General features: G+C 38.8%; 4 protein-coding genes, 2 long non-coding RNA genes and 2 other non-coding genes across 14 annotated transcripts; 3 read left to right on the top strand and 5 right to left on the bottom strand.

Annotated features, from left to right (window-relative positions):
- The first annotated feature begins 1123 nt into the window (after window positions 1–1123).
- Window positions 1124–1230, top strand: LOC130466472 (small nucleolar RNA R71). The gene has a single exon (XR_008926697.1). It is a non-coding gene; the product is annotated as a small nucleolar RNA R71 (small nucleolar RNA).
- A 14147-nt stretch (window positions 1231–15377) lies between these two features.
- Window positions 15378–15483, bottom strand: LOC130466578 (small nucleolar RNA R71). The gene has a single exon (XR_008926773.1). It is a non-coding gene; the product is annotated as a small nucleolar RNA R71 (small nucleolar RNA).
- A 37682-nt stretch (window positions 15484–53165) lies between these two features.
- Window positions 53166–55709, bottom strand: LOC130465929 (uncharacterized). 2 transcript variants are annotated; one of them, XR_008925950.1, is made up of 5 exons: window positions 55578–55709; window positions 54977–55055; window positions 54549–54753; window positions 53993–54136; window positions 53166–53332 (listed from the first exon to the last, which is right to left on the bottom strand). It is a non-coding gene; the product is annotated as an uncharacterized lncRNA (long non-coding RNA). The 2 variants fall into 2 exon arrangements; XR_008925949.1 differs by having other exon boundaries at window positions 54549–54818.
- A 4156-nt stretch (window positions 55710–59865) lies between these two features.
- Window positions 59866–74188, top strand: LOC130463719 (uncharacterized). Of its 2 annotated transcripts, XR_008923873.1 has the most exons (9): window positions 59866–60150; window positions 66929–67220; window positions 71728–71925; window positions 72018–72280; window positions 72371–72621; window positions 72709–72801; window positions 72891–72992; window positions 73188–73513; window positions 73617–74188. It is a non-coding gene; the product is annotated as an uncharacterized lncRNA (long non-coding RNA). The 2 variants fall into 2 exon arrangements; XR_008923885.1 differs by lacking the exons at window positions 59866–60150; window positions 66929–67220 and adding an exon at window positions 70989–71572.
- A 15034-nt stretch (window positions 74189–89222) lies between these two features.
- LOC130465422 (uncharacterized) lies at window positions 89223–90942 on the bottom strand. The gene is made up of 3 exons (XM_056834170.1): window positions 90752–90942; window positions 90060–90349; window positions 89223–89833 (listed from the first exon to the last, which is right to left on the bottom strand). The coding sequence occupies exons 1-3, from the start codon at window positions 90940–90942 to the stop codon at window positions 89223–89225; spliced, it is 1092 nt and encodes a 363-aa protein (XP_056690148.1).
- Window positions 90943–93112: 2170 nt separating this feature from the next.
- Window positions 93113–99582, top strand: LOC110801394 (aspartyl protease AED3). The gene is made up of 3 exons (XM_022006746.2): window positions 93113–93735; window positions 95814–96288; window positions 99064–99582. The coding sequence occupies exons 1-3, from the start codon at window positions 93253–93255 to the stop codon at window positions 99417–99419; spliced, it is 1314 nt and encodes a 437-aa protein (XP_021862438.2). The 5' UTR covers window positions 93113–93252; the 3' UTR covers window positions 99420–99582.
- A 68-nt stretch (window positions 99583–99650) lies between these two features.
- LOC110801393 (uncharacterized) lies at window positions 99651–101983 on the bottom strand. The gene is made up of 2 exons (XM_022006745.2): window positions 99929–101983; window positions 99651–99845 (listed from the first exon to the last, which is right to left on the bottom strand). Exon 1 carries the CDS (start codon window positions 101870–101872, stop codon window positions 99959–99961), a length of 1914 nt encoding a protein of 637 aa, XP_021862437.2. The 5' UTR covers window positions 101873–101983; the 3' UTR covers window positions 99651–99845; window positions 99929–99958.
- Window positions 101984–103092: 1109 nt separating this feature from the next.
- LOC110801387 (putative disease resistance protein At3g14460) lies at window positions 103093–110371 on the bottom strand. 5 transcript variants are annotated; one of them, XR_008924031.1, is made up of 3 exons: window positions 109887–110371; window positions 104445–107981; window positions 103093–103692 (listed from the first exon to the last, which is right to left on the bottom strand). XR_008924031.1 is itself a non-coding variant. In XM_022006738.2 (2 exons), the coding sequence occupies exons 1-2, from the start codon at window positions 110292–110294 to the stop codon at window positions 104631–104633; spliced, it is 3759 nt and encodes a 1252-aa protein (XP_021862430.2). In that variant the 5' UTR covers window positions 110295–110371; the 3' UTR covers window positions 103093–104630. The 5 variants fall into 5 exon arrangements, 1 of the variants encoding a protein (XP_021862430.2); XR_002536894.2 differs by having other exon boundaries at window positions 103093–103704; XR_002536893.2 differs by having other exon boundaries at window positions 103093–103708.
- Window positions 110372–144179: the final 33808 nt, after the last annotated feature.

The raw sequence follows: 144179 nt of genomic DNA on the forward strand, positions 1-144179 counted from the left end.
TACTTGAGTAATTAATTCAGTAAAAGGGACCGTTACTTGCAGATTATTTACTACTTCTAAGAACTTACCAAACTGCTTGTCTAGCTTGTTCTTTAGCTGACGATGAGGGAAGGGAAGTTTGATAGGTGGAACTTGTATCTCAACTTTCTTCTCAACCCTGGTGTTAGCTTCCTTCTCCTTGACCACATTTTCACTTTCTCTTGGCAGAGCACCACCGACAGATACTTCAACCTCTTCTTCAATAGTAATAGGCGGCCCATCATACTCATATCCACTCCGCAAAGTGACAGCATTTACAGACTCTCTGGTCACAGGTTGTGAGGGAAGTTGTCCTTTGGGTCTCTTTGCAAGGGTAGTAGCCATTTGTGCCAACTGTTTATCCATGACCTTGTTATGAGCAGTGAGGGCATCAATTTTGGCATCCTTTTCGCTTAGAGATCTCTGCAATTCCAACATCGTATTCCTCATCTCTACAAGCATGGGATCAGGTTGTGTGGGTTGAGGTTGTGGAGGAAAACCAGGCGGTCCACTAGGCTGCGGGTTGTAGTTACTCTGCGGTTGGTATGACTGTTGTGGTGGCGGTTGGTAATGTTGTTGTGGTGGTGGAGGGTTTTGAATCTGATGGGGGTTTTGGACATTAGTACTCCTATATGATAGTAGGGGGTTGTTTTTATACCCCTCATTGTAAGAGTTCGAGTACGGATTGTTCTGCTTGTAGGACTGGAATGCATTGCATTGTTCGATAGAGCTCCGGCATTCCTGTGCATAATGGCCTTGCATCCCACAGCTATTACAAACATTGGCAGATTGGGCACTCATTGCAGCGACACTAGCATGTTGGGTGGATTGGGAAGATGCAATCTGTATATTATCTAGCATGTCATGTAGGGCAGTTAGCTAAGCAGTAAGCTGCTCAATAGAATTCATCTCATGCTTAACACCCCGGTCGGCAAAACCTCTAGGATTCCCATATTTGGCACTATGGATGGCCATCTCCTCAATCACCTCTAAAGCTCTAGGCACCTCCAGTTGCATAAATCTCCCACTGGCAGCTGAATCCAAAAGACACCTAGACTCATTACCCAGACCATTATAGAACTGCTGAACCAGGAACCAGTCATCCAAACCATGGTGCGGGCATTCTCTTTGCAAGTCCTTGAATCTCTCCCAAACTTCGAACAAACTCTCATCTGCTTGTTGAGAGATACCTAATATCTGACCCCTCAGACGAGTTGTCTTTTCAGGTGGAAAATATTTAACATAGAACACAAGGGCCAAGGAATTCTAATCGGTGATTTTCATAGCTGCGCGGTTGAGACTGTTAATTCATAGCTTTGCCTTCCCACTCAATGAAAATGGAAAGTGTATCTCCATAGTCTGCTCCGGTGTTAAATTCTTCTTCTTAATGGTGGCACAATACTGAATGAAAGACTGAATATGGAGATTAGGATCTTCACCCTTTTCCCCACCGAATTGGTGTCTCTCGATCATGTTTATCAGCTGGGGTTCGATCTTGAAATTCTCGACCGCAATGGAAGGCATGATTGCCTTTGGAAGCATAGACAGACTTGGTTTAGAATAGTCTGTAAGCCATGGCACAAGTGGGGGTGGCGGTGGTGGTGCTTGGTCACCCATCTCTTAATCTGTATGGAATAGATTGCTAATCAGATAGTCGGATTCAGAGTTAGAATAGTCTCTCAACTGTTCAACAAATCTACGTCGTCTACGAAAGGTCCGTTCAGGTTCAGGATCGAACGAAGTCAGATCGTTGGTATGGACAGTCCTGGGCATAAACAAGCAAAAACTAGAAAACAGTCGTGAGATCCGACCTCAAGGAACAGGAGTCCCTTGAGAAGTAACAAACAATAATCTAGAAAAACAATTAATAACAGAAAATAAAACCGTTTCCCCGGCAACGGCGCCAAAATTTGACAGGCTAAATCGCACTCCTATCAAAGATAAACCTAACGTTCACCAACTAAAAGTATAGCAAGGGAAGCAGGGATCATATCCACAGGGAAACAACGTTCTTCTACTATTAATGGACTAATCTAGACTACTGGTAACGAGAATTGGATTGGTTTGTATATTAAACTAAAGCAAATAATCAAATCGGAAAATAACAATATTAAAGGAATCTAGGGCAACGGTTCACCGTAAATGCAGACCGGGATTGGACAACGGGCAATAACAATCAATTAACAATCATAACTAGGAAAACATGCATCTCTCGAATCTTATGAATTCCTTAGGATAGAACAACTAGCGGGCTCTCGCTACGTACTAGAAATAGTTCCTATCTAATAGCCACATCCCAAAAACATCAGATTTATACCTCTCGGCGCATAATCTAAGGTTAATCAAACTCAAATGAAAATAGCCCGGCCGAACAGAATTGACGACCAATAATAATAAGCTATAGAAATTATTATCAATCAATCAATAATCAAGTCCACATATAATCCCAATCATGCATTCATGGATCCCCTAAACCCTAGAAATTAAACTACTCACTCATGATAATAAATAACAACGCAATTAACATAATGGAAAACATGATTAAAGGAATAGAATAAATTGAAGTAAGAAGTAATACCAAATTGAAGAACAAATGAATAATAAAGCTTGAATTTATACTTGGAATTAAAAACTAAGTATTTGAATAATTAGAGAGAAAACTAGAAAATAAACTAAGTACTAAAACTCAAATAAAAGATGTCCTCTCAAAATAAAAGAGCTAAGCTTATATAGGTTGCCTAAATTAATCCTAAAAAACGGAAATAAAACACGCGAATATCTACTGTAGGTTAGCGTCGCCCGATTAGGCGGCGATTTGCTCGACAGTCGGCCCGATCGGGCCAAATTCCGCCCGATCGGGCGGTTTGCGAAAGGTTGACAGCTGCTCTCATTTGGCCGCCTGATTCGGACCAGGCGAAGTGCGCCCGATCGGGCGCGCATAGATGACTTTAAATTCCTCTTGTTTCCGCCCGATGGTCGCATTTCGCCCTCAGCTCACAGGGCGATTTGCAATCCTCAATATCCTTCGCCCAAATCACCGAGTCTAACTCTCGGGGCTCAACCATAAGCATCTAAGGCTCCCGAAAGTCGACGATAAAGGTCCCGAACTTCCTCGGGCTCGTGTAGTGGCCTAAATCAACACGAAACGGGTCTAAAAAGACCAATTTCTCATTATCAAACCTGAAACTCAAGGTACACTAAATAACACATATTAGTACTAAAAATGGCTCCAAAGAGCTCCTTTGACACAAAAAAGTACTAAGGGACGGGGGTGAAACACTATATAAAACACACATATCAGCAGCCATGCCAGGCCACGCTGCGCGCAGCCCGCATTGCTCAACGCTACTGGTCTGCTAGCTGGGCGAAGTAGCGCGCGCTGTGGCGCAGCTCGCTTGCTGCCCACACGCGACTGCTCGCCTGGCACCCGCATTGCCCATCACCCATCGCCCATCCAGTCACACACGCTCAGCTCCCTTACTTCGCGCGCGCGCCTCTTGCTTGTTGCTCGTTGCATTCGTACCGCATGGGCGACGAGCTCCTTTGCTCGTCGTCGCATGCCCGCACTATACAACACCCCTTAAAGGTAACACGTAGCGTCCTTTGCTTTGTGCGTGCAACAATCATGAGCGAATTTTATAAAAATTAAAACTTTTTAATTCAAATTTATTGACAAATTAATAAAACATATTAATTTCAAAAATTTAGGGCGAAAAATCGAATATTTATTAATCAATTAATTTCCGATTATCATGGATTCAAATCTAGGTCATAAAAATTTAAAATTTATCAAAATTAACAATTTTTATGGTGGTTTTTAATCATGGATACCTAATTAAATCGTCAATTAATTATGAAAATCAAATCAATTCTAAATTATTCGAATTTCAACAAATTAATTACAATTATAAATTAGGTTTGTATAATTAACAAGTCTAGGAATTCAAATTTGTTAAACATAAACAGTAGGTCAATCAAAAATTCAAGATTTAACAACAAGAATCGCAAATATTTAAATTTAACATCTTAAAATTACAAACTTTGCTTTCGAAAAACTAAAACCTCCTAAAAGTCATAGTTAGGCTTCGAATTTGGGAATTGTGGGTTCGGCCGAAATTATTATTTTTGTCAAAATTTTAGAATGCCTTTTACATACGGAATTGACACAAAAATCACTCGATTTCGTTGAGTAACGAAGAAACTGCCAAAAAACTGCGTACATATAATTAAATAAACGCAAATTTGCAATTAATTACAATTACGAAAATTAATCACCCCTTTTAATTCCTTGCAAATTTATAAAATTTAACCATGTTAGGCAATTATTATGGAATTAATTAGAGGCTCGTGATACCACTGTTAGGTTATGATACATATAAATGAATATAAATCATGCGGAAAAACCATAAAACCCAGGACTCCAAATTAATTGCCACATAACAATTAGCATAATTTAGGATGCATACTCTTTGTAGCGTGCCCTCCCTTGCTGCGCCCGAACCGAACACGAACAAATCTTTAGGACTCCAAGTGTCGTCCCTCCGTATAAAGTTCACAGCACGTCCGGATCCGCCTTAGGTTTGACTAACTAGAATCGCCCCAAAGGTACTATGTTTTTCGGTTATTGTGAAGCAAATAATTGACTTAATTTTATGCCTAAATTTTTTTTGAATACTTGAAAACTCGTTATAAATTGTGAGCATTAATCACCTATTTATAGGGTATGAAAAAGGTATTGGAATCCTACTAGGAAACGAATTAATTAATTTGAATTTAATTTAAACTCTATTAATTAATTTATCTATTAGATATAGGAATTTAATCTTAAACGAATCCTACACGGTTTAGGTTTCATACGCAAGCACAAACACACACGAGCATGACCCGCATGCGCGCAGGCCATGCCCGCGCATCCGCAAAGCCCACGAAGCTGCCATTGTGCTCGCAGCCTAGGCGCGCGCTGGGCCTGGCCTTGCGCTGGGCCTGGCGTGGCGTTGGGCTGTTTCTGAGGCGCGCCAGGCTTGCTGGACATGGGCCTGGCTTCGCGCTGGGCCTTCGTCTAACAAGCTCGTCCGATGCTAATTCGTACGGCGCGCTTTCGATTAATTTCCCGATTCCGGAATTCATTTCCGATACGAACAATATTAAGCATTTCCGATTCCGGAATTAATTTCCGTTTCGAACGAATATTTAGTATTTCCGTTTCCGGAATTATTTTCCGAGTCCGATAATATTTTTGATTCCGACAATATTTCCGTTTCCGGCAATATTTCCATTTCCGGTAATATTTTCCGATACGTACCATGTTTCCGTTTTCGGCAACATCTACGACTTGGATAATATTTATATTTCCGATACGATCCATATTTCCGATTCCGGCAATATCATCGTTTCCGGAGTATTCATTATTCGCCTTTGACGATCTCAGCTCCCATTGAAACCAAGATCTGTCGATTCCGAAGATCCATAGATGGAGTATTTAATGTCATTAAATACTTGATCCGTTTACGTACTATTTATGTGACCCTAAGGGTTCAGTCAAGAGTAAGCTGTGGATTAATATCATTTAATCCACTTGAACTGAAGCGGCCTCTAGCTAGGCATACAGTTCACTTGATATCACTGAATTATTAACTTGTATAATTAATACTGAACCGCATTTATTAGACTTACCATTAAATGCAAACTTGGACCAAGGGAATTATTTCCATCTGGGTCAATCTCCACTACTCCTTGCATCTCCATCAATTTCAAGCAACAATGGCAACAGTTGAGCAGTTCCATGAACTCATGGCGGCAGTGGCCAAAATCACCACCATGTTCCAAGAAGTTGATACCCGCTTACGAACAGTCGAAACTGAGCATTCCATGTAGGGGAATACAGTTAAACATACATAACATGTGCGGAACAATCCCCAAATCCAGGAAACATGTATAAAGCACAGATTAAGCAAACTTATATTCGAAGCGTGTTTTCCCAAGTAATCTGTAAATGAACACGAACAAAGAAGTCCAATTGTCGTTCCTCTTGGTTCACCGACACGTTCAGATCCGCCTTGAATATTTTAGCTTACACAAAGTACAAGGTTTTTTCTTTTTGGGAAGAACAATTTTAATAGAGGAGAAAATTGAAGAACGTAATGTTCAGAATTAGGTTTAGGGTTGCAAAACTGATTGTGTGTTGTGTTATGTGTAAAATATAATTAAACTAATTATATTTAGTGTAACCGGCCAAGACCAAGGGGCCTTGACCGGCCACACCACATATACGGACACTCCCCGCGCACAGCTCACACTGCAGGCCGAAGCCCATAACGCGCAGCCGAGCAGCATGGGCCATGGGCCTCGGTGGATCGCTGCTGTGCTGCTGTGCTGCTGCGCGTTAGCACGTGCGCTGCCACTCCCCGCAAGCTGGCTTGCTCGCTTGCTCGCGAGCTCGCTGGCTCGTTGGGCCTTGCGCGCTAGGCTCGACGGGCCAACAGCTCCGATGCTCTTCGTATTCGCGACTACTACCTTACGGCTATTATTTATCGTATCGTATCCGATGAATCATCGTCGTACGATACGATTATTTGGTTCACCCAGCTTATGAATATTCGCGATACGATATACGATTCCCATGCAAGGTCGTATCGTATAATACGTTTTCCAAAACTAATTCTCGAAAAGATATTAAATGAATTTTTGATTCATTTAATATGGTACGTGATCTGTTACATGCCATTGGTGTGACCTTGTAGGTTTAGTCAAGAGTAAGTTGTGAGCTTAATATTCATTAGAACTCACTGATCAGAAGCATTGCTCCAGCTAGCTGTTCCGATCACTTGATCTCACTGAATTAATTGTTCGTAATTAATCTGAACCTTGGTATTAGACTAAATGCACCTTGGGTGAAGGACATATTTCCTTCAGTCTCCCACTTGTCATTCAGACAAGTGTGCATTCACATTCCTTTGTCGCTTAGTGTTACTTACTGAACATAAGGTAAGATCCAAGCCATCCTTATTAGGTCCAGAAGTGTTTCTCAGATTACAGAGCTCAACTGTTAAACTTTTACAGAAGGTTAAGCCTTAACCATTCTGAGCACAGCCATGCATTTTACAGTATCTAACTCTCCGAGAGGCCTTGTTACACAACAACACCATATCCTATCAAAGATAGGAGGATAATCCATTCTTGCAATCTATGAACACTCACTTTGATTCATAGTACGCCAATAACTGCTTTTATAGCCTCCTTTTACGGTGCGACGTTTAGCTAGTATCAAAGCGAACTAATTCTCAAACGAGCAGACATAATCGCTCATGTTCTGGGGAATGGTTCTAATCACCATTAATGAGAACTATTGATGACATGACTTTAATCTCTTAAGGTGTTCGCATGGTCAATCCAGTACAAGATCCAATAAGTATCTATGCAAAAGATTCTGACATCCAGTCAATCTAGTTCAAGAAACAGAACCAAAAATCTACTTGCAATCTAATCTTCATTAGTCATTGGTCGTCCACCTTTCAATGACCTGGATTAGAGATCCTTTGTGACTTCAATATTCAAGTTCACTTTTGCGCGTGTCTTTGTCGAAGAATCCATCTTGACATCCCATTTGAATGATTTGAATCACATGGACTTATCATTTAACACTAAACCAAAATGAAATGAATATGAAATAATAAATTTCATAAATATGAAATGGTTAAACCAATTGTTATAAACATAGATCTAACAAATGTTCTAAAACAAAACTTAGAAAATAAAAGACAGTCTCCAATATGCTTGATTCCCATGGTTGATACATGTGCGTTGTGCTTCACTTGTAGCAACGGTTTAGTCAATGGATCTGTGACGTTGTCGTTAGTTCCAACCTTGAAAATCTCGATTTCTTTCCTTTCAACGATCTCTCGAAGTATATGAAATCGCCGCAGTACGTGCTTGGACTTTTGGGGGCTCCTAGGCTCCTTTGCCTTGGCAATGGCTCCGCTATTGTCGCAATACAAAGCCACTGGTCCTTTAATGGAGGGGACAACCCCAAGTTTTTCGATGAACTTCTGAATCCAAACATCTTCCTTTGCTGCTTCTGAGGCAGCAATGTACTCGGCTTCAGTTGTAGAATCAGCAATAGTGCTTTGCTTAGCACTTTTCCAGCTTACTGCTCCGCCGTTGGGGCGGAACACAAACCCAGACTGTGATCTGAAATCATCTCTGTCGGTTTGAAAGCTTGCGTCCATATAGCCCTTAACAATCAACTCATCTGTACCACCATAAACCAGAAACTGGTCCTTAGTCCTTTTCAGGTACTTTAGGATGTTCTTGGCAGCAGTCCAATGTGCCTCACCTGGTTCTGAATGGTAACTGCTCGTTGCACTGAGTGCGAACGAAACATCCGGCCTTGTACAAATCATAGCATACATGATGGATCCAATAGCCGAAGCGTAAGGAATTCCACTCATCTTTCTACGCTCATCAGATGTTCTGGGACACTGACTCTTGCTTAGATATGTGCCATGTGACATAGGTAGATGGCCTCTTTTGGCTTCCATCATATTGAACCTAGCTAGAACTTTATCAATGTAAGTGCTCTGCTTAGTCCAATCATCCTCTTAGATCTATCCCTATAGATCTTGATGCCCAATATGTATTGTTCCTCTCCTAAGTCCTTCATTGAGAAACACTTTTCAAGCCAAGTCTTTACAGACTCCAACATAGGAATGTCGTTTCCAATAAGTAGTATATCATCAACATACAAGACTAGGAATGCAATTTTACTCCCACCGACCTTCTTGTATACACAAGATTCGTCCTGATTCTTGATGAAGCCAAATTTATTGACTGCTTCATCAAATCGTTTATTCCAACTGCTTGATGCCTGCTTTAGTCCGTAAATGGACTTCTTAAGCTTGCATACCTTTCCTTGATTCTTTTGATCGATAAAACCCTCTGGCTGCGTCATAAACACAGTCTCTTCTAGAACACCATTCAAGAAGGCAGTTTTGACATCCATTTGCCATATTTCATAATCATGAAAAGCGGCAATGGCAAGGATTATCCGAATAGACTTATGCATCGCGACTGGAGAAAAGGTTTCATCGTAGTCAACTCCGTGAACTTGCCTGTAACCTTTTGCTACCAATCTAGCTTTGTATATGTATACAATTCCAATCTTTGTCTTTCTTCAATTTGAAGACCCATTTTCATCCGATAGGTGTAAACCCATCCGGCAAATCTACCAAATCCCAGACTTGATTTTCAGACATGGAGGCTTTCAGATTTCATGGCCTATAACCATTTAGTGGAGCTGGGGCTCGTCATAGCTTGTTTGTAAGTCATAGGTTCATCACTATCTAATATGAGAACGTCTAAGTTTTCAGTCAAGAGGACGCCTGTCCATCTGTCCGGCTGAACCTTAGTTCTATTTGACTTACGAGGGGCAACAACGTTTTGAGGAACTACTCCCACTGGCTCTTCTAAAGACCTTGGAGGTTCTTCATCCTGAACTGCTTCTAAAGAGTTCTTGGTTCGTTGTTTGTCTCGAATCTCTTCGAGGTCAATTATTCTCCCACTTATCAATTTGGAAATATGATTTCTTTCCAAAAAGACACTATCACGAGTAACGAATACCTTGTTGTCTGACTTGTTGTAGAAGTAATACCCCTTTGTTTCTTTTGGACACCCAACGAAGAAACATTGGTCAGATTTTGGTTTGAGCTTGTCCAAAATTAATCGCTTGACATATGCTTCGCAACCCCAAATCTTTAAAAAAGACAACTTTGGAAGTTTCCCAGTCCATAATTCGTATGGAGTCTTTTCAACAGCTTTTGACGGAGCACGATTCAGTGCGACTGTTGCAGTTTGCAACGCATGTCCCCAAAATTATAAAGGAAGTTCGGCTTGACCCATCATTGACCTGACCTATCGAGTAAGGTCCTGTTTCTCCGTTCCGACACTCCATTCCATTGTGGTGTCCCCGGAGCAGTCAATTCAGAAAGAATACCGCATTCTTTTAGATGTCATCAAACTCGTGGCTAAGGTATTCACCTCCTCGATCCGATCTTAGAGCTTTGATTTTCTTGCCATGTTGATTCTCTACTTCATTTTGAAATTCTGGGAATTTCTCAAAAGATTCAGACTTGTGTTTCATTAAGTAAATATAGCCATATCTACTGAAATCGTCCGTAAACCTTATGAAATAGCTGAACTCACCTCTTTCTTTCGTACTCATAGGCCCACATACGTCTATATGTATTAACCCTTATAGTTCGCTTGCTCTTTCTCCCACCTTTGAGAAAGGTTGCTTTGTCATTTTGCCAAGTAAACAAGATTCGCATTGATCAATCTTCTCTAAGTTGAATGATTATAGAATTCCCTTTCATTGAAGTAATTCCATGCGCTTTGTGTTTATATGGCGTAATCGACAATGCTACGGAAATGTGAGATCCGAATCACCAGTTTTAGCCTTTTTAGTATTTATGTTATAAATGTGTTTGCTCGTATGTAGCACATATAGACCATTTTCTTGTTGTGTTGAACCATAAAACATTCCATTCAAAGCAAAAGAACAACTACTGTCTTTAAATTGAAAACTAAAACCTTGAGAATCCGAACTTGAAACGGAAATAATGTTTCTGGTGATACTAGGAACACAGTAACAGTTTTCTAGTTCTAAAACAAAACCACTAGGCAAAGAAATAAAATAAGATCCTACGGCTAATGCAGCAATCCGTGCTCCATTTCCCACGCGTAGATCCATCTTGCCTTTATCAAGCCTTCCACTTCTCCTTAGTCCCTGCGAATTAAAACATAAGTGTGAGCCACAACCAGTATCTAATACCCAAGAAGTAGAATTAGCAAGATTACAATGTATACCATACACACCTGAAGGAGAAGCAACGTTTCCGTCCTTCTCATATTCCTTTCTTTCCAATCAATCCCTCTTCCAATGCCCCTTCTTCTTGCAGTAGAAGCATTCAGAGTCGGCAGGAGTACGAGTCACCCTCTTCTATTTACCAGAACGGGTGTCGTTGGACTTAGGTGAGGGCGTAGCCTTTCCCTTACCCTTCATGCCCTTATTCTTGCCTGATTTCTTGAAGTTCTTTCCCTTACGCACCATAAGCACATCGTGCTTATTATCTTGATTGAGCATCTTTTCAGCGGTTTTCAGCATACCGTGAAGTTCAGTAAGAGTTTTCTCCATGCTGTTCATGTTATAATTCAACTTGAACTGATCATATCCACTATGAACGAATGGAGAATGATGTCAATAGCCATTTCATTTGAGACGTCAAAATCTAGAGCTCTCATATTTTCAAAGAGTCCAATCATTTTGAGAACATGTGGGCTCACTGGTTCTCCTTTCTTGAGCTTACTCTCAAGGATCAACCTCTGAGTCTCGAATCTTTCGATTCTGGCTTGGTCCTAAAACATGTTCTTCAACTCCGAGATGATTTGGTAAGCATCCAAGTTAATGAACGTTTTCTGAAGTTCGGGATTCATGGATGCAAGCATCACACATTTGACATCCCTGTTGGCCTGGATCCAACGATTAAGGGCCGCTTGAGTCACCTCCGGCCCGGCGGCCTCTGGTAACTCTTCCTCTATGACATATTCTTTTTCCTCATGCATTATAACTATTTGCAAGTTCCTTTGCCAATCGAGGAAATTGTTGCCATTCAACTTCTCCTTGTCGAGAATTGAATGCAGGTTGAAAGTGTTGTTATTGTTTGCGGCCATTTGATACTACATTTGAAAAGAATTCGCAATAAATAACCATTCATAACTTAATAACTTTAAAATAAATGCTAGCATGCAATCATTAAAGATATTAAACATTTCATTCATGCAAAAGCAAAAACATGGTCCAAAATGAATGAAACGATTCCAAGATCCTAAAAGTCCTAAATCCTTAAGCAGCTTTGGCATGTCTTAAGTAGTTTAAGATTCTAGGTAAGCAAAACCTATTGCAAGTAATCTCCAAATTACTCTTGGTTAATAAATTAATACCATAATTTATCCCATTTCCACAACATAATGCCATTGTTGTTTCAGTTGAAACCACAATCAACGTGCTCCTTTGGGACGCCTTACCATCTAAGTTAACTAATATAGCACCTTGCTTTGGCATAAACCTACTACGTTAGATCCTTAGATTTTTGTAAGTGCTTGATTTGGAAGGAAATTTTAAACTCAATGTTAATTTGGACCTAGTTGTTTCTATGTAGTTTCGATTATTTAGTGAACTTAATCCAATCCAGTCATACAAACAACCTATTCATGCATAATATATATATATTCAAGCATAATATATATGAGGTGCATAAATAATAGGTGAACTAGTATGGCCCAAAACACTTGTCTTGAAGCATCCAATCTTCTTCACCATCTTGTTAGCTTGGCATCGTCTTGAATCTTCATTCAATTGCTAACTTAAAGTTCTAAGCTAGAAATACTTGAAAGTAAATAAAATTACATCAAAATTTCCATGGTACGCAGACCATATTTAAAACTTTACATTCAAAGATAGAGCGGTTCGCAGACCGTATTTAACTATCCTAAAATAGCCATACTAGTCACTTGGAGTACCTGCATAACATAAAATATATATTCTATGCATTCACCCATTCGTATGCTAAAACGAATGGCCCATGTTAATTATGCCAGTATTTACATGAATTAATTAAAATTCACGTTCACATAAGCGAGTCGTAAAAGATTAATTAATTTCCAAATTATTAAGCCTTAGACTTTATTCTAATTAAAATTGAATTTAATTAAAATAATGCGACCTACGAAAATAATTAAAATAATTATTTCATTTTTAATTTCATTTAGTGGCTCCTACTCAAACCAATAATTATTCCGGATAATTTTATTTAAATATTAAATTAAAACTCGCGGCCCGGGCCAACTAAACAAAATAATTATTAATTATCCCGTTAGCCCAAATTAATGCAAACTTAAAAGTCAAGCCCAACGAAAAAAAAAAAAAATTGTTCGTGTGCATGCGCAGGTGATGAGCGACATTTATGTCGCTCTTAGCCTAGGATTTTATGTTAGTTTTTGTGCTTTTTATAGTTTTTGTAGCTTTTTGTGTGAGATTTATAAGTTTTGTTCCATCTTGTGCTTTATAGGTGATCTTGATGAAAAAATTATGGAAAACAAGTGAATTTGAGGCAAAATAGGGCTTGTGCGGTCGAGTGGCGTTTTGTGCGCCCGAACAGGTAGTGCAAATGGAGTTCAAGGAGATTCCAGTTTTGTGCGGTCGAATGCCCTCTGTCATTCGGTCGCACAAAACGGATTTTTGAGGCAGAATGTCCCAAGATTGTAAAACGACCGCACAACCCTGGTAATTCGACAGCACAAGTTTTGTTCGACCGCACAACCTATGTTGTTCGACCGAACAAAATTTGTGCGCCCAAACGGCTTTCCTTGTTCGACCAAATGGAGCTGCGAAGGAGACTTGAGCCAAAGGATTCCCATTCGACCGAACGGGGTTTTATGTTCGGTCGCACAAGACGAAGAAAACTTTCTTCGCTGACCTCGCTCGCACAAGAATGCAAACGATCGAACAAACTCAATTACGTTCGGTCGCACAGTGGGTACCTGCGACCGAATCGCTGCGCGGGCTGCTCTTTTTCGAACTTTGGCTTCTATTTGAGGAAACTTATAAATAGATTTTCCGATTTTATTTTGAGAGAGTAGAATTTTAGTGTATAATTTTAGATTCTCAAAGTTAGTTTTTCAGCAATTCTAGAGAGAGAAACTCTCCTCCATTCAAGCTTCAATTTGTAATCCTTCTTAACTCTTCTTCAATTTTGCAATTTAATTCTTAGTTTCTTAATTCTTGCTCTTGCTTTGTTGTTAATTGTTCTTCAATTCCTCAATTTCTTTAATTCTTGATTTCATTGATTGAAGTTACTTTGATTTTCAATTTGTGATTTGATTGTGCAATTGAACTCTTAATTCTCTTCCCCCACTCCTTCCATATCATGCTTGCTAGCTTATTCTTAATGGATTCCCTGATTTCTAGAATGACTAGTGAGTAGAATTAGGTTAGGGTAAGGGGAGAATCTAGGGGCTTAATTAGGGGAAATTGTTGATTGATTGTTGGTTGATTCATGTGATTAAATATGATTTGATGATAGGATATCCATGCTAGTTGAGTGGTAGTTGCAAATGCTATTCGATTAGAGTCACGTGGAACCATAGGATAGGTTTGGCAAGAGATTGTGGGCCTATCTTGTGTGATCAAATGGCGGTGCCTATTATATGCTAGTTAGTTTAATCTAGGATTAGGAGAAATCTCTTCTGTGGATTAGACGCTTAGCGTTCCCTATCCGAGAGGTGGCGGGTTCGTCTTTAGATGCCATTTGCCTAATCACCATTTCGTTGCATGATCACCATTGCTAAATAGTTGAATTCATTTCCCCCGGTTTCCCTATCCTATCCCTGACTCCCTAACGTTACCCTTTCTTGATTCCATTCAGCATAATTCTTCGTTTTTAGATTCTTAAAAGTGACAATTCAAAACCAAATCCTTGTTCGAACTAGATTGACTTTAAAACTCATTAACCACCGTTTCTTTGGGACGATCCCTTTGCTTACCGCTAGCCGGTAGTTGAGTGGTTTTATAAATATTGTTTGCATAGGTTGTTTTCTATCAACGACGGAAAATACACCAATCAAAATGGCGCCGTTTCCGGGGAACGGTTGTTGTTTTTGAGTTTTAGTTGAGACTAGTTCATCATTATAAAATACAAAAACATTGCAATTTCGCTTAGCTTTCTTTTTCCTTGGCATTGCTCACGGTTTTTCTTGAATTTGTATGCTTGTTAGGGGGCGTGCTCGTCAAAGGATCCTCCATCCTCTTGACCTTGAATTGGAGAGGACACTTAGGAGACAAAGACGTGTACGGTCTAGCTCATCAAGCAATAACAGATTCGCATCGTTGAGTGTTGGTGAGGAACAACAAGAGAGTGAGCAAGTGTTTGAGAACATTGCGCTCCCGGTTAAGAACTTGGGAATACCGGGTGCATTCGAAGCTACATGTGGTATTCAAGCCCCAACAACGGGTGCCAACAACTTTGAGATCAAGACCGCCTAGATCAATTTGGTGCAAAGCCACCCCTTTTGTGGGAAGAGTAATGAATCACCTCACGAACATCTCAAACAGTTCGAGCACTATTGTGACACAATCAAGCACAATGGTGTCACATCGGATTATGTGAGGTTGACATTGTTTCGATTCTCTCTACTTGGGCGAGCAAGTGATTGGCTTGACAAGGAGGTCAAGCCCAACTCACTTCGCACTTGGACCGAAGTAACAAGTGAATTCTTAAACAAGTTCTACTCACATTGGAAGACAGCGGAGTGTCGCCACAAGATCCAATCCTTTGAGCAAAAGCGAGATCAGTCACTCTTCGAAGCTTGGGATCGTTTCAAGGAGTACCAAAGGGAATGCCCACACCATGGAATTCCTAAATGGTTGTTGCTCCAAACATTTTACTTGGGGTTGAGTCCAAGTTCGAATACAAGTCTTGATGCGGGCGCGGGAGGCCCCATTATGAATAAAACTGAGGATCAAATAGAGGAAATCATTGAGGATGTAGTTCAAAACTACCAATCTTGGCATGTAGGCACAAGGAATTATGATGGGAAAGGTAGAAGTGAAGATGGTAACGGTTCGGTGTACGCCATAGAGCAAGCACGGATGATAGAGAAGCTTACCTCACGCTTGGAGAAGCTCGAAAATACACCATGCCAATCGCCATCACCGTCTACAATCCCTCCTCCCTCGGCCACTCTTCTCTCTAAGGGGAAGGGCAAGGTTAGTTCTTATGGCTCAATGCCTCCGGGCACATTCTTTTGTGAAAATTGCCAAGACTATAGTCATTCCCCCGATGCATGCCCTTTAGTTCATAACTTGTCATTTGTGGATTATGGCCCTTCGTATGAAGGAGAGTTTGATGTAGAGTATGCTAATTCCATCAATGAGAGGTCTAGGAATGATAACCCTAACAATCATAATTTTACTAGGCAACCTAGAGGGCCCTCCATGTATGGTCCCCACCAGGGCTATGGCCAAGGAAGTGGGTATGATAGCCAAAATCAAGGTGGCTATAGAGCACAAGGCTATCAAAGCCAAGCGCCCTATGGTCAAGCTCAAGGTTTTGGCAATCAAGGCCAATACAACCAAGGGGTTTATAATCCCAACCATCAAGGTGGAGGGGGTTATAACTACTCTTATGGGCAATTTAAAGGTGCCTCAAGTGGGGGTTATCCTTTGAACTCGGGAGTTCCTTATGGTGCATCTCAATTTCCACCTCCCGGATTCAATGGACCGAGGACCTTTGGCAACCAATATCAAGCAAACCTTAGTGGTTATGGCGTTGCACCTCCACCACTCCCGCCTCTCAAGTCCAATCTTGAGGCTCTCATGGAGTCGTTTGTGGGGGCGCAAGCCAAGAAGAATGTCGAGTTTGAGGATGGATTCAAACAATCCAACACTCACTTGAAGATGATTGAGACCCAACTAGCTCAACTTGCAAATACCTTTAGGGAAAATCATGCGCATGCTAGTCTCCCACCCCAAAGTCATACTCCAAGGCAAATGAATGCCATAGTGACAAGGAGTGGGAAAATCTTAGATGATGTTCCTCGAGCTAGTAAGGTTTCTAAGCCTAATGGGAAGGATCAAGGGGGAGTCATTGAGTCTAGTGAAAATGATGTGGTAGAAGAGGAGCCTCCCATCAATGATGTAGGTGAAACTCCTATACCAAAGGAGTCAACTCTCCTACCTCTCCCCACTCCTAAACTTCCCTATCCCCAAAGATTCATAAGGCACAAGTTGGACGTGAAATTCTCAAAGTTCCTTGATGTTCTTCGAAATTTGCACATCACCCTCCCCTTTATGGAAGCATTGAATCAAATGCTCACCTACTCAAGATTTCTCAAGGAAATCTTGAGTAGGAAGCGGGATTGCGACGTAAAGGAGACGGTGAACCTCACCGAGAATTGTAGTGCTATCATTCTCAACCAAATGCCACCCAAACTCAAGGACCCGAGTAGTTTTTCTATCCCTTGTGCTATTAAGGAGCTTGAAATAAGCAATGCCTTGTGTGATTTGGGTGCTAGCGTTAGTCTAATGCCTTACTCGGTGTTCGCCAAGCTTGAAGTTGGTGATCTTGTCCCAACTAACATCACCTTGCAACTTGCCGACCGTTCGGTCAAGTACCCTATCCCCGTCGACTTTGTAGTCCTAGACATAGATGAGGACGTGCATGTCCCTATTATTCTAGGCCGCCCATTCTTGGCTACGGCGGGGGCAATTATTAATGTCAAGCAAGGGAACATTACCTTGAAAGTTGGGAAGGATAGCTTATTTTTTGACTTGAACAAAGCCATGCGTTATCCTAGTTCCACTAACAAGAAATGTCTCTTTGTTGACTCTTTTGATCCCATTGTGAATGACATGCACGAGCACTTACTCACCACTAATGATCCACTTGAGCTTGTTCTTTTAAATACACGTGGTTTAGGTGCTTTAGGGGTCGAAGTGGCTAACTACGAGGAGCTCTTGGATGCCCCACCACCTTGCGCTCAACCCGAGCAATGCATGCTTGTGTTGGATGGGAAAGAAGCTTTGGATGAAGCCGAAATTGGTAAGGACGCTCCCAAGGTAGAGCTAAAACCTCTACCTTCGAGCTTGAGGTACGCATTTCTCGGACCTAACTCTTCTTACCCCGTGATTATCAATTCCTCTTTAGATGACGAGCAAGTGCTCAAGCTCACTCATGTCTTGAAACGTCATCAAAGGGCTTTGGGCTACACTATTGGAGATTTGAAAGGTGTTAGCCCAACCCTTTGCATGCATCATATAGAGCTTGAGGAAAACGCCGTACCACATCGTTAGAGGCAAAGAAAACTTAATCCACCTATGGGAGAGGTGGTCAAGAAGGAAATAATGAAGCTTTTGGCGGCCGGGATTATCTATCCTAATTCTAATAGTGGATGGGTATCCCCGGTCCATGTGGTTCCAAAAAAGGGTGGGATGACGGTAGTCAAGAATTCACATGGAGAACTCATTTCCACCCGGACGGTAATCGGGTGTCGCATGTTTATTGACTATCGCCAACTCAATCTATCCACTAAGAAGGACCACTTTCCTCTACCATTTATTGATCAAATGCTTGAACGTCTAACCAAACACAAGTATTTTAGCTTTCTTGATGGTTATTCCGGGTTCTTTCAAATCCCCATAAACCCGGAAGACCAAGAGAAAACTACATTTACTTGCCCTTATGGGACTTTTGCCTATAGGAGGATGCCATTTGGGCTTTGCAATGCCCCCGGGACGTTCCAAAGGTTTATGATGAGTATTTTTGGTGATATGCTTGAAGAAGAAATGGAGGTGTTCATGGATGACTTTTCGGTGGGAGGATCCACCTATGATGAATGCCTCATCAATCTTGGGAAGTGCCTTGCGAGGTGTGAGAAAGTCAACTTGGTGCTCAATTGGGAAAAATGCCACTTCATGGTGGAGGAAAGAATTGTTCTAGGGCACAAAGTCTCTCACCATGGGATCGAGGTTGATAGAGCGAAAATCGAAGTCATAGAGAAGTTGCCTCCCCCGGTGAATGTTAAGGGGATCCGATCCTTTCTTGGGCATGCCGGATTCTATAGGCGATTCAATAAAGACTTTTCCTCAATTGCTCGACCTCTAACTAACCTCCTCCAAAAAGAGTGTAATTTTCACTTTGATTCTGCATGTCTCAAGGCCTTTAACACAATCAAGAGTGCCCTTATTTCTACTCCCATAGTTCAAGCTCCGGATTGGTCTCTACCTTTCGAATTCATGTGCGACGCAAGTGATTTCTCGGTTGGGGGAGTTCTTGGTCAACGAAAGGACAAAAAGCTCCATGTGATCTATTATATGTCAAAGACTCTCAATCAAGCTCAAGCCAACTACACCACTACCGAGAAAGAATTTCTCGTCATTGTGCATGCATTTGAGAAATTTAGGACCTATTTAGTAGGGTCAAAGATGATTGTGTACACGGATCATGCGGCTATTCGCTATCTTATGGCGAAAAAGGAGGCCAAACCGAGACTCATTCGTTGGGTTCTACTCCTTCAAGAATTCCATATTGAGATAAGAGATAAGAAAGGAGCCGAGAATGTGGTGGCCGACCACCTATCTAGGCTAGAACTTGGGAGTGTTGCTCCGGATGATGTCCCAATCGAGGATAATTTGAGAGATGATACTTTTTATATGGTTGGGAGTTCCCAACTCCCTTGGTTTGTAGACATCGTTAATTATTTGGCTTGTGGGGCGATCCCGGAAGATCTCACCACTCAAGAGCGCCGCAAGTTGAAGTATGATTCTAGGCGCTATATTTGGGATGATCCCACTTTGTTGAGGCGGTGCCCGGATGGCCTCTTAAGGAGATGTGTTCCGGATGAAGAGTTCCCTAGTGTCCTTCGTATGTGCCACTCCTCCCCTTGTGGTGGCCATATGGGATGTGATAGAACCACTTCCAAGATTCTTCAAAGCATGTTGTGGTGGCCTAACCTTTTTCGGGATGCTTGGGCATTTGTCAAATCTTGTGATCGTTGTCAAAGATCGGGTAATATTTCCAAGCAACATGAAATGCCACAAAACCCCATCCTAGAGTTGGAAGTGTTCGATGTGTGGGGAATCGACTTCATGGGTCCCTTCCCTTCTTCTTATGGCAACCTCTAAATTCTTGTAGCGGTTGACTATGTTTCCAAATGGGGGGAAGCCGTTGCATCTCCCACCAATGATCATAAAGTGGTAGTCGACCTCTTCAAGAAGATCATCTTTCCACGTTTTGGGGTTCCTAGGGCTTTGATTAGTGATGAAGGGTCCCATTTTGCCCATGGTAAGTTCAAGGCTCTCTTGCGGAAGTATGGTGTTCGTCACAAAGTTGGTGTGGGCTATCACCCTCAAACTAGCGGTTAAGTGGAAGTCACCAATAGGGAGATCAAGTCTATCTTGGAGAACTCGGTTGCCAAAAACCGCAAGGATTGGTCAATCAAACTTGATGACGCCTTATGGGCGTATAGAACGGCTTTCAAGATGCCGATTGGGATGACTCCCTACAAACTTGTTTATGGCAAGAATTTCCACTTGCCAGTGGAGCTTGAGCACAAGGCCATGTGGGCCATAAAAACTTTGAATTTTGAGCTCACTAGTGCGGGTGAGCGACGCTTGCTCGATCTCCATGAGTTAGAAGAACTCCGCATGAATTCCTATGACTCATCAAGCATCTACAAGGCGCGTTCTAAAAAATATCATGACGCCAAGATTGAGAAGTGGGAGCTCAAGGAGGGGGAGAAGGTCCTCCTTTATAACTCTTGCTTGAAGTTGTTCCCGAGAAAACTAAAGTCCCGGTGGAGCGGTCCGTTCGATGTTGTTCGGGTTTTCCCCCATGGTGCTATCGAGATTCGGAATGATGATTCCGGGTCCTTCAAAGTGAATGGGCATCGGCTCAAACACTATTTCTTGGGAGACTCTATTGGATCTTTTTCTTCCTTTGATCTCAAGGACCCCCCATGAACTTGGGGGGGATTCGTCAAGCTAATGACGTTAAACGAGCGCTCCCAGGAGGCACCCCGCGGCTTCTATGCTTTGTTTTGGTATGTTTCATTGCGGTGGGTTCACACTTTCCACCTTTTGCCTTACCCGTCTTTATTTTGGTGAGTTCGTTCGGGTTTTAACGGCTCTTTGCGGGACTTGCTCCCACGACAATTCCGGTAACATCCTTCTAACTCTATTGCATACTTTAGGGGACGGGCATACATCATGTTGGGGCATTTGGTTGGATGGGTAGCTGTGCCCCTCCTTGCTTGGTTTTAGGCCGTGAGGACATGGCCTAATTCTAGCTTGGGGGAGTTTTGTTGTGGTTTTGTTGTGTGGTTGGCTACTTGTTGATGCTCATTGCTATGAATCATACCATTACGTGCTTGTTTCTTTGTTTTTAGATTGATTTAGTTTGATTTTAGTTTCTTTTCTTTTTGTTTGTTTTGTTTGTTTCCCTTTTTGGTGTGTTTTCTTATTTTCTTCCTTTTTTTTTGTTTTGATTTCCTTTTTGTCAAGGCAAGTTTTTCTAGGTTTTCTTAGGCAATATTCTTGATTGGGGCATATAAAATTGGAACTTGTAGATTAGAATGCTTTTATTCCTAATTGGTAGATTTTTACACGGTTCTTAATGTCTTGGGTCGAGTCTAGGATTTGGTGTCAAGAAAGTTGGTTGAACTATGGGTAGCATGCGTCATGAACTCTTGGCATGTGGTAAGATGGTGTCGATTTCTCTAGTGATTTGAAGCCGGAGAGAATGGTATTTGCTCCCTTGTGAGGTTCATGCTCAAAAATAATCCCAAACACATTTTCATATATTGAGTGGCATGGATCCTTAGCATTGACTTTCTTGTCTCCCGAGTTTGACCATTTCCTTCCCGAGACCGCGACCGAACTACTTTAGGGGACGATAGAGGCATTTCTTTCGGTGACTATTTTTCCTTTTAGTTTAGGAATCTATTTTCTTATTTTTCTCATATGTTTTTATTTGCATTTGCCCCTTTGCTAGCCATTTGAGCCTTGACCCTTCATTTCTTATGAGCATATTACAAGCCTAATAGCCTTTGTTTTGTTTTCACCCTTAGAAGTGATAGTGAAGCTTAGAGTTTCGATGCTTGTTGTTTTGGATTGATTATGCAAAGTTGAGGAATGAATGTTGTTTGGTATGAATGGCAAAGTTTTGGAAGAATGTTGTATATAGTGAATAATTGATGCAAAAAGCAAAAAGAGAGTTAAGTTGTGAAAAAGCCAAAAATAGAGAAAAAACAAGGCATGAAAAGTTTCATTTGAAACACAAAAAAGAGGAAAATCAAATCAAGGAAAAAACGAAAAAAAAAGAGTTGTAGTTTAGAATTTTTGTTGAATAAGCTTGGGGGTACCCCAAATAAGTGGTACGAGTTTGTGTTTGGTTCAAAATGCTTGAGTTTAGTTCTATCATTGCGCTTCACTTTAGGTATGAGCACCAAATGGCCAAATTTGTTCTGCGCCTTACCCCTAGCCTATGTTACGCCCTAAAAGCCCTCTTGACCCTTTAGAGTTGAGTCATTGTCGGTGGAGGGAGGATTTGGTCAAGCTTAAGGAACAAGGTTGTCATGCTAAGATGTCGAGTAGCCTATTATTGATTTTCTGGCGCCTTCGCGGTGTCTTGAGACGCTATTCTCAAGGGTGGATAAGATCTAGAGATTTGACGTGGTATGCCCGGATGTAGGGGGATTGACTAGTGCTTGCCCTTAGTTCACTTTGCTTGATGCTTGAATCTTTCACTTGGTTTAGGATATTAGTTAGCGTGTACTCATTTATTGATTAGTAATATTAGTGTTCTTCTATACTTGTTCCATAATAAGTTTTTTTCCATCTTGTGCTTTATAGGTGATCTTGATGAAAAAATGATGGAAAATAAGTGAATTTGAGCAAAAACAGGGCTTGTGCGGTCGAGTGGCGTTTTGTGCGCCCGAGGTAGTGCAAATGGAGTTCAAGGAGATTCCAGTTTTGTGCGGTCGAATGCCCTCTGTCATTCGGTCGCACAAAACGGATTTTTGAGGCAGAATGTCCCAAGATTGTAAAACGACCGCACAACCCTAGTAATTCGACAACACAAGTTTTGTTCGACCGCACAACCTATGTTGTTCGACCGCACAAAAGTTGTGCGCCCAAACGGCTTTCCTTATTCGACCAAATGGAGCTGCGAAGGAGACTTGAGCCAAAGGATTCCCATTCGACCGAACGGGGTTTTATGTTCGGTCGCACAAGACGAAGAAAACTTTCTTCGCTGACCTCACTCGCACAAGAATACAAACGATCGAACAAACTCAATTACGTTCGGTCGCACAGTGGGTAGGTGCGACCGAATCGCTGCACGGGCTGCTCTTTTTCGAACTTTGGCTTCTATTTGAGGAAACATATAAATAGATGTGAGGGGGTCGAAAAAGCACGAGGCTAATGCGTGACCTCGTCCCTCGTGGGCGTGACGTCGTGAGATCAAGTGTAGTTAGATTTCCGGTGAGTTTACACCCAATCGACTAGTAATATAGGAGTCGCCATTCAGTTTTTAACGATAATGAGAAAAACTGACAAAACCCGATTATCGTGACATAAAGGGAGTGCAATTATGTTCGACCACGACGGCCATAGGTTCCCTTATGATCCCTGGTGTGGGGATCGCTTAACGTACACCCGCAGGGCAGAGATTGAGAGTTCGGGGGACTGTAACTACCGAGAGGAGTGCTCATCGATAACTCCAGAGGCATTTTATCCTTACTAGCTCAGCATAAATAATTGAAGGGACATGCGTTAAACTATTAAACTATTCTGAATTGATTTTAGCAATATGCAACACATAACACTAAATCGATCGTGATTATCATACTTAGATTGATTTAAGGTACCTAACATGATGATTCAATTGTCCAAGGTATTATCTTATTAGGCGTGATAGATCAATCAAGTTAATAGTTTGGCAATTTTATAAAAGGCTGATGAAAGCGATTAAATCATATGAGGGGCATATTACAACGCACCCTTGAGAGGTGCGTCACGGTTCTCAGAAAACTAACCACTTGGCTTTTCTATTTCTCATTTTATATAACGAATCTGGGGTTTCTAAGCAGTGTTCCAGTATTTGGGCTTTAATTCATCAGCTACAAGGGACAGGATGCGTTCTGTTCGACTTTTGGGTCGATTGCGACAGAACGCCGGATCAATTTCGCAGCGTGAGGCTAGGCTTAAGGCTAGAGTCAATACTCAGGTTATGGAATTGTGTGTTTTGTTCACGTCGGTTTTTAGGCTGTATTTATAGGGAAAGAGTTTGTGGAAAGATAGATCTTTAGAATACGAATCCAAAAAGAATTCGAAGAGGACACGGCCCCAGGTATTTTCAGCGCCCTCTTCGGCGCCCAGATCCAGGCGTTGAAAATAGGATCTGAGCTGAGCCTTTTGTCAGATTTGGACTCTTAATCACGGAGCTTTCGAGACCTATCCGAGTTTCTTAGTGCGTATGAACTTATGACGGAATGCGTCTGGGCCCGTTACGAACTCTAAGTTCGTTAGGAATTTAATTAATACGTAACTCTTATTTCTGAATTATAGCAGGAATAGAATTTCTTTTGCCAATTCTATCTCTTTTAGGACTTATGTTGGAGTGCAACACCTAATTCTGACAGATTTCTATCTTTTATGACTTTGCCAATTTTAACAACTACTTCTTACGGCAGTTACTATTCTTAGCAGGTTTCTATAAATAGCAGTTTTGGCTGAAATGAAAGGGTGATTGAGATTCGCTATTTTATCGGAGATGCGTTACCAAATGGAGATTTATGTTCTCATCGTCGAACCTTCCCTTTCAGGAATGGGGACAAAAGTAGGTGTCTACAGTTAGCCCCCACTTTGACTGAGTCTTGGAGTAAGACGATGGTCAAAGTATTAGACGGAGTGCGTCATACAAGCCATGGTGTATGTGACCTGTTTTGTGAGGGTCTCACGAGCCCCCGAGTAATAACATTTGACTTAAGGGTCATCACTTGAAGTGTTAACACATTCCTCACGTGTCAATGGAATTTGTTAAGTATAGAAACTCCCTCGCTTTGTCATTGGAAGTACCTGCAGATGTATAGAAACTCCCTCACTTTGTCATTGGAAGTATCTACGGATGTTTTCGAAATTAAAGCTATAAAATGTAACCAGGCCTGGCCAAGCCCGATCACGAGGTAAAAATGTTTTTAAAAGATTCTCATTTTCAGGGTTAGCTAAACGAGAAAACCCCCTTGTTTTTATAGGACGTAAAACGAAGGAAAATCCAGTACATCGCTCTTTTTTGGGAAAGAGGAAAACCAATCCTTTGATTTTTGGAAAAGGGAAACCATCTTTTGATTTTTGGAAAAAGATAAACCATCCTTTGATTTTTGGAAAAAGATAAACCACCTTTTGATTTTTAGAAAAAGGTAAACCAGGAAAGTTATCGCTGCAGCGACTAAGGACCTGCGCGGTTAGTGACGCAAACCCCGCCGGCTGAAGGTGGGCGAGCCTGTCCTGCTGAGGGTGGACGCCCCGTCCGTTAGAAGTGGACGAATCTGTTTTGATGTTTTGAAAATAAGGACCTACGCGATTTGTGACGTAGACCCCGCCGGCTGAAGATGGCGAGCTTGTTTTTTGAAGATTTCATTTTATTATTATTTTTGTTTTCGAAAACTGAGGACCTGCGCGGTTAGTGACGCAGACCCCGCCGGCTGAAGATGGCGAGCCTATTTTTCTTTTTTAAAGAATTTATTTTCTTTCGAGGGATGTTCGGATTTAGTTGCAACCTGAATGTGGGTTGACAACATGCTTAGACGGACCATTGTCTCGTGGTCATCATCTTTCATGGTTTTGAGCTAGTCTTTACGGCTCAATTTTGCCACTACTTGGGTCCTTGATTAGGGGACTATGTATAAGTATCAACGGCGACCTTTGTCTTGAGGTCGTAATCCGGTTTTATCTTTTGAGATTATCCAAACACGGGACTTCGTACAGCGTAGTCTGGGAATATTGTTTTAACTTTGCATACTCTCTTTTGAAATATATATTTTCTTTTGAGCCCCCAAGCATTCGTACTTGATGGTTGCTCTTTGCCAAGAGAAGTGCGTATTTTATAACGTCCTTGATCGTGTTTGGGATCATGCTCGTAAGTGCGAGCGACCTTTGTAGTGGTATGCTACCTTGATGAAATCGTGGGGTGCGACTTTCCGTAAAGAAATCGGCAATTTTCGAGTCGAATGGATACGGCAGGACCCTATAGAAGTCAGGGCTTTTTTGAGCCTGGGTTCATTTTCGGCGCCCAGGCCTGGGCGTTGAAATAATTCACGCCCTGGTGGGGCGTTGAAAATGTTGTTTGGGCTGGTCTTTTGATGACACAGTTGGCCTCTTGTTCGTTCGTTTATTTCACTTGGAAATTCTACGTATTCTCTTCTCTTTTGTTTTTCTTTATTTTTTGGAACGTAGAATTTATAGATCACAATGAGTTGAGTGATCGTGATGATTTCTCGAGAAGCCGTAGCCGATTGGTGGGCTACGGTGTTTGTCGCTTTGGGGCGATTATTTAAAACAATTGTCGCTCTTAAGGCGTACAGTTATTGCAATAGTTGGGCGAGTCTATATGGCCCGAGGAACATACCTTGAGGCGTAAGACTTTAATCGCTCTTGTTGTTATTTTGAACGTGTATTTTTTTTTTTTTTTGAACGCGTTCGTAAATGTTCGATACTTAGAATGATGATGTGTATGTGTGAACGAGCGTTCGCAGATGGTCGTTGCGTGCGGTTCATTAATCAGTTTGCTCGAATAATTTTTTTTGAGCAATGACTTATGTTATATAGTTTGCTTAGAAGCTCGATAGGGTTCATGCCTATTCATGAAGTGGGCTCAAGCATCGTGCCCTTTCGATCGTTCAAACATTTGCTTTGAGATTATTTTTATTTTGCTATGGTCGTTTCGTAGCTTGGAGCCCCCAAGTATGCATGTTGGGATGCTTCCTTTTGGCGTACGATTTTTGTAGGTTCTTTCGAGAAAGATGCCTTGGGGTTCCGCTCGTGTAGGTGCGAGCTATCCCTTCCGTGGTAGGTAATGTTTTGCTACCTTTAATCCTTAATGTAGAAGTCGTGTGGGTTGCATTTTGAATTTGGGCGATAAGTAGTCTTTGCCTCTTTTACACATGCTCTTGGTCGTGCCCGCATTAGTGCAATATGCCTTACTCTTTTTTTAGACTTGTACCGTTTATGGTGCGACGTAGGCTTGTGTGGCCTAACAGCGTGTCTTATAACATTCCTCCAGGTGTTGGGATATCATTATTATTTTTTGCATTGGCGTACTTCATTACACCTCGTTCAGGTGTTCGAACAAGTGTAGCACCTTCTGCGTGGGTGTGCACGACTTATTACTTCGTTCGATGCGAGGATTCATAGATGTTTCTTTCTTGTTTTTATCCTTGATTTTTCTTTCGCTTTTGCTTTAAAACGACGTAAACTGTGTAACGGGCGCTTGTAGGGCGAGCGTTATGTGCAGTAGTTTGATCGGAGTTTTGGTGACTCGCGATTTTCAGTTACCCTTGTTAGTGGGGTGACTTTATACGTTCTAAGTAGTGCTTAGAATTTGGGAGGGGTTGTAGCCATTCTAAGGTTCGTTTTACACTATCAAACCTTAGGATTGTGCCCCTATGACGTGTGTATAGCATTAGCGTCGAGAATTTGCGATAAAATCGTCATTTCGAGCATTTTTAGAGTGTTTTTCTCAAGCCCCCAATTGTAGCTACGGGATTGGCTTGGTGCTATAACGCTTGGCATACGTTTTTATGCATTCATGGTGACATGGATAATGAATAGTTTGAACCAGACTCGTTTAGTGCGAGGTACGTTCGAGTAGTGATTTGCTACTTCTCTTGTAAATGTCGTATTGTGCGACATTGCCATGGTCAAGGTAGTCACATGTTGAAGTGTGCCTTGAACAAAAGCTAGGTTCCTTTCTTTACCCATAATCATATTTAGAAATTTTTTGACTCACTTGCAACATCGAGATAAACGCATACTTAGCTTAAACCGACGACACTTTATTATGTACGAAGAACTCTTTAAAAATTATTTGAAATCCGAGTCCTACTGTGTACAATCCGAGGTGTCCTAAGTAAGTTGACTTATAGAAGGGTTCGTACAGGATTACATGAGTGAATCAAAATACTGTTACGATTGCTGTCTAAGGATTTGCTGGAAGCCAGGGTGCAGGCGTCAAGACATTACTTGTGCCCGTGTGGCACATGCTTTAGGTTTTTAGGGTCATCATTTCCAGAATTGCGGGAATATAAACCGTTTTCAAATTGACTTAGATTTACTTGGTGTATGTCTACTCAAAAGGTCAAGGTATACTTAGTTCTTTCCCTAGCTCTTTCATTTCAATTTTTAGCCCCCAGTTGCTATTATGTCTTCTCATTAATGATGCTTTCAGATTTCGATTTTAGATGCCCGGGTCATATGTCTGAGTAGGGTGAGCCTTGGTTAAGTGCCAAGTCCTATTGACAATGTCTGATTTTTTCAAAGGGGATTCGCAAGCATTTGAATTACCATAAACGGGTGCCCTGAGTTCGAAGGAACGATGGGGGGATGCCGTAGAACAATCCTCTTTATTGCAAGCTTACTGCCTTTACTACTTGTTGGCGATTATGACTGTGTCTAGTGGTGAAAGAAGGTCTTTAAGTGAGTTACTTTTCTTTAGGTAGGGTCAAGTCGAGTATTTTAGAGGTCATGGATGCTCGCGCTAGCCCCCATTCAATTGAGGCAAAGGGATCTTTTGAGTATTGGCTAAGTGCCTAGGAGTGTGAGTGCTTCTTCTGGCAAGGGTACGTGCCCTTATTATTTTTCGATGTGTGCTTATTTTGGCATCTTGATGACTTGGATTCTTCCTTTGACTTAAATTTTTCTTTCGACTTGGATTGCAAGTAATTAGATTTCAATAAGGGACTCTATTTTTTTTTATTCTTGTTATTCTATAGGTTTTAACATTTTTGCAAATTGGTTGGACCGAATCATGGATTGCCTACTTATCCGCCTTAAATAGATTTAATTTGGAATCAGGTCTTGCGTAGTTCTTAGCCAGGAAATGGTTTCTTAGAATGCCGATTTTAAACAAGTACGTTCGAGTGGAATCGTAATGTTTGAAATATGGTGAAATAAGTGAAGTTCATTATTATTTTTATCTGCTGCTTTGCCGTAATCCAAAAATTTGTTTTATTTTTTAAGTACATGTATTTGCACAAAAATCTTTTCATGTGTTTTTTGGTACGTATATCTGAATACGTGTTGTACCCCTCCAAGTGTTCGTTATTTTTCCGTGTATGTGCGGATAAAATGACGAGCACTTCTGGACAAAATTTGGCAAGCAGAGAGATTCAGCGCCCAAGCTGGGGCGTTAAAGATTCCAGCGCCCAGCTCTGGGCGCTGAAAATGATTTCTGGGCGGATCTTTTTTGGTGCGCTAAATGCTTCTTCTTTTTTTTTAGACCGACTTTAAAGGTGCTTTGCAAAGTTTCTTTTTTGTTATTATTATTTTTTTAATTTTTTTTTTTTACGTTAAGAGTAGAATGTACTTTTCATTTGTTTTTTTTTTTATTTGTGACTCAAGACGTCTTGAAAGATGGGTTGAATGAGATAGGATAATTTGTATAGGTATTAGTCAAGCATGAGGATTGGAAAGGGTAGAAGATCGTAGAACTTTATGTAGTTTTTGTGGTATGATTTGGATTGGTTGACTCAATTCTTTACCTTTGTTTACTTGGGTAAATTTCGCACTTTGGGAGGTACGGGCTAAATATTTCATGGCTCGCTCTTTTCGCTCTCCCTTTTCTCTTTCTCTTTAAGTATTTCATGGCTCGCTCTTTTCTCTCTCCCTTTTCTCTTTCTCTTTTTTCTTTTTTGCTTGGGATTCCTCCCCCATTTTACTTGGGCTAAAAGGTAGATGGTTGTGGACTTTGAGTCACGAGGCGAGACTGAGTGAGCCTCGTTTGGTAGGCCTATAGTGGACCTTTAATTTTAGTAGGCCTAGGGTGGACCTTTAAATTGTCTTACTTTGCAAGCATTTTTAGTCGTTTCTTAAAATGTGCAAATAGCGTAGATTCAAAATGTTGTTTTTACTTTATTGAAATTTAACGAAAGAATTACATCGAAAATAATTTTTTGCTTCTTTTCAGATTCCAGTTTCCGTGATTTAATTGGAAGTTTTAGACTCGAACTTTTATTAATTTTTCTGATTATAACCCGTGTATGAATACAAGGAGGTGGCCTAGACTCAAAATAATGACGTGGCGTAAGCCTATGACACTTGACCAAGCGACTTTCCGACTTAGGCTAACTGGACCATAACTTTTGTTGGTTGACTTTTAGATTTTAACCCTTGGGTGTTCATTTGTCATGTGCCATTTTGCTTAATTTTTGCAAGGTAGTTAGTTGGGGAGATCGAATTTTCATTTTTGCAAGACTAGAATCATTAGTGCGGCTTCCCTCTTAGTGTGTATTGCTTTACCCCAATGGTAGCCTTGTGGCATGCCGATTTGGGTATTTTCATGGTTCGTCATGTTGCATTCATGGAAAATCTTTTAGTCCGTACTTAGGAGTACTTCAAGGACGTGGCTCGAGAGGACTATGATAGTCGTGACCCAATGTGATCATAAGCCTTGAGGCCATTAATTTTTTTCCAATGGTATTGACACCTTAGGTTCACTTTGGGGGTTGTGCGACTATGGAGGAATGATTTTCAGAATGTGACTGTTTCCATTTTGCAAATAATTGAATTACAAAATATATTATTTTTATTGGTGAGAGAGAATATTGAGGCCGTAGATTCGTAGCAAGGGATGACAATTACATATGGGTGCTTATTGATTTCTTTTAAATGTTAGGAAGGGAGACTCAATATGTTTTAACCTTTTAACTTGCAGAACGACACCAAGCATTAGGACCGATTCTATGTATAAGACAACTAAGACTTAGGATTTAGATTGTACTTTGGCATAGCCTAGTCTAGACTCGGATTTATTTATTTTTTATTCGAACGTTATTTTTCCTTGAAAACTTTTATTCGAACATCATTTTTTGAATACTTTGCCCATGTGACATTCAAGGTCAATTTAATTAGCATGCTCGGTTTTGGTGCCGAATATTATCGTCATAGGAGGCCTAATGACGACACAAGGAGTTGTTTATTTTATAAGTCGTTCTCATAATTGAGTGCCTTTTTCATACGTCCTCGTAGCAAATTTGTTACGAATTTTTTATTGCTACGTATATTTTATGCGCGGGCACCGAGGCTGCGGTGCCTGGCCAAAATGCCAAGCAGCAACTTCAGCGCCCAGCAGGGGCGTTGAAATAATTGGCGCCCAGCCAAGGGCGCTGAAAATGCGTCCCTGACTGGTACTCGTATTCTGTTCGTCTATTTTTTTTGTACATACGACTTAATTTTGCGTGTTTTCCCAATAACGTCCTTTGCGCGTTATGCAGCGTCGTGGGATCCGTTACAGGCCGTCCTGGGCGTCGCTTATTTTTGTGGCGATCGCCCGGGACTGCGGAACACGTATTTAGGTATAACTCTTTGGCCAATTGATGTTTATGAATGTTTGGGCAACTTTTAGGGTCGTTGATTTTCTAGCGTTATTTGTCACACACAATCACAACATAATCACGTAATTCGCTACACATAACTAACATTACAACATGAAGCAAAAATAATATGTCACGTAGTTTATGATAGGCTTCTATGGGTAATATTTGCGCCTGGCTTGGTACCGCTTCTATCGTAGATCCAACACATGCCCCAGTCGAGGTAGTGCATTCAACAGACGAATTTCGTCCCAAGAGGCCAATCACGATATAAGCCAAGGGGGCATGCACCAATGAGAGGGACCTTAGTGGGCGAGCGATTGGGTTTGGGACGGGTGTACTACTAGCGAAAAGTGCTGAGTGGACAACATTCGAAGCGTATGCACCCCCCGGTTGGCGATGGGTATCCTTAGTCCCAACTCCCGAGATGAAACATGCCAAGGGAGCCAAGATTCGTTATGCGGTTCTGTCCGTTCACATTAATATGCTGATTTTCAGGTCGTCCCAACTTGATAAGGAAATAAACGCGGAGAAGGATCGTTTCACCCTTCGGCTATTTTGATTACCTACGAGCACGAGTATTTCATTAACATTCCCCAGTGGAGTCGCCACTGTGAGGGGGTCGAAAAAGCACGAGGCTAATGCGTGACCTCATCCCTCGTGGGCGTGACGTCCTCAGATCAAGTGTAGTTAGATTTCCGGTGAGTTTACACCCAATCGACTAGTAATATAGGAGTCGCCATTCAGTTTTTAACGACAATGAGAAAAACTGACAAAACCCGATTATCGTGACATAAAGGGAGTGCAATTATGTTCGACCACGACGGCCATAGGTTCCCTTGTGATCCCTGGTGTGGGGATCGCTCAACGTACACCCGCAGGGAAGAGATTGAGAGTTCGGGGGACTGTAACTACCGAGAGGAGTGCTCATCGATAACTCCAGAGGCAGGTTATCCTTACTAGCTCAGCATAAATAATTGAAGGGACATGCGTTAAACTATTAAACTATTCTGAATTGATTTTAGCAATATGCAACACATAACACTAAATCGAGCGTGATTATCTTATTTAGATTGATTTAAGGTACCTAACATGATGATTCAATTGTCCAAGATATTATCTTATTAGGCGTGATAGATCAATCAAGTTAATAGTTTGGCAATTTTATAAAAGGGTGATGAAAGCGATTAAATCATATGAGGGCCACATTACAACGCACCCTTGAGAGGTGCGTCACGGTTCTCAGAAAACTAACCACTTGGCTTTGCTATATCTCCTTTTATTTAACGAATCTCGGGTTTCTAAGCAGTGTTCCAGTATTTGGGCTTTAATTCATCAGCTACAAGGGACAGGATGCGTTCTGTTCGACTTTTGGGTCGATTGCGACAGAACGGCGGATCAATTTCGCAGCGTGAGGCTAGGCTTAAGGCTAGAGTCAATACTCAGGTTATGGAATTGTGTGTTGTGTTCACGTCGGTTTTTAGGCTGTATTTATAGGGAAAGATTTTGTGGAAAGATAGATCATTAGAATACGAATCCAAAAAGAATTCGGAGACGACACGGCCCCGGGTATTTTCAGCGCCCAGGGCTGGGCGCCGAAGATTTCGGCGCCCAGATCCAGGCGTTGAAAATAGGATCTTAGCCGGACTCTTACTCACGGAGCTTTCGAGACCTATCCGAGTTTCTTAGTGCGTATCAACTTATGAGGGAATGCGTCTGGGCCCGTTACGAACTCTAAGTTCGTTAGGAATTTAATTAATACGTAACTCTTATTTCCAAATTATAGCAGGAATAGAATTTCTTTTGCCAATTCTATCTCTTTTAGGACTTATGTTGGAGTGCAACACCTAATTCTGACACATTTCTATCTTTTATGACTTTGCCACTTTTAACAACTACTTCTTACGGCAGTTACTATTCTTAGCAGGTTTCTATAAATAGCAGTTTTAGCTGAAATGAAAGGGTGATTGAGATTCGCTATTTTATAGGAGATGCGTTGCCAAATGGAGATTTATGTTCTCATCATCGAACCTTCCCTTTCGGGAATGGGGACAAAAGTAGGTGTCTACAATAGATTTTTCGATTTTATTTTGAGAGAGTAGAATTTTAGTGGATAATTTTAGATTCTCAAAGTTAGTTTTTCAGCAATACTAGAGAGAGAAACTCTCCTCCATTCAAGCTTCAATTTGTAATCCTTCTTAACTCTTCTTCAATTTTGCAACTTAATTCTTAGTTTCTTAATTTTTGCTCTTGCTTTGTTGTTGATTGTTCTTCAATTCCTTAATTTCTTGAATTCTTGATTTCATTGATTAAAGTTACTTTGATTTTCAATTTGTGATTTGATTGTGCAATTGAACTCTTAATGCTCTTCCCTACTCCTTCAATATCATGCTTGCTAACTTATTCTTAATGGATTGCTTGATTTCTAGAATGACTAGTGAGTATATTTAGGTTAGGGTAAGGGGAGAATCTAGGGGCTTAATTAGGGGAAATTGTTGATTGATTGTTGGTTGATTCATGTGATTAAATATGATTTGATGATAGGAAATCCATGCTAGTTGAGTGGTAGTTGCGAATGCTATTCGATTAGAGTCACGTGGAACCATAGGTTAGGTTTGGCAAGAGATTGTGGGCCTATCTTGTGTGATCAAATGGCGGTGCCTATTATATGCTAGTTAGTTTAATCTAGGATTAGGCGAAAGCTCTTCCGTGGATTATACGCTTAGCGTTCCCTATCCGAGAGGTGTCGGGTTCGTCTTTAGATGCCATTTGCCTAATCACCATTTCGTTGCATGATCACCATTGCTAGATAGTTGAAATCATTTCCCCCTGTTTCCCTAGCCTATCCCCGACTCCCTAACGTTTCCCTTTCTTGATTCAATTTAGCATAATTCTTCGTTTTTGATTCTTAAAAGTGACAATTCAAAACCAAATTCTTGTTCCAACTAGATTGACTTTAAAACTCATTAACCACCTTTTCTTTGGGACGATCCCTTTGCTTACCGATAGCCAGTAGTTGAGTGGTTTTATAAATATTGTTTGCATAGGTTGTTTTCTATCAACGACGAAAAATACACCTATCAGCAGGCTAGGCTATAGGCCAACCCAAGCACCGCACTGTGTGGCCTACGATGCACACGAGCAAGGCCCATGCACCTCGCAGCCGCACACACGTACCCGTAGCAAGCTGCTGCCCCTGTGTGCTCGTCGATGCTCGTCGCTGCGCTGCGCAACGCAAGGCGAGGTGCCTTGCTTCCTCGAAGCCATGGCAAGCCAAGGCACTTGCCTTGCTCGCCCCTTCCTCGCCCAGCGCGTGCCTACGGACCAACTTAATCAAAAAAATATTTTAATTTCACGAACGTTTGCATTAAGTTATTTTTCATTAAAAAAAAGTTACGATTTTTATTTTCGAAAAATAACGATTCTTGCGATTTAATTAATTTAACAACAATCCAATTTCGTTAAAATTATTAAATCAAGGCTAACATTATTCAAATTTTAAGAACGAACGATTTCAACTGAATATTTGAAATTTTAAATAATCAAATCTAAAACTTTAAATCGTTCTAAACATTTAAATTTCAGATTTTAATCAATTTGGTTTAAGTGTCGATTAAAATTAATGAAACCATTCAAAATTTTAATCCAATAATTTTTAAAAGTTGCCACTGACCATGAAATTATATTCCCTTTCCCAATTAACCAAATTATTAGATTCAAACTATTTAAAAAATCAATTAGCGATCTAAAATTTACGAATTAGGGAAAAGCAAAATTAAGGTTTATAATTATCTAAAACGGCTGAAATTTTACCATAATTGAAGAATGTACTCAACAAAATTGTGTCAAAATTTCAATCAATTCCGAGTAGTTTACGTTGACCAATTAATTGAAAAACCTTCCGAATTTATTAATTTTAATTCGAAAATTAACAAAAACGCCCAAAAAACACAACTTCGAGGCCTGTTTTTGCAATTCCGTTCACATGAGTTGATCTTAGAAAATCGTTTTCAATCAGATTAGGGGCAGAAAATTCGAAAAACCGAATCTTTTTTATTTCAGAACCTATTACGCAATTAATCCAATAATTCATAAAAAATTCCGAAAAATCAACAAAAATTCCCAAAATTTCGACAACAGCAAAAACAATAAAATTCATGCTAAAACATGCTTTGAATAAATAAGGCTCGTGATACCAATGTAGGAAAATACAGTTAAACATACATAACATGTGCGGAACAATCCCCAAAGCCAGGAAACATGTATAAAGCACAGATTGAGCAAACTTACATTCGAAGCGTGTTTCCCAAGTAATCTGTCAACGAACACGAACAAAGAACTCCACTTGGCGTTCCTCTACTTGGTTCACCGACACGTTCAGATCCTCCTTGATTATTGTAGCTTAGACAAAGTACAAGGTTTTTGCTTTTGGGGAAGAACAGTTTTCACAGAGGAGAAAACCGAAGAACGTAATATTCAGAATTAGGTTTAGGGTTGGAAAACTGATTGTGTGTTGTGTTATGTATAAAATATAATTAACCTAATTATATTAAGTGTAACTGGCCAAGACCAAGGGGCCTTGACTGGCCACACCACACACACGGACACTCCCCGCGCACAGCCCAAAATGCAGGCCGAAGCCCACACTGCAGGCCGAAGCCCACAGCGCGCAGCCGAGCAGCATGGGCCATGGGCCTCGCTGGATCGCTGTTGGGCTGTTGCGAGTTAGCGCGCGCGCTGCCACGCCGCGCGGGCTGGCTTGCTCGCTTTCTCGCTGGCTCGTTGGGCCTTGCGCGCTCAGCTCGACGGGCCGGCAGCTCCGATGCTCTTCGTATTCACGACTAATACCTTACGGCTATTATTTATCGTATCATATCCGACGAATCACCATCGTACGATACGATTATTCGTTTCGCCCAGCTTACGAATATTCGCGATACGATATACGATTCTGATGCAAGGTCGTATCGTATAATACATTTTCCAAAACTAATTCCCGAAAAGCTATTAAATGAATTTAATCTGGTGATCTGTTACATGCCATTGGTGTGACCTTGTAGGTTCAGTCAAGAGTAAGTTGTGAGCTTAATATTCATTAGAACTCACTGATCGGAAGCATTGCTCCAGCTAGCTGTTCCGATCACTTGATCTCACTGAATTAATTGTTCGCAATTAATATGAACCTTGGTATTAGACTAAAATGCACTTTTGGTGAAGGACATATTTCCTTCATTCCAGGGCAAACATAACAAAGAAAATTGAGGGCATGGTGAACAAGATCGCCAACAATGAGCACTACTTTAATGAAGGAAATAATGCCCTTGGTCCAAGTATGCATTTAATGATAAGTCTAATAAATGCGGTTCAGTATTAATTGACAAGTTAATAATTCAGTGAGATCAAGTGAGCTGATTGCCTAGCTAGAGGTCGCTTCAGTTCAAGTGGAATTAATGATATTAATCCACAGCTTACTCTGGACTGAACCCGTAGGGTCACACAAATAGTACGTAAACGGATCAAGTATTTAATGGCATTCGGAATATTCGGTGGGAGCTGTGATCGTCAAAGGCAACAAATGAATACCCCGGAAACGATGATATTGCCGGAAACGGAAATATGGATCGTATCGGAAATATAAATATTATCCAAGTCGTAGATGTTGCCGGAAACGGAAACATGGTACGTATCGGAAAATATTATCGCAAATGGAAATATTACCGGAATCGGAAATATTGCCGGAAACGGAAATATTGTCAGAATCGGAAATATTATCGGAATCGGAAAATAATTCGGGAAACGGAAATATTAAATATTTGTTCGAAACGGAAATTAATTCCGGAATCGGAAATGTTAAATATTGTTCGTATCAGAAATGAATTCCGGAATCGGGAATTTAATCGGAAAGCGTATCGTACGAATTAGCATCGGACGAGGCTTGCTAGACGAAGGCCCATCACGAAGCCAGGCCGACGCCCAGCAAGCCACACGCATCCAACACACCAAGTGCTCGACCAGGCCCAGCGCAAGGCCAGTCCCAGCCAAGCCTTGGCGCGCGACAAGCTCAGCGATGGGCTGCGAGCATGGGCCTCAGCACTGTGCGCTCGGCGTGGGCCGCAAGGCTTGCGTGCGGGCGTGCGATGCTTGTGCGCTGCTCGTGTGCGTGACGAATCTTAATGCTATCGGAATTCGTGCATTGATTAAATCCTAATCCTAAAAGATTAAATTTATTATTTAGAGATCTAATAGGATTCTAATTAATAAATTAGTATTCTAACAGGATTCGAATTCCTTTTCCATAGTCCTATAAATATATGCCTAGGGTCATAATTTTAGTCACGAGTTTTCAATAAGTATTCATACAATAAAACAGTGATTTTAGAGCAGAAAAATCAGTCACTTTCTTGCCTTATAATAGCCGAAATTTATAGTACCTTAAGGGCGATTCTAGTTGGTCAATCTTATGGCTGATCCGGACGTGCTGTGGACTATCTATGGAGGGACGACGCTTGGAGTCCTAAAGACTTGTTCTTGTTCAGTTCGGGCGCAGCTAGGGAGGGCACGCTACAAAGTGTATGCACCTAAATTATGCTAAATGATTATGTGTAAATAATATGTTTCCTGGCATTAAGGTTTTCCACATGATTTATGTTTTGTCATATGTATCATAACCTAACATTTGATACCTCAACTAATGTTGAATTCAAGGGAAAGGTGAGCTTGCCTGAAGAGTGCTCCGCCAATGACGTTCCCAAGTTCAAGTCAAGTGACAATCCCAAGTACCATCTTCAAAACTTTCAAGTTGGAATGACCATCAAAGGAGTCGATCCGGAACTCTTCCCCGTCGTCTTCCCCATGTCACTAGAGCCATGTTAGGTTATGATACATATGACAATTCATAAATCATGCGGAAACAACCATTAAGCCAGGAATACATATTATTTACACATAATCATTTAGCATAGTTTAGATGCATACTCTTTGTTGCGTGCCTTCCCTAGCTGCGCCCGAACCGAACAAGAACAAGTCTTTAGGACTCCAAGTGTCGTCCCTCCGTAGATAGTCCACAGCACGTCCGGATCCGCCTTAAGATTGACCAACTAGAATCGCCCTTAAGGTACTATTATTTTCGGCACTTTATAGGCAAATGTGTGACTGATTTTTCTCTCAAAAACTCACTTTGAATACTTGAATTCTCTTTGTAAATATGTGACCCTAGGCACTTATTTATAGAGTTTATGGAAAGGAATTATAATCCTATTAGAATACAAATCTTATTTAATTATAATCCTACTAGGACTCTAATTAAACAAACTTTATCTATTAGGATTAGATTTAATCATATTACGAATCCCGGTAGCCTTAGGATTCGAGTAGCACACACGAGTGCCGCATAAGCACCGCACACCCGCACGCAGGCCTTGCGGCCCACGCCGAGCGCACAGCGCAATGCCCACTGTCGCAGCCTTGTCCGCGCGCGCGCCCAAGCTTCGGCTGGGCCTGGCTTTTGCGCTGGGCCTGGTCGTATGCTTGGCGTGTGGTTGTTGCACTTGGTTTGCTGGGCGATGGCCCGGCTTCGTGCTGGGCCTTCGTCTGGCAGGCCTCGTCCGATGCTAATTCGTACGATACGCTTCTGATTAAATTCTCGATTCCGGAATTCATTTCCGATACGAACAATATTTAATATTTCCGATTCCGGATTTAATTTTCGTTTCGAACAAATATTTAATATTTCCGTTTGCGGAATTATTTTCCGATTTCGATAATATTTCCGATTCTCACAATATTTCCGTTTCCGGCAATATTTCCGATTCCGGCAATATTTCCATTTCCAATAATATTTTCCGATACGTACCATGTTTCCGTTTCCGGCAACATCTACGACTTGGATAATATTCATATTTCCGATACGATCCATATTTCCGTTTCCGGCAATATCATCGTTTCCGGAGTATTCATTTCTTGCCTGTGACGATCTCAGCTCCCACTGAAACCAAGATCCGTCGATTCCGAATATCCATAGATGGAGTATTTAATGCCATTAAATACTTGATCCGTTTACGTACTATTTGTGTGACCCTACGGGTTCAGTCAAGAGTAAGCTGTGGATTAATATCATTAATTCCACTTGAACTGAAGCGGCCTCTAGCTAGGCATTCAGCTCACTTGATCTCACTGAATTATTAACTTGTTAATTAATACTGAACCGCATTTATTAGACTTAACATTGAATGCATACTTGGACCAAGGGCATTATTTCCTTCAGTCTCCCACTTGTCCTTAGGGACAAGTGTGCATTTCCTAATTCCTTTGTCGCTCGATGCTTGCTCTTGAACATAAGGTAAGAGTTGTCATCCTTATTATGTCCAGAGGTGTTTCTCGGTTTCAGAGTTCAACTGATCAAATAAACAGATAATCATAGCCTATGATTCATCCGAGCACGGCCATGCATTCCACAGTTTCTAGCTCTCCGAGTGGCCTTGTACAACTTTTAAGCATCTCATCCCGTTTTATGGGAGGACAATCCCAATCTTGTGATCTTGAGATTAGACTTCGTTTGATAGGTGATTACCTGAGCGTTGCCTTTATAGCCTCCTTTTACGGTGCGACGGTTGGTCAACGTCAAAGCAACCAGTTCTCAAACAAGTAATCTCAAATCACTCAGGTATTGAGGATTTAGTGTCTAATAATTTTAATGAAATTTACTTATGACAGATTTTCATCTCTTACAGTAAAGTTTCATAGGTCTTGTCCGATACTAGTCTTCCCAAAGTAAGTATCTATGCAAATGATTATGACATTTCCATGTCCACATAGTTCAAGAAACAGAACTACTAGTCATCTTGCATTCTAATCGTCTAACGTTTTCTATGCGTCCAATTTTATAGAAAACTCCGACTAGGGACCATTTTCAACCTTTGACATTCAAGTTCACTTGATAGACATTTCTGAGTCACAGGACTGGTCCTGACAGTCTATCTTGAATATATCGTCAAATTGAAGGGACTCATCATTTAATACTAAACCAAGATTAAATGGAATATGAAAATACATTTCATATATGATAAATGTTCAACCCCATTGTTTTAGAACCATGGGCCTCAAACCCATCTTTAAAACAGTTCATGGAATTCAAAGCTATGCTTGATTTCCAGTGCTACAACGTGAGTGTTGCTTCTCACTTGTTGCATAGGTTTAGTTATCACGCTTTACCAATCTTAACATCCTTTTCATCGAATGTTCTTCGAGATATGATGATAAGAACTTTTGAGTATGTTTATTTTGTGATCTAGTCTTTCTTGCTACATTAGTGGTTCTACGCATTTTGCAATGAAGAACCATTAAGTCAACAGACATGTGATCTTCCCAAGTTCAATGAAGAACTCATATAAACAACTCTATTTTATTGCTTCTTAATAATTGCTTTTACTTCAACTGTATAGGTTGCTAGTGATGCTTTGTTTGGATCTACTTATCCAAGCAGTTCACAGATATGTGGAAGACTCTCCAACTATATCTTAGAACATAGAAATTATTATTTTAATTTCCCACGCAACAACTCATGGTCTTCAATCCATGTTGCCATTTCAAAACACGATGCTCTTTAGCTCGTCCTTGTCAATGGTTAACTCCAAAGGGTCTTGCTTGATCCTTTGCCAGTGTTTATGCGTGTAGCATCAATATTTAGCATATCTTTATTTCCTTGAATCAAGAACTATTCCTATGTACCTTTTCAAGTACCATAAGTGTTCTTGATCTCAATCTAGTTGATCTTCACTTAGATCAATAGAGATTGGTATATGTTCGTCATGCCTAAAGTCATACGATACGTTTTTGGCGATCCTCATATTATATTATATACATGATAAATTCTTTTGCAGAATAATTCCCAATTGAATTCTATTCATCTAACTTTAGCTCATTCAGTTACAGTAGATACTGAATCCAACTAAATTCTTTGACATATAATATAGGTGAAGAATCTCATTAGATTCTTTGATGTTTAACTTAGTAAATGCTTATACATAGTTCAAACATTTATTACTTAGATTTATTCATATGGATCAAATATCTCCAATGGAGTCTTTCGTGTTTGATTTAGTAAATGCCATTACTAAACAATATCATAAGATCTTTGTAAATAGATCTTAATACCCAGTATGTACTAAGTTTCGCCTTGGTCCATCATTGATGAATAATTTCAAACCTAAGTCATTAGCATTTGAATGTTATTTCACAATAAAGAGATATGTGTGATACACATAGGACCAAATAAGTTTTACGTACTCCCACTAAACTTCTTATATATCTATAAGAATCATGTATATTTTATGAAACTAAAATGCTTATTAGCTTCACTAAAATACAGTTCCAATTCCCAATTGCTTGCTTAAATCTGTACTTAGATTTCATAAGTTAGCATTCCTTTTCAAGCATTTATTTGGATCCACAAATCCTATGACATGCCATGTACATAGTTTTCTTCCAACATTTGATTGAGGAATACGTTTTGTCATCCAATTGTCATATGTACCAATATGCAATCATTGCTTGAGTTATAGACTTGAGCATTACGATTATGCATGAGGTTTCAACACAATCCATGTATGCCATGAATTTGCTTGTAACCTTTAGCAACTAATCTAGCTTTGTGTGTGAACACAATTCCATGTATGATGGTTTTTATCCTTAAAACAAACTTGCAACCAATAGGTGTGAAACTATTCTTGCAAATCAACAAAATTTCAATTTTGTCATCAAAACATTGGTTATGTTTTATGGCCTTTAACCATCTAAAACATTTGAGTCTATATATGGCCTCTAACCATTTTAGGGAATCTGGGTTTCGTCATAGCTTTCTTACAGGTCACAAACTCATTAATCTACATGATAATAGTTTGACTGCAAGTTGTAGGTTTCTTCACTATTTAATAGAAGAATCTCATAGTTTCATTGACCTGAACTCTATGCCTACTTGGGTATCAAACAATAGAATATCAACAGGCACTTTGAGAGTCCTTTGAATATTCTGTTCTCCTTGAAGCACTTGTAAAGTCTTCTAAGAGATGTCTATTCTTTAAAGCCACTTCTAAAGTCCTTAAAGAATACGTGTTCGGATTTTCTAAAGAACTTCGAAAATCCTCCGGAATGTCCGTCTATGTTTGTTGTTCGCCTCGAAGACTTTCGAGGTCTATTTTCTCCCACTTGTCATTTTGGAAACGAATCTCCAAAAGGACATCATTTCGAGCAAACAAACATTATGTTCTCAAAAATTCGTGGTAGAAACAATACCCTTGTGTCTCATTTGAATAAATCACAATGAAACATATATCTATACTTGGGGCCTTAGTTTGTTGAATAACAAACACTAAGCTCCCACTGAGTTTAGGAACTCTTTAGATATATTATGAAAAGATATTTTGAAATTACTTTTCAATAGCTTTGACGAATTTGGTTTAGTTTGGTGGTAGTTGAGCATTTTGTTTTAGAAATTATAGGAAAAGTCTTTATGATCCATCATTGATCGAATCAAGTACTAATTGACTTCGATTATTCCAACTAAGATATGCCATATCTTATGGACCTAGATTGTGAAATTACAACACACAATCATTGATGATCATATTTGGTCTCAAGTAATCATCAACATGATATAACCTAGATCTTTATGATTTCTTGCCAAGTGGATTTTATACTTCTGAATCTTTGAACTAGCCAAACAGATTCAACTTATATCACATTTGAGTAAATAAACCTATATTCACTCAAATCCATGTGAAATAATAAAGTCATAAAATCTTTCTTTAGCTTTGAACTCTATTGTCTAGGCGTTCTAACAATAGTTCATATCTTTTGTTACTTTCAACAAGTAAGACTAGTCGTCTTAAATTGATCTAGAAATCAATGAACTTTCAAAAGTCCATCAAAATAGAGCTTTTGAATGTTAACTTGTTGATATGGTCTAAGCAACAATGCCAAAGATTAGTGGAACTCAAATCAAGGGGTTGATTTGAACCTAGTAAAGTTTTTATTGTTAAAGAGTTGTTTGTTTTAATCAAGCATATTGACTCAACCCGTAATTGACCATTTCACTCAAATAAACAAACAAACATTGTTTTTGTTTTTCTTGAATGTGAGTCTTTCTGTGTTTGAAAAACAGAAATTTAGGTATGCTGATTATGGAACAAAATAGCCATTAAGTTCCAGCCTTTGAAAGGACTTAAAACAAACTAGATGACCCTACAACTAATGTAGCATTGCCATGCTTCATTTCCCACTTGTAGGTCATTAGTGTATCCTAGCTTCCATCGTTTGAGTTATTACCGAAGTAAGAACCTCAAGCGGTATATGATACCAAGGAAGTTTGATTGCTAGGTCACTTTTCTTTAAACATAAAATTACAGGTAGAAATGGAATTGTAAATTCCTTTCATCTGTTCCTTTTTTTTTCCTATTTCTTGTACCCTTTCTTATAGCCTTAAGAATTGAATTCTTTAGTGTTGACTTTTATACTTTGTTAGACATGTCCAATGTCACCCCAACAAGGTTCTTACCATTTAATTTATGTTGAATATTAAGTTTCAACTAGATGATCTTACCAGAAGCTTCTAAAGTTCTCTAAGCATCGATCTACTCGAATGTCTAGGGACTAGACTCATTCGAGAATTAAATGGAAAAAATATTTTAGGTTGTTAACCATTCGTAAAACTGAGCGTTTAAACTCAATGCTTTATGATCTCAAAACTACATTGTATTTTGAATTCACAAGCACCAATTGGTTTGCCATTCGACTTTGATGTTCGAAAACAACCATAAAAGTCGCTAAAAGAAACGTACATTTAAATTGCTCATTTTCTCTCATTTCCGTGAATCGTTCTTGGATTCATTACTAATCGAGGAAATTTACTGTTACCTTTCTAAAAGGATTTACCGCAGTGCAAGATTTTTAATTATAAACAATAATTAAAACATACATTGAAGCATGCAAAGTCTAAACATTTATCATGAATAATAACTTGAAAATTAAAGCAATCATGCAATTCAAACAAGTTATTACATTTTATTCGAATTTATTGTTCCGGCAGGTGTGAATAAAATGATTCCAAAATCCTAAAATCATTGAAGAACTAAGCACAATTTATCGACTTAATCCTAAAACATCTTAGGTAAGCAAAAGCCTTTTGCTAATAGTCTAGAAAGTATTCTTGGTTGATAGGTACGTCTAAGAACTTATTAGGTAAACCTATCGATTTTTCCACGACATAAAAGGACTCCTTACTTATATCGTTGAGTTTCACCAAAACTAACATGTACTTACAATTATTTGTGTACCTTGCCCCTTTAGGACCAATAAGTAACACCTCGCTGAGCGAAAACTATTACTAGATTGATGTAAAGGATATCCAAGCAAGTGTATATTTTGGCATGGCACCTTTTAACTCAATTTTTAAGTTTGGAACTTAAGGCTCTTACTATGTTGGTTAGATTTTAAGTGAACTAAAATCCTTAATCATGCAACATAATCAAGCTTTGATCTCATGCATATTTAAGACATATTTAAAGCAATAAATAACTTAAAGCATGCATAAGATAAATGTGATCTAGTATGGCCCGACTTCATCTTGAAGCTTTGACTTCAAAGTCCGTCTTGAAAATCTCCGTGGGAGGCACCATTTTCTTCAAATAGAATAAGCTATAATTAAAACTAATTACAACTATTTGATGGTACGCAGACCATATTTGAATTGAAAAACAACTTTGGTACTTTAGACCAATTACATTCAAATTAATGGTACGCAGACCATATTTTCTATCCTATTTGGGCCATACTAGTCACTTCATAACCTGCAAAACAGTACATATACAATATATATCATTCACCCATTCATTATCATGAATGGCCCACATAGCTGGTTAGTAAAACACATTATGCATCACGTAAACATTTGCAGCAATTAATCAAGGGCACCAATAATCTACCAATTATTCAGTCCTTATTAATTCTAATCAAGTTGTTTTAACCTTAAGGATTTGTAGACCTAATCAAGAGTTTATGACTAAAAGGGCTCCCACTTAAACCAATAAATTCATATGCTTTACTAATTTTAAACATAAAAATGTATTTCTAGTCTAACCGGAAACATACAAATTTAATTAAAATTTAAAGCTCATATAAATTTATAATTGAATCCAAAAAGTTTAATTTAATTTCAGTCGTATTTAAATTAATTCATGATTTTAATTTTAGTAAAATAATTAGAATAAATAAAATTTATTATAATTACAATATTCAAAATTAAAATCCAAGAAAATAATTTAAATTATTAATTTTAAAATTAATTAAAATTACGTAAACTGGAAATTTCAAATTAAAATTTCAAAACGATCTAATCGCAACGCAACAACCCCACGCAACGTACGCTCATGGGCCACACGCACACAGCCATCGCTTGCCATGTGCGCGCAGCCCATGCGCTGCGTCGCATCGCTGCTGCTGCTTTCCTTCGCAAGCCATCACGCGAGCTGGTGCTCGCTGCGCGCGCGCCAGCGCTCGATGCACGCGAGCCATCGCTCGCTGCGTTCGCTCGCCAGCGCTCGCTGCGCGCACTTGCCAGCGCTCGCTTTATGCGAGCCAGCGCTCGCTGTGTGCGGGCCATTGCTCGCTGCGCGCGCTCGCCAGCGCTTGCTGCGCGCGCTTGCCAGCGCTCGATCCTGCGAGCCATCGCTCGCTGCACGAGGCATCGACGCTGGGCGTAGCACTCGTGGCACGCGAGCTTGCGCTCGCTGCGCGCCAGGCTCCGCACGCTTGCGCGAGGCAGCGCGCGTTGTGGCGCAGCTCGCTTGCTGCCCACACGCGACTGCTGTGCCTTGCTTTCGCCCTCGCCCATTCGTCCATTGCTCACGGCCCACGACACAAGGCAGGGCTGCTGCCTTGTGCTCGTGCACCATGGCCTTGCTCATTGCATTCGTGCCGCATGAGCGACGAGCTCCCTTGCTCGTCGTCACATGCCGGCACTATACAACACCCCTTAAGGGTAACACGTAGCGTCCATTGCTTTGTGCGTGCAAGTTATATGAGCGAATCGCATAAAATTTAAAAAATTTATATTTAAAATTAATGACAAATTAATAAATAATATTAATTTCATAATTTTAGGGCGAAAAATCGAAAATTTATTATTCAATTGATTTCCGATTAACATGGATTCAAGTCTAGGTCATAAAAATTTAAAATTTAACATAAATTTACAATTTTTATGGTGGTTTTTAATCATAGGTATCTAATTAAATTATAATTAATTATGAAAATCAAATTAATTCTAAATTATTCTAATTTTCAACAAATTAATCCATAATTACAAATTAGATTGCATAATTAACAAGGCTAGGCATTCAAACTTGTTAAACATATACAGTAGGTCAATCAAAAATTCAAGATTTATCAACAAGAATCGCAAATATTTAATTTAACATCTTAAATTTACGAAATTTTGCATTCGAAAAACTAAAACCTCCGAAAAGTCATAGTTAGGCTTCGAATTTGAGAATTCTGGGTTCGGCCGAAAAATACCTTTTTTTGTCAAAATTTTAGAATGCCTTTTACATGCGGAATTGACACAAAAATCACTCGATTTGGATTAGTAACGAAGAAACTGCCAAAAAACTGCGTACGTATAATTAAATAAACGCAATTTGCAATTAATTAACAATTACGAAAATTAATCACCCCTTTTAATTCTTGCAAATTTGTAATATTTAACCATGTTCATGCAATTTAGATTATGAAAATAATAAGAGGCTCGTGATACCACTGTTAGGTTATGATACATATGACAATTCATAAATCATGCGGAAACAACCATTAAGCCAGGAATACATATTATTTACACATAATCATTTAGCATAGTTTAGATGCATACTCTTTGTTGCGTGCCTTCCCTAGCTGCGCCCGAACCGAACAAGAACAAGTCTTTAGGACTCCAAGTGTCGTCCCTCCGTAGATAGTCCACAACACGTCCGGATCCGCCTTAAGACTGACCAACTAGAATCGCCCTTAAGGTACTATTATTTTCGGCACTTTATAGGCAAATGTGTGACTGGATTTTTCTCTCAAAAACTCACTTTGAATACTTGAATTCTCTTTGTAAATATGTGACCCTAGGCACTTATTTATAGAGTTTATGGAAAGGAATTATAAAACTATTAGAATACAAATCTTATTTAATTATAATCCTACTAGGACTCTAATTAAACAAACTTTATCTATTAGGATTAGATTTAATCATATTACGAATCCCGGTAGCCTTAGGATTCGAGTAGCACACACGAGTGGCGCACAAGCACCGCACACCCGCACGCAGGCCTTGCGGCCCATGCCGAGCGCACAGCGCAATGCCCACTGTCGCAGCCTTGTCCGCGCGCGCGCCCAAGCTTCGGCTGGGCCTGGCTTTTGCCCTGGGCCTGGTCGTATGCTTGGCGTGTGGTTGTTGCGCTTGGCTTGCTGGGCGATGGCCCGGCTTCGTGCTGGGCCTTCGTCTGGCAGGCCTCGTCCGATGCTAATTCGTACGATACGCTTCCGATTAATTTCCCGATTTCGGAATTCATTTCCGATACGAACAATATTTAATATTTCTGATTCCGAAATTAATTTCCGTTTCGAACAAATATTTAATATTTCCGTTTCCGGAATTATTTTCCGATTCCGATAATATTTCCGATTCTGACAATATTTCCGTTTCCGGCAATATTTCCGATTCCGGCAATATTTCCATTTCCGATAATATTTTCTGATACGTACCATGTTTCCGTTTCCGGCAACATCTACGGCTTGGATAATATTTATATTTCCGATACGATCCATATTTCCGTTTCCGGCAATATCATCGTTTCCGGAGTATTCATTTCTTGCCTGTGACGATCTCAGCTCCCACTGAAACCAAGATCCGTCGATTCCGAATATCCATAGATGGAGTATTTAATGCCATTAAATACTTGATCCGTTTACGTACTATTTGTGTGACCCTACGGGTTCAGTCAAGAGTAAGCTGTGGATTAATATCATTAATTCCACTTGAACTGAAGCGGCCTCTAGCTAGGCATTCAGCTAACTTGATCTCACTGAATTATTAACTTGTTAATTAATACTGAACCGCATTTATTAGACTTAACATAGAATGCATACTTGGACCAAGGGCATTATTTCCTTCAAGCCAGTCTGCCAAAGGTGGTTCTACTCTCTCAAGGACAAAGACAGCAATACTTGGGAAGGTGTCGCTCAAGCATTCATGAGCCATTACAAGCCTAACATTGAACTTCAAACCACTCTACGTGAGTTGGAAGTGCTCAGTCAAGAAGGGTTCACCGCCTACCTCAACAAGTGGAGAAAGGTTGCTTCCCAAATGGTATCAAGGCCTTCAGAGAAGAAGCTGGTCAAAATATTCATTGCAAGTCTCCTTCTAAAGTACAAGAATCACATGGTCTACTTGGGCCTCGAGACTTTTGAAACGGCCTACAACATTGGGGTCGATATCGAAGATGACCAAAACAGTGAGGTCGAGACTGACATTGAAGAGGACCCATACAATGATGATCAACTCAGTAGTGACACAGAAAGCCAGCCAGAAGAAATTGAGACTGATGGTTCCTACAATGATGATGACTAAATAAAAGCCGCAAGCGCACAACCTATAGTCTAGCTCAGGATTCTATGTCATTTTCTATGTTTTTCTAAGCTTACCCCGCAAGTCTAGCATTAAGGACCTCCATGTATGCATTTTTAATTTCCATTCAATAACATGAGCATTTACTACCTAACTTGATCGTCTTTACAAAAAAAAAGCATGTGTTCCAAAGATCTTTCAAAAGGGCTCGAAATTTTGGAATTGATTCAAGGCACCAGAACGCCAACGATATACGGCAAGCCCAACACTCCAAAAGCACCCTTCAAACCGGGAATTCACTCCCTCTTTTAAAAATCAACCATACAAAAATCCTTACAAGATATCCTCACAAAACAACCTTACAAAAAAGCCTTTCTATTCAACCTTCCTTACTCTATCCTTGGGATGAGGAGAAGAATTACAACAACAAGTTCAAGAATCCATCATTCAACATTCAAAGTTCAAAAGTGCGAAGGTAGAAGAAGCACACGTAAAAGATTCAAAATTGCCGAAAACTAAGGAGGCAAGCATTCAAGAATACAAATTGCCAAAAACTGAAAAGGCAAGCATACAAATTGCCAAAAACTAAAGAGGCAAGCATTCAAGATTTTCAACAATCAAGTTTCAAAGTTCAAAGTTCAAGGATCAAAGTGCCAGAACCTGACATGGAAATATCTAAGATCAAAGCATCAAAATCAAGCCTGGGGCGAGAACCTAAACCTCTATCCCATCCATCTTAACCTAGCCTGGTAACAACCCTCCAAAGCCGAATTGAGGTGTCCAATCAAAGGTGTCGGAATCATTGGCAAAATTTCCAAAACCAAGAGCTACGTACGGTTTGATTCCACCATGGATACGTAGGCAACCTCTCGCAGGGCCCGGCCACTTCAATTTCAAAGCCCAGTTTTTCAAAATTCAAATTTTAATTTCAAAAAAATAAATTTCAAAATTCAAAGATCAAAAAAATTCAAGAACAGATAAGTCGCACATGAGGAAAGAACATGAGGATTGTGCGCCGCATATGAAGAAAGGACATGATGATTATGCGAAAGACTATCATTCTAAGGTTTTACAATGCTCATCCCTTAACCATTAGAGCTAGACTAGGGGCTTGAACCCGCATCATGACCTACCTATCCTCGTGAGCCAATCCATCATGGCTCACCTTTTCAAAATTCAATTTCCTAACTCAATTTCAAAACCTTTTGCATCCAACCTTAGTATCATCAATTTCATTACACATTTCACACACTTCAAAGCTACGGCCATATGATCGCCCTTCATCTAGGACCCTTACATGGAATCCTAAGTCCGAAATCGAGTAAGCGCATATCAATTTAAGATCCAAGGTCTCACTCAGTGATGTCTTTCTAGGGGTTTTTGTCACACCCAATGGCGTCAGACGATCACTATTTGTCCGAGCACATCAAGCATCATTCAAAGCAAAGCAAATTCAGAGAATTCGAAGCGTCAAAACCGCATGAGTCAAAGATTTCCAAGTTCAAGTGGTAACTCAGCGCAACCTTGCCTTATTGTATCAAAGCGACTGTGTATCGGGTTTTTACTCCCATAAAATATCTTGGTCTTAGATACATTAGCGCGCACATTCAGTGTCCAATCTTCAAAGTTTGTCAAACTCTTCCAAGTTTCGAGTCCAAGTCATTCAAAGGGCATTTCAAAAATCGTGCATGAGTCACATTCTAGTCCTAGATCGGCGTCCTAAGTCGAGTCTGCCTATGCATAAGCAAACGTTGAATATACTTTGACTTACGCTTTTACAAACCAAAAAACCTCAGTCAAAGTGGGGGCTTATAGTGGGTATGTACACCCGAAAAAATGGGCAACTGTTTTTCAAGAGTCTGCATGTGCATGAGCAAAAGTTGAATAATACTTTGACTTGCGCTTTTTCTAACTGAAAAAACCTCAGTCAACGTGGGGGTTATAGTGGGTATGTATACCCGAAAAAATGGGCAAATTTTTTCAATTTTGCATGCATACATATAGCTACAAATTTCAAAAGCACACACAACGCGTACAAAATTCAAACCCTGCAAAGACACATACAAAATTCAAACCATACAAATACAAAGTACAAAAACCTTTCAAGCCTTTTCAAATTCCGGACCTTTTTTCCAAACCCATTTCGAAAATGCAATATCCAAAGAGCAATACAAATATCCAAAGAATCCGATATCCAAATACAAAAGCCTAAAGACTCTAAGGCAAAGCTATGATCTCGCTACCTTGCAGGATTGGAACAAGCAAAAAGGCTATTTAGAGCCTCTCCAAATACAAAAAGGCTATTCGGAGCCTCTCCAAATACAAAGAGGCTATTCAAAGCCCATTCAAGTACAAAAAGGCTATTCAGAGCCTCTTCAATTCCATGGTTGTTCAGAGCCTCTTCAAATGCAAAAGGCTGTTCAGAGCCTCTTTAAGTACAAAAGGATATTCAGAGCTTATGTTCAAGAGGTTACGTGGAGCCTACCTCAAAGATTGACTATCCAGAGTGAATTCAATCTAGGCTAATCCTAATCCTAGTTCGAAATAAAGAGCACCAACATCCCCAACAGAAGGGTGACACATGTACAAAGCCGGCTAGCATAGTCGATTTAATCTAGACTATCCCTAGCCCATACAAAGATCAAAGTCCAAAACACTACAAGAAAATTTAGATACAGAGGCAACACCTTGAGGCAATTCATTTTTTATGGCCTCTAAAAGTGCCTTTTAGCATTAGTTAATTATGGTAGCCTCTAAAAGTTATTTTTATGGTCGGTGAAATTTAGCCTGCCCCTAAAGGTACTTTTTAGCATTAATAAAATAATGGTTGCCCCTAAAAAGTTTTTTTAGCATCAAAAGAAATTAAGTTGCCCCTAAAAAGTACCTTTTAGCATTAACGGAATAATATTTGCATCTAAAACTGTTTTTTAGCGTCAATGAAATTTACGTTGCCCCTAAAAGGTACTTTTTAGCATTAATGAAATAATGGTTGCCTCTAAAACATATATTTAGCATCCGAAAATAATGGTTGCCTCTATAACCTTTTTTTAGCATCAATAAAATTTATGTTGCCCCTAAAAAGTACTTTTTAGCATTAATGAAATAATGGTTGCCTCTAAAATATTTATTTTAGAAACATAAAATAATGGTTGCCTCTAAAACTTCTTTTTTAGCATCAATTAAAATTTCGTTGCCCCTAAAAAGTATTGTTTAGCATTAATGAAGTAATGGTTGCCCCTAAAAGTACTTTATAGCAGTAAGATTCCGTATACAATAATTAAAAAAAAAAAAATTATGTCAAAATTAAAGAAATAATGTTATATTAGAGAAATGTTATAATTTTAATTCATGGTCAACTCTAATTAGATTAATTAAGTCAAAATTATTGAAATAATGTTATATTAGAGAAAACTTAGATTACTAAGGCTATTTTAGAGAAAGTGACAAAATATTTGTTATAGATGAGAATTTGCAAAAGTATAATGCTACCAAATAGAATTTCCCTGTTTCTTTTAGTTTTAATAAAGTAATGTTTGCCTCTAAAACCTTCTTTTTAGCATCAATGAAATTTATAATGCCCCTAAAAAGTACTTTTTAGCTAAGAAATTTGCAGGCAAGTCTTTTATTTTTATTGTTCGTTTTTTGCTTTTTATCCATATTTTGTGCTCGTAACCGTGGTTTTTATATTCTTCTATTCATTTCTCCGACTTATTTTTCATGAATTAGGTTTCTGATTTTTTTTTTCCTTAGATTAATAAGAGTATAATAAACTAAAGTAAACGATCAACCAATAGGAGAATAATATTATAAATTAATATTATCCTATGTAGGATTCGAACCTACATCATTGTGCAATTGCACAAAGCTCTGCCAATTGAACTAATAGACTCTTTTTATTGGTAATGTGTTATGGTAGTTTTAAGAAGAAAAAATAAAGTGTAGTGACATATTAGTTTACATAGTGTTCTATATCCTTTATACGTCTAATACACTTAGTATTAGGTTGATGAGGCTCTTACGACGCTATTCTTTTGCGTCGGTAAAACATATGATTAGCGCCGCTACAGACTTACTACGCTTTTAAGCGCCGCCAGATATCTAATTCCCGTTTTCCACTACCGTACCTTTTGGAGTACACTAAAAGTGTCGCAAGAGCGTTACTGTGATTTTTAAAGCAACCACAAAATATTAGACCAGAGCTCACTAATAGTGGCGTAGAAACTTAATTTTCATGGTAAATAATAAATAACTTGTAAACTAAAAAAACTCATTCTACAAACACAAATGAATTGGAAGAATAAAATTGTATTGGATGATAAATAAATAACATTGTTTTACAGGTTTCTAAAACTAACGAACCAAAATGTGAATCAAGTACACCATCCAAATATCTTTGAAGACAAAATTCATCTGTCATTTCTCATCCACATTCAGTTTTCAGTTTGAGAATTTTAGAAGATTAACCTGCAAAAAAAAAAAAAAAAAGAAATGATAAGTACTTAATAATAATAATTACTTGGAAACGGATAAATTGCAAAAAATTTGGGTACATCTCCATATAACAGGAAGAAAGAAACAATTTTGGACAAACAATGACTCTCGATTGTCAAACGAAGTATCAATATCTAAATTTTAATCATGACAGTTACAAAACACAATCAATATATTGCATACAGTGTTGATAAGAAAAAAAATGCAGAATCTTGAGGAATAGTTATAGAAAAGTAATTAAAGAATTCTGTAAACTGCCATAGGGGCCTAGGGGGATTATTATGCGTTATAAGGTACGAGAATTTTAACTAGCACAAACAACACAGTCTTCTGAGAAACCTACCAAAATATTCAGTAATAAATGTGTGAAGCCAAGAATTTTTTAAGCAGACCGTAATTAAACTTCTTTGTCCCTAGTATCTACTGATGAGTGATGATAAAGAGCTGTTGCCATCTTATTAACATCACAACTAGTTGCTCTTCCGAAAACCACAAGGTTACAAAAATCTCGTGAAGCATATGCAATTCATGTAAAGAATGTAATCACTCTCATTGAACTCAAAGGTAGAAGGATATATTCCTACACTACTAGACTGTAAACAGAATACGTAGAGCATACGGAAAGTGAAATACCAAAATTTTGTCTGACATCCTCTTTCACATTCGCTATAGCAGATCCTGGCCGGGGCTACAATACAAGGTAAAACACTCGAGTAAGGTTGTACGAGCAGCCAAGGTGGATAGGCATCCATTTCGTGGCACAGAGTTGGGCACCTCCTGAAGAGAAACAAAAATCATTAGTATTCACATTGAGCTTCAAATGCCGAGCACGTGAAAAATCTAAGTAAAAAAGATGGCCTTCGTGAAACTCAAGAGGTTTAATCACAATAATGCAAGTCCTTTTCCACTTTATTGAAAGTCACTTTTAGACTTGATGAACTCAAGAACAACAGCCCACACTATCCTTATTCCACTTCAAGTAGTCTCCTACTGATAAGGAAAAGGAATTGAGAGCAACTTGGACAATCACTAAAGCTGTTCTTTGGCTTTTGCATAGTGATCAATTAAATAAACCAGACTAAAATAAATTGTGAGTGGTTGAAACCAAACCTATGAGAGACACAAGCACCTTCAACAATACACTCTCAAATAAAAAGATTAAGAGCATATGAGTAGAGAGGCAAAGTACCTTAAGAGCATTGTTGTAGTCTGATATGCCTAACTTCCCATGTAGTAGCCAAAGTAACCAATCTGCTTGATGTAAGGCTAACCAATATGCTTGATGTAATAATGCAGCAGAATCCTTGTTCTGGCTATCAGCATTCCACCAAGAAACCAGCTTGCACAGTTTAGAAGAACCAGTACACTGTGATTTGGAGCTATGGACTTAACTGCTGGTAGAGCAACGGGGCAACTCTCGTTAGATAAAAGAGGCCTAGATAATGGCTCCCCTGTAGAGCTGCATTCATAGATATCAATGCTACAGTTTCATACCACTATAACCAGAGATATATATCAACTACTCCATTAAATTTGATTGTGTATTGATTTTAAGGAATTTAGTTAAATACCTTATAAAGTATAAAAACTAAAATTAAACAAGGGGTCGTGATTTACCATTGTGAGATTCCTTTTATCAGCACCAACTATCACTTGCTGGAAACTTATGGAAAACAAATTGAGATCAGCTGGACCCCTGGAAGAAAAACACGATAGGAATTCACATTGAAAAATCAAAAGAAATCAAATTTATTAAAACTTACAATTCTCTAAGAGAGAGAAATTTAGGGAAAATTAAAATTGGAATCAATAATAATTTAGACCCACATCTGGCAGGTACTCGTATATAACAAAGAAATTCCTCATATTACCCCAAATTTAACTTCCAACAAAACAAATTTTGAGCGAAAATAAGTTCCCAGAGTAATTCAAATTTAAATCTTACCTCGATAATATTTAGGGAGAGATTAAACAATGTGTTTTTATCAGTACCGACCTCACTTTATAACAAAGAAAAATTCAGATCAAAAGACAAATTTTAGAGGCATTCGAATCGAAAAATGAAATAAAACTACCAACAAATTATCAGCAAAATTCGATTGAGATCAATTCAAAGTGCAAACAATTATTAATATTGCAATTTATACTCGAAAAAACAAATCTTGAAATAAATTCATATAGAAATTTTACAAAAGTGATTCATATGGGGAAAACTTACCAGTGAAATTTGAGAAGAATCTAACAAAAACTGCGTAGAGTGAAATAAGGATTGCTTGAGAATACGAAGAACATGACAGTCGCTCAAACGACAATGAACCTTCAGAGGGGTGGAGGACGGTGGAGAACTCGGAGTTTTTAGAGGTGAATTGTCGACAAGAGAAGCTAAACACTATATAAGTAATAGACACATAGATGACCCTCCAACATCACAATCAGCTGCTGCACATTCAATTTCCCTCCCAAAATTATTAAATGCAGATGTACAAGTCTTAACCAGGTGGAATTTGACTGCCATTAGGTCTCATTCAAGAAAAATTCCTAACCCACAAATCATGCTTACATTGCACCTGGTATGCCAGACAACACTGTCTCTTCTCTCACACACACACTAGCAGACAACCTAACAACAATCAAACACACACACACACAACACCAGATAAACAATTCACATTCAAAAACTATCTATTTATCCTATTATGTCTATCAAAATTGTTTACCAAATCAACCTAGAACTAGAGGAAACTACTAGTTGTGTTACAATTGAGGATTACAAGGCTCTGTTATAAATTGAACCATCCAAGTTCAAGTTGAACAGAATATTGTTTGAAAAAAGTACCAAAAATTAATTTACAAGAACCACTATTGTAACTCACTAAACTAAATTACGAAAAGAAACTAATTTTTCCAACCATAAACGGAAAAAACTATCGCAAAGATTATCCAGTAATCTAGATGATGATTTAACAAAATTCATAAAACAAGCGAATGCTACACTAATTGCATTGAGGGATGCAAGTAGAAAGCTCTTCGTGCTTCCCGCAGGCTTTTTTTTTAGAGAGAGATGCACACAACCATAGAGATAAATAAAAAGAATCAGATTGAGTTATTACAAATATGAACTGGGCAAAAATACAAATTGTTACTTCAATTGAAAAAAGTCCTAAACAAAATTTCACCGAGCCAAAGAGGGGAAAAACGAACCAGGTTGTAAAATTAAACAAAATTAATCCAACAAACACAATCGAATTGTGTAATCAGGTTACAAAATTCAAAAAACTAACAAGCCTGACTGTATTTCAAAGATTATTCGAAGTACGACGATAATCCTAAATTAACCCTAGAAATTTGGGGGGTAATAATTAAGGCGCATGAGAAAGAGAAAATTTCCTGTAGATCTTTGGGAGGTAAAATAAACTGAGACGCCTTACGAAAGGATCAGATAATGATTTCCCACCAATGGAACGCAAGTCGACGTTGTAGAGCATGGATTCCAAGGAATTGACGGAGAAGGAATCACCGTTGATGGCGGAATGTAGGGTGATGATTGCTCGGACTTGTCGAGGTTGACGTTGTTACAACACCAGTTGATTTTGGCGTTGCTCGTTCATGGAACTGATTAATTGGAATGGATTTTTGGAGTAGAGAATTCAGCCATTGAAGATTAGGGATCGGAGTTGGGAAGAAGTTGTGGAGTAGGGAATATTTTCCCTTTTTTTCCTCCTTTTTTCACGAGAGAGGGAGCCCGCCATTCCCAAGTTTAATAAGCCCGCCATTATCAATTTTAATCCCGCTTTTATGAAAATTTAGGGTTAAACGGATTTTAGATTTTGAAAAAATAAAAAATTAAAAGATAAGTGTTCGTAATTAGGGGTGAGCTAAAAAAACGAGTATTCAGTTCAAAATCGGAATCGGTTAGGACTAAATTGGGCTATGTCTTTCGATTTGTTTAAACTATGATATAAAGAGTACTATGTTGTATTTTATTTACTAGAAAAAAACAAATATAACTGGTTTGAACAAATGAATCTTATTCGATATAACATATGGAGTAATTAAGTATTTAATCGAATCATAAAACATTATTTTATCTAAACTAATATGTAAGTTATATGTTTTGTTACTCTCTTTGTTGTTATGTTGTTTGAACTTGTTTAGACTAAATTGATATAATAATTCTAATATTCTATGTCAGTTAGCTCATTATGCCACAAGGTTGGACCTCCGAAGCAATAGCATCAGGCCAGTTTATCAATCTACCATGCATTCATCTATAAAGCACGGGTGGTTGTAGGACCAATTTTACTTCCTCTTAGCAAACTAACAGCTTGTGCAGGGTTCTGCAAGTCCAACATAAACAACCAAATATGATTCAATCTTATAGGGGATATGGGAAAAGGAGTATGTTCACAAATTCTTATTTACAAGGGGTGTACAATAAATATTGTACACCGAAGTAAAACTTGACTCAAAATACATAAAAGTTACCCTTATAAATGTAAAAGTTATCTATTTTCTGTTGATAAATTTTGTTCATTTAAATAAAAACAATCTTCAAAATCATTAATAATGTATAAAAATTAATCATTTAACCTTTTAAAATGTTAATCTATCAATTTCTTTTTCATAATGTAAAAGTTACAAAACTATGTAAAAGTTACTTTGGTGTACGATAAATTTATTGTACACCTTGTGCGCGCAAAGCCTTTGGGAGTATGTTAAATCTTTTGATTTAGTCTCTTTGTTACATCTTTGATGAACCCTTACTCATTCATCAAGTGTTGCCCACTTTTGAAGATTAGATATGATGTATGTACTATATATGTAGTCATGTCCTTACTCATTCACCAACCGTAAAACTATAGGACGTCATTTGCATAATTAAAACTTAATTATAGGAATTGAATGGACTTGATATATAAGTCCTGCATATTGCAAGAGATCACTATATATATATAGGACCTTATTAATCATAGAACCGAACCAAACATGTGGCATTACGAATCAAGTTTGAAACCTATATTATGTTGCTCGGAAATGACATATTTGAAACCTATATTGAAAGTGCATGGTTATATTATATTATAGGTGAACTATCTAGTTATTTTACTAGATAAGTAAGAAATAATTAACAATATTTATCTATTACTAACTTTCGTAGCGTGATTTAGATTTACGAGGTTTTCAAATCGTAAATCGAATTCTAAGGATCTGTACGTTCAGAACTATTACTGTTTCCCGTTTTTCCGTTTTTTTCCTTAAAATATTAAACAATTCTTGTTCGGGCAAACTACTTAAAAAATTAACTTTTGCCCAATTCTTGTTCGGATTCATGATTTTGGTTTTCTCGGGGAAAGCGTTGTATACTTTTATGATATGTCTCATTCACCCTCTCTCCTCTGTCGTTCCTCCCTTACCGGTGTTTCAGTCTTTTCTCTATCCTCCTTAAATTCTCTCCTCATATTTTTACATGGTTGCTAATTTCATTGAAATTCTTCCCTAAACTTGTAGATCTCTATAAATTTCTCTCTCTTGTTTAAAATCTTCATTTACCCAAACCAAATACTTTCATCTTAAAAATTAATCAGGCGTTTCTCATAGAAGGGATTGATAAAAATATAGGTTCTGTTTAAATTCGAAAAATAATCGAAGAAATTTGACAACACATGAGAATAGTTTAAATTGAGAATTTTTGTGTTTAATGTTTCAAATGTTGGGAAATTGAGGCAGAGACATGGTAATAATTTAAAGGAAATAGTTACATGGTATAATATTCAAAAAAAATTATGAATTATGTGTTATGAAAATGAATTACTGTAAAATATAATAACTCAAAAAATATTAAATTACAGTATCATGAAACGGATTATCAAGAGTATAATGATTTAACAAAATATTGAATTTACAGGTAAAAATATATTTAGAAAAAGTAGAATTTAAGATGAGGAATAAGTAGAATTTGTATCATAATAAACTTTAATGAGAAATAAATTAATAAACACAATAAACACAAATAGTGAAATTAAGACATATAGTCAAGGTGATACGGAGTACATTTATCTCTCTTTTCAATAATACTTTCAAGTTGCAAATAGTCAAGGTGGTACGTAGTACATTTATCTTTCTTTTCAGTAATAATATATCAAATTGTTGATAAGTTCAAGGTGGTTGCAACTTGCAAGTTGCAATTATACATGGACATATAATGGGAAAATAGAAAAAAAAAATTTAAAATAAATGTTTAATATACGTGGTAAAAAATTTTAAACGCAAAAGGCTTAAAAACTAGTTAAACACAAAAATATGTTATAGCTGAGATTCGAACCCAGGCCTTAAACTGCTGAAGGCATGGGCTAAAGTAACCACTAGGACAAATGAATCTTTGTGATTACTTTGTAACTGAATATTATTTAACTTTTATTACTCTGGTCCATATTCTTAACTACAAAGAAACAAAGCAGGGAACTTTCCTAAATCTTCCTCCACGATTTTCTGTTCTTCTTCTTCGTTTCTGTTAAGACTTTTTTTTTTTTTAAAAAAAAAATACAAACTCCAAATTTTGCTGGATTTCTAAAAATCGAGTTGGAATTTTTTTAATTTTCAACAATTATTCCCTCCAAAAAAATCCCGCAGTATTTGGGATAAAGAAAATATAATTAGGGTTTTCTTTTCTTTTCTCCTAAAACTGGTCTTCAGAATAATTGTTGTCAATTCAGAAACTTCCATCTCGATTTTTCGTGGACTCGGACCTAAGGTGCGCGAAGAATTGAACTTGCTTGCACGATCGAATTCAGGTATTTGCGGTAATTTTCCATAATTTTTTCGAATTCTGTGTGTTAATTATTCGTGAATTCGAGTTGGAACTAATGCAATTGATGTAATCTTCCATTAATTTTCGGATTCTTTGTGTTAATTTCTTAATTTTACAGTTGTTTTTGGATGGTAAAAGGAAATTTCGAATATCATCTCTAAACTAATCAGCATCACAAGCCAATCATTGAATCTTTTTCTTAAAAGAAATTATGCAAGAATCAGTCTGCAAATAAATGGAAAAATTGGAATGGTTTAGAATTGGGGTCATTGGTTGGGGAATCGGGGAGTGGATGGATTGGTGGTGAAAAAGTTCAATTGGATTGGCTATGGTGATACCTTGGATACCGGTAGCGGTGTGGAAAATGGTTATGGTGGTCTGATATATGTTTGTAGTGGTATATTGTATAATTTATGGTGGTATTAGGCAATGGGGTTTTTGGGTGTGGATTATCTTTCTTATATGGGTTTCCTGTTCATTGAGTTTACAATGCTGCTGCCATCTTTGCATTTTCATTTCTGCATCTGCCAAAATTATAGATAATTTCAGGTCATATTCTATGTTGCTTTGATGATAAATAAGGTGGTTGTTGTTAGGTAACTAATTGTCTTTATTCAATTAACACTAAGCAGTCTGTCAGTGTATTAATTTAGAAAAAAGGACCAACATTCTAAAACAATAACTTGCAAAATAATCAGCTCAAATTCGTAAGAAAAAAAGCAAAATTGGTAATACCCATAAGAACTGCAGCACACAAAATGACATCTACTGACATTGTATTAGCAGTTTCTCTGGTGGCTATTTCGGCATGATACAGTACATGGTTTTAATTTTTCATGTCAAGAGGTTGCTTAATTTAAATTATGTTGATCTCTTTATCATTGTTGAGGCTTGTTGTGAAGCAACATGAGTCAGGTGGAATTTTTGTTGCTGGTTAATGAACTGGTGGCTGACATAGTAAACCAAACCATAAGCCAATTGACCTCTTTTAGCTGGTCTGAAAACTTGCTTTAAATTGGTTGATTAGTTATCAATAACTGGATATAGATATAGAAAAAATGGAAAAACTCCCCACTTTTAATGTCCCATAATTGAACTGATTTATCACTAGATCTAGTAGCTATGCAATTAAAGTTTACATGTCACAAGACACACTGAAAGCAAAGTAAATGCAACGTCAATCTCACGAGATAAGAAAAGTAGAATACAACTTGTTGAGATGTTTTTTTCCATGATATTTTGGTACTCGGTTGATTGCAAATTGATACTTGGTTGATTTCAAATTGGTACTTGGTTGATTTCAAATTGGTACTTGGTTGATCGCATGTAGTGTGTTGTATATATATATGATTGCCACTTATGTGCTATAATTACCTTGTTTTTTCTGTTTTTTCTTTATTCTATGATAATTAAATAGGACATTATGGAGTCAAAGAGTCGTGAGTGGATGCAGTGAAAAAAAAGTGACCCTAGGTATAAGATTGGTGTGAAACAATTTATAGAGTTTGCTTTTTCACAAAAAAGTGTCAAAGATGTGGTGCCTTGTCCGCGTGTGAAATGCAACAACGAAAGGAGAAAATATAGAGATGAAATAGAGTTGGATTTGCTTAAATTTGGAATTGTTAAGAGTTATACACGCTGGTTGTGGCATGGGGAAAGCATCAGTGATCAGGCAACTCATAACAATATCATAAATGAGTCAAATGAATTCCAGGAGCATGAGCATGATGAAATGTTAGATATGCTACATGAGGCATTTGGAGTACCGCTAGAAAATGATGTTGAGGGAGAGAGAGATAAAGTGAGTGAAGGTGGAGATCCTAAAGATGCAGCAGAAGCTTTTTACAAATTGATGGGTGATCTTAAGTTGGAGCTATATCCTGGGTGTAAGCAATTCTCTAAGTTGTCCTTCTTAGTTAAGTTGTTTCACATAAAGTGCTTAACTGGAATACCCGACAAAAGTTTGGAAATGGTTCTTAGCCTATTCAAAGAAGCATTACCTAAGGATAACACTTTGCCAGAATCTTATTATGAAGCTGAAAAGATCATAAAGAACTTGTCGCTTGAATCCATTAAGATTGACGCATGTCCTAATAACTGCATGTTATTTTGGAAGGAACATGCCGATGCAGAGGAATGTGTAAAGTGTCATGCTTCTAGATGGAAAAATAATGAACCAAGTAGCGAATCTTCTACCTCACAATCTAAGCCTAAGAAGATTCCTAGCAAGACAATCGTTATTTTCCGTCGATCCCTAGGCTTCAAAGAATTTTCATGTCAACCAAAACCGCTGCAAGTATGAGATGGCATAGCGATGAACGTGTTGATGATCCTGATGGAGTAATGAGACATCCAGAGGACTCCAAAGCCTGGAAATCATTTGATGAACAATATCCAACATTTTCCTCCGAGCCTCGAAATGTTCGCCTCGGTTTAGCAAGTGATGGGTTTAGCCCCTTTAGAAATGGACATATTCCCCACAGTACATGGCCGGTAGTTCTTATCCCGTATAATTTTCCTCCATGGCTTTGCATGAAGCTGTAGACACCTACTTTTGTCCCCATTCCCGAAAGGAAAGGTTCGATGATGAAAACGTAAATCTCCACTTGACAACGCATCTCCTATAAAATAACGAATCTCAATTCCCCTTTTCATTTCACCTGAAACCTGCTATTTATAGAAACCTGCTATTTATGGAAAACTGCTAAAAATAGTAACTGCCGTAATGGGCAGCTGTTAAAAGTGGAAAGTCATAAAATATAGAAACCTGTCAGAATTAGGTGTTGCACTCCAACATAAATCCTAAATGAGATAGAAACTGCGAGAGAATCCTATTCCTAATACGATTCGAAAATAAGAGTTACGTATTGATCGAAATCCTAACGAGCCTAGAGTTCGTAACAGGCCCAGACGCATTCCGTCATAAAATTAATACGCACTAAAAGACTGGATTAAGTCTCATACACTCTGGATTCTAAGACTCTGAATCTGACAAAGAAACGGCCCAAACAGCAATTTCAACGCCCAGCCCTGGGCGCTGAAATTGCCTGGATCCTATTTTCAACGCCTAGAGCTGGGCGCCGAAATCTTCGGCGCCCAGGCCTGGGCGCTGAAAATACCTGGGTACGTGTTTTTTTCCTAATTCCTCGTGGATTAGAGTTCTGCAATTCTATCTTTCCATGAACTCTTTTCTATAAATAGGGCCTTAAGTTCGACGTGAAAGGGACAACAACACACAATTATATTCTGAGTATTGACTCTAAACCCCTAAGCCTAAGCCTCACGCTGCAAAACTGATCACGCGTTCTGTCGCAATCGATCCATAAATCGAACAGAACGTATCCCGTCCCATAATTTGAGATTCGTTAAATATAAGGATAAATAGCAAAGTCAAAGTGGTTAGTTTTCTGAGAACCGTGACGCACCTTTCAAGGGTGCGTCGTAATGTGTCCCTTTTCCATGGTTTAATTGCTTTCCTCGCCCTTTTATGAACTGTTAAACTAACTAAAATCTGATTGTTCGATCACGCTTAATAAATATGATATTTTTGGGAAATTGGATTATCATGATAGGTCCCTTAAAACAATCTAAGTCAGATAATCGCGTTCGATCTAGTACTATATGTTGCATATTGATAAAATCAACTCAGATTAGTTTAATAGTTAACGCATGTCCCTTCAATTACTTATGCTGAGCTAGTAAGGATATCCTGCCTCTGGAGTTATCGAAGAGCGAGTACTCCTCTCGGTAGTTACAGTCCCCCGAACCCTCAATCTCTACCCTGCGGGTGTGCGTTGAGTGATCCCCACCACCAGGGATCACAAGGGAACCTACGGCCGTCGTGGTCAAACATAATTGCACTCCCTTTATGTCACGATGATCGGGTTTTGTCAGTTTTTCTCATTGTCGTTAAAAATTGAATGGCGACTCCTATATTACTAGTCAATTGGGTGTAAACTCACAGGAAATCCAATTACACTTGATTTGACAAAAAGAAGCGTCACACGCACGAGGGACGAGGTCACGCATTAGCCTCGTGCTTTTTCGACCCCCTCACAGAAGCAACAATCTTTTATTCTCTCTATGCTTATCCCGGGTCCTAAGGGGCCCAAAGATAAGATTGATGTTTACTTGCAACCTATAATAGAGGAGTTGAAGTTGCTTTGGGAAGTTGTTGTTGAAACATATGATGCCTCAAAGAAAGATAATTTTAGAATGTTTGCTTCTTTGCTGTGGACTATAAGTGATTATCCTGCATATGGTGATCTATCTGGTTGGAGTACTGGCGGAGCTGTTGGTTGTCCTTCTTGTAACAGTGATACTTGTTCTAGGTGGTTGTCAAATGGGGGAAAACATTGTTATATGGGTCATCGTAGATTTTTACCTATGGATCATATGTGGAGATACGATGGAAGTACTTTTGATGGGAAGCAAGAGTTGAGACCAAAACCTAAGCAGTTATCTGGTGAGAAACTGCTACAACAGGTTAATGATGAACAAGCTGCTTCAAAACATACTTCAAAAAAGAGGCGACGCACAAAGAAGAAGGAAAAGGCAAAAAAATTATGGCGAAAGAAAAGCATTTTCTTTGAATTGCCATATTGGAGTAGTCTTTTGATACGCCATAATTTGGATGTGATGCACATTGAAAAAAACGTATGTGAAACTTTACTTGGGGCATTGCTAGATATTGAAGGGAAAAGTAAGGATAATATGAAAGCACGTTTAGATTTGGAGGAAATGAACATTAGAAAGTCATTGCATCCTATAAGGGATCCTAATAATCCAACTGAGATCCCAAAAGAGTTCCCACCAGCTCCTTTTACCTTATCTTTGGAGGAAAAGAGGAATCTGTGTAACTTTTTGACTAGTGTGAAATTTCCGGATGGGTATGCTTCGAATATTTCACGAAATTCCTCACTTAAAGAGCGTAAACTCTCTGGGTTGAAAAGTCACGATTATCATGTTATCTTAGAGCATCTATTGCCTCTTGCCATACGTGACTGGCCCGTATCATTTTCCGCTCCACTTATTAAGTTGAGCGAATTTTTTAGAGAGTTATGTTCTAAAGCATTGAAGATTGACGAGTTAGAGAAACTCGAAGAGCATATTGGTGTTACCCTTTGTGAGTTGGAACGAATTTTCCCACCATCCTTTTTTGTGATTATGATGCACTTACCCGTACACCTTGCAAGTGAGGCTTTGATTGCCGGTCCAGTTCAGTATCGATGGATGTACCCTATTGAAAGGTATGCGAAGTTATGTTATTTGGTATTTCTTTTTTTTGGTTGATAATAGTAAAATATTTACTAGTGTTTCTACGTACTTAACAGATATCTTAGCAAACTAAAAGGGTATATACGCAATAAAGGTCACCCGGAGGGATCAATGGCAGAATGTTATCTTTTAGAGGAGTGCTTGACATTTTGTTCGAGATATATGGATGATATAGAAACAAAATTCAACAAGCAAGATAGAATATATGATGATGATGGTGATGATGATATTAGTTCAACTGACTGCCTTCCTATATTCGGGATAAGAGGTAGAGTATTTGGGAAGGAAAATCCTCGTTTACTTAGTAGAAAGGAATGGGAAGAAATTCACTATTATGTGTTGAACAATTGTGAAGAAGTGCAACCATTCATCGAGTAAGTTTGTAGTTTGTGTTCCATTCTATATACTCTCCGTTTTATGGTAAAATTGTATAACTTTTTTGAAATATTTATCATAGTGAGTACAATCGAAATGCGACAAATGCCACGGGGATGGTTTCTTCACGTAAAAGAAAATTCATTCAATGGTTTAGAGATCAAGAATTTTAAAATAACGAAATCCTTTTTTAATAGTTTCTTTTTATAATTGTAGCAATCCTCTAAAACCTATATTTTGTTTATTTATAGGTCACAACATTGTCTAAGAGAAAACATCCAAGTGCTACCAATAATTTAATATCATTAGCACAAGGTCCATATCGTGCGGTGGTGTCTGTCAATGGATACATGGTTAATGGGTCGATGTATCGCACTAAGGACAGTGAAAGGGGGAGAGAAACACAAAATAGCGACGTTGTTGTGAAGGGAGAAAGTGGAGCTTCAAATCTAGAATATTACGGCCTTTTGCAAGAAATCATAGAAGTTCAATATATTGGAGGAAATCGGGTCATTTTGTTCAAATGCGATTGGTGGGATGATCATACCCAGGGCCGAGGGATCATTACAAATTCTTTTGAGTTTGTAAGCGTCAATACCTCAAAAGTGTTGGCTAATGATCCTTACATTTTAGCTTCTCAAGCTCAACAAGTGTTTTATGTCGATGATGTTGTGAAGCCCAATTGGAAGGTCGTATTTAAGACTACACCAAGAAACTCCTATGATGTCCCGGAGCTAAATGAATAGAACGAAGCTGATTATATGCTCGATAACTATTTTCCTATTACTCATTTTCATTGTTATGTTATTAATTATGAACTTTAATTGTGTTTCAATTTAAGCTTTCTACATTTAATATATTTGTGTTAGTAAATTGCTCTTTTGTCTTGCCTTTTACCACGCCGTTTACGTTAAGAGTGACTGATTAGATTGTTTGATGAATTTGTTTGCCAACTTCTCTTGCCACCATAATAAAATTCTTCACGTGTTTGATAAGATGCAGTCTTCTGCCTACATTTTCATTAATGCAGACACAATATTATGATTTTATTTTAAATTTGAATTATAATAATTGTATTTATTTCTAACAACATCTTTTTTTTCTCTTAGCACTAAAATGTCCAGATTTGGAGGGAAGACGGCTTCTAATCATCATGATATGACTCCAAATGATTATGAACAACAAAGACTCAGGCATATTAAATCTAACAAGCTGAAAATGAAAACTTTAGGTGTAAAGCGCATTGCTTCTTGTGTGACAAGTTTGGTGGATAGCTCAAACCCTCAGAAAAGACGACAAAAATGTAATTTTACACTTGAGAAAGATGGTGACTATGTGCCTGAGGAGGATGAGGAAGATGAGCGTGAGGATCAAACTCAAATTATGACTACAAATAAAAAGGTACGTACTACTTCCGTGTTTCATCTTGTTCACTGCCCATCCATTTTGTTCCTCTCCTTCTTTTGTCTTTATTTTTTTGCCTTTTCTTTATTTGATGCTTTCTTTCTCTCCATCTACTCTTTTGGTTATAACTTGCCTGTAGTCTCCTGTTGAATGCTATTATATTCCTTTCTTCTCAGTTGTTGATGTTTATTTTATATTTCTAGCCTAGAATTATCTTGGGTGCTATTGCTTGCTTCTGTTTTATGCGGCTGGAAGTTGACTGTTAGTTTGGTTTTTGGTTTTGGGAAGCTGACTGTTAGTTTGGTTTTGGAAAGCTGAGTGTGAGTTTGATTTTGGGAAGTTGACTGTTAGTTTGCTATTGCTTGCTTGCTTCTATTAAATGCGCCTGGAAGTTTAGTGTTGTTTTCCTGTTCTAAGTTGGTTTGTCTTAGTCTGATGGGATGCCTCTTGTTCAGTTGAGTAAAAGGAAGTTTATGTTGGACTTGGAGAACCCTGCACAAGCTGTTGTAATGATGTTCCTGATCTGCTCATTTCTGTTTGTTGCTCTAATTCTGTTTTTAGAAATTAGAATATTGAACTGGGGGGGAAAACGGGGCATGCGTGTAAAAATGCACACAGATAGGATTTGAGATGAAAATTTAACAGGATTTTCCTGCAACTGACAAGTCAACCTAATTCAACTTACAAATTGGTTCATGCATCACTGTTGTGAACCATATTTTAGTTCTCAGTTGGTTGTCTGTTAATAAAATTTATTCCGTATTCATGTTTGCTTCTTCAACTCATTAGATACTTAATTTTTATTTTATTTTATTTTGGTGCAAATGAGGGGCAGAGCCCCAACAAAACTTAAAAAAGGACTAAGTACTAGCTATCATTCGTGGCCATGCCAGTCCCATCAGGTCTTCATGATGGATTGAAACTTCCCAGTCTGCATCTTTGATCATCCTTCTGCAGTTGTTTACTATGTGAACACAATCTCCACCATACTCTTCTGTGCTTCTCATTGCTAAGACTGCTTCTTGGTTATTCATTTGGATCATCAGCTTCCTAATTCCCATTCTAGCTTCCAAGTCCAATCCCAGCTCTAGGGCTTTCTGTTCAGCTCTAAAGGAAGAACATACCCCAGAGTTTGTTGTATAAGCATACTGTAAGGTGCCACAGTGATCTCTAATGATTCCACCACCTCCTGCTGGTCCCGGGTTTCCCCGTGCTGCCCCATCTGTATTCAAGGTTAGCCAGTCTTGCAACGGAGGTTTCCAGCTCACAAAAACCTCATGCCTCCGCTGGTTAGCAGTAGCTGGTCCCGGGTTTCTGAATTTTCTCCCATGATATCAGATGTATTCGACGTTGATCTTTGCTGTTTGCATAGCATAAGTTGCCACAGTTGTTAGAGACTTAAATTTTTATTAAATTGATTATATCCTTGTCTGCAAGTTCTTCAACTTGATGTGATTTGTCTATAATAAGATTGTTTAGGGTGCTAAAATCAACAAAATTATTGTAAAGATAATGTTCTTATTGGCAGTTAGGGATAATGTTGAAACTGTATGGGTCCCCAAGACTAAAATAAAATAAGTCAACGTCTTAACTACCAAAATAAGCAAACTAGGAGATATAAGCAAACCGGGAGTCTAAATGATTTTTAGTATGTTCATTTTAATTACCTAATTCACTTACCCTTCCCTGTGAACTGATACACTTATTTTGACATAATTATTTCATTCACCTAATCTTTATAGCTGAAAGATGGGGACAATTAGTGACTATGATTGCATAAAAGAGCTAAAGGCTTTTGATGATACAAAGATGGGAGTGAAAGGGGTAGTAGATTCAGGTCTGGAAACTGTTCCTAAAATTTTCATTCATCCATCTGACGAGCTTTTAGAAGAACTGAGAACTCCTTTGTGTCAATCTCCAAGTTCCTGTGATAAATATCGAAGGATCTGTTTTCATATTTCCATCATTATCGGTTTATTAGCAGTGCACAACAATGCCATTAAGTTTCTGCAACTTGTTAACTCAAGCACTCGTTGCCATCATTTATTTTAGTCTTTAAATTTATATTACTAGACAACTTTCACTAAATTTATCCTAAACTTGCAGCTCTTAGTTATGAGCAACTGTCAAAAGCTCAGAAATTCCAAATCTGCACTATTTGCCTCATATACTTGATCACGTACAGTAGCTAGAATACAGTCTGGAAGTTGCTAAAGGATGAAAATCCAAATTAAACATAAAAAATTTGCCTCTGAATCCAGCTCAGTGTCTACTGAGACTCGCAGGCCGGCCACACCACAAATCATGCTCAACCGAATGTGAGAACAGAATTTCCGGAGGAAGAGCTAAAGCAGAATAAAAGACTTCAACATACACCAGGGAATATAAGAGGAAATTCAACTAAATTCTTATCATGTTCTGGGCCATTTCTGACCTGTCAAGCCTTGCAACCTCTGTCTTTAGAATTCAGACCCATCAGCCCCTAACCTGCAGTATTCTGTTCAGTTCTGTAATGTTCAACTGGACATTGGACCAGCAATATTATCTCAACTGAGAGCTAGTAAAAGTCTTCCACACAATGTCAGACCCATAACAGTTTAGAAAGAGACTTTTAGAATTAAGATCTGATAGTTCACTCCCTTTTCTTAAGTTGGTATAGCCCTAAAGTTCAAAGTGAAAGAGAGAACAAATCAACATTTAGATTACTAGGAGGGAAACAACAGGTCAGAGTCACTCATAAGAAGTCAGTGTCAACATGTACAATAATGTAAGTTTTTCTGTAATTGAAATTATCATCAAAGCTCATAAGTAGTCAGTTTTTTTGAACACTGACATGGCAAATAATCATAAGACTGACTGAGTCGGTTTGCGTAGCAATTCCAGATTCTTTGTTGCAAACCGAACAACTTGCCTTGTTCAGTTTCAGCAAGCTGTGGTGTGGTAAGATTAACTGTGGTCTATTGCAGCAAGTTGAACATAAACTTGTTTTGCTATGATTACAGATTTGAAAACTATCCAGAAGTTATTGTTGAACCTGCAAGAGATGATGTTGTTCAGGTTTGCTAATTCTATGAAGCTATTTTTTCCTTTTTGTTTCCTGCTGCATGAAATTGTTTGACGCTTTATGATTGATCAAGTCACATTCCTCTTCTATCCTATTAGTGTAATAAAGAGAGTTCATTCTAGTGAATGAAAACTTGAATGTTAAGTTTCTCCGGCTGCTTGCTGGTCAACTTACAGTAGTTTGTCCTGAAAATAGCATCTGAACTTGTGATTGCTGTCATGTTCAAAACAGATGCAATCTCTCACCAATTGCTTTTCTTATAACTTTAAGGTATTGGAGCCTTTTCTACAACAGATAGTGGTTCTCTGCTCAATGACCGAATAGTTGTTTAACGCAGACCAAATACGTCTTTGCCGAGTTGATTAAGAAAAAACTTCCAAGCACTCAGCTGTTGGGTCAAGTCTCTTGTTAATTTGTCTTATTGTGTTGTGACTCCCATTAACCAGTAAAATGAAGTAAACTTGTGTATTTGATGGAAGTAGCCGAATTACCAAATTGTACTAAAAAAGATGGGACTTTGCCACATTGGTATAAGAAAAGCTTCAGTGGCTTTTTGGTAACTGAATACGTATGCTGTAAAATAAACTTGAATTTTGGCCAGAATAGTATCCATTCAATATTCTTAATTCTTCTATGCTATTATTTTCTCTCATTAGTTGTAACAAATAGGGAAATGTGGCCTGGTGCAGTTAGTGAGAGACATCTATACCTAGGAATAAGTAGGAATTCTACATAATTGCACGTGCCGCATCATCTTTCTTTTTCCTGGAAAATCTGGTTATTTAACGCAGTGCATTTTTATATTATAATTGACATCACTTTTATTTTTATACAATGTGGTACAAGTATTACAAGCCATAGACTGCAGGACTACAAAGAGTGAAATAGCTATTCGAACATCATCACAAATTAAGATCAGAGGATGAACCTCAGATGATGAACCAACTTACTTTTTATTTGATTTTTTTTTCAAGTTAAAAATAATGAGATCAAAGGAGGAGGGAAAAAAAAAATTATTGCACCGATGTCAGTTGCCAAGTTATTAAGATCAAGACCGAACAAGGAAAAACAAGCAACACATGGAAAAAAAGAAGTGGAAACAATTAAAGCAACCCTCTCAACTTTACAATAAGGTTTATTTATTTTCTAATTAGAGTTTGAATGTTATTTCGTATATGATTAAAGTACACATTTATTAAAAATTGATGAATCCTTAATTCACGTTTGCTAGACCTTCAACGACAAAAGGCGTTAAAGGATAGGCAAAACAATAATCTCCATAGAGGTATAAGTTATTCTTTTTATTTGGTAAATAAGCATTATATTAATAATTGCAGCACATTCCCCCTACCCCACCCCCCACCTATCAGTCAGGTAAAATATTTTATTTCAGAACATGTATTAAATCTACATATTTTGATACTTAACATGAAAATACAGTTGATTTAGAGCATGATGAGAGGCAACTTGTTGAGAACAATGATAATAATGCTTTAGAAGATCAAGAAGGCGGTAACGATCTAGACGAGACAAGAAACTATGGTTTAGAAGATCAAGAAAATAATATCATTTCAAACACATTGAGAAATCATGATGAGGAGACACTTGCTGACATGGAGGGGGAAGAGGATAATTCTGGTATGGCTTATTTTATACTCTCTAATTTAATATTTTCTTCTTCTTTGCAATGGTATTGAGTCAGGTTTAAACTATATATACATGTATTACAGCAAACAAGAAAAAGAAGAAAACATACAAGACTGCCACTCCTAGAGGTCCTACAAGAAATCTTCAAATGGAAAAAATGAGACCCGGTGAGAAGAAAAAAGTGGATTTCAACATAAAAGGCCAACCTATTGGTGTGAATAGAGCTTGTCTTGCAAGTTATTGTGGCTCCCTTGTTAGAGATCCTCTTAATGCCCCACTTCAAAAGTTGAAAGTATTTTAAGAAATTCCAGAAGAGAATAAGGAGAAGATGTGGGATCTTGTTCCGGTATAAGTTTTTCTTGTTTAGTAATAAATAATTTTCATATATTTTTCGTGTCGTATTTGTTTTACTAAGAGTTGTACTTTTGTTTGCAAGGAAAAATTCGATATTGGACTTGAGGATGATCAAGATGAAGGGGAATGTGAAAAAATAAAAAATAAAGGAAAACATACATCACGGGGTCTTTGAATAAAAAATACAGGAATTATCGTGCAAGACTGAAAGCTAATTATTATGATATTGAGAGCACAGACGAGGAAAGGCTTAAAGAAGAAAACAGGCCACCAAATGTTGACAAAGATGACTGGGAATGGCTTGTTGAGTACTTTGGATCAGACGAGTTTAAGGTAATTACGTATAATATTAATCTTTTTCCGTATATCCCTCCCCGATCTTTCTACTTCTCATTTTCCAATTAAATTTACATAATATAGGGTAAGAGTACAAGAAATACCGAAAATCGATCTTACCAAGATGCCGGACACACTGCTGGTACAAAGAGTTTTGCTCAAAAAGTTGAAGACATGGTAATACTCTCTGCTTGCTATGATTTTTGTAATAATAAAAAAAGAGTAAAATATCAATTTGCTAATCTATTTTTCCTTTGTAATACTAGTTCGAACGTGACAAAGTAATGCCGACCATGCTGAAATTGTACGAGAAAACTCATTCAAAAAATGATAAGACACCGGTTACTAAAGTGGCAAAAGAAACAATGGTATGAAATGAATGCTTTGATGTATATACTAATTGCTAACTATTGATGCATTTTAATTTTCCCATCGTTTCAACACTTCTGTTAGTTACATAAGCCAATGTTAGAACTTGAAAAATAAAGGCTTCTATGAAGCAATATGTAGTGGTTATGTGTTTCTCAATCTTTTGGTAATGTTTAACGATTTTTTTTGCGCAGTAAAAAATGAAAGAGCTTTTAGTGCAACGTGAGACGGGAGAAATAAAGATGACAGATGAAGAAATCTATGCAAACGTTAAACCCATTGGTAACGCGGTCGTGATCGTGGCAAGGGAGTAAGCCCCTCTATTACATCATTATATGGGTCATTCAGTGAAGGAGAAAAACTGCGAAAAGAAGCTAATGAGGCAAAGATTGAGGCAAAGGAGGCCAATGAGAAAAATGAAGCACTTACTAAAGAGATGAAAGTCATGAAAAAAAATATGGAACTTATGAAAGGGTTTATGGGAAAAATATTTGATCGTTTGAGTTTCGATATGGATGAGGTAATTTGTTAATTAAAACCATTATATGCTAGTAGTATATTTAGTTTTTTCTTAATTTTTTTTAATTATAAATATATATTACATTATAATTCTATAATGGCAGTTGTATGCGGAAGTGGATGGGGATGGGGATGAGGATGGGGATGAGGATGAGGATGAGGATGAGGATGTGGACGAAGAGCATGGTGAGGTGTTACGCTGATCTGTTGCTGCTGTTACGCTGATCTGCTACTGCTCTGCTGCTGCTGTACGCTGTAAACTGCTACTGCTGTTGCTGTTGCTGTAACTGCTGTTGCTGATGCTGTAACTGTTGCTGTAAGCTGCTGCTGTTGCTGTAACTGCTGTAAGTTGCTGCTGCTGCTAATGCTGTAAGCTGCTGCTGCTGTAAGCTGCTGTAAGCTGCTGCTGTATGCTACTGTCTTGCTGCTGTTTTTCCGTTTTGTTAGACTTTTGGTTTGACTTTTCAGTGACTTTTTTTTATGCACCAATCTAGGGAAATTTAAACCGTCGGGAGTGATAGTAATATCGGAATATAGCAATCAGACATCTTCTAAGACATGTTATTTTTGTGGTTTTTGTTTGTTTTGGGCTTTCTCGTTGTTGCAAGCTCTAAGGTGTTTTTTTGTTTGAGATTGGACAGCAATTGATGTTCTTATTGTTAATAATATTATTGAAGTTGATAAATATTCGATTCTTATGAAATTTGGTGGTTACTTTTGTTATTTTATCAATACACTAGCTTTATTTTCGCTACCTCTAAATACCTTTTATGACAATATAAAATTGCATCTAAATATCATTATTTTAAAAACAAGATGTTGCCTCTAATTATATATAGAGGCATATTTAATGGTTGCCCCTAAATATACGTCGTTTTAGAAACAACCGTTTATACTGCCTCTAATTATATTTTGAGGCAAAACCATATGGCTGCCCCTAAATGTATAGTGTCTTTAGAATCAATTTTTACTATTGCCTCTAAATATATTTTAATGCAACGATATATGTTAGCCTCTAATTGTATTCTGGGACAAGAATATACAGATGCCTCTAATTATATTTCGAGGCAATAATACGTGGTTGCTTCTAATTATATTTTGAGGCAAAGATATATGGTTGCCTCTAATTATATTTTGAGGCAAGTATAAATGGATGCCTCTAATTATATTTTGAGGCAATAATATAGGGTTGCCTCTAATTATATTTTGAGGCAAGGATATATGGTTGCCTCTAAATGTATGGGCTTTTAGAAGCAACACATTCTGTTGCCTCAAAAGGGGCCTTTAGCGGCAACCAATAATTAGCGACGGACTTATTAGAGGCATCCACTTTTTTGCTTCATAAACCAATTAGAGGCTAAATCCCTATTTTTAGAGGCAATTATGACTTGCCCCTGTATTCGATTTTTCTAGTAGTGAAATATCCCCAATGGCCATACAAGTTTAAGTAAGGGACCTCTACTTCAAAAGAGAATTCTACACCAACGCCTAGGCTATCCATGCCGAAGCAGGTATACAAGTTCTACACCAATGCCTAGGCTATCCATGCCGAAGCAGGTATATTCAAAATTCTACAACAACGTGTAGGCCATCATAGCCTACTCTTCTACAAGACCCATAATGGTCCCCAGTGAAGTTTTCCTCTACAAATTCCAAGTACAAGATTCAAAGTACAAAGATTCAAAATTCAAGTCCTATAATCTCTAACCGAGCAAGGTTGTGCCAAGAAAGGCATCTACAATTCCAAAGTACAAAATTCAAGCGGACCTAAGCTCTGGGAAAATCGAAGAATTTCAAGATTTTAAGAGTCAGTAAAAATCTCTTCTCCCCGGTGAGCATATCCCTAGAGGATCAACTCCGGGTATTTAAAATTCAAAATTCAAAATTCAAAAATTCAAGATTCAAATTTTCGATGCAAAGCTTCGTCCTAAACTAAAGGCAGAAAAGCAGTACAAGTACAAATCAGAGTCGTCACAACCGCACGGAGGTAGACTCTATCCTTTTCCTAACGCGTGTCTTATGTAAGTACCCGCGTACAAAGAATGGTCTTGATTACAGAGCATCTTGACCATTCTCCGTCCATTTCGAAATACTTTGACTTGCGCTTTCTTAACCGAACGTTCAGTCAAAGTGGGGGCTTCTTTAGACACCAAAATTGTGTCTCCCCTAAAGTCCAATGACAATATCGTCAATAGGTTTAGGCGATTGATTTTCATGTACAAGCGACCAGTTGCAAAGGACATATTTCAATTCAATTCTGAACTTTCGTTCAAAATTCAAGTACAAGTCTCAAAGCAAACACAATTCCAATCCAATCAAATTCTAATTCCAAAGATCCAAATCCAATTCATAATTCCAATCCATACAAGTTCAATTCCTAAGTTCAATTTCTATTCCAAACTTCCAATTAAAAGATACAAACCTTGGGCCCAAATCCTAACCTCGGGTTCCAATTCAAGCCTAAACACATTTCCAAAATAAAATTTCAAAATCCAAGTTCAATATCAAGAAACGGATGCCACCATCATTCTTTGTGGCATTTTTCCACTCAAAATCATATAAGGAAAGTCAAATTCGGGCGCCGGCCCCAAAACCGAGCATTTCGGGCGCCGACCCGTAAAATCGAGCAAAACCCGTACAAATCAGAAATCTCAAGAAGCTTCCTCAAAAATACATATTTCAAATACATAAATATCAATTCCTTAACCTCCAAGAAAAAGGAAGGAAAAGGTACAAAGAGCATCTTTTGCAAAACGCCCAAAAGGACAAAAGCGGCGCGCTGGCTTGTGCCAACTATCCTGTGCCACGTCAGCAGCGCCATACGCCAGGGCCTGCGCCTGGCGCAGCTTTGCCCTAATCCCAGCAAGCTTTCCTATAAATACCCCCCTTTTTCTACGAAAAAACGGAGAAAGAATCCCTCAATTCTGAGTAGCGAAGCTCTACCAACTTCAAAACTCTTCAAAATTCAATATTCAAATCCTTCAATGTTCAAGCTTCTAATCCTTATTCAACATAAAATCTCTACAAAGAACACTCATACAAACACTTCAAGATACAATTTCAATGTTCTAATGTCCTAAGTGTTAGGTTATGATACATATGACAATTCATAAATCATGCGGAAAAACCATTTAGCCAGGAACACATATTATTCACACATAATCATATAGCATAATTTAGATGCATACTCTTTGTTGCGTGCCTTCCCTAGCTGCGCCCAAACCGAACAAGAACAAGTCTTTAGGACTCCAAGTGTCGTCCCTCCGTAGATAGTCCACAGCACGTCCGGATCCGCCTTAAGATTGACCAACTAGAATCGCCCTTAAGGTACTAGAATTTTCGGCACTCTTAGGTAAGAAATATGGCTGAATTTTTCTCTCAAAACTCACTTTGAATACTTGAATTAATCTCTGAAAATATGTGACCCTATGCACGTATTTATAGAGTTATGGAAAGGGAATTGGAATCCTAGTAGGATACGAATTAATTAAACTTAGAATTCTACAAGAACTCTAATTAATTAATTTATCCTTCTAGGAATAGGAATTTAATCATATAGCAATTCTAATAGTTTTAGGAATCGTGCATGAACACAAACTCACACACACACACGGCAGCCACAAGGGCCGCCCATGCGCGTGCGTGCGAGCAGCAGCCCACGCAGCGAGGCCCACGCAGCCGTGGCCTTGGCGCGCGCTGGGCCTGCCTTGCGGTAGGCCTGGGCGCTGCCTTGGCTGGGCTTGTGGCGCGCGTTTGGCTTGCTGGGCGATGGCCCGACTTCGTGCTGGGCCTTCGTCCGGCAGGCCTCGTCCGATGCTAATTCGTACGATACGCTTCCGATTAAATTCCCGGTTCCGGAATTCATTTCCGATACGAACAATATTTAATATTTCCGATTCCGGAATCAATTTCCGTTTCGAACAAATATTTAATATTTCCGTTTCCGGAATTATTTTCCGATTCCGATAATATTTCCGATTCTGACAATATTTCCGTTTCCGGCAATATTTCCGATTCTGGTAATGTTTCCATTTCCGATAATATTTTCCGATACGTACCATGTTTCCGTTTCCGGCAACATCTACGACTTGGATAATATTTATATTTCCGATACGATCCATATTTCCGTTTCCGGCAATATCATCGTTTCCGGAGTATTCATTTCTTGCCTGTGACGATCTCAGCTCCCACTGAAACCAAGATCCGTCGATTCCGAATATCCATAGATGGAGTATCTAATGCCATTAAATACTTGATCCGTTTACGTACTATTTGTGTGACCCTACGGGTTCAGTCAAGAGTAAGCTGTGGATTAATATCATTAATTCCACTTGAACTGAAGCGGCCTCTAGCTAGGCATTCAGCTCACTTGATCTCACTGAATTATTAACTTGTTAATTAATACTGAACCGCATTTATTAGACTTAACATAGAATGCATACTTGGACCAAGGGCATTATTTCCTTCAGTCTCCCACTTGTCCTTAGGGACAAGTGTGCATTTCCTAATTCCTTTGTCGCTTGATGCTTGCTCTTGAACATAAGGTAAGAGTTGTCATCCTTATTATGTCCAGAGGTGTTCCTCGGTTTCAGAGTTCAACTGATCAAATAAACAGATAATCATAGCCTATGATTCATCCGAGCACGGCCATGCATTTCACAGTTTCTAGCTCTCCGAGTGGCCTTGTACAACTTTTAAGCATCTCATCCCGATTTATGGGAGGACAATCCCAATCTTGCGATCTTGAGATTAGACTTCGTTTGATAGGTGATTACCTGAGCGTTGCCTTTATAGCCTCCTTTTACGGTGCGACGGTTGGTCAACGTCAAAGCAACCAGTTCTCAAACAAGTAATCTCAAATCACTCAGGTATTGAGGATTTAGTGTCTAATAATTTAATGAAATTTACTTATGACAGACTTTCATCTCTTACAGTAAAGTTTCATAGGTCTTGTCCGATACTAGTCTTCCCAAAGTAAGTATCTATGCAAATGATTATGACATTGCCATGTCCACATGGTTCAAGAAACAGAACTACTAGTCATCTTGCATTCTAGTCGTCTAATGTTTTCTATGCGTCCAATTTTATAGAAAACTCCGACTAGGGACCATTTTCAACCTTTGACATTCAAGTTCACTTGATAGACATTTCTTAGTCACAGGACTGGTCCTGACAGTCTATCTTGAATATATCGTCAAATTGAAGGGACTCATCATTTAATAAACCACAAATTAAATGGAAAAATGAATTCTCTTCATTTATTGTGAATGATTAACCAATAATGTTTTACAAAGATTTAAACTCTAAAACTTCAAAACATTAAACAGAGACATCAAAGCCATTCTCCAATATGCTTGATTCCCATAGCTGCAGTGTGCGAGTTGTGCTTCGCCTGCGGCAGAGGTTTAGTCAATGGATCTGATATGTTGTCATCAGTTCCAATTTTGCTTATCTCGACTTCTTTTCTTTCAACGAACTCTCGTAGAAGGTGAAATCTACGAAGTACATGCTTGACTCTCTGGTGGTGTCTAGGCTCCTTTGCCTGTGCAATAGCTCCGTTATTATCACAATACAGGGCTATTGGTCCTTTAATGGAGGGGACTACACCAAGTTCACCTATGAACTTCCTTAGCCATATAGCTTCCTTTGCTGCTTCATGTGCAGCAATGTACTCCGCTTCAGTTGTAGAATCCGCAATGGTGCTTTGCTTAGCACTTTTCCAGCTTACTGCTCCTCCGTTGAGGCAGAAGACAAACCCAGACTGTGATCTGAAATCATCTTTGTCGGTTTGGAAACTTGCGTCCGTATAGCCTTTAACAATTAATTCATCATCTCCACCATAGACCAGGAAGTCATCTTTGTGCCTTTTCAGGTACTTCAGAATGTTCTTGGCAGCAGTCCAATGCGCCTCTCCTGGGTCTGACTGGTATCTGCTCGTAGCACTGAGTGCGTACGCAACATCCGGGCGTGTACATATCATAGCATACATTATTGAACCAATCAATGATGCATATGGAATCCCATTCATTCGTCTACGCTCATCAAGTGTTTTTGGGCACTGAGTCTTGCTTAGAGTTATTCCATGAGACATGGGTAGGTAGCCTCGCTTGGAGTCCGCCATCTTGAACCTATCAAGCACCTTATTGATATAAGTGCTTTGACTAAGTCCAACCATCCTTTTAGATCTATCTCTGTAAATCTTGATGCCCAATATGTACTGTGCTTCTCCTAGATCCTTCATCGAAAAACATTTCCCAAGCCAAATCTTGACAGAGTTCAACATAGGAATGTCATTTCCGATAAGTAATATGTCGTCGACATATAATACTAGGAAAGAAATTTTGCTCCCACTGACCTTCTTGTATACACAAGATTCGTCCGCGTTCTTGATGAAACCAAAGTCACTGACTGCTTCATCAAAACGTATATTCCAGCTCCTGGATGCCTGCTTCAATCCGTAGATTGACTTCTTTAGCTTGCATACCTTTTTAGCATTCTTTGGATCCTCAAACCTTCAGGCGGTGTCATAAACACAGTTTCTGTTAAAACGCCGTTTAATAAAGCAGTTTTGACATCCATCTGCCATATTTCGTAATCGTAATATGCAGCGATTGCTAACATTATCCGAATGGACTTGAGCATTGCAACTGGTGAAAAGGTTTCATCGTAGTCCACACTGTGGACTTGCCTGTAACCTTTTGCAACCAATCTAGCTTTGAAAACTTCAAGTTTCCCATCCTTGTCCTTTTTCAGTTTGAAAACCCATTTGCTTCCAATGGCTTGGTAGCCATCTGGCAAATCGACCAAATCCCATACTTGGTTTTCGGACATGGAGTCTAATTCAGATTGCATGGCTTCTTGCCATTGCTTGGAGCTAGGGCTCGTCATAGCTTGTTTGTAAGTCGCAGGTTCATCACTTTCAAGTAATATAACGTCATAGCTCTCGTTCGTCAAAATACCTAAGTACCTTTCCGGTTGAGATCTATATCTTTGCGATCTACGCGGGGTAATATTTCTAGATTGACCATGATTCTCACCAGATTCTTCTAAAGATCTCTGAGTTTCATCCTGAATGTCATCTTGAGCATTCTCTAGAGTTTGTTGTTCGACTCGAATTTCTTCGAGGTCTACTTTTCTCCCACTTGTCATTTTGGAAATGTGATCTTTCTCCAAAAAGACACCATCTCGAGCAACAAACACTTTGTTCTCAGATGTATTGTAGAAGTAATACCCCTTTGTTTCCTTTGGATAGCCCACAAGGATACATTTGTCAGATTTTGGATGAAGTTTGTCTGAAATCAATCGTTTGACGTATGCTTCACATCCCCAAATCTTCAGAAAAGACACATTTGGAGGCTTTCCAAACCATAATTCATATGGAGTCTTTTCAACAGCTTTAGACGGAGCTCTATTTATAGTGAGTGCAGCTGTATTTAGTGCATGTCCCCAAAATTCTAATGGAAGTTTGGCCTGACCCATCATTGACCTGACCATGTCTAGCAAGGTTCTATTCCTCCATTCTGACACACCGTTCCATTGTGGTGTTCCAGGAGGAGTCAATTCTGATAGAATTCCACATTCTTTCAGATGGTCATCAAATTCATAGCTCAGATATTCACCGCCTCTATCAGACCGCAGTGCCTTAATCTTCTTGCCTAATTGATTCTCTACTTCACTCTGAAATTCCTTGAATTTGTCAAAGGATTCAGACTTATGCTTCATTAGGTAGACATAACCATACCTACTGAAGTCATCAGTGAAAGTGATAAAGTAGCTGAAACCACCTCTAGCATTTGTACTCATTGGTCCACATACATCTGTATGGATTAAACCCAATAGTTCATTTGCTCTTTCTCCAACTTTAGAGAAAGGTTGCTTTGTCATTTTGCCAAGTAAACATGATTCGCATTTACCATAATCCTCTAAGTCAAATGGTTCTAGAATTCCTTCCTTTTGAAGTCTTTCTAAGCGTTTCAAATTTATATGGCCTAATCGACAATGCCACAGATAGGTGAGATCTGAATCATCCTTTTTGGCCTTTTTGGTATTTATGTTATATACTTGTTTGTCGTGATCTAATAAATAAAGTCCATTGACTAATCTAGCAGATCCATAAAACATCTCTTTAAAATAAAACGAACAACTATTGTCTTTTATTAAAAAGGTAAATCCCTTAGCATCTAAGCAAGAAACTGAAATGATGTTTTTAGTAAGACTTGGAACATGGAAACATTCTTCCAGTTCCAAAACTAGCCCGGAGGGCAACGACAAATAGTAAGTTCCTACAGCTAATGCAGCAATCCGTGCTCCATTTCCCACTCGTAGGTCGACTTCACCCTTGCTTAACTTTCTACTTCTTCTTAGTCCCTGTGGATTGGAACATAAGTGTGAGCCACAACCTGTATCTAATACCCAAGAAGTTGAATTAGCAAGTATACAGTCTATAACGAAAATACCTGAAGATGGAACGACTGTTCCGTTCTTCTGATCTTCCTTTAGCTTTGGACATTCTCTTTTGTAATGGCCTATTCCATCACAATAAAGACAGCTTGATGTGGACTTGTCCTGCTTTGATTTAGCATTGCCCTTGGACTTTCCACCTTTCTTGAACGGTCTCCTTCTAGCCTTGAGTAAATCTTTGGCTTCACAGTCCAGTATTATTTCAGCCTTTCTGACAAGGTGAATAAATTCTGCAACTGTTTCTTCTCTTGGTTCACTTAGGTATAGTTGCTTGAAGCGACCAAACCCACTGTGTAGTGAATTGAGCAAGACAGAGACTGCCATCCTTTCGCTTATTGGTGTTCCTAGTAGACTTAGGCGATCAAAATATGAACACATAAGATCCACATGGAACCTCAGTGGGACGCCTACCCTCTGTTTAGTGCGAAGGAGCTAAACATGTGTTTCTTGGACCTCCATCCTATAACACCTGTTGGGAGAACTAACCTTTAGACCAGACATTGATTCAATCAACTCATGGACGTTCAGGTCCCTGTCCTCCGTGCTTCCACGACAGATATCCCTCAGATTCTTGATGAGCGTAAAAGGTTCATAGGCTACAAACCTTCTAGCCCAATCATCAGGGATATTGTTCAGCATGAGACTCATAACCTTTTTGAGATCCGCATCCCAGGCGTAAAATCTCTCAGGGGTCATGTCTCTGGCATAGTAGCTTGGCATGGGATGTGATAGTACATACTCAAGTCCATTGAGTTTGACTATTTCAACTAGCTTAGCTTCCCATTCAAGAAAATTTGCCAGGTTCAGCTTGACCATAAGCTCAGAACCCATGATGATGTTTTGATTGTTGTTTGCCATATTAAAAACTACAATTGAAAAGAATAAACAAATAAGGAATCATTCACAGTTGCTCTTAATAAACTTAAATTCTAGCATACATGCATAATTCAATGTTTATTAAGCATTTTATTCAAGTTATGTGTTCCGGCAGGTGTGAATAAAATGATTCCAAGATCCTAAAATCATTGAAGAACTAAGCACAGTTTGTCGACTTAATCCTAGAACATCTTAGGTAAGCAAAAGCCTTTTGCTAATAGTCTAGAAACTATTCTTGGTTGATAGGTACGTCTAAGAACTTATTAGGTAAACCTATCGATTTTGCCACGACATAAAAGGACTCCTTACTTATATCGTTGAGTTTCACCAAAACTAACATGTACTCACAATTATTTGTGTACCTTGCCCCTTTAGGACCAATAAGTAACACCTCGCTGAGCGAAAACTATTACTAGATTGATGTAAAGGATATCCAAGCAAGTGTATATTTTGGCATGGCACCTTTTAACTCAATTTTTAAGTTTGGAACTTAAGGCTTTTACTATGTTGGTTAGATTTTAAGTGAACTAAAATCCTTAATCATGCAACATAATCAAGCCACAATCTCATGCATAATTAAGACATATTTAAAGCAATAAATAACTTAAAGCATGCATAAGATAAATGTGATCTAGTATGGCCCGACTTCATCTTGAAGCTTTGACTTCAAAGTCCGTCTTGAAAATCTCCGTGGGAGGCACCATTTTCTTCAAATAGGATAAGCTATAACTAATTACAACTATTTGATGGTACGCAGACCATATTTGAATTGAAAAACAACTTTGGTACTTTAGACCAATTACATTAAAATTAATGGTACGCAGACCATACTTTCTATCCTATTTGGGCCATACTAGTCACTTCATAACCTGCAAAACAGTACATATACAATATATACCATTCACCCATTCATTATCATGAATGGCCCACATAGCTGGTTAGTAAAACACATTAAGCATCACGTAAACATTTGCAGCAATTAATCAAGGGCACCAATAATCTACAATTATTCAGTCCTTATTAATTCTAATCAAGTTGTTTTAACCTTAAGGATTCGTAGACCTAATCAAGAGTTTATGACTAAAAGGGCTCCCACTTAAACCAATAAATTCATATGCTTTACTAATTTTAAACATAAAAATGTATTTCTAGTCTAACCGGAAACATACAAATTTAATTAAAATTTAAAGCTCATATAAATTTATAATTGAATCCAAAAGTTTAATTTAATTTCAGTCGTATTTAAATTAATTCATGATTTTAATTTTAGTAAAATAATTAGAATAATTAAATTTATTATAATTACAATATTCAAAATTAAAATCCAAGAAAATAATTTAAATTATTAATTTTAAAATTAATTAAAATTACGTAAACTGAAAAATTTCAAATTAAACATTCAAAACGATCTAATCGCAACGCAAACACCCTACGCATTGCACGCCCATGGGCCGCACGCACACAGCCATTGCTGGCCATGTGCGCGCAGCCCATGCGCTCGTCGCATAGCTGCTGCATCTCCATCGCAAGCCATCGCACGCTGTGGTGCTTGCTGCGCGCGCGCCAGCCCTCGACGCACGCGAGCCATCGCTCGCTGTGCGCGCTCGCCAGCGCACGCTGCGCGCGCTCCATCGCTCTCTGTGCGCGCGAGCCATTGCTCGCTGTGCGCGCGAGCCATCGCTCGATGTGCGCGCGAGCCATCGCTCGCTGTGCGCGCGAGCCATCGCTCGCTGTGCGCGCGAGCCATCGCTCGCTGTGCGCGCGAGCCATCGCTCGCTGTGCGCGAGCAATTGCGCGCGTTCAACGCTGGGCGCAGCGCTCGTGGCACGCGAGCTTGCGCTCGCTGCGCGCGCTTGCGCGAGGCAGTGCGCGTTGTGGCGCAGCTCGCTTGCTGCCCACACGCGACTGCCATGGCTTGCCTTTCGCCCATGCCCATACGTCCATAGCTCGTGGCCCACGACACAAGGCAGGGCTGCTGCCTTGTGCTCGTGCACCATGCCTTGCTCATTGCATTCGTGCCGCATGGGCGACGAGCTCCCTTGCTCGTCGTCGCATGCCCGCACTATACAACACCCCTTAAGGGTAACACGAAGCGTCCATTGCTTTGTGCGTGCAATTTATATGAACGAATCGCATAAAAAATTTAAAATTTATTTTTAAAATTAATGACAAATTAATAAATAATATTAATTTCATAATTTTAGGGCGAAAAATCGAAAATTTATTATTCAATTGATTTCCGATTATTATGGATTCAAGCCTAGGTCATAAAAATTTAAAATTTATCATAAATTTACAATTTTTATGGTGGTTTTTAATCATAGGTTTCTAATTAAATTATAATTAATTATGAAAATCAAATTAATTCTAAATTATTCTAATTTTCAACAAATTAATCATAATTACAAATTAGATTGCATAATTAACAAGGCTAGGCATTCAAACTTGTTAAACATATACAGTAGGTCAATCAAAAATTCAAGATTTATCAACAAGAATCGCAAATATTTAATTTAACATCTTAAATTTACGAAATTTTGCATTCGAAAAACTAAAACCTTCGAAAAGTCATAGTTAGGCTTCGAATTTGAGAATTCTGGGTTCGGCAGAAAAATCACTCGATTTGGATGAGTAACGAAGAAACTGCCGAAAAACTGCGTACGTATAATTAAATAAACGCAATTTGCAATTAATTAACAATTACGAAAATTAATCACCCCTTTTAATTCTTGCAAATTTGTAATATTTAACCATGTTCATGCAATTTAGATTATGAAAATAATAAGGGGCTCGTGATACCACTGTTAGGTTATGATACATATGACAATTCATAAATCATGCGGAAAAACCATTTAGCCAGGAACACATATTATTCACACATAATCATATAGCATAATTTAGATGCATACTCTTTGTTGCGTGCCTTCCCTAGCTGCGCCCGAACCGAACAAGAACAAGTCTTTAGGACTCCAAGTGTCGTCCCTCCGTAGATAGTCCACAGCACGTCCGGATCCGCCTTAAGATTGACCAACTAGAATCGCCCTTAAGGTACTAGAATTTTCGGCACTCTTAGGTAAGAAATATGGCTGAATTTTTCTCTCAAAACTCACTTTGAATACTTGAATTAATCTCTGAAAATATGTGACCCTAGGCACGTATTTATAGAGTTATGGAAAGGGAATTGGAATCCTAGTAGGATACGAATTAATTAAACTTAGAATTCTACAAGAACTCTAATTAATTAATTTATCCTTCTAGGAATAGGAATTTAATCATATAGAAATTCTAATAGTTTTAGGAATCGTGCATGAACACAAACTCACACACACACACGGCAGCCACAAGGGTCGCCCATGCGCGTGCGTGCGAGCAGCAGCCCACGCAGCGAGGCCCACGCAGCCGTGGCCTTGGCGCGCGCTGGGCCTGCCTTGCGGTAGGCCTGGGCGCTGCCTTGGCTGGGCTTGTGGCGCGCGTTTGGCTTGCTGGGCGATGGCCCGACTTCGTGCTGGGCCTTCGTCCGGCAGGCCTCGTCCGATGCTAATTCGTATGATACGCTTCCGATTAAATTCCCGGTTCCGGAATTCATTTCCGATACGAACAATATTTAATATTTCCGATTCCGGAATCAATTTCCGTTTCGAACAAATATTTAATATTTCCGTTTCCGGAATTATTTTCCGATTCCGATAATATTTCCGATTCTGACAATATTTCCGTTTCCGGCAATATTTCCGATTCTGGTAATATTTCCATTTCCGATAATATTTTCCGATACGTACCATGTTTCCGTTTCCGGCAACATCTACGACTTGGATAATATTTATATTTCCGATACGATCCATATTTCCGTTTCCGGCAATATCATCGTTTCCGGAGTATTCATTTCTTGCCTGTGACGATCTCAGCTCCCACTGAAACCAAGATCCGTCGATTCCGAATATCCATAGATGGAGTATCTAATGCCATTAAATACTTGATCCGTTTACGTACTATTTGTGTGACCCTACGGGTTCAGTCAAGAGTAAGCTGTGGATTAATATCATTAATTCCACTTGAACTGAAGCGGCCTCTAGCTAGGCATTCATCTCACTTGATCTCACTGAATTATTAACTTGTTAATTAATACTGAACCGCATTTATTAGACTTAACATAGAATGCATACTTGGACCAAGGGCATTATTTCCTTCACTAAGCAATTTGGGAGTCCAAGCTTGGAAATCAGGTAACACCTAAATCTAGGTAAATTTCCGAGGACTCTCCAAATCAAAGTTTCTACGTTTCTAATTTCAAGTTTACTAATCCTATGATGTTCTTGTGTTTATTCATACACAATTGAACTAGGATATGTCAAAAAGTAGTAATCTTTGAGCGGATTTCATACTTGAAACCCCCCTCAAATGATCATCCAAACTCCTCCTACAGGTTTCAAGTTTCAATCTTTATGCTTTGTTTTCAAAAAAACATGATTAGTAAGGTTGATACTTTTACTCTTAAAAGTGTCACTTACAACAATCACACAATTTTACAAAATCAACACTTTATGTGATACAAATACAAAGTTTCAAGATTCAATGATGTTTAAGGTTGTTTGTAATCACTTCCTTAAACTAGAATCATCTTCAAAATAGGAGCACATCAAAGATGAAACCTTTTCAACATTAAAAGGTCCAATCTTTGAGATTCAAGACTCCTCATTTCAATATTCAAGTACAAGTTTCAATATTCAATGATGTTTAGGGTTGTTTGTAATCACTTCCCTAAACTAGAATCATTTCAAAATAGGAGCATATCAAAGTTAAAGCCTTTTCAACATTAAAAGGTTCAATCTTTGAGATGCAAGACTCCTAAGTTCAATATTCAAGTTCAATATTCAAGTTCGATATTTCAAGTTCAATATTCAAGTAAAATATTTCAAGTTCAATATTTCATGTTCAATTTCTATGTTCAAAATCTAGGACACTTTAGGATGAGCAACTCGTCCTAAAGTTGAGATTTTTAGTTTTGAATCCGTGTCGGATGCACTTATTCTTAAAGAGTCGTTTGGCGTTCGGATCTCATATGCTAAAGTTCAATTTCAATATCGCACCTTTTAATTATGCACTTCAATATCGCAATTTCAATAACGCTTTTCAATTATGCACTTCAATATCGCAATTTCAATAACGCCGTTAAATATTGCACCTTTCAATTCCGCACTTTCAATTATGCAACTTTACTTGCCTAGTCCTTCTAGGCAATGTGGTTTCCCACCTAGTCCATTTCTAGGTGGTGATGTACTTTACTAAATATGCACTTATTTTCTATTGTGATGTTGCTTTACTTGTTTATTGATTTCATCACCTCACATGCTAAATACAATAAAATACAAGGTTACACCACGCTTAACGAAGATAATTTGTTGGACAAACCGATCTTAGGTTCCCTTAAATTAACTTTTAAGCAAAGTGGTCACGATACAAAGTAGAAATTCTATTTGTTCAAGTACTAAATCCAAACCCACATAGTGTCATGACTAGGGTTATTCGAAAATGTTTCGTGCCATGCATTTGAATATAATTTCTAAAGCTCGCGGAATAAGCATTTCGTTCCCATGCCCAGATCTCACCCATCCGTTTCTAAGATTCAATGCCTTATCCGATATAGAGTCAACTTTGGTCTTTCCAAACGAGACCCTTAAAAAATGTTTGGTGGCGACTCCTTCAAAATCCAAAAATACAAAGGTTCTAAAGCCTCTCTCGTAGGGGAAATACAAAAAGTATGAGAGGAACAAAATAACCCCCTACAGTAAGTATTGCTTAATCTGTACTTTATACATGCTTCTTAGATTTTGGGTTATTCCGCTATCATGTTATGTATTTAACTGTAAACCCCTACATATGGATACTTAACCTCCCTGACCTTTTCTGTTTCAATCAAGTTTTGAACCTCTTCATCTATGATCTTTTTCCTTTCGGGTGCGAACTTCATTTGTTTCTGTTTGACTGGTTTGAAGTTGGGATCGACATTCAGTTTATGGATTATGACGTCTGGGCTGATTCCTAATATCTTCATGCGCCCAAGCGAAGCAATCTAGGTTTTCTCTTAGGAACGCCACTATCTGACTTCTGACGTTGTCAGGGAGCGACGCTCTGATCCTTACGACCTGGTCTGGCTTAGTCGGGTCTAATATGATCTCGTCGATCTACTGGTTTTCTGCCTCGTCTGACGTCGAACCTTGCTGTAATTGCTAGATGGATGGCTTTGATGGCTTAAGTGCAGTTTCGTTGCAGCGTTTAGCTTCACGTTGTTCTCCTTTGATTTCCATAACTCCCCACTTGGTAGGAAATTTGATTGACCGATGGTAGGTGGACGGGACCACTTTCATCTTGTGGATCTAAGGTCTCCCCAAAATGACATTGTATGCTGACGGGCAGTCTACGACGTTGAACTTGGTCATTATGTTGACGCCTTCTGCGTATGTAGGCAAAGATATCTCCGCTACTGTGCGCATCAACTCTCCACTAATCCTTACAAAAATTGTTGACCTTCTGACTATGTTCTTCTCGGCCAGCCTCATTTCTTGCAAAGCTTGCACGTTTGCAGAACTCCCGTTGTCGATTAGTATCCTTTTGATCAGGGTGTTGCCGATGGGAAGCGCTATTACTAATCCTTCGTGATGTTCCTGGTGTGCGTCGACTGAATCTGAGTCGTCAAAGGTTATCGACATGGCTATAAGATATTTGTCGAGTGCAGTCTCATTCTCGGTTTTCCCCTCTTTGACGGCTCTAGGATCTCCCATGTTTATCTTTTTAGCTGCAGAAGAGGTTAGTCCACACATATTTGAACCACCAGAAATAACATTTACCACTTTATTGTAATGCGGTGGCTCTGATCGGTGATTGGCGTTGGGTTGGCCTAGTTGGTCTTCTCCTTGTTGTAGGTCTCCTAGCCCTAGTCGCTCAGCAGCTCTTTTAAGTGCCCCCGCTTTAACAGATATGCGACCTCCTTTTTAAGGGAGATGCAATCTTCTGTTTTATAGCCGTTGTCGCGGTGGAACTCACACCATTTTCTCATGTCTTTCATGGAATCTGACCTGTTTCTTTTTCCGGGCCATCTAACAGCTCCACCTATATTTTGAAGGTCGTTGACGACTCCTCCGATGTCGACGTTGAAGCCGTGTTCAGAGATGTCGGGTAGTCGACCAACTCATTCTTGTAAACATTGTTAGTACCATTATATTGATTGAAATTTTGTACCTGGTTTTGCCGATTGTATGGTTGTTGTCGCCAACTGTTGTTCCTCGGGGTGTACGATCGTCTGTTGTTGCTGCCCCCTGTTGATCGTGGTTTTGTCGTCCGGGTTGCTTCGTCGTCATCCAAGCGCATCTGGGCACAAGCTTTAGATCTAGCCTCTTCGAACGCCGCACATGGATATTTGGTGATCTCCCGGTACAACTCAGAATTAGGGATGAGACCTCTTTTGAAGGCTTCGATAGCTGTCTTGACATCACAGTTTTTTATACTAATTTTTTCACAATTGAATCGGTTAAATTAATCACGTACCGATTCGGTGGGAGCTTGGACCAACCGATAAACATGGCTAGTCTGCTACTCTAGCTGACGATTGTTGGCAAACTGCTGGTAAAAAGACATTGATCAGGTCGGCGAGGCAGGATATGGATCCAGGGGTGATGTTCATGAGCCGCTCCAGCGCTGGTTCGTCGAGGGTACCTCCGAAGGATTTGCACATGACAGGTTCGATCAGGTCCCATGGAATGCCGATCTGCCCATCCGCTGCTTGTAGACGTTGACGTGTCGGTACGGGTCGGACGTTCAATCATAAAGGGTGGTCCAGATGGAGATCCTCAGCTGGTGCGGGATTGTCACTCTGGCGATCTCCTTGCAGAAGGGTGATGCGGCATACCCGTTGATCGGCTCGGTCTCCACCGATATAGGTGCTCCCGGTAGCTTGGACATCAGCTTCACCATCAACGAACTTTGTTTCTCCAAGAATTGCAGGCGACGGGTCAGGGGGTCGGGTGTTGGACCATCGTGGTCTTCTGGTTCTTCCTCATCGGACAGGGCCAACTCTTCCTCATCGTTGAGCTCAAACATCAGTTATTTAGCCTTTCCACCAATTTTGAAATGTGACTGATACTTACAACTTTTTGCAAACTCAAACTCCTTCTGGAGGGTTTCGACAGAAGTCTTAGAGGACATATTTTCAGATGTGAGGCGCTCGTTCTCTTCTTTTTAAATATCCAACTCTGTTTATTCTTTGACGTGGGCCGCTCAGATCTCCTCAAGTGTCATATCTCCGGAAGACATTTTGAGAGGGGTATTTTTGAAAAAAAAATTCTAAGGGAAACCTAACTAATGTCCCCACAGAGGGCGCCAAACTGTTTATGCCAAATTTCGTCTAAGGGGCGACACTTGGTTTTTGGATCGACACTAACTAAGCAAATAAATATGGAAAAACAAGAAAAAGAGAGACGACAAGGAGATGGTGACGCGGAAAATCCATGAATAGGGAAAAAAACCGAGGGTAGCAATGAGGCTACCAATCCACTAATATTCCTAATAATCTAAGTAAAAAGAGAGTGTTTTCCAATAATAATAAAGGTACAATGATTTCTTAATAATGACTAAACTGAAGAATAATATTGTATTGCTTGAGTTATCGTGTCTTCTGCTTGCTGCGGCTTCGTCCTTTTATAGCTCGAACCCAACGGATAGATTAGTTATTAGAATCCCCAAGAAATAGGAGGTCGTTGGACATCAGTTTCTCCACTTCTCTTGCCTGTCCTCAACGGTCCACTTAATCCTCGGCTACTTCTTTGACTCATTCAAACCTCTTGACGGCGCTGAACCTTCTGGGCCTTGATCTTACCCTAAATCTTGGTCGTCTATCCTTTGTCGTCGGTCGCTTGAACTTGCTCACGACCTTTCCAGGCGACACGTCCTACCCTGTAGTCACGACAATACCTGACGATATGACATGATCATACGACAAAACAGTTACGTCGTTAGTACAAAAAGCGGGATAAGAATGATCATGTCATTTCGAATTTGAGTCGGTTGGGTAAATCGCCGTGTCAATACATATAAAATTGCAGTTTAATTTTATGGTATGTTTGGAAACCAGAATTTCATTTGAAATTCTGGAATTGGCCCAAATCACTTGTTTGGAAATCCTTAGAATTTGAAATTGGATTTGGGCCAAATCCACCCCCTTAAAAAAATAAGTCCAAGTTTAAGAATTTTAAATCCCATCTCAAAGGTTGTCATTTCAAATTATTACTGGGCTCTCATGATGTTAGTCTCTCACCCTCTCACCCCTCTCTCTCCTCTTTACCCCCACCTTCCTAACGATCTCTCCCCTCTCCCAAAACCACCACCGTCTCAACCTCTACTTCTTCATCACCTCCTCTCTGTCATCTCCACCACCGCCTTCATGACGACCACCTCCATACATCCTCCTCCGTAACCGCCGCCTCCACCATTTAAGCGACTTCGACCACCTCTACAACCATCTACTAGCTTCGCCGTACTCCGCCGAGGATGGGTTGTTTGTTTTCTCATTGCGGCGTCGATGTCATCTTATCTATCCAAGTCTCTAATCCAAATCCACTCGATCTTCCAATTTCTCAAGCTAATCACATGAAAATCACTGATTTAAGAAAAAAGAGGAGATTGAGGAATGAAAAGTTAAGTTGTGCAGATGACAAATTAAAATTCGAATTACGTAACTGGTATATTGAATGAGCAAAACATATATTGTTACTGAGAATTAGAAGAAATAAAAATTCATAAGTAACATTTCATTTATTTGCCAGCACAATTGTAAATTAGTTGATTAATTTTTTGTTATTTGGAGTTCTTAGAGAGAGAGGGGTGAAATTTAAAGTTGATCGAAAATTCATTTTATTTTCAAACACGAGGAATTTGAAATGAATAATTTGAAATGATTAGTTTTTCCCAAACAAAGAATTTGGAATTGAATGTTAGTATTTCAATTTCCAGATTTAAAATGACTTATTTTAAATGAAATAAGTGTATCCAAACACTACCTTAGGTAACTTCAAGTTTAATCCGATCATTCTCACGTCGAGCCGATTTTGAGTAGCTCATCTACTAGTTATGTCGGTATATATATATGTTACACAACACCTTCGCTTTGATAATAATAAGTGCAATGTGCGGGGTACAAACTTTGAGATACTTTATCAACAAAAAGTATGAGCACTATGAAACACACTACCAAGTGCCCACTTCAGTACTTCACACACACTCACTCACTCACTCATGACACATCCGCTCTCATCCCACCTTATATCGCTATATATACTCTCACAAGTCACAACCCATAACCCCTATTACCCTATACCCAAACAATAAGCTAAGAAAAGCACATTGTTAGCCATAATGAAACTCCTTCACTTCACTCCCCTCTTCATTCTCCTTCTCCAACTCTTCTTCCTCACCCGACTCGGCCTCGGCCAACCCGATAATTCTTGTAACTTCCCAGAAGACAAGGGCTCAACCCTAAAAGTGTTCCATGTATCAAGCCCATGTTCACCATTTAAGCCAAAGAAAATGTCATGGGAAGAAAGTGTAATCCAAATGTTTATGGAGGACAAGGCCCGATCACAATACTTGTCGAGCCTCGTTGCACGGAAATCAATAGCTCCTGTAGCGTGGGCTCGGCAGCTGATCCAAAGCCCAACCTACATTGTAAGGGTGAATGTTGGGACACCTGCTCAAACATTTCTTATGGCTTTAGATACAAGCAATGATGTTGCTTGGTTGCCTTGTAATGGTTGTGTTGGTTGCGGTCCATCCCTTTTCTCATCCGATCAATCTAACTCTTTTAAGCCTGTTTCTTGTGGCACTTCCCACTGTGCGCAGGTACTTCTCTTCTCTCATTTTATCCTTTTCGTTTTACTTCATTCTTCAAATTGTTTACACTATATTTTATTCTACTTTTTACATATATATTTTACATTTACATTTTCATTTTCATTTGGCAAACCACAAAATACAACTTACTACAATTTATTATGGGACTCCACCAAAACTATCTACTCACAACACATTTTATTTATTTTTTTTCACACTTACATTGATAGACAATTTTTAACTTCTTATTTCCCAACTTGTTACCCGGTTATCCCCACCATCACATACTCATTAAAATTCCTTAATTATTGTGCAAATTGCAAAAGATAATATGTACGGTGAGTTGATATATTTACAGTTGTTTTTGACAAAAACATGTTTCAGGCATCAATTAGGTATTATAATGAACAGGCAAATTTGCCAAAAAAGATCTTTTATAACCCAAAATTTGCGAGAAAAGATTTTGTATAATTTTTTTACCTTAATGTAATTTTTTTTTGCGAAAGACAACCAAATGGAAGTTTCCGGCATTGACTTAGTTTTTCCGGCAACTGACTTGCACGTGTGGCTTAAGTTTGTCTAAAGACACTTTCCCGAGTCTTGAATTTTTAAACTTTAGGTTCTAAAGCTTAGAATTTTGGATTTTTTTTTCAACTTTAGGTTCTAAAGCTTAGAATTTTGGAGGAAAATTGGGTGTAGTTAGCAAAATAAAGCTAAATATATTGCATTGAAAAGTGGGAAAATGTAGGGGAAACCGTAAAAAAGAAAATATAGTGTATGAAAAAGTGTGAAAAGTACTCCCTCCGTCCCTTAATACTTGCACCGCTTTCCTTTTCGGGTCGTCCCTTAATACTTGCACCGTTCTATAAATGGAAATTTATACCAATATTATATTATTTCTCACACTTACTTACTAACCCCACCTACACCCATATTCTCTACAAAAAATCATTTAAAAATTCACACCTCCACTCACCACTCTCCACCTCTTACACAATTCCACTAACTATATTAAAAAATACCCCACTATCAACTAATATCCATTAAATTAATAAATCAATTCAAATGTCTTAAACTCTGCACCGGTCAAACCGGTGCGAGTATTAAGGAACAGAGGGAGTAATGTTCAAATAAGAAAAGAAGACTATAATTTTGAAACTTATGTAGTAGTATTTGTATATACAATATGTTATGGTAATCCTTTAATTACTCCTTCCGTATTTTATTAAAGGAGCCATCTTTTATTGTTATCATTCTTGTCTATGTAGTTGTCCTTTCATTCCAGTTGTGACTCTTACTTAGTGGTATCAGTCGTATTATTAAGGGTAATATTAGATGCTTAATTTTATTTAGTTTTTATTTTATATAAACTTACTATATTTGGAAATTTTAAGTGGACGATTATTTCGAGAGGACCTAAAATAAATACTCCATGTAACTTATTCAGAAAAAGTTATAAGATGATGAATCTACCTTCATGATTAGAACTTCAAAAAAGTCATAAAGTTGTTATTTTTATAAAGATTAAAGTTTAAATTTGTATATAATTAGTTTGTTGTTTTTAGAGGCATAATTAGTTACTCCTAGTGAAAGGCAAAAAAATTATAATTACAATTTGTAGTGTCATTTTTAACATGATCGTTATCAATAAGATTTGTCAGCCACATCACTCAAAAACAAGAATTTTCATCCCTTTAGTTATTAATATTACCACGTATTTTCTGTTAACTTGATTTCATTTGTTTTTTCAACTTATTAGAACTTGGGTATATGACCTGATGGATGGGCTATTGATCTAGCATTGGGAAAAAGCTAGTATCAATTATTATTTTTTTGCAAACATTATATTTGTAGTATCATTGTTCCATACCACTAGCACTACTGGATTTACAATATTACTAATTACTCCGTATGTTTTATGTGGATGTTTAATAAATTACTTGGTTAAAGTTATGGCCTATGATCGAATTCTGTGTTCAGGGTCTTTTCTTTTTTACATTTTATTCTTTACATCATTTGGGGTCTCTCTTTGCCCAAAACAAAACAAAAAACTAAAACTAACAATATATGTTTTACTCCACTCTTAGGTAACAAACCCTGTTTGTGTTCATAAAATATGCACCTTCAACCAAACCTATGGAGGATCCACCCTAGCGGCCACTCTCTCACAAGACACCGTGGCCCTAGCCCGAGACCCTATCCCACACTTGGTGTTTGGATGCATTAAAAAGACAACCGGGTCATCGGTTCCACCACAAGGGCTATTAGGCCTTGGACGAGGCCCATTATCGCTCCTTTCGCAGACCCAAAGCCTATATCGATCCACATTTTCTTACTGCTTGCCTAGCTTTAGGTCATCCAACTTTTCAGGTTCGTTGAAGCTTGGCCCGGTAGCCCAGCCTAAAAAGATCCATTACACACCATTGCTTAAGAACCCAAGGAGACCTTCCCTGTACTATGTTAATTTGGTTGGAATCAAAGTGGGCAGAAAAACCTTAAGCATTCCACCTGCTGCTTTGGCCTTCAATCCTACCACCGGAGCTGGCACCATTATTGATTCAGGTACGTCATTAACCAATGCAGGTTTTTTTAGTGTTTATCAATTAAGGCATGCATCCTAAAGAATAATCGCAACATGTTGTTCGACTTTTATGTTTGTCGATACAAACTTTGATCACTAATATCTTTAATTATCTATCAATAAATGAAACTTTGATGTTTAAAAAATATGCATTTACAACATTTTAAATGAAAACAATTTACTAAAATACTTTAGTAAGACTATGAAATATGAATAAGGTTAAAGTTAAACTATTGAAATTTTTCTTAAACAATATGGTTGGGTTCCTCCATTTTTCTGTTTTTTATATAAAACAAAATAAATAGAATATAAAACCACAAAATTAGTTTCTGGTTTTGAATATGATCAACATCATTACTATAGGTATAGTATCACTATTATTTAATTCATGATTCAATCTAAATCATAGGATTTTTGGATCAAATAACCAAATTTTGAAAAATGGTTGTGATATCGAACGATGCCAGTAGAATAGTTGACTCTTTCAATTTTTCTTAAACATTGTTTAGTCGTTAACTATATACTCCCTCCGTTCTACTAAGATGCTATGTGGATGAAAACTCATGGTGTGTTCTCTTCAAATTATAAGGCCTAAACTTATCTTATTTGAACTTGTCGGAACTTATAAGAACTTATCTGAACTTATAGAAACTTATAGGACCTTATAGGACCTTATTTAACTTATAGGAACTTATATGACCTTATTGGAACTTATAGGACCTTATACGACCTTATCGAACTTTATAGGATCTTATATGACCTTATAAGACCTTATAGGACATTATAAGATCTTATTAAACCTTATTAGACTTTATTTAAAGTTTATTAGATTATTACTAAACTTTTAACCATTAAAATATTGAAAATAATTATCCAAAATTTATACTCTGATGATTGAAACAATCAATTGATAAGATATAAAAATATGTTACCTCTAAATATTTACAGGCGGTGTTGCAAAACGTTGTGATTACTACTACGTACATGTTATTTGTTGTATGTCTCACAAAAAAGACCGTTAATTGATTTGTGATGTACACGTAATATTTAAAATTAAGTTTTTCCCTTAAAATTATATTGATAATAAATTAATAATAACATATTAATTAATACTTACAAATAATTGATAATTATTAACTTCAATTAGTGATCACAAAGAATATTAATATAACAACATAAATATGATGTATTTAATATAACAACGCAAATAATCATAATGTTACTTATTTTATTTAAGAACTTATTGGAACTTATAGGACCTTATTGTATTTATAACACCTTATTAGACCTTATTGGAACTTATATGAACATATTAGAACTTATTAAAACTTATTGAAACTTATAAAACCTTATCTGAACTTATAGGACCTGAATATAAGGTCCTATAAGTTGAAAAGAACAAAACCTCACTTTATAAAGACTTTGTTAAAGTTTGGCTTGCGAGGCAAATCCTCTTAGACAACAATAATGTCTATTCGGCAATCTTCATGGAATAAAGGGAATATCGATCTTAATAAAATCTAGGCCTAGGGATTAAGGCTAAAAGTCGGTAAGTTATAGGTTAAAATCCCCTTTCCCATGAATAAATTGCATTGTTTGTGGGATTCATTAGCGCGCCAAAGCGTTTTTTTCTATGGTATAGTGGGTTAGTGTAGTTTCAGTTTATAGTTTAGATTTAGCGTTTTTTTCTATAGTGTAAACATAGTGTCGGGCTTCAGTTTTGTAGTCTTCCGGAGAATGGAGCGTAATCATATACCGTTCGGCTAATCGTTTTTCTTTGAAGTCTATCCACCAAGTTTACTTGGAACTGGGGCTGGGATAGTTCGAGGTTAGAGCGTAGTTTCATTGTACGGTTTGTTCTACACAAAGTGTTTTACTAGTTCAGACTACTTGTAATTCACCCATTAGAAATGATGGTGTCAGGTAGTCCACCTTGATTTTATTTCCTCATAAAAAAATTAATAAATAAATAAAACATTAGCGCGCTAAAGCGGGAAAAAGGTATGGACTGATGTCTTGTGTTGGCAGTTTAACATTTCTTGAATCACCCTTTGAAAAGAAAACAGTCCTTACATGTCCTACTGAAAGACTTATTTTGAATTTTGGTGGGCACTATCTGTAAAGTGAGAAACAGAAACACACCCGTGATGGACATACCCTGATGCGGTGATGCCCCCATTCTCCTGCCCACTTCCTTAATTTTAGTGCATAGTGATCATCAAAGTTACTTCCGGCCAAAATTATATTTGGACCACCACCTTAGGAATCAGGCACCATTTTTCACAAATGTTACCCTTTTTCTTTTACACCAGTAACAGTTTATTTTGTCAACTCTACTATTATTCCCTTACCATATTGTTGGCGTGACCTTATCTCGCATTATTTTTACGAAAGTATTACAATTTTGTACGGAGTACTAGTTTCTTTGGGGCCTAGCTCCTCTTTTGAACCAAAAAGTTATTTTTACAAAAACTATTATTCTCCTATATGTTGCGCGCTCAGACTCTTATTGGAGTGTCATGTTCGACAAGAAATCGGAAAATTCGACACCTTTTGACACTCTACAAGGCCACTATATATTTGGATGTCATGTCGTATGACAATGAAAAATACATAGTGTATGACAATTATATATTTATAACGATACACAGCATTACACCCCTGATAGTATGCGACGATTATTTCCAAATGAAAAATACATAGTGTATGACAATTATAATATTATAACGATACAATGGCAATGAATAATGAATCAGGTACGGTGTACACCCGGCTAGCACTACCAGCATACACGGCATTGCGCGACGAGTTCAGGCATCAAATGAGGAAGGCGAACGTGACATCCCTAGGTGGATTTGATACATGCTATAGCGTTCCAGTAACTGTATCATCCATAACATTCCTTTTCCAAGACATGAAATTGACAATGGACCAAGACAACTTCCTGCTTCGCAGTGCGTCCACCAGCATCTCGTGCCTGGCTATTGCAGCCTCCCCGGACAATGTTAACTCCTCCCTCAATATCGTTGCTAGCATGCAACAGCAGAACCACAGGGTCGTCTATGATATCCCCAACAATAGGATTGGCATTTCTCATGAGTTATGTACTTAGATTCATTTTTAAGGTAATATATTGGGGTTTGTTAATGTATTATTAGTACAACCTAAGTGTCATTATCAAATAATGTCCCTGACTTTAAAGCTCTTGATTTTCTTTCTTAATCAATCTTGTGGATTTGCCGGGAAACAGATTGTTTGAAAGATTTGTTTTATCACGGGTTTTGGACTCCTGGTTATGTTCATCTGTGTACGTTATATCATCTCATCCACTCACAAAGACAGATACAAGACAATGACTGAGTCATTATATAAATAAAAATGCTTAAAGAGAATGAGCGAGCACCATAGATTATTTTACATAGGGTAAGTATTAAAGCATATGCGAAATCAAATAGGCAAATGACAAGGCCTTTCTTCCATTTTATTTTAATTTTTTTTTTTAAAATTTAACTCCAAGCTTGCGTCTCACTTGGTAAACCTGCAATTGTCATTTCATAGACAGATTAGGCCATTAGATTGGTCCAGCGCAGTTAATTAGTGCAAGGTATTTACAAATTTTACCTCGATCGTATATAGTATCTTTTGTTATCGTTACCCTTTTCTGCTTAACATGATCTTTGCCGCAAACTTCTTGACACTAGAACTGGAGGAGTATTCTTCCTTGTTGGAGCTGGACGAGAATCCTACATTCAGCTCTTTGTTTGCTGCGAACTTGGAACAAGCACTCGTCACAGTTTGTGCTGCACTTCCATATTGCGCCGCACCTCCATATTGGGCTGTACTTCCATATTGTGCCGCACTTCCATATTGTGTTGTACCTCCATATTCGGCTGCACTTCCATATTGCGTTGCACCTCCATATTGGCCTACACTTCCATATTGTGATGCACCTCCATATTGGCCCACACTTCCATGTTGTGCTCCACTTCCATATTGCCCCGCACTTCCATATTGAGCTGAGCCCATATCCTTGTTTTGGCTTGCATAGTTATTGGGCTTGGTGACCCAACCATTTCCATTTCCATTTCCATTTCCATTTCCATGTCCACCACTAACATTATGGGATGGGTACTTGGTCAGTATTTCATCCATAATGTCATGAACACCCTCATCCACATGCTGGTCGTAGTCCGTGTAGGAGGCGTGCGCTGAATTATTGATTTGGTTTGTCCCAAATCCATTGCTGGACTTTCCACCCCAACCGTATTGTCCGCCCTCTCCGTGCATGGTGTTGTTCGAGCTACTAAAATTATTTGGCCCCGAGTATTTAGTGGGCGGATTAGCCCAACCATTACTCGTGTGATGTGTCCCGTTGCCAAATTGATGAACTTGGGTTGGATTAGAGAACTTATTTGATGAGTTGGTCCAACCATGATTCACGTTCCCCGCCATTTGTTCATGTTTATGCATTCCTTGGCCAGAGTGTAGTGTTTGGGCTGGATTAGAGAACTTATTTGGTGAGTTGGCCCAGCCATGACCCGTTTTCCCCATCATATGCTCCTCGTTATGCATTGACATATCAGCGTAATGATTTTGAGTTGGACCAGAGAAGTTATTTGGTGAATAACCATGTTGCCGAATTGACTTATCATCATGATGAATTTGGTTTGAATCTGAGAATTCATTGGGTGAGTGATCCCAACCATGCTCATTATTCTCCATCATTTGTTCTTTTTTATGCATTGTCAGACCAGACTGATGAGTTTGACCAGAGCTCGGAAATTTACCGGGTGAGTTAGCCCAACCAATATCTGTTTTTCCTGCTATATAATCTTCATCGTGCATAGCAAGGTCCGAGCGTTGAGCATGGGTTGGGCTAGAGAATTTAGAGCTTGAGTTAGCCCAACCCTGTTCCGTATTTCCCATCATATGCTCTTCTTTACGCGCCATGAAGCCCGATTGATTAGTCTTAATCTGGCTAGGGTATTTTGGACTAGGGAGTGTGCCATAACCACCTTCAGATCCACCATCACCATAATTGTAACCCTTTTGCTCTCCTTCCTTGTACATGGACTCATCTTGATAGTATTGGGCTGGCATAGAGTACTGATTGGGCTTTTTAGACCAGCCCTGCTCCATTTTTCCCATCACATGCTTCTCATCATGCATGGTGAGACTAGATTGGTCCACCATGGCTGGGTTTGGGCACTTTGGAGAATTGCTAGCCCATTCCTGGCCCACAATACTGTCATGCCTCTTCATTTTCCCCATCACATGATGGCCTTCTTGCACATGAATTGATGGGCTTGGGAGCGCGCTTTGGGCATGGGCATAGTACTTGGTGGACTTGTTTCCGTTAACATGACTTGACCCATTTGTATCAAAGCCACCTATAGATTGGCCCAATAAATCATCTTGGGCCACCCCATCATAGCTTGATGAAATGGGCTTGTCATCACTTGCATACTTGGCATAGTTTGATTGGCTCGTATGTTCTTGGTGCTCATATTTGGAGAAGCTTTTTTGGTTGGCACCATAAGAATAGCTAGGCTTGTATACTTTCATGGATGATATAAGCTAATGATAATACTAACAAATGTTTTTCTTCAAAGGGTTTAAAATTTGGGTTGGAGTTGGAATTGGAACTGATGAGTTATACCATAGAGCATTCTAGTCCCATTATATAAGGTGAACCAAGATATAAACTTAGATTCTTTTTGGTGCAAAAAATATAAATAAATTTTGTGATGGATTCTTGCTCCACTTGCATGTTCCATTCTCAATTTTTTTATGGTCATGGAAGAAAGTATCTGAAAATTTCTCCAATGGTCATAGGCATTTGTTCCACTTGTCTACTCTTTTTATCTTTTGGAATATGTGAATTCTTTATAAATGAAGTTAAAAAAAAGACAGGTCAGTTCCTCGTTTTATTATAGTTCTTTTAATTTAGTGTTTTAAATAATTATTTAATATATTTTCTAAATTGAAAATAAGTTAGCAATACATAAACAATTCAAGTGTTGGATGATGTAATTAATATTTGATTTGCCTTGATCAATATTTTCATTTTTAATTTCTTATATACGATTACAGGGGCTATAAAAATCATTCTCCAAATAATAATAATCCTTAGTTTTATTATTGTTACGGTGTACTATGTATTACTAATACCACACTATATATCACAATTTAATTTTATTTGCAAAAATCAGTATTACTATGTATATTTAATGTGGAGCACAAGTGATACTCCATATTCTTTTTGCGTCCTTTCCCCTCTATTGCCGTTGAGAGAGAAAGTTAGAGAGAGAATAAAAAGTATAAAACACAGTTAATTGTAGAAAGCTAGCTAATCCGGATATAATTTTGCTTTTTTTAAGAACACCAATATAATTTAGTTTTAGTTATTCCTAAACATTTCTCATGGTTAATTTATTATAGGTTTTATAGTGACATATTCTTTTACATATACACTAGTTTAATTTTGATAGTATCGTTATCTAATAAGCACATGGTTCACTATTATATATATTTTTTATGTAGATTGTTTGATACTATAGAGTATATGTTAATATGTTATGGCCATTCAGTGGTACTAGAATCAGAGCCTTTTCTTTTTGACAGGAACAAGAATCATGCTTTAGTGTTATTCGATCATATAAAAGTACATTTTTTGTCGACATCCTGATATTGAAGAAGATTTGTATTACTGACTAGTGTTTATTAGCTCCAATCCTTTATTTTTAGCAATACTATAACCGAAAGTTCAAATTCCACCAGCAATATATTTATACTGGAGTATATATTTCGTAGCAACTTTAACCGAGAAGAATAGTATACACCAGAACAAGTGCTGCAGATGCGATATGGATCATTTTAGAAAGAATCAATGGAAGTGTAAACTGACAAGTCACGCTAATTTTCTATCCCGTTCGATTCCCAGGCCATACTGTTCCAGTATTCCTTCCTCAGATGCTTTCTGATCGAGGAAATCTGTCACTTGCTATCAGATCAATTAAGCAGCAAGTTTACTAGAAATTGACTATGGCCTTGACAGGAAAACTGAAGAATGACTAAAATTGGTCGGCTATGGCCTTTCTGATTTGCAATGCGCGTTCTCATGCCTGTAATCTCGTACTCCACAACTCAAGTACTACAAATACAACTTGCAAAACAAAGGGTAATAAAAGACTAGAATAACAGGAAAAAAAACAGTGAATACTTGGGAGTTGGGATGTATGGTATGAGCTTATCATTACTGCAGGGATCGGACTTGATGCAAGATTATCAATTTTTGTATTTCAAGATAGGAAGGTAAAGATTGCTGTAGTCTGTAGAGATGGATAATCCTTGATTGAAAGCACGCAATAGAATCCCCTTGTTATCTGCAACCAATCCTGCCTAGAAGTCACAGAGTTAAACATTAAAGCGTTCTCAAATGCCAGAAAAAGGTCTGAACAACCTACACCATAAAACTAATATCGATCTACTGTTTCCTGAATCAAATTAAATTTCAGCCAATAGACTACAATGAAATTATAATGGTGATTCATATCAAACTTGAGGCCACTTGAGTTGGTAAAAGTTGTTTTACAAGACTACAACAGCCCCAAAGTTATAACCCTGAAAACTTGAAAAGTAGTTAAGTACGATGCAAAATTGCATTTTGAAAAAATAGAAAATCAGCCAAAAGGTCTTGCGCGCACAAGGTGTACAATAAATTTATTGTACACCAAGATAACTTTTATGCAAATTTTCATAACTTTAACCTATTTTTCTGTAACTTTTATATTATAAAGTTAGATAAACATTTTAAAGGGTCAAACGATTAATTTATACATTATTAGTGATTTTGAAGAAATAATTTTTATTCAAATGAAAAAATTTATCATTAAAAAATAGATAACTTTTACATATATAAATGTAACTTTTAAGCATTTTGAGTCAACTTTTACTCCGGTGTACAATATTTATTGTGCACCCATTGTAAATAAGAATTTGTGAAAACCAGCCTATTTTTCGATAAAACTATGCACCATGGCCTAACAAAATACTTAATCAAAGTGATAAGATTATGAGCATCTTAAGCAGCAAATAATATCTACTCTGATTTTTCAAGCGAGTTGCTGAGACTTACACAATCCTTGTACGGACTATTCCACCATCCTTGTATTCTTCTTCGGATCTTGTTTGTCTTCTGCTCGGCCACATTTCGGATCCTACCTCGGTCATCTGGATATCTATCTGACCTTCGTCAGCTGCTTCAGTCTCTGTCTTCCTTTCAGGTCCGCAAGTATCATTACAGGGACTTCAAGCAAGATTACTAGTATACACGCAGATGAGTAATGCACGATAGAGTATGACGAAGAGGATCCCTTTCCATTTGATCTCTCAGCAAAGGACATTGAACAACCCATAATTCTTTAAGTCCACGAGGTAGAGAATTGTCAACAAAGTTTTCGAGTTCTTTACATCTCCTAATATAAAGGGAACTTAGATTCAGAATACGTAAGCAAGATACCGATTTCAAGTTTGGGAAACCACTAATGGCTAATCCAAGTAATGATGAGGGAAGATCAATATCCTGATTTGGGAAGGTATGTATTGAATTTGATGACCACCCTACATCAGAAATTGAGAGCTTTTCAAGAGAATTAAGGTTCTGCAACTCCCACTCTTGCATTGGTTGTTCCATGCTAAGGCCATCCAAGTAGAGTGAAATCAAGTTCATGGGTAGACCGCCTTTTGGAAAGTAGTGTATTTTTGGACAATTTGTAAGAATTAAGTCTTGGAGGGAAGTGAAGTTATGCATTTGATTTGGGAGAGACTCCAGGTTTCGACAAACTGATATCAGAAGATTTCGTAGGCCAGAGAGAACAAGATCTTCTGGAAATGAGATAAGATAAGGACATTCACTTATTGTTAATGTGGTGAGAAGAGACAGTTTAGACGGGCATAAACCTTGTTCAAACAGTAAAAGCTCAATATTTCCACTATGTGCTTGAAGGCGATCTTTACACAACAAAGTTGACAGACTTTGGCAATTGACAACCTCCACAACCTCCAGAGAAATCTTTTCACCACTGGAGGAATATGATTCCCCAAATTCCACAAACTGTAGCTTCTGGCAACTAGAGATAACTAATTGCCGCAGGGTGAAAGGTAGCTGATCAACCATGACTAGGGATGAACAGTCATCTATTATCAACTTTTGGAGTCGAGGGAGGCTTGGAAGTGAGGCATATAACTGCTTGCAATGTTGTATCTCAAGTGTTTGTAGCAAAGGGAGACAGGAAGGTAAATATTGCTGTAGAGATGGACAATCTTTGATTGAAAGCTCTTCAAGGCAAGAGAATCCCCTGTTATCAGCTGATGTCTGCAACCAACTCTCCCAAGAATTCATAGACTTGAATCTCAGAGTTCTCAATGCCGGAAACGGGTCTGAACAACCAACACCTTGAAAATCACAACCTACTGTTTTAAGGCCACGCATTTCTTGAATCATAAGTTCCTTTAACGAGGGAAGCTTCCCTAGTGGTGGTAGAAATTCACATCTCTCACAACCTACTAAATTTATGATAACCATGTTAATGAAACAAGGGTCTCCCAACCAACTTGGGAATGTCACTCCCTTATAGTTCCTAATAGTTAACACTTTTGTAGATTTGTGAGGCTCCAGCTGATGAAGCACATCTATCTTTGTGTTGTCATCAACCCCGTTAGTAAAGCTTCCCCATTCCCATACCATTTCCAACTCATCAAGACCTGATTTCTCATGCAACCTTGCTTCTTCTGCATCATTGGAGTTTACCACATTTTCTAATCCAGTTATTGTTAGCTTTCCCCTAAGATATCTCATGTTCTTCAACTCTCTTATGATGGGTGCATTAGTTCCTATGATAAAATTTTGCAGTGTTTGCAGGTTCGCCAAATTCCCTATCCCGGATGGCATCTCCTGCACGGAGGTTCCATCAATATCCACATGGCGAAGGTTAGTTAGGCATCTCATATTTGTTAACAACTTTTGAAGTTTGCTACAGCCTTTTAACAACAGAGTCTGGAGATTAACAAGGTTGCTTATAGAGTCCGGCAATTCTTCAATACTATTATACGAGAGATTAAGATACCTTAAGAGTTTAAGATCACCAATAGCATCAGGAAAATTTTTAACATCCATGTGAGGTAGCTGCAGCACCCTCATGCATTCAAACTTTCTTACAAGATCAAGTACTTGAATTGAAGAACCGGGATGAATATGCTTGTTAAAATGAGCAAAAGTACGAAAGTGGCTGACCTTTTTTAGGGGAAAAAGATCTTTGTAATCTTCATGTTCATCTAGTTTAGAGAAGGATATATGTCGAGCTCTACAAGAAGCCTTCTGCGAATCATTACTTACAGAAATATCCTTTATTGCAAAGCATATATCACCTGCAACCTGTCGGGATAAATCACTTTGTAGGCTGTGCATTTTGAAGTATTCAGATCCCTTCAAGCTCCGATCAAAAAATGATGTTGATACTAGATCATGAAAATACTCATGGCCTATGTCTTCCATTTGCTTGTTTCCCACATTTCCTGGTAAAAGGCCTTCAGCCATCCATAATAAGATGACATCCTTCTCCGTGAAGATATGATCATATGGGAAAATAGAGCAATAAGCAAAACACCGTTTCAAATGGGATGGGAGGTCATGAAAACTCAACTCCAACACCTGCAATACCCTGTTCTCATCCATGCTCAAAGTATCATAGTCGAGCGTCTCTTGCCATTCACTCTCCTCCACTTTGGTCCTCAAATGGCCTCCAAGAGCTTTCGCTACCATGGGAATGCCTTTACACTTTTTAATCATGCCATCTCTCATTGAGCTGAAATTTGGGCTTAAAGCAATATTGGCATCATCAAACGCATGTTGCATAATTAGATGCCAACAATCATCATCCGAAAGATACTCCAACGAGATCATACTATTCGGATGAGGATTCATGATCCTTGCCACTTTCTGGCTTCTCGTGGTAGCCACAACTCTACTTCCCTTCGCCCCTGCTCTTAATGGGGTTCTTAGGTCGTTCCAATCACTATATTTCCCAGTCCACATGTCATCAAGCACGATCAAGAATCTTTTATTTGTTAGCACTTGCTTTAATCTCACTTGAGCTTGATTGAGATCACAAAACGTGTTGGTTTCACCAGTGATTGAATTAAGAATTGATGTTGTTATTCTTTTAGCATCAAACACTTGAGATACGTAAACCCATGCTTTTAGAGCAAACACGTCAACTTGCTCATCATTGTACACGAGTTGAGCAAGAGTCGTCTTACCAATGCCTCCTTTTCCAACAATAGGAATGACAACATAGTTATTGCCAGGACTTGAGTTCTCGTCATTCAGTAATCGATGTGTGATCTCTATTCTGTCACCTTCCCGTCCATAAACAAATGGCTCACATAACAAAGAAGTTGATTCTCTCCAGCTTTTCCATTGTCGTTCTGTTCTTTGTGGAGTTACTTGTTGATGCATCAAATGAACTGAAAGCCCTAAGCCCTCAGTCTGGCTCAATATTTCTTTCAATTGCTGATCAATCTCTTCTATCCGTGCTGAAAAATCTTGGCCAGTGTTAAACATTAAGGACAGATGTTCTACAGCTTTTGCCCCACCAACAACAATGCTTTGTACCTGTTGGAAGACAATCGCTATTTGTTACTGAGGGCTATTATAGTTTAAATGAGGCAAAGAAACTTGAAAACTAGTAAACCTCATTACTGTAAAATGTAGGATTCTTAGTGAAATTGTATACTCCATAGTATACTCATTGAGAAAGAATTAGATACTGCTAAATTGTGGGATGTGTGCCGTTGTACATGCTTAAGCTACATTACATATATGTTTCCGTGCATGAAAAATTGTGGGGTATAAAATATGAAATTATTCAAACTTATTGCAGAAAATCTATATGAAATTATCCTGAACATCTCATACTTTGACAATATTCCTAAACATAACCTTCCATAAAACCCCACAATATTGCTTAAATTTGTACTATACAAAGTACAAGTGAGAATATCATGTTCAGCAGTTCATCTGATTGTGACATTTCGTCGAACAGTTGGTATGCAAGATTGAAGCACTATTTGATAAAGAATTTTCAGGCGAGAAACAAAACAATCAGAAACATTGGTTTGAACAAGGTAGAAATGGTTGAATTATGAGAAAATTCCGACAAGAACAAGTAGTTGCAAATTTCAGCCTAAAAACTACGGAGCAGAAAAATACAGGGGAACAGTAGATGCTCTGTTTCATACTCCGTAATAAAGAATCTTATCGGAGTGTCAACTGTTAAAAGTTGTGTTAGGGGAGCTAACCTGATATATGTGTTGAAGTCTTCTGAAACCAGTTAGTCTGAACTCTGAAGTAGTTAAATATACGTTGTTAACAAAGTTAGTTAGTGGTCTGTTGGAGTTAGGGATTAAGAATCTGATCGTTAATAGTCTGAAGTAGTTAACAGTCGGATTGTTTTAGCTTTTGAGTTGTATAAATAGCTACATCTATAGCTTGTAACAATCATCTGGGAAATCAATAATATTACAAACTTCTCTCTTTTCTCTTTGCAGTCTTCTCTCTCTTAATCATCGTTAGACTCCTCAATAGATTAAAAAAAGTGTGTACCAAACAATTAAGGTACGATTTCTTTCAAGAAATGTCCCTGATCTTTGAATAAAAAATCACTAAAAAATTATCGGGTTTCTAAAATTCATTGATATCTTTTGTTTTTAAAACTTAATACACCAAATGACTTTAATAACGTTATCAACTCAATTAACCCACTAATCCTTAATTAATCCACCCAGCTAAGTAACCCATTTTTTCCCACATAAAAAGTATTCATATCGTGCAATCAATCTCTTGTTAAAAAAATTAAAAAATATCGTGCAATCAGGGCTAACCTAGTTTTAATAAATTTGAGTTATCCCAATATTATTCCCAACTCAAACCAAATAATGGACATGGATAAAATTGTTAAAATCCCCATGATAAATTATCTATTCTTAATCCAATTTTTATTCTTATTCATATGCCCATTTCATACCAAACAACTCGTAAGTCCTCAAATTTCCTAAAAGTACGTGCATTTTCTCAAGCGGTCTTAAGGCCTTTATGTATTAACATTCCATTGAGTAAACCGCAACTAAACGAATAAAAAAACAAACATTTTGAAACACCAATTTATTATGACAATCTTCCTTGGTTCACTCTTTTTTACTTCGTTCAAGCTACTCCGTATTATTCAAGGTAAGCTACTGAATTTTAAAAATTAAATAAGAAAGAAAGATCACGAGTATACAATTAAGTAGAAAGAGGGAAAAAAAACCAATTTTGTAAATTCAAAACTTTAAAAAACAAAAAAAAAAAATTGTTACTTTTTCCGTCCTTAAAAGATTATCCCGTAGTTAAGAATCACTCTATTAATAATTGAGTGTAAAATATGCATATGAGTTGGTAGTATGAGCCCACGAGGAGAGAGATAGAGACAGAACAAGTGGGAAACAATACATAAAGTGGAAGAGTTAACCGGTCACTAACCATGTTGTTATTTGTTAAACGAGCAGAGTTAGAGTTGGAGTTGGAGTTGGAGTTGGAGTTGGAAACACGGGCGTGGTTATCTTGTTTGATCATCAACTCGTAAAATTGAGCTTGAGTAGCAAACGCATCCAACACATCCTCCAAGTCATAAGCCAAGTCTTGAAGATCCATCATCCATGACTTAACACCATTGTTGTTGTTATTGCTTTCGACTTGCTTCAGCTCCGCGTCACTTAATACGGCCTCTATCATTCTTAGTTGTTTTTCCCATTGTTTTAAGGTTTGTTGTTGTTCTTGTTTTATCCCTCCTCTGTTCACCAGCTTCATGAACATGTTAACTCCAGGGGACATTAGCTTCTCAAACAACACTTGTAGAAATGCTGACAGGAAAGTTTCTCCAATTGCCATTTTATGTATGATCAATTCGTTATTTTACAACTTTAGTGGAAAGATTCAGGATTTATTACATTTCATTTGGGGTTGTTCTTGATAATTTATTGGGGGTCTAACACCATTATTTGAGTAGAAATGTCCAACAACGTACCTCATGGTTTCGATTAGTCAAAGTCAATATAGTCAACCTTTAACTATATCCACCCACCATTGCATATTAAAACAATTAAAGAATAATCTACCAAAAATTACACATGTCACTTCTTGTGCAAAATTTTTCCGTCAATAATCATTTTTCTAAATATCGTACCTATTTTATTTTTATTCTCTACCCTTTTTTATAAACTATTTACGTATGGAAAAAATATTGTAAAATTTATAAATTATGAAAATAATAGATACGACATAATAATAATTTACTAAATTATTTTGGTTTTACTCAAATCAATATATTAATAATGGAAAATATTATTCACTCCATATTCTGGTCAAATTGCCATATTACTTTATTACGCATTTTAAATATGCATATTAGATGAATAAATTTAAATGAGAATGTTCAAAATTTTGTAATTACGCAATAGTTTGGGGAAAATTCAGTTAAATATTTTGTAAAATAAAATGATCAAAATCCTTGCGTGCACGGAATCTAATCTAGTGTTGCTATAAAATGTAATTAGAATAGACTTATCTTGATGATGTGAACAATCAGATAAACATAGAATGAACAATTATAGTGTCGTGGAATATAATTATCCTAAAAGACGTATTCCCACTACCTCCAAGTGAAGGAAATATTGAAGTCACAAAGGATCCATAATCCAGGTCATTGAAAGGTTGGGCGACCAATGACTAATGAAGATTACATTGAAAGTAGATTTTAGTTCAGTTTCTTGAACTAGATGGACTTGATATGTCAGAAATCTTTTGCATAGATACTTATTGGATCTTGTATCAGATTGACCATGAGACCACTTTAAGAGATTAATGTTATGTCATAAGTGAAGGAAATAATGCCCTTGGTCCAAGTATGCATTCTATGTTAAGTCTAATAAATGCGGTTCAGTATTAATTAACAAGTTAATAATTCAGTGAGATCAAGTGAGCTGAATGCCTAGCTAGAGGCCGCTTCAGTTCAAGTGGAATTAATGATATTAATCCACAGCTTACTCTTGACTGAACCCGTAGGGTCACACAAATAGTACGTAAACGGATCAAGTATTTAATGGCATTAAATACTCCATCTATGAATATTCGGAACCGACGGATCTTGGTTTCAGTGGGAGCTAAGATCGTCACAGGCAAGAAATGAATACTCCGGAAACGATGATATTGCCGGAAACGGAAATATGGATCGTATCGGAAATATGAATATTATCCAAGTCGTAGATGTTGCCGGAAACGGAAACATGGTACGTATCGGAAAATATTATTGGAAATGGAAATATTACCAGAATCGGAAATATTGCCGGAAACGGAAATATTGTCAGAATCGGAAATATTACCGGAATCGGAAAATAATTTCGGAAACGGAAATATTAAATATTTGTTCGAAACGGAAATTAATTCCGGAATCGGAAATATTAAATATTGTTCGTATCGGAAATAAATTCCGGAACCGGAAATTTAATCGGAAGCGTATCGTACGAATTAGCATCGGACGAGGCTTGCCGGACGAAGGCCCAGCACGAAGCCGGGGCCATCGCCCAGCAAGCATGCGCGCCACAAGCCCAGCCAAGGCAGCGCCCAGGCCTACCGCAAGGCAGGCCCAGCGCGCGCCAAGGGCCACGGATGCGTGGGCCGCGCTGCGTGGGCTGCTGCTCGCACGCGCATGGGCAGCCCTTGTGGCTGCCGTGTGTGTGTGAGTTTGTGCTCATGCGTGATTCCTGAATCTACAAGAGTCAGTGTATGATTAAATTTCTATTCCTAATTGGATAAATTAATTAAATAGAATTCATGTAGGATTCTAATTTCAATTAATTCGTATCCTACTAGGATTACGATTCCTTTTCCATAACTCTATAAATAAAGGCCTAGGGGTCATAATTTATACACAAGTTTCAAAGTATTCAAAAGTGAGTTTTTTGAGAGAAAATTAAAACACACATCTTGCTCATAAAGTGCCGAAATTTTCTAGTACCTTAAGGGCGATTCTAGTTGGTCAATCTTAAGGCGGATCCGGACGTGCTGTGGACTATCTACGGAGGGACGACACTTGGAGTCCTAAAGACTTGTTCTTGTTCGGTTCGGGCGCAGCTAGGGAGGGCACGCAACAAAGAGTATGCATCTAAATTATGCTATATGATTATGTGTAAATAATATGTTGTCCCGGGTTAATGGTTGTTTCCGCATGATCTATGTAATGTCATATGTATCATAACCTAACAGTGGTATCACGAGCCCCTTATTATTTTCATAATCTAAATTGCATGAACATGGTTAAATATTACAAATTTGCAAGAATTAAAAGGGGTGATTAATTTTCGTAATTGTTAATTAATTGCAAATTGCGTTTATTTAATTATACGTACGCAGTTTTTCGGCAGTTTCTTCGTTACTCATCCGAATTGAGTGATTTTTGTGTCAATTCCGCATGTAAAAGGCATTCTAAAATTTTGACAAAAATAGTATTTTTCTGCCGAACCCAGAATTCTCAAATTCGAAGCCTAACTATGACTTTTCGAAGGTTTTAGTTTTTCGAATGCAAAATTTCGTAAATTTAAGATGTTAAATTAAATATTTGCGATTCTTGTTGATAAATCTTGAATTTTTGATTGACCTACTGCATATGTTTAACAAGTTTGAATGCCTAGTCTTGTTAATTATGCAATCTAATTTGTAATTATGATTAATTTGTTGAAAATTAGAATAATTTAGAATTAATTTGATTTTCATAATTAATTGTAATTTAATTAGAAACCTATGATTAAAAACCACCATAAAAATTGTAAATTTACGATAAATTTTAAATTTTTATGACCTAGACTTGAATCCATAACAATCGGAAATCAATTGGATAATAAATTTTCGATTTTTCGCCCTAAAATTATGAAATTAATAATATCTATTAATTTGTCATTAATTTTAAATATAAATTTTAAATTTTTATGCGATTCGTTCATATAACTTGCACGCACGAAGCAATGGACGCTTCGTGTTACCCTTAAGGGGTGTTGTATAATGCGGGCATGCGACGACGAGCAAGGGAGCTCGTCGCCCGTGCGGCACGAATGCAATGAGCAAGGGCGTAGTGCACGAGCACAAGGCAGCAGCCCTGCCTTGTGTCGTGTGCCACGAGCAATGAACGAATGGGCATGGGCGAAGGGCGAGCCAAGGCAGTCGCGTGTGGGCAGCAAGCGAGCTGCGCCACAGCGCGCGCTGCCTCGCACAAGAGCGCGCAGCCTCGCGCGCAGCGAGCGCAAGCTCGCGTGCCACGAGCGCTGCGCCCAGCATCACTCGCGCGCACAGCGCGCGATGTCGCGCGCCCAGCGAGCGATGTCGCGCGCCAGCGAGCGATGGCTCGCGCCAGCGAGCGATGGCTCGCGCCAGCGAGCGATGGCTCGCGCCAGCGAGCGATGGCTCGCGCGCACAGCGAGCGATGTCGCGCGCCCAGCGAGCGATGTCGCGCGCCCAGCGAGCGATGGCTCGCGCGCCCAGCGAGCGATGTCGCGCGCGCGCACTGCGAGCGATAGCTCGCGTGCGATGAGCGCTGGCGCGCGCAGCGAGCACGATGTGTGCGGAGGCTTGCGATAGGGAAGCAGCAGCTATGCGACGAGCGCATGGGCTGCGCGCACATGGCCAGCAATGGCTGTGTGCGTACGGTCCATGGGCGTGCAACGCGTAGGGTGTTTGCGTTACGATTAGATCGTTTTGAATGTTTAATTTGAAAATTTCAGTTCACGTAATTTTAATTAATTTTAAAATTAATAATTTGAATTATTTTCTTGGATTTTAATTTTGAATATTATAATTATAATAAATGTTATTTATTCTAATTATTTTACTAAAATTAAAATCATGAATTAATTTAAATACGACTGAAATTAAATTAAAATTTTGGATTCAATTATAAATTGATATGAGCTTTAAATTTTAATTAAATTTGTATGTTTCCGGTTGGACTAGAAATACATTTTTATGTTTAAAATTGGTAAAGCATATGAATTTATTGGTTTAAGTGGGAGCGCTTTTTAGTCATAAACTCTTGATTAGGTCTACAAATCCTTAAGGTTAAAACAACTTGATTAGAATTAATAAGGACTGAATAATTGGTAGATTATTGGTGCCCTTGATTAATTGCTGCAAATGTTTACGTGATGCATAATGTGTTTTACTAACCAGCTATGTGGGCCATTCATGATAATGAATGGGTGAATGGTATATATTGTATATGTACTGTTTTGCAGGTTATGAAGTGACTAGTATGGCCCAAATAGGATAGAAAATATGGTCTGCGTACCATTAATTTGAATGTAATTGGTCTAAAGTACCAAAGTCATTTTTCAATTCAAATATGGTCTGCGAACCATCAAATAGTTGTAATTAGTTATAGCTTATCCTATTTGAAGAAAATGGTGCCTCCCACGGAGATTTTCAAGACGGACTTTGAAGTCAAAGCTTCAAGATGAAGTCGGGCCATACTAGATCACAAATATCTTATGCATGTTTTAAGTTATTTATTGCTTTAAATATGTCTTAAAATGCATGAGATCAAAAGCTTGATTATGTTGCATGATTAAGGATTTTAGTTCACTTAAAATCTAACCAACATAGTAAGAGCCTTAAGTTCCAAACTTAAAAATTGAGTTAAAAGGTGCCATGCCAAAATATACACTTGCTTGGATATCCTTTACATCAATCTAGTAATAGTTTTCGCTCAGCGAGGTGTTACTTATTGGTCCTAAAGGGGCAAGGTACACAAATAATTGTGAGTACATGTTAGTTTTGGTGAAACTCAATGATATAAGTAAGGAGTCCTTTTATGTCGTGGCAAAATCGATAGGTTTACCTAATAAGTTCTTAGACGTACCTATCAACCAAGAATAGTTTCTAGACTATTAGCAAAAGGCTTTTGCTTACCTAAGATGTTCTAGGATTAAGTCGACAAACTGTGCTTAGTTCTTCAATGATTTTAGGATCTTGGAATCATTTTATTCACACCTGCCGGAACACATAACTTGAATAAAATGCTTAATAAACATTGAATTATGCATGTATGCTAGAATTTAAGTTTATTAAGAGAAACTGTGAATGGTTATTTATTTGTTTATTCTTTTCAATTGTAGTTTTTAATATGGCAAACAACAATTCATTCAACATTCGATCAATTCTCGAAAAGGAGAAGTTGAACGGGAAAAACTTCCTTGACTGGCAAAGGAACTTGCAAATAGTTCTTATGCAGGAAGAAAAGGAGTATGTCCTAGATGAGGCGATGCCCGAAGCTCCTGGCGACGGGGTCACTCAGGCTGCCCTCAATCGTTGGATTGATGCCAACAAGGATGTGAAATGTCTAAAGCTCGCCACCATGAGTGCGGATCTGCAGAAAACGTTCATCAACTCAGATGCTTTCACAATCATCAGTGAGTTGAAGAACATGTTCCAAGATCTGGCTCGAGTCGAAAGATTCGAGACTCATAGGCAAATTCTTGAGACCAAGCTTAAGAAAGGCGAGCCCGTAAGTCCACATGTTCTCAAAATGATTGAGAATATGAGTCGGCTGGATCAGCAATTTTCTCAGGAAATGGCTATAGACACCATCCTCCATTCTCTTCATAGCGGGTATGATCAGTTCAAACTGAACTACAGTATGAATAGTCTGGACAAAACGCTCACTGAGCTTCACGGTATGCTGAAGACCGCTGAAAAGACGCTCAAAAGTGATAAGCAGGATGTGCTTATGGTGCGTGGGGGCAAGTTCAAGAAATCTGGAAAGAAGAGGAATGCTAAGAAAGGTGGCAACAAGGCCAGCCCAACTAAGCAAACTGGCGCCAAATCTGCAAAGAGGAAGGTCAGTCAACCCACTTCTGAATCCGAATGCTTCTACTGCAAGAAGAAGGGGCATTGGAAGAGAGATTGCTTGAAGCTAAAGGAAGATCAGAAGAACGGAACAGTCGTTCCATCTTCAGGTATTTTCGTTATAGACTGTATACTTGCTAATTCAACTTCTTGGGTATTAGATACAGGTTGTGGCTCACACTTATGTTCCAATCCACAGGGACTAAGAAGAAGTAGAAAGTTAAGCAAGGGTGAAGTCGACCTACGAGTGGGAAATGGAGCACGGATTGCTGCATTAGCCGTAGGAACTTACTATTTGTCGTTGCCCTCCGGGCTAGTTTTGGAACTGGAAGAATGTTTCCATGTTCCAAGTCTTACTAAAAACATCATTTCAGTTTCTTGCTTAGATGCTAAGGGATTTTCCTTTATAATAAAAGACAATAGTTGTTCGTTTTATTTTAAAGAGATGTTTTATGGATCTGCTAGATTAGTCAATGGACTTTATTTATTAGATCACGACAAACAAGTATATAACATAAATACCAAAAAGGCCAAAAAGGATGATTCAGATCTCACCTATCTGTGGCATTGTCGATTAGGCCATATAAACTTGAAACGCTTAGAAAGACTTCAAAGGGAAGGAATTCTAGAACCATTTGACTTAGAGGATTATGGTAAATGCGAATCATGTTTACTTGGCAAAATGACAAAGCAACCTTTCTCCAAAGTTGGAGAAAGAGCAAATGAACTATTGGGTTTAATCCATACAGATGTATGTGGACCAATGAGTACAAATGCTAGAGGTGGTTTCAGCTACTTTATCACTTTCACTGATGACTTCAGTAGGTATGGTTATGTCTACCTAATGAAGCATAAGTCTGAATCCTTTGACAAATTCAAGGAATTTCAGAGTGAAGTAGAGAATCAATTAGGCAAGAAGATTAAGGCACTGCGGTCTGATAGAGGCGGTGAATATCTGAGCTATGAATTTGATGACCATCTGAAAGAATGTGGAATTCTATCAGAATTGACTCCTCCTGGAACACCACAATGGAACGGTGTGTCAGAACGGAGGAACAGAACCTTGCTAGACATGGTCAGGTCAATGATGGGTCAGGCCGAACTTCCATTAGAATTTTGGGGACATGCACTAAATACAGCTGCACTCACTATAAATAGAGCTCCGTCTAAAGCTGTCGAAAAGACTCCATACGAATTATGGTTTGGAAAGCCTCCAAATGTGTCTTTTCTTAAGATTTGGGGATGTGAAGTTTACGTCAAACGATTAATTTCAGACAAACTTCATCCAAAATCTGACAAATGTATCCTTGTGGGCTATCCAAAGGAAACAAAGGGGTATTACTTCTACAATACATCTGAGAACAAAGTGTTTGTTGCTCGAGATGGTGTCTTTTTGGAGAAGGATCACATTTCCAAAATGACAAGTGGGAGAAAAGTAGACCTCGAAGAAATTCGAGTCGAACAACAAACTCTAGAGAATGCTCAAGATGACATTCAGGATGAAACTCAGAGATCTTTAGAAGAATCTGGTGAGAATCATGGTCAATCTAGAAATGTTACCCCGCGTAGATCGCAAAGATATAGATCTCAACCGGAAAGGTACTTAGGTATTTTGACGAACGAGAGCTATGACGTTCTATTACTTGAAAGTGATGAACCTGCGACTTACAAGCAAGCTATGACGAGCCCTAGATCCAAGCAGTGGCAAGAAGCCATGCAATCTGAATTAGACTCCATGTCTGAAAACCAAGTATGGGATTTGGTCGATTTGCCAGATGGCTACCAAGCCATTGGAAGCAAATGGGTTTTCAAACTGAAAAAGGACAAGGATGGGAAACTTGAAGTTTTCAAAGCTAGATTGGTTGCAAAAGGTTACAGGCAAGTCCACGGTGTGGATTACGATGAAACCTTTTCACCAGTTGCAATGCTAAAGTCTATTCGAATAATGTTAGCAATCGCTGCATATTACGATTACGAAATATGGCAGATGGATGTCAAAACTGCTTTCTTAAACGGCGTTTTAACAGAAACTGTGTTTATGACACAGCCTGAAGGTTTTGAGGATCCAAAGAATGCTAAAAAGGTATGCAAGCTAAAGAAGTCAATCTACGGATTGAAGCAGGCATCCAGGAGCTGGAATATACGTTTTGATGAAGCAGTCAGTGACTTTGGTTTCATCAAGAACGCGGACGAATCTTGTGTATACAAGAAGGTCAGTGGGAGCAAAATTGCTTTCCTAGTATTATATGTCGACGACATATTGCTTATCGGAAATGACATTCCTATGTTGAACTCTGTCAAGATTTGGCTTGGGAAATGTTTTTCGATGAAGGATCTAGGAGAAGCACAGTACATATTGGGCATCAAGATTTACAGAGATAGATCTAAAAAGATGATTGGACTTAGTCAAAGCACTTATATCAATAAGGTGCTTGATAGGTTCAAGATGGCGGACTCCAAGCGAGGCTACCTACCCATGTCTCATGGAATGACTCTAAGCAAGACTCAGTGCCCAAAAACACTTGATGAGCGTAGACGAATGAATGGGATTCCATATGCATCATTGATTGGTTCAATAATGTATGCTATGATATGTACACGCCCGGATGTTGCGTACGCACTCAGTGCTACGAGCAGATACCAGTCAGACCCAGGAGAGGCGCATTGGACTGCTGCCAAGAACATTCTGAAGTACCTGAAAAGGCACAAAGATGACTTCCTGGTCTATGGTGGAGATGATGAATTAATTGTTAAAGGCTATACGGACGCAAGTTTCCAAACCGACAAAGATGATTTCAGATCACAGTCTGGGTTTGTCTTCTGCCTCAACGGAGGAGCAGTAAGCTGGAAAAGTGCTAAGCAAAGCACCATTGCGGATTCTACAACTGAAGCGGAGTACATTGCTGCACATGAAGCAGCAAAGGAAGCTATATGGCTAAGGAAGTTCATATGAGAACTTGGTGTAGTCCCCTCCATTAAAGGACCAATAGCCCTGTATTGTGATAATAACGGAGCTATTGCACAGGCAAAAGAGCCTAGACACCACCAGAGAGTCAAGCATGTACTTCGTAGATTTCACCTTCTACGAGAGTTCGTTGAAAGAAAAGAAGTCGAGATAAGCAAAATTGGAACTGATGACAACATATCAGATCCATTAACTAAACCTCTGCCGCAAGCGAAGCACAACTCGCACACTGCAGCTATGGGAATCAAGCATATTGGAGAATGGCTTTGATGTCTCTGTTTAATGTTTTAAAGTTTTAGAGTTTAAATCTTTGTAAAACATTATTGGTTAATCATTCACAATAAATGAAAGGAATTCATTTTTCCATTTAATTTGTGGTTTATTAAATGATGAGTCCCTTCAACTTGACGATATATTCAAGATAGACTGTCAGGACCAGTCCTGTGACTAAGAAATGTCTATCAAGTGAACTTGAATGTCAAAGGTTGAAAATGGTCCCTAATCGGAGTTTTCTATAAAATTGGACGCATAGAAAACGTTAGACGATTAGAATGCAAGATGACTAGTAGTTCTGTTTCTTGAACTATGTGGACATGGCAATGTCATAATCATTTGCATAGATACTTACTTTGGGAAGACTAGTATCGGACAAGACCTATGAAACTTTACTGTAAGAGATGAAAGTCTGTCATAAGTAAATTTCATTAAATTATTAGACACTAAATCCTCAATACCTGAGTGATTTGAGATTACTTGTTTGAGAACTGGTTGCTTTGACGTTGACCAACCGTCGCACCGTAAAAGGAGGCTATAAAGGCAACGCTCAGGTAATCACCTATCAAACGAAGTCTAATCTCAAGATCGCAAGATTGGGATTGTCCTCCCATAAATCGGGAAGAGATGCTTAAAAGTTGTACAAGGCCACTCGGAGAGCTAGAAACTGTGAAATGCATGGCCGTGCTCGGATGAATCATAGGCTATGATTATCTGTTTATTTGATCAGTTGAACTCTGAAACCGAGGAACACCTCTGGACATAATAAGGATGACAACTCTTACCTTATGTTCAAGAGCAAGCATCGAGCGACAAAGGAATTAGGAAATGCACACTTGTCCCTAAGGACAAGTGGGAGACTGAAGGAAATAATGCCCTTGGTCCAAGTATGCATTCTATGTTAAGTCTAATAAATGCGGTTCAGTATTAATTAACAAGTTAATAATTCAGTGAGATCAAGTGAGCTGAATGCCTAGCTAGAGGCCGCTTCAGTTCAAGTGGAATTAATGATATTAATCCACAGCTTACTCTTGACTGAACCCGTAGGGTCACACAAATAGTACGTAAACGGATCAAGTATTTAATGGCATTAAATACTCCATCTATGAATATTCGGAACCGACGGATCTTGGTTTCAGTGGGAGCTAAGATCGTCACAGGCAAGAAATGAATACTCCGGAAACGATGATATTGCCGGAAACGGAAATATGGATCGTATCGGAAATATGAATATTATCCAAGTCGTAGATGTTGCCGGAAACGGAAACATGGTACGTATCGGAAAATATTATTGGAAATGGAAATATTACCAGAATCGGAAATATTGCCGGAAACGGAAATATTGTCAGAATCGGAAATATTACCGGAATCGGAAAATAATTCCGGAAACGGAAATATTAAATATTTGTTCGAAACGGAAATTAATTCCGGAATCGGAAATATTAAATATTGTTCGTATCGGAAATAAATTCCGGAACCGGAAATTTAATCGGAAGCGTATCGTACGAATTAGCATCGGACGAGGCTTGCCGGACGAAGGCCCAGCACGAAGCCGGGGCCATCGCCCAGCAAGCATGCGCGCCACAAGCCCAGCCAAGGCAGCGCCCAGGCCTACCGCAAGGCAGGCCCAGCGCGCGCCAAGGGCCACGGATGCGTGGGCCGCGCTGCGTGGGCTGCTGCTCGCACGCGCATGGGCAGCCCTTGTGGCTGCCGTGTGTGTGTGAGTTTGTGCTCATGCGTGATTCCTGAATCTACAAGAGTCAGTGTATGATTAAATTTCTATTCCTAATTGGATAAATTAATTAAATAGAATTCATGTAGGATTCTAATTTCAATTAATTCGTATCCTACTAGGATTACGATTCCTTTTCCATAACTCTATAAATAAAGGCCTAGGGGTCATAATTTATACACAAGTTTCAAAGTATTCAAAAGTGAGTTTTTTGAGAGAAAATTAAAACACACATCTTGCTCATAAAGTGCCGAAATTTTCTAGTACCTTAAGGGCGATTCTAGTTGGTCAATCTTAAGGCGGATCCGGACGTGCTGTGGACTATCTACGGAGGGACGACACTTGGAGTCCTAAAGACTTGTTCTTGTTCGGTTCGGGCGCGGCTAGGGAGGGCACGCAACAAAGAGTATGCATCTAAATTATGCTATATGATTATGTGTAAATAATATGTTGTCCTGGGTTAATGGTTGTTTCCGCATGATCTATGTAATGTCATATGTATCATAACCTAACAATAAGTAGTTCTCATTAATGGTAATTAGAACCATTCCTCAAAACATGAGTAATTATGATTGCTCGTTTGAAGATTAGTTCGCTTTGATGCTCGCTAACATAGCACCGTAAAAGGAGGCTATAACAGCAGTTATTGGGCGAACTATGAATCAAAGTGAGTATTCATAGATTGCAAGACTGGATTGTCATCCTATCTTTGATAGGATATGGTGTTGTTGTGTAACAAGGCCTCTCGGAGAGTTAGATACTGTGAAAATGCATGGCCGTGCTCAGAATGATTAAGGCTTAACCTTCTGTAAAAGTTTAACAGTTGAACTCAGTAATCCAAGAAAAACTTCTGGACCTAATAAGGATGGCTTGGATCTTACCTTATGTTCAGTAAGTAACACTAAGCGACAAAGGAATGTGAATGCACACTTGTATGAATGACAAGTGGGAGACTGAAGGAAATATGTCTTTCACCCAATGTGCATTAGTCTAATACCAAGGTTCAGATTAATTACGAACAATTAATTCAGTGAGATCAAGTGATTGGAACAACTGGCTGGAGCAGTGCTTCCGATCAGTGAGTTCTAATCTATATTAGGCTCACAGCTTACTCTTGATTGAATCTATAAGGTCACACCATTGACATGTAACAGATTACCGGATTAAATGAATCGGAAATTCATTAAATAGCTTTACGGGAAAATAGTTCGGAAAACATAAATATACGATATGACGTTGGATCGGAATCGTATATCGTATTGCGTATATTCGTAAGCTAGGCGAAACGAATAATCGTATAGTTCGACATTGGATCGTCAAGTACTATACGATAAATAACCGCAATAAGGCATTGGACGCAAATACGAGAAGGCAACGCTGCCGGCCCAACGAGCCAAGGCCCACTAGGCGCAGCATCGAGTCAGCGCACACATGCCCATGCCTTCGGCTGGGCGCGCCCGCGTGCACGGAGCAGCAGCAGCAGCGCACACAGCGCAGCCCAAGGCCCAACGCCTGTGTGGCTGTGTGTGTGGGCTTGCGCGGGGATTGTTTGCCGGCTCTTGGCCCATGTGCCTTGGCTGGTTAGTGTTATGACCTAAGGGTTATAAAATTAATCCAACACAAGTTATTTTCCAGACACTACCCTAATCAGATTCTAACCTAAGGCAAGAGAAATCCTAAACTCTCTTTGTGCCTCCATTAGAATTGTTCTTCCCTAAAGTAAACTATCTTGAGTGACATCTAAGCCATCATCTCAAGACGGGTCTTAACGTGTCGGTGAACCAAGTAGAGGAACAACATCTGGAGTTATTGTTCGTGTTCGTGATTCGTTGAACTAGGGAAAATACGCTACAAACGTAAATATTGCTTAAACTGTACTTTATACATGCTTCCTGGCTTTGCGGTTATTTCGCTATCAAGTTATGTATTTAACTGTATACCCTTACTGTGGTATCATGAGAAAATGTTTGTGATTATGTCGAAATTTTTAGAATTAATTCGTAACTTTTCGAATGTTTTTCTTGGTTATTGGATAAATCGTTGAAAAGCTATTGTGTTCGTAAAGTGTCGAAATTTCAATTTTTCTGACCCTAATCTGATTGGAAATGGCATTTTATGATCAAGTCATGCCAAAAGAATCTCAAAACCAGTTGCCGAAGTGCGAGTTTTTGGGCGTTTTTGTTCATTAATGAATTAAATCGTCAAATTAGGAAACATTTTCAATTAATTTCTCAAACTAATGAACTCGGAATTAATTGAAATTTTTCCCTACTGTTCTTGGGTATATTATAAACTTTTGGTAAATTTTTCGTCCATGAATATTAACTATGAACCTTAATTTTATTTTTTACCTAATTTAATGAATTTTTGATCGAAAATTAAATCTATTAATTGGTTAGATCTGAAAATTTATTTATGTGAGAAGGGGAATATGATTTCTTGTTTAAATGGAAGATTTAAAAATTCATGGATTAAAATTTTGATTGGATTCGTTAATTTTAATCGATCACCTAAACCAAATTTGATAAAAATCTAATTTTTAAATGTTTAGAACGATTTAAAGATTTGGATTGAATTATCAAAATCATTCAAATTTTTGTTGATGTTCATCGTACGTTAAATTTAAATATAAGTTAGCCAAGATTTATAAATTTCACGAATTGGATTGTTTGAAATTTAATGAAATCACCTAATACAATATTTTTCGTAATTAAAGCGATTAATTTTGTTAATATTATGAAAAATAATTTTTCGTGCAATTTTGTTTCGGATATTAGAAAATGAATTTTTTTTATTTAATAATGATCGGATAGCAAGACACTTGCACGAAGCAAGGGATGTTGCCCGTACGAGACGAAAGGGGAAGCGCGCACACGAAGGCAGCATAGGCGCTGGCCTTGTGTGCGCTGCGTGCTTGGTGCGACAAGGCAGTGGCTACGCGTTGAGCTGGGCGAAGCCCTCGGACGAGCTCGCGGCACGCCACACGCCAAGGCCAGCAGCGCTGGGCCGAGGCAGTAAGCAGCAGCGACGAGAGCAGCAGGCAGCGGGTATGGGTGAGCAAGCCTATGTGCTGCTGCAAGGCATTTGTGCCTACGTGATGGGCCTTGCACCCTCGCGTGGGTGCGATGCTACGATGGCACTGCGCGTCGATGAGCGGGCACTCGCGTAGCCCACGATGCACATGATTGTGCGATTTTTGCTTCGTTTTATTTCAATTCGGCCCAATTTTTTGGGCTTTGGGCTTATTTTTGCACGAAGGGGCTAACTGGACATTTGATTATTTTATTTTATTTGACTTTGGCCGGGCCGCACGTTTAAATATTTAAAATTATAAGGTCCAAATTAAATATTGGTTTAAGTGGGAGCCGTTTAAATAAAATTATTCAAAATAATTATTTTTAATTATTTTTCGCAGGGCACATTATTTTAATTAAATTAATTTTTGATTAGAATAAATCTAAGGATTAATAATTTGGAATTGGATTAATCTTTTACGTCGCGTTTTGTATGAACATGATTTTTATTAAATCATGTAAATACTTGCATATTATTCTTGGGCCATTCGTTTTAGGACACGAATGGATGAATGCATAGAATATTATTTTATGAATTGCAGGTATTGAAGGTGACTATTATAGCCAATCTAGGATAGTTAAATACAGTATGCGTAACGTTTTATCTTTGAATGTAAAGTTTTTAATATGGTCTGCGTACCATTGAAGTTTTGATGTAATAATTAGGTTATTATTATTTCAAGTTCTTCTAGATTATTTAAAATTTTAAGTTAGCTTTTGAATGGAGTTCAAGACGATGCCAAGCTAACAAGGTGAAGGGAAGACTGGATGCTTCAAGACCAAGTTTCTGGGCCATACTAGTTCACCAAAGTTATATATTGAATGAATGTATATTATGCATGAATGTCGTTTGTATGTTTGATTAAGATTTAGTTCACTAAGTAATCAAACCGACATAGAAATAACTAGGTCCAAAGTAATATTGAGTTTATAATTGCCTTCCAAATCAAGCACTTACAAAAATTTAATGACCTAAGATAGTAGGTTTCCGCTAAAACGAGGTGCTATTTTAGTATACTTAGATGGTAAGGTATCCTAAAGGAACACGTTGATTGTGGTTTTAACTCAAACAATATTGGCATATATTGTGGCAACGGGATAAATTATGGTATTAATTTAATAATAACCAAGAGTAATTTAGAGATTACTAGCAATCGGTTTTGCTTACCTAGAATCTTAAAAGACTTAAGACAAGCTAAAGCATGCTTAAGGATTTAGGACTTTTAGGGTCTTGGAATCGTTTCATTCGTTAGGGAACATGTTTATTTTGCATGAATGAAATGTTTAATAGCTTTAATGATTGCATGATTGCTTTTATTTCAAAGTTATTAAAGGATTCTGATTGGTTATTTATTGCAAATTCTTTTCAATTGTAGAATGTCTAAAACAACAATCAAAGCATCAGAAATTCTGGATGTCGAGTTGAACTTGACTAACTTTCTTGAATTGGAAAGGAAACTTATCGAAGTTTTAAATGCTAACGACATGAGCTATGTCGTCAAGCAACCTTTCCCTAGCTATTATGCGAGGGGTATGACTCCAAAAAGTTACAGAAATTGGGCACTTCACAAGTATCTTGTCTCGGAACTTATCCTAAAATCTATCCCTGAAAATTGGAGATGGAGGTTCATTACCTATGAGCCTCATGCACTCCTAAGTCATCTAAGTGATAGATGTCGTGTGAGGTATCAACCCAATGGCCAAGTTGTTGGCAACGAGGTTGATGAATTGGCTAATTCAATGAGAAATATAAAACTCATTACTCCACATGAACCGTGCTTGGAAGTTGAGCTTCTAGAGGCACAAAAGTGCATTTACAAGGCTAAGATGGACTATAACACACCAATTCGGTCTCATGTGAATATGATGATTGGATTGTTCTTCACAATTGAGAGACTTGGTGGTTCCTTCAAAGAGCCAATAGCTATAGCCCTTGTGCTAAACTCTCTTCATAGGGATTATGAGGGGTTTAAGATGCATTATCTCTTTAATAAGAAAGAGAACACATTCAGGGAACTCATGGAAATGCTTGAGAAATTCGAGAAAATCCTAAAGTTCAAGCAAGACCCTTTGAATGTGAAGTGCACAAGCAAGGGGAAGAAAAGCACGGGTGCATCTTCATCCAATCCGGGAGGGCAAGAGGCTCCTTCTAAGAGCAAGATGAAGAAGAATACTTCTCCTTCTACATCGCAATGCTTTTATTGTAATGAAATTGGTCATTACAAAAGAAATTGCCCTAAGATAAAGGAAGATGTGAAGGACGAAAACGTCGCTTCTCCTTCAGGTACGTATGTTATACATTGTAATCTTGCAAATTCTACTTCTTGGGTATTAGATATTGGTTGTGGCGGCTCACACTTATGTTCCAATTCACAAGGACTAAGGAGAAGTAGAAATCTTGACAAAGGCGAGATGGATCTACGCGTGGGAAATGGAGCACAGATTGTTGTATTAGCCGTAGGATCTTATTTTATATCTTTTCCTAGTGGTTTTGTTTTGGAACTAGAAAACTGTTATGTTCCTAGTATAACCAAAAACATCATTTTCATTTCAAGTTTGGATTCTAAAGGTTTTAGTTTTCAATTTAAAGACAATAGTTGTTCTTTTTCTTTAAATGGAATGTTTTATGGTTCAACACAACAAGAAAATGGTCTATATGTGCGAGATACAAGAAAACAAATCTATAACATAAGTACCAAAAAAAGACTTAAACTGGTGATTCCGATCTCACATATCTGTGGCATTGTCGATTAGGCCATATAAACACAAAACGTGTGGAAAGACTGCAAAAGAAGGGCATTCTAGATTCATTCAACTTAGAGAAGATTGATCAATGCGAATCATGTTTACTTGGAAAAATGACAAAGCGACCTTTCTCAAAGATGGGAGAAAGAGCAAGTGTAGACACCTAATTTGTGTCTCCCCTTTGGGATGATAACGATACAATTATCCTTGTTAGGTGATTGGAATAACTCCAGGCGGAAATCCCAATAGCTAAGAATGCTTCCAAAATTCAAGATCCAAAATCCAACCCCGAGACCGTTCCCCTTTCGGTTCTCGGTACAAAATACAACTTTCCAAATCCAAGTACAAACTCAACTAGTAGACCATCCCATTGGTTTTACTAGGCCTTTTCCACTCAAAATCATATAAGGCAAGTCAAATTCAGGCGCCGACCCACAAAACCGAGCATGCCGGGCCCCGTCCCGTAAAATCGAAATTCAAAAACCCGTGAAAGGCTTGTTTTTAGATGCTAAACTATTCCTTAACCTCCAAGAAAATACAAAACGCCAAACCTAGTACTATTCGTACAACAGGTACAACGCTACAAGACGAAACAAGGACGATTCCCCGTCCTTGCTTTGGCGGCATTCAATCCACGTCAGTAGCGCACTCCGCTGGCGTGTGCTGGCGTTTTGCACCATTCCCTCCTATAAATACCCCTCATTTTCATCGAAAAAAGGGGGAGCATAACAATACAACGTCGTAATTTCGACATTACGCCTCAAAATACAACTCAAAACTCCTCAAAAACACATACAAAATTCCTAAATTCCAAAGGAATTGGGAGCTCTTGCCTAAATCTAACTAGGTAAATCCGAATCCCATTCTAATCTACTATGTTGCTTTGATTTCTAAATGATTAGCAAGTTGGTGTTTCTAATTAATAAAAAACACCACTTGCAACAATCACACATGTTTTCCAAAAATACAAACTTTTTCAAAATACAAAATACAATTTTCAAAGATTCAAGGATGTCCAAGTTGTTTACAATCATCTCTTGGGCTAGAATCACCATCAAACATGGGGTAATAAAAGATAAACACCTTTTAACATTTAAAGGTTTAGTATTTTGAGATTCAAAACTCCATTTTCAATATACAAGTTCAAGTTTCAATTTTCAAAGATCTTGCCATGTTTAGGGTTATTCATAGTTATTTCCCTAAACTAGGATCATTTCAAGTTCAAATTTCAATCATTTCAAGTTCAAACATTTCAATATTCAAGCTTTCAATTTCAAGTTCAACATGCAAAATCTAGGATATTTGGGTTCAGCAACCTTTCCCAAGTTGAGATTTTTGGCTTTGAATTCGTGTCGGGCGCACTTATTTTTAGGGAGCCGCTTGGTGTTCAAATCTCATGTGCCCAAGTACAACTTTCAATTATGCACCCTTCAATATTGCAATTTCAATATCGCACCTTTCAATATGGCACTTTCAATATCGCACTTTCAATACCGCAATTTCAATACTGCAATTTCAATTCCGCACTTTCAATTCCGCATCTTTACTTGCCTAGTCCATTTCTAGGCAATATGGACCTACTCCATAGTCCTTTTCTAGGGGGTCTTATATTTACTTATTCCGCACTTTATTTAGTATTGTGATGTTGCTTTATTTGCTTTATCGCTTTCATCACCAACATGCTAAATACAACAAATACAAAGGTTACATCACGCTTAACGAAGATATTTTTGGACAAACCGGCCTTAGGTTCCTTAAATCAATCTTTAAAGCAAAGTGACCACCGTACAATTAGAAATTCTATTTTGCTCTAAATTCAAACCCACATAGTCTAATCTAGGGTTTATTTTCGAACTAATGTTGTGCCAACGTACTTGAACATTTCTAAAGCTCGCCGAATAAGCATTTTCGTTCCGAGCCCGGATCTCACCCATCTGTTTCAAGGATTCAAGGCCTTATCCAAAAATAGAGTCATTTGCGGTCTTTCCAAACAAGACCTTAAATAAAGTTTGGTGGCGACTCCTTCGAGGTGCAAAAATTCAAACGGTTCTCTAAAGGAGCCGGCCGGCCTCCTAAACCCCCTTGTAGGAAACGGGGAAAAAACAACAAAAAACCCCCCCTACAATTCTGGCGACTCCACTAGGGATCTTTCTAGTTTCAATTCGAAAATGCGAGCAAATTTCGAGCAACCGGCCACTGATCTGCCGAAGTACTGGATGCCAGCATTGGCGCCATGCGCAGCCCCTGTGCCCAACGCCACTGCCTGCATCCAGGACAGTGGCTCACAGTGGCTTGTCGCCCACTTTTGCTCAACTTTTCGTGTTGGGAGTTAGTCTATTTTTGCATCTGGAAGGACGCTCCCAAGCCTCGTGAACGAGTGCCGAAAAACGAGCTTTACGAATACAAATTCAAGTACGATTCCGATTTCAATTTCTAGGCATTTCATGCATTTTTCGAAAACCATATTGTGCAAAATGAATTTCTACCCTTGCCCAAACGGATGTGTTCTACATTCGGGCTAGCCCCGGGGGCAACGAAATGGTGACTCTCCATACGGTTCCCGACCAAAGTGTGTGACCATTTCCGTGCCTACCGAAACTTGGAATTTACTTGACATTCCCGATGTCAAGTATGGAGGTCGTCTGCCGACACACACTTCCCTTAGGCGGATGTGAAAGCTTGTCGCCGGATCCGTCTCTTAGCCGAGTACCTTTTAACATCCAAAGCCGACCATTTGCATCATACAAAACTTAGACCGACCTTAGGTTGAGAACTTTAAATGTCGCATTCATATTCATGATTAGTGTGACAACGTGCTACTTGTGCATTGTGTGGGCGTCTTTGCACGCGTGAATGGCTAACCTCGAGTTCTAGCTTGCCAAAACCAATTAGCCTCCAACTAGGAAACCAAACCCCTAGGAGCATCATTCAAACCTCATGCATCTAAATCGCCGATTTTAGGGTCTTTAGGAGTGTCACTCCATTTGATTCAAAACCCTCAAACACGCCTTACGCACAAATGCCAAATTCAAAATTCAATCCAACGGCGTCATAATGCCGGACTTTCGAGTCCAAATTCCAAATGCCAAAATTCAAAGTTCAATCCAACGGCGTCATAATGCCGGATTTTCGAGTCCACAATTCCAATTTTCAAGTTCAAAATGCAATCCAACAGCGCCATAATGCCGGATTTCCTACTTCTTCCAAGTCAAAGTTCGAACCCAACGGCGTCATAATGCCGGATTTTTCAGTCCAAATTTCGAGTTTCGAGTTCAAATTTAAATTTTCTAATCCAAAACCTCAATTTTCAAGTCCAAATCCAACGGCGCCATAATGCCGGATTTTGCAAGCTCAAGTTTCGATTTTCAAGTCAAATTCAACCCAACGGCGTCATAATGCCGGATTTCCTAGTCTTCAAGCTTCAAGTTCAAATTCAAACTTTCTAGTCCAAAACTTCAATTTTCAAATGCAACCCAACGGCGCCATAATGCCGGATTTTCTAGTCCAAAGTCCGAGTTTCAAGTTTCAAGACAAGACTCAATCCAACAGCGCCTTAATGCCGGATTTTCTAGTCCAAATTTCAAGCTTCAAACTTCAAAGTCAAAAACCATAAATCCAACGGCGTCATACCGGATTTCCTATTTCAAAAATTAAAGTCTTCAAGCATCGAAGTCAAGTTGCCAATTCCAAGTCTCAAAACCTCAAAGTTCAAATGCCAAAGTTCATTACCGGCGTAATGCCAACTTTTCAACTCCAACTTTCAAACCTCAAATTCCATGTCAATCTTTCAAATTTCAAGTCCTATGCTCAAAACTTCAAATTCCAAATCCATGCCGTCGTAATGCCGATTTTCCATTCCATATTTCAAACCTCAAGCTCGAAGTTCAAAAATTCCAAACCTTCAAATCTCAAATCCTACACTCCAAGTCCACGGCGGCATAATGCCGGACTTTCAATATCCAAAATTCAATTTCTCAAATCCACGGCGACATAATGCCGGATTTTCCAAATACAAAGCTTCATGTTCTACATACAAAATGAGTCCTTTTCCATTTCAAAGTTCAAACTTCGAGTCAAATTCAAATTCCAATGGGTTGAAAATCCCCTGAAATAATACAAATTCCAATGGGTTGAAATTCCCTTCAAATATTCCAATTCCAATGGGTTGAGATTCCCCTAAAATATTGACGGGTTGAAAATCCCCTGAAATAATACAAATTCCAATGGGTTGAAATTCCCTTCAAATATTCCAATTCCAATGGGTTGAGATTCCCCTAAAATATTGACGGGTTGAAAATCTCCTGTAATAATACAAATTCCAATGGGTTGAAATTCCCTTCAAATATTCCAATTCCAATTCCAATGGGTTGAGATTCCCCTAAAATATTGACGGGTTGAAATTCCCTTAAAATAATACAAACCCCATTCCAAATATTTCCAACGGGTTGAAACTCCCCATAAATAATACAAGTTCGAGATTCCATTCAACGGGTTGAAACTCCCCTAAAATAATACAAGTCCAATCTTCCAACGGGTTGAAACTCCCCTGAAATAATACAAATTCCAATTCTCAAGCGAGTTGAAATTCCCTTCAAATATTCCAAGTCCTATGGGTTGAAACTCCCCTAAAAAATTGACGGGTTGAAATTCCCTTTAAATAATACAAAATCAATTCCCTTTCAATCGGGTTGAAATTCCCTTCAAATATTCAAAGTCCAATGGGTTGAAATCCCCCTGAAATATTGACGGGTTGAAATTCCCTTGAAATAATACAAAATTCAATTTCCTAGTACAAGTCCAATTTCCAAATTCTTGAGCGGGTTGAAATTCCCTTCAAATAAGTCCAATTTCCAATAGATCGAAATATTCTTTTTCGACATCCCAAGTTCTAGTACAAGAGCCAACTTTCACAAAAGAATGAACGCTCCTCTCAAACATTTCCAAACGGGTTGCAAATCCCGAATACAAGTACAAAATCCAAAATCCTGAATCTTCGGAGTGGCACTTAGAGTCAAAGTCTAGGTCTCATTCATTGCATGCGTATCATATCATGTGTCGGGAAGTCCAAGTTCTAAAATCGTCTGGTATGTTCTAACTAGGAGTCCGAAGATCTTGTGGGTTCGTCGAAGAGGAGAAAGGTTGAAAAGAAATCCATCATCCCTAGCTTCCCTCATAGCCGGCATCGAACGAGCAGCCAGTTCATCTCTTAAAAATCAAGCTTCAAGTCCCTTTCAAGAATCAATTCAAATGGAAAAATGTTCAAGATTACTGTGGGCGAAGGATCTATGATGAGCGAGTCCGAGTCGGAGGATGAGTCTGGATCTGAGTCTAGCAATGAGTTTAAGCGTCTAGAACTAGAGTCTTGCATCAATCTAGAGCCTCTAAAGGCCGAGCTTCAAGTCAAAACAGTCGATGTAATGATTGCTGATTTCAATAACACTTCAATTTCTACTTACTCTTCGAGTCCTAATTCAAAACACAATCCTAATCCAAACAACTTTGCTTTACAAGAAAATCATGAAAACAGGACGCCCATAATTGAGGAAACAGAAAAAATCAACATTTCTAACAACGGTGACTCAAAACTAGTTCAGATTGGTTTAACTCTTTCTCAAGCAGAGCGGGACGATCTTATCAAGCTACTTTCAGAGTATGTAGATGTCTTCGCATGGTCCTATCATAATATGCCAGGGGTTGATCCAAGCATCGGTCAGCATACAATTCCCCTTATTCCAGGTTCAAAACCCATCATGCAGAAACTCTGTCGCATGAAACCGGATGTTTCCCTCAAAATTCAAGAAGAGGTCTCTAAGAAGCTAGAGGCCGGGTTTATTCGAGAGTCCAAGTTTCCAGATCTTTCAAGGTATTGGGTTCCAAGCAAGTGTCCCAGTTCATTCAAGAAAACATTATATGCATATATGGGGTTCCTCACAAGTCCATCAGTGATCAAGGAACCCATTTCCAAGGAGAATGTGAAGACCTATTCGACAAGTACAAGATTCAGAATTCAAGTTCTATTATCTCTGACCGAGCAAGGTTGTGCCAAGCAAGGCATCTACAATTCCAAAGTACAAAATTCAAGTTCTATAATCTCTAACCGAGCAAGGTTGTGCCAAGCAAGGCATCTACAATTCCAAAGTACAAAATTCAGGTTCTATAATCTCTAACCGAGCAAGGTTGTGCCAAGCAACGCATCTACAATCCCAAGATTCAAAATTCAAGTTCTATAATCTCTAACCGAGCAAGGTTATGCCGAGCAATGCATCTACAATTCAAAAGTACAAAATTCAAGTTACAAACTCCAAAGGTCCAAGTTCTAGAAATATCTACAAGCCTCAACAGTTCAAACTTCAAAAGGGGGGTACCGTACAATCTTCAATACAACAATCCCAACGGACCCATGCTCCGGGAAATTCAACATCACCGCTCTTCACCTTATCGCCCACAAACCAAAGGGGCAGTCGAAGCAGCCAACAAGAATGTCAAGACCATCATCATGAAAATGACTACCAATTACAAAGACTGGCCCCAAAAGCTGCATTTCGCATTGTGGGGATATCGAACTTCAATTCGCACTTCAACTGGTGCAACTCCGTTCTCATTGGTCTATGGAATGGAAGCAGTACAACCTATCGAGCTGGAGATACCTTCTCTAAGGATAGTCCTCGAAAGAAAAATCCCAGAAGCTGCATGGGTACAAGCAAGATATGACGAGCTAGTCATGCTCGATGAGCGTCGACTTCAAGCCGCTCACCATGTACAAGTCTATTAGCGCCGAGTGGCCAGACATTTCAACAAAAGGGTCAAAACCCGAAACATCAAAGAAGGCGAGCTTATCCTGAAAGCCCTTCGCAAAAGCACCATGGACCCAAGGGGAAAATTCAAACCCAACTGGGCAGGCCCATACATTGTCAAAAAAATCCTCTCAGGGGGAGCAGTCGAACTAATAGACATCGACTGAACAGAATTCAGATCTCTTACCAACCTCGATCAACTCAAGAAGTTCTATGTCTAATTAAGTTCCATGTTCAAGTTCAAGAATCCAAATTCAGGTCTTGTAAGGTAGTCAGAACTACGTCCGGCCTGATTCCCTAACGGGACACGTAGGCAACCTCGTCACGAGGTCCGGCCACTTTAATACAAAAAAAATTCAAAATTTCCTCAAGTAAGGGCATCCTAAAAATCAAATCAAATTTCAAAGTTCAATTGTTGTTATTCCAAATGTGCCAATTCAAAGCAAAGCATGTTCGAGCGGAATTTAACACAGCAACTCTTATTTGGCCCTAAGGCCTTCAAAGCTAATTCAAATACAAAGTCAGGATCAAGTGAAGCAAAGTTCAAAAGCCTTTTCACTTCCTAAACACATCTTTCTAAACACATCTTCCAAACACATTCTAAACACAATTCGTCGCAATACAATTCAAACACATTTAGCCTACAAAGATCTAGGGTCAGGCGACTATGCTCTCGAGTCTTGGCACCTTGAGTACTATCCCCTGGCTCCTCCCGCAATCAATCATCAATCTTCCCCTTGCCCAAGCGGCGGGAGAAGGAACTTGCAAGCCTTCCAAGACGGGAGGACGACGAACCTCCTTTGGATTCCGAACGGTCAAGTACCGGATGGGGCACGCTCCCGTCACCCTCCTCATAGTCAGTTGATGCAGGACGTCTAGCTCTAGAACCTCGGACTCTAGCTGGTCCGGAGAGAGAAATGTCCTTCTGGCTTAGGCCTCTCATCCATACAATATACCCCGCAGACAGAGTAACTGGCTCAGGTGGGAACTGGATATTCAAGAATGGTTTGGCGACCCAATACCGCCTCCAAACTTCAAGTCGATTTGCATTCAGCGCAACAGGTTTCGGGTTCTCTTCAGTACAGTCCGGGATCTCCTGTTTCAAGCCATACTGTCTCATCACTCGGGCAGGCGAGTAGAAGACCGGCATTGTGAGGCTTGACACCCTCAAAGCAATAGAACCAGGGGCATGTTTCATAGCAGCAATCCCCCACCAAGGAACTACCCACCTTATACAAGATTCAACCCCAGAGAGTGTACACCGCCACTCATCCAATGAAAGCCGGCCATATAGCATGGGTCGCACACTGAATCCCTTTCTATTATAGCTCGCCATGTTCTCCGGTGGTGCCACCAACATGAGCCTCTCCATAAGCCAAACCTCGGGGAGTATACAAGAAGCGCATTTCAAAATTCAACATTCAAAATTCAAATACAAGTACAAAATTCAATATACAAGAGAGCTCCAGATCCTTACTTGGAGTAACACCGGACTTCCTGATGGCAAGGAAGAGGGGTCCGACTTCAGCATATCAAGGCCCATCAATGTTTCGCCAATCACAAGCGGCATTGGGTCCCGACCATTAGCAAACTGCTCTACAATCTCTATTAGGGAGGCATCACCATTGCTAAACCCCTGCTTCGAAAAGAGGAAGCGAGCGAATATACAAAAACTCAAGGCTCTCAGGCGGAATACTTTGGGAACATCAAGCCCATCAAAGTAGGTGACAAGAGGGACAAATCCACCCCTCTACCATATACAACAACACTCAAAAGTGGGGGCTTCAAGCCCAAATACCTTTCAAAATTCGAGAAAAAATGTTCTTCAACACTAGGCATGCATGGCTCCAGCATCAAGGGCCACCCCAATATGGCACTAAATTCCTCAGGGAGGGGACATACCTCATTATTTCCAAAACGGAAGACATGATGATTCGAGTCCCAAGGCTCCAGAGCAGCAAGAATGAAATGCAAATCCAATTTTACAAACCGGAAAGAGACGAGCACCCCAAGATGCATGCCATCAAGCTCCCTTTTCTCCAATTTGCCTAGCGAACCAAGCCACGAGTTCAAGGCACCCTCAAAGGACACATCCATACTCTCTTTCCTTTTCGTGAGGAAGAAATATGCAATGATAGCAGGGAAGGGATAGATGCAAGAAATGATCCAACAAGCTCCCTATTTATACAAGAGTCGGCTTGCACGACATCCCACAGGCGCCAGGCGCCAAGCCCGCGCCAGACGCCGGGAGCCTGCACTAAGACGAGGCCACCGTCCTCTCTTATGATTCCGAGTACACACTCTTTAGTGTTTCGGACAGCAGAGTACAACCTCCATTATTCAAGATTCCAAAGCCGCAAGCCGCGCAATTTCAAGCATTCCGGATCAACGCTTCGGGCAGATTTCAGGTCAATTTTATTCAAAATTCAAGCATTGTAGTCCTAGATCGGCGTCCTAAGTCGAGTCTGCATATGCATTAGCAAAAGTTGAATATACTTTGACTTGCGCTTTTCCTAACCAAAAAACCTCAGTCAAGTGGGGGCTTATAGTGGGTATATACACCCGAAAAAAATGGGCAAATTTTTTGCAAAATTATCATGCATACATATAGCTACAAAATTTCAAAGAACACACAACGCATACAATTTCAAACATTCAAACATACAAAAGCCAATCTTCAAAAAACTTCAAACCAATTCAAGTTCAAAGTCAATTCAACCATACAAAATTCAAGTGTCAAACCATACAAATACAATACAATCCAACCTATACAAATCAACCCAGGCAAGCTGGAACTCGCTACCATGCAGGGTCAGTCTGAATCATCACCAGCAGTGACATCAATCACGGGTGCCTTGTCCCTATTACGCCTCCTAAGGCGCTCCAGCTCCCGATCCAGCTCCGTCCCAGGGGTACTAGGATCCTCCTCCGAGATACGAAGTGTGCCAGTGGAGGGATGAACTCCCTGCTGAGAAGAGGAATACTGATAAGGCGACGACATCGGCATATACGGATACGACCCAAACATCTGTGTCTGGCGCATCCTCTCCATCTCCGCATAGCAAGCCCATGAAATTGCACCCAAGGCTAAGGGCCACTTCCCCCGAAGTAGTAACCGGAAGGAGGAACAAAGGGCCGTGAACCGCTAGCAGCTCCAAATGAATGTCTAGTGGGATCAACATGTACAAAAGGGGAAGCTCCCCGCTCAGCATCAGAATGCCTCTGATGAGCACCAGCACCGGACCCCCGTCCAAGCTCCAAGCTCGGTCCCTCCTGTGCCAAGGACGTCTCCGCCTGAGGCTCTCTATCAACGGAGTCTCTACGGTCTCGACGGCGCTCCTATACAAAATATAATTTCAGGAATCAATTTCCCAGTTTGAATTTCCAGTACACAAGTTTGAAGATCAAGTGAGGTACCTCTCTGTTCCGGCCAGAAAGCTTCCGGGTCAGCTTGGCGCACTGCCTCTTCCAAGAATCAAGCAAGAGCATCCAGCGACGCACTCTCACCCGAGGCGCCTGCATACATAATTCAAGATCAATCTTCCCATACAAAGTTACAAACAGTTTTAAAAATTCAACAGTACTTACAGGGGCGTAATGCTTAGGTACAACATCATATGATGTCCGGTGCGGAGGAGAAGCCCAAGGAATGGTCTCCACCACCTCTTCCCCGTCCGAGTTCTCATAGAGGAGGATCCTATCAGCATGAGGAATGTCCTCATGATCAATCTCCTCCTCCTACATACAATCATACAATCATACAATCATGCAATCAAGACAAGAATACAAGAATACAAGATTGTAGACACCTACTTTTGTCCCCATTCCCGAAAGGGAAAGGTTCGATGATGAGAACATAAATCTCCACTTGACAACGCATCTCCTATAAAATAACGAATCTCAATTCCCCTTTTCATTTCACCCGAAACCTGCTATTTATAGAAACCTGCTAAAATAGTAACTGCCGTAAAGGGTAGCTTCTAAAAGTGGCAAGTCATAAAAGATAGAAGCCTGTCAGAATTAGGTGTTGCACTCCAACATAAATCCTAAATGAGATAGAAAACTGCGAGAATCCTATTCCTAATATGATTCGGAAAAAAGAGTTACGTATTAATTAAAATCCTAACGAGCCTAGAGTTCATAACGGGCCCAGACGCATTCCGTCATAAAATTGATACGCAATGAAAGACTCGATTAAATCTCAAACACTCCGGATTCTAGGAATCAAAATCTGACAAAGAAAAGGCCCAAACAGCAATTTCAACGCCCAGCCCTGGGCGCTGAAATTGCCTGGATCCTATTTTCAACGCCCAGAGCTGGGCGCCGAAATCTTCGGCGCCCAGGCCTGGGCGCTGAAAATACCTGGGTACGTGTTTTTTCCTAATTCTTTGTGGATTAGAACTCTGCAATTCTATCTTTTCACGAACTCTTCCCTATAAATACAGCCCCAAATTCGACGTGACAACAACACACAATTCATATTCTGAGTATTGACTCCAACCCTTAGCCTAAGCCTCACGCTGCGAAATTGTTCACGCGTTCTGTCGCAATCAATCCTTAAATCGGACAGAACGTATCCTGTCCCATAATTGAGATTCGTTAAATAAAAAGGAGAAATAGCAAGTCAAAGTGGTTAGTTTTCTGAGAACCGTGACGCACCTCTCAAGGGTGCGTCGTAATGTGTCCCTTTTCGATGATTTAATTGCTTTCCTCTCCCTTTTTATGAACTGTTAAACTAACTAAATCTGATTGTTCTATCACGCCTAACAAATATAATATTTTGGGAATTGGATTATCATGCTAGGTCCCTTAATGCAATCTAAATCAGATAATCGCGACCGATCTAGTATTATATGTTGCATATTATTAAAATCAACTCAGATTAGTTTAATAGTTAACGCATGTCCCTTCAATTATTTATGCTGAGCTAGTAAGGATATCCTGCCTCTAGAGTTATCGACGAGCGAAGTACTCCTCTCGGTAGTTACAGTCCCCCGAACCCTCAATCTCTACCTTGCGGGTGTATGTTGAGAGATCCCCACACCAGGGATCACAAGGGAACCTACGGCCGTCGTGGTCAAACATAATTGCACTCCCTTTATGTCACGATAACCGGGTTTTGTCAGTTTTTCTCATTGTTGTTAAAAACTGAATGGCGACTCCTATATTACTAGTCAATTGGGTGTAAACTCACAGGAAATCCAATTACACTTGATTGAATAAAAAGAATCGTCACACCCACGAGGGACGAGGTCACGCATTAGCCTCGTGCTTTTTCGACCCCCTCACAGTGGCGACTCTGCTGGGGATAGTGAAGGAAATACTCGTGCTTGTAGGTAATCAAAATAGCCGAAGGGTGAAACGATCCTACCCCGCGTTTATTTCCCAATCAAGTTGGGACGACCTGAAAATCAGCATATTAATGTGAACGGGCAGAACCGCATAACGAATCTCGGCTCCTTCGGGAGTTGGGACTAAGGATACCTTTTTTTCGCCAATAGGGGGGTGCATACGCCGCGCATGTTGCCCACTCGGTACTTGTGCAGGTAGTACACCTATCCCGAACTCAATCGCTCGCTCATTAGGTCCCTCTCGCCTGCATGCCCCCTTGGCTTGCACTTGCGGGTTGGCCTCTTGGGCGAAATTTGTCTGTTGAAGACACTACCTCGACCGGGGCATGTGTTGGATCTACGATAGAAGCGGTACCAAGCCAGGCGCAAATACTACCCATAGAAGCCTATCATTAACTACGTGACATATTTAATTTTCAAATCCATGCTTGTAATGTAGTTATGTGTAGCGAACTATGTGACTATGTTATGATTGTGCGTACGAATAATGCTAGACAAATAATGCTAGAAAACCAACGACCTTAAAAATTGCCCAAACATTCATGAACCAATTGGCCAAAGAGTTATACCAACATACGTGTTCCGCAAGCCCGAACGATTACCACAAAATAAGCGACGCTCGGGATGGCCTGTAACGAATCCCACGAACGCTGCACAACGCGTAAAGGACGTTATAAGGCAAGCACGCAAAACTAAAGTCGCAAAAACAAAAGTATACGCAAACAGAAAACGAGAACTAGCCAGGGACGCATTTTCAACGCCCCTGGCTGGGCGTCAAAATTTCTCACGCCCACTGCTGGGCGCTGAATTTGCTGCCTAGCCTTTTGGTCAGGCACAGCAGCCTCGGTGCCCGCACATGAAAAAATATACGTAGCAAAAAAACTTTTCGTAAAAATTGCTGCAGGGGCGTATGAAATGCAGTCGACTCTAAAAGAGACTAAAAAATAAAAAATAAATAACTCTTTGTGTCGTTGTTAGGCCTCCTACGACGACAATGCTCGGCACCAAAACCGAGCATGCTAATTAAACGACCTTGAATGTCACATGGGCAAAATATTCAAAAATAATGTTCGAATAAAGTCTTCAAGAAAAAAATAAATGTTCAAATAAATCCGAGTCTAGACTAGGTTATGCCAAAATACAATCCAAATCCTAAGTCTTAGTTGTCTTATCCATAGAATCGGTCCTAATGCTTGGTGTCGTTCTGCAAGTTAAAAGGTTAAACCATATTGAGTCTCCCTTCCTAACATTTAAATCAATGAGCACCCATATGTAATTGTCATCCCTTGCTAAGAATCCACGGCCTCAATACTCTCTCTCACCAATAAAAAGAACATATTATTTAATTCAAGTATTTGCAAAATGGAAACAGTCATATTCTGAAAATCATTCCTCCATAGTCGCACAACCCCCAAAGTGAACCTAAGGCGTCAATACCACTGGCAAAACATAAAATTAATGGCCTCAAGGCTTATGATCACATTGGGTCACGACTATCATAGTCCTCCCGAGTCACTCGCTCCTTGAAATACTACTAAGTACGGACTAAAAGATTTTCCATGAATGCAGCATGACCAACTATGAAATACCCAAATCGGCATACCATAAGGCTACCATTGGGGTAAAGCAATACACACTAAGAGAGAAGCTGCACTAATGATTCTAGTCTTGCAAAAATAAAAATTCGATCTCCCCAACTAACTACTTTGCCAATATTAAGCAAATGGCGCATGACAATGAACACCCAAGGGTTAAAATCTGAAGTGTCAACCAACGAAAGTTATGGTCCATTAGCCTAAGTCTGAGAGTCGCTTGGTCAAGTATTATAGGCTTACGCCACGTCATTATTTTGAGTCTAGGCCACCTCCTTATATTCATACACGGGTTATAATCAGAAAGATTAATGAAAGTTCGAGTCTAAATCACAACTTCCAATTAAATCCCGGAAATTAGAATCTGAAAAGAAGCAAAAAAAATTATTTTCGATGTAATTCTTTCGTTAAATTTCAATAAGGTAAAACAACATTTGAATCTACGCTATTTGCACATTTAAGAAACGACTAAATACGCTTGCAAAGTAAGACAATTTAATGGTCCACCCTAGGCCCACTAAAGCTACAGGTCCACCCTAGGCCTACTAAAGTTAAAGGTCCACTATAGGCCTACCAAACGAGGCTCACTCAGCCTCGCCTCGTGACTCAAAGACCACAACCATCTACCTTTTAGCCCAAACAAAAAATTGATTGAAGGATTTATGTTGGGGAGAAATCCCAAGCAAAAAGAAAAAAGAGAAAGAGAAAAGGGAGAGCGAAAAGAGCCATGAAATACTTAGCCCGTACCTCCCAAAGTGCGAAATCTACCCAAGTAACGAAGGAAAAGAATTGAGTCAACCGATCCAAATCATAAAATTCTACGATGTCTACCCTTTCCAATCCTATGCTCTTAGACGCCTTCGCTCTGAGGTCCCTGTGCAGTTGATTTAACCCATCCCATGTTCTCATTGCCATAACCCAAGAAACCATTACCTCAACTCTTGTTTTGAACTTGTTATCAACCGCAAACCACGCACGGCCATTGACACTGCGTCATGCCCATTATTTCCAAAGCCCAAACCTGTTCTTATGCCACCATTAGCATAATGACCATATAACTTGTGTGGATACATCCTATACCCTTAGCTGTCCCCATGATATTCATTGGCCTTGGTTGATGTAATCCTCGTGCTCAACTGATACCTACACAAATTACCCAATCTCATTACCCATCCTGCAAGCCGTCTTGAGTCACAAATAAAAAAGAGACAAATGAGATACATTCTACGCTCAATGGAAAAATAAAAATATGTGAATATAAAAAAGGAAACTTTGCAAAGCGCCTCTAAAGTTAGTCTAAAAAAAAGAAGCATTAGCGCACCAAAAAGAACCGCCCAGGAAACATTTCCAGCGCCCACACCTGGGCGCCGAAAACTTTGACGCCCAGCCTGGGCGCTGAATCTCTCTGCTTGCTAAAATTTTGTCCAGAAGTGCTCGTCATTTTAATCCGCACATTCACGGAAAAATAACGAACACTTGGAGGGGTACAACACGTATTCAGATATACGTACCACCAGAAATACATGTACTCAAAAAAAAATATAAAACAAATTTTGGCAGCAGATTTAAATAATAATAAACTTCACTTATTCTAACCATTTCAAATAATATGTTTCCACTCGAAACGTACTTGTTTAAAATCGGCATTCTAAGAAACCATTTTCTAGGCTAAGAACTACGCAAGACCTGATTCCAAATTAAGTTTATTTAAGGCGGATACGTAGGCATCCATGATTCGGTCCAACCAATTTGCAAAAATGTTAGTGCCTATAGAAATAACAAGAATAAGAAATAGAGTCCTTATTGAAATTTAATTACTTGCAATCCAGAGAGACGAAGAAAAACTTAAGTCAAAAGAAGAATCCAAGTCATCAGATGCCAAAATTAATGAGCACACATCGAAAAATAATAAGGGCTCGTACCCTTGCCAGAAGGAGCACTCACACTCCTAGGCACTTGGCCAAGACTCAAAAGATCGCTTTGCCTCATTGAATGGGGGCTAGCGCAAGCGTCCATGACCTCTAAAGTACTAGACTTGACCCTCCCTAAAGCGAACTACTCACTTAAAGACTTTCTTTCACCACTAGACATAGTCGTTCGCTTAAGACCTTCTTTCACCACTAGACACAGTCATAATCGCCAACAAGTAGTAAGGCAGTAAGCTTGCAATAAAGAGGATTGTTCTACGGCATCGCCCCATCGTTCATTCGAACTCAGGGCACCCGTTCATGGATTCAGATGTTTGCGAATCCCCTTTGAAAAAAATCAGACATTGTCAATAGAACTTGGCATTTAACCAAGGCTCACCCTACTCAGACATATGACACGGCATCTAAAATCGAAATCTGAAAGCATCATTAATGGGAAGACATAACAGCAACTGGGGGCTAAAAATTGAAATGAAAGAGCTAGGGAAAGAACTATATAAGTATACCTTGACATTTTATGCAGACATACACCAAGTAAATCTAAGTCGATTTGAAAACGGTTTATATTCCCGCAAATTCTGGAAAAAGATGGCCCTAAAAGCCTAAAGCATACGCCAAACGGACGCGAGTAATATCTTGACGCCTGCACCCTGGCTTCCAGCAAATCCTTAGACAGCATTCCAAAAATCGTAACAGTATTTTGATTCATTCATGTAATCGTGTACGAACCCTTCTATAAGTCAACTTACTTAGGACACCTCGGACTGTACACAGTAGGATTCGGATTTTAAATAATTTTTAAATATTTTCAAAGACTTTTTCGAACATAATAAAGTGTCGTTGGTTTAAAGCTAAGTATGTGTTTATCTCGATATTGCAAGTGAGTCAAAAAGATTTCTAAATATGATTATGGGTAAACAAAGGCACCTAGCTTTTGGTCAAGGCATACTTCAACATGTGACTACCTTGACCATGGCAATGTCGCATAATACGACATTTACAAGAGAAGTAGCAGATCACTACGCGAACGTACCTCGCACTAAACGAGTCTGGTTCAAACTATTCATGATCCATGTCACCTTGAATGCATAAAAATGTATGCAAGGCATTATAGCACCAAGCCAATCCCGTAGCTACAGTTGGAGGCTTGAGAAAAACACTATAAAAACGCTCGAAATGACTATTTCCATCGCAATTCTCGACGCTAATGCTATACATATGTCATAGGGCACAATCCTAAGCTTTAATCGCGTAAAACGACCTTAGAATGGCTACAACGCCCTCCCAAATTCTAAGCACTACTTAGAATACATAAAGTTACCCCACTAACAAGGGTAACTGAAAATCGCGAGTCACCAAAACTCCGATCAACTACTGCACCTAACGCTCGCCCTATAAGCGCCCGTTACACAGTCTACCTCGTTCCAAGCA

Source organism: Spinacia oleracea, chromosome 1 (genome assembly GCF_020520425.1).
Source record: "Spinacia oleracea cultivar Varoflay chromosome 1, BTI_SOV_V1, whole genome shotgun sequence".
NCBI lineage: Eukaryota > Viridiplantae > Streptophyta > Magnoliopsida > Caryophyllales > Amaranthaceae > Spinacia > Spinacia oleracea.

Bases quoted from the DNA above. Each gene is read 5' to 3' on its own strand.
- LOC130465422 (XM_056834170.1), bottom strand. From the start codon at position 90,942: ATGTTTGAGCTCAACGATGAGGAAGAGTTGGCCCTGTCCGATGAGGAA. The intron at 90,350-90,751 runs GTATGCCGCATC...TGAAAAAATTAG, and splicing joins GAGACCGAGCCGATCAACGG to TATAAAAAACTGTGATGTCA. The intron at 89,834-90,059 runs GTACTAACAATG...TCCCTTAAAAAG, and splicing joins AAATTTCAATCAATATAATG to GAGGTCGCATATCTGTTAAA.
- LOC110801387 (XM_022006738.2), bottom strand. From the start codon at position 110,294: ATGGCAATTGGAGAAACTTTCCTGTCAGCATTTCTACAAGTGTTGTTT. The intron at 107,982-109,886 runs GTTAGTGACCGG...GTCTTCCAACAG, and splicing joins GTTTAACAAATAACAACATG to GTACAAAGCATTGTTGTTGG.
- LOC110801394 (XM_022006746.2), top strand. From the start codon at position 93,253: ATGAAACTCCTTCACTTCACTCCCCTCTTCATTCTCCTTCTCCAACTC. The intron at 93,736-95,813 runs GTACTTCTCTTC...CTCCACTCTTAG, and splicing joins GCACTTCCCACTGTGCGCAG to GTAACAAACCCTGTTTGTGT. The intron at 96,289-99,063 runs GTACGTCATTAA...ATAATGAATCAG, and splicing joins TGGCACCATTATTGATTCAG to GTACGGTGTACACCCGGCTA.
- LOC110801393 (XM_022006745.2), bottom strand. From the start codon at position 101,872: ATGAAAGTATACAAGCCTAGCTATTCTTATGGTGCCAACCAAAAAAGC.